The sequence below is a fragment of the Stenella coeruleoalba genome (assembly GCF_951394435.1).
Source record: "Stenella coeruleoalba genome assembly, chromosome: 2".
NCBI lineage: Eukaryota > Metazoa > Chordata > Mammalia > Artiodactyla > Delphinidae > Stenella > Stenella coeruleoalba.
The window spans coordinates 46899204-47043382 of record NC_137147.1 but is presented as its reverse complement, the minus strand read 5'-3'; the positions used below and the strand labels follow the sequence as shown (position 1 = coordinate 47043382).

The 144179-nt window shown below is 38.3% G+C and overlaps 1 protein-coding gene across 11 annotated transcripts; it reads right to left on the bottom strand.

The window, feature by feature from the left end:
- Positions 1-46015: 46015 nt before the first annotated feature.
- Positions 46016-139954, bottom strand: DDHD1 (DDHD domain containing 1). 11 transcript variants are annotated; one of them, XM_079912908.1, is made up of 15 exons: positions 138963-139954; positions 99415-99588; positions 98756-98776; positions 91693-91794; positions 89700-89828; positions 88472-88619; positions 79978-80084; positions 74175-74281; positions 66967-67229; positions 65061-65136; positions 61707-61856; positions 59073-59325; positions 57867-58058; positions 55175-55258; positions 46016-50260 (listed from the first exon to the last, which is right to left on the bottom strand). In XM_079912908.1, exons 1-15 carry the CDS (start codon positions 139813-139815, stop codon positions 50079-50081), a joined length of 2841 nt encoding a protein of 946 aa, XP_079769034.1. In that variant the 5' UTR covers positions 139816-139954; the 3' UTR covers positions 46016-50078. The 11 variants fall into 11 exon arrangements, 10 of the variants coding, with proteins under 10 accessions (XP_079769034.1, XP_079769036.1, XP_079769038.1 ...); XM_079912910.1 differs by having other exon boundaries at positions 139033-139161; XR_013827084.1 differs by having other exon boundaries at positions 50244-50260; positions 57843-58058.
- Positions 139955-144179: the final 4225 nt, after the last annotated feature.

The window sequence follows — 144179 nt, the reverse complement described above, 5'->3', positions numbered from 1 at the left end:
TATTGACTGGGCAAAAATCATTATCAATTTTCTATGTTAATATTTAACTTTACAGAGCCTAGGCTCTGATCAACAGTAAATGGTCAACCAAACAAAATTACCTACACAATCAGCCTTGTTAGGCAGTCTCATTAGAGATAACGCTCTAGTAGAATACTGAAAGGGCGCACAGTACTTTCTGTTTTACTTGTTAAGTTTCGGGTATTTTTCTTTACAATGATGTGCAGAGAGCCAGTCTTCTCAAATTTCCCCACTATCCTTTTACTAAAGGCATGTCTATGTTGGTGGAAAATTCTTCCTAACCAGAATGAGGTCTGAAAGTTGGGAGAAGACCTGAGGGGGCGCTCACCAAGTTTTTTGTACTCCCCAGTCATGTCACCATGAAACTCTAGCATAATTACCTTAGATAGTTATAAAATCTGCCTTTAACAAGTCATGTCACCTGGTTCTAGCATTTGGGTTCCAGGTACAAGCTCTTATACTATGTCACCTATGCCATAGAAAAATTGCAAGAACAGTACTATGAATACGCATACATCTTTTGCTTAGATTCACTAATTGTTAGCACCTTGTGAGTTTGCTTTATCTCTTTCTCTTTCTCACACTCCCACAAATATATTTTCTGGAACCATTTGAAAGTTAACTATACATATTATGAAATTTCACTCCTAAATACTGTGGCATATAGCCTTAGAAATAAGAACTTCTGGGCTTCCCTGGTGGCGCAGTGGTTGAGAGTCTGCCTGCCAATGCGGGGGACGCAGGTTCGAGCCCTGGTCTGGGAAGATCCCACATGCCACGGAGCAACTGGGCCCGTGAGCCACAACTACTGAGCCTGCGCGTCTGGAGCCTGTGCTCCCAACAAGAGAGGCCGCGATAGTGAGAGGCCCACGCACCGCGATGAAGAGTGGCCCCCGCTTGCCGCAACTAGAGAAAGCCCTTGCACAGAAACGAAGACCCAACACAGCCAAAAATAAATTAATTAATTAATTAAAAAAAAAAAAGAAAGAAGAACTTCTTTTTTTTAATAGTAGATATTATGATGCTTTCCCCAGATGCCCTTTCAGGGATGAAGAAATTATTCCTCCCTAATTTGGGAGTGCCACTGGCAGATAGCCCTTAGCTGTCCACCGTCCCTGGAAATTGTCTTAGCTGGGGAGACCATGTAAATCATGGCCACACCCTCCCCAGGGCCATCTGAATTCCATGAATGATTGATGTGAGTTATAAAGGCCTGGACTCCTTCCTGAATGAGGACAACTTGGAAAGGCCATTCCAGCTTCAGCCCCCCAAGGGGACATGAGGCCTTAGCTGAGACTGCATTGCAGCCCAAACTTTCTCTCTGTTCATTTCTGCTTTTTTCCCTCTTCCTTTCTCTTCCATAGGTGTTGATTCCAAGAGCACTTCCCAGTGAAATTCCTGCACATTAATCTCTGTTTCAGAGTCAGCTTCTCAGGAATGTCAACCAGAGTGGTGCCGGAAGTGGCTTGAGAGAGCTGAAACTAATATTATCAGTTTTAGTGACTCATTCCAGAATTTTATCATCATGGCAGCTAAAAAGTACTTTCTCATGTTAGACTTAAAACTCTCCTGTTTCAACAGTCTCCAAGATATATTAATTGAAAAAAATTAAGATACAGAGTGTTGTATGTTATGAGCTTCCATTTGTAAACAAAAGAGAGAATAAGAAAAAGGGAGAATACATTTACATATAGGCTTATACGTGCATAGAATATCTTTGTAAGGGAATACAAGAAACCTGTAATAGAGGTTGCCTCGGAAGTGAAGGTCAGAGGTCTGGGGGCAGGTGACTTACTTTTTACTGTAAGCCCTTTGATATTATTCTAATTTCTGTCATGCACTGTATGACTTTTTTTTTTAAGGCTGGAAACAAAATAAGACAAAATAGTAATGGTTACTAATTCTGGGTGGTAGGAATATGGGTTTTGTTGTAGCGGTTGTAATTTTCTGTAGTTTTTAAAAATTAACATTTCTAACACCAAAACTCATCTGTTTAAAGTGATTTCTTCTTGTGGATCTAGAGACCATCCTACTTACTGAAACACGTCATTTATTTTGAATGTGTTCGGTGAATGAATGAATGAATGAGAGTTCATCAATTATTATACAAAGAGGGAAATATCCTATCATCGGATACAGGGCCACTGAAATTGGGCCCCCTGCCAGTGACACAAATGTGAAATGTCATGAAGCGCTTGTTAAAGCTGGCTGGATCCTCTCCCTTCTGCTTCCTGTTTGCCGAGCGTGCAGAAGGCAGGGCTTGATGAACTCCTCCACTGATGAAGAGCTAGCACAGCTTTGCACTCAGTAGACACTCAGTACACGCTTTTGACTCCCTGATGACTATGGACACTATCAATGCATTTGAGTCTCCGGGAAGGGCCTGATGGTTTGCCTCCTGGGACGCATCATGAATTAGTTAAGGTCACAGTGGTGCTGCTTTGCTTGCAGCGGCTCCTGAGGACTAATACATTCCTGAAAACTGGAAAAAGGCCAACTTCATGTCTTTCTGAATGAGGGATGAAAGGGATGACCTTGACAACTATTAAGCTTCCGGCAATACCCTGAAAAGTAGTGCAATAAATCAGCCAAATATCAATTTAGAAATGCTGAGAAGAGAACAAAGCAGAAGGTATGGTTTTATAATAAATGATCCTTGTCTGACTTGTTTAATTTCCTTCTAGGCAGAGGGATAAGCCTGGATGAAGGAAAAGAAACAATAAATTAAACAATTTTTAACCTATCAAAAAATTTCATTTTGTCTTGTATAACAAAGTAAAATGAGAAAATTATTCTAGGCAGATATACTGGTAAGCGGATTAAACTCGAAGAAGAATCATTGTCAACCCTACAACAAATGTGTTCCAAAGGGATTTCAAAGGGATCGAGTAGATACTGGCTCTACATTCATTTTAAGGAAGACATATTTATTGAACACTTACTACTTTCCAGCCTCTGTTCTAGATGCTGGGGACACAATATTGAACAAAGCAGACTAAAATTCTTGCCCCCGTGGAGCTTATATCCTAGGGGGAAAGAAAATATATACAGACACTATGTTAGATAAAGTTAAGACCTAAAAAGTAAAAAAAAAAAGCAGGGATAAGGGATAGGAAGTGTGGGGTAAAGCCTTACAATTTTAGATAGAATAGCTATTGGAAGGCCTTATGAGAAAATGATGTTTGTATAAAGATTTGAATAAGGTGAGAGAGAGTCATGCAGACATTTGGGAAAGAGCACTTTAGATGTGAAAATAGCATGTACAAATGCCCTGAGGCAGTAGGATGCTTGGTGTTTTGCATTGAGGCTACAGCAGAGTGAATAGGGGTTGAGGTCAGATCAGGACAATTTATTGACCCTCAGCCCCAACCTTTGAAGTGTAAAGGACCCTCTCCCCACTTCCTGGTCAATGAGGGAGCAAATAGACTGGGCAATTGATTGTTCTTAGGACTTGGAGCCATAAGAGAAAGAATCAAAGCCTTTGGCACAGGCATGGTGGCAGTAAGAGCCCCATGGCAGCCGTGTCCACTGTGCAGTGTGTGCAGTGCCAGCAGTGGTGCCCCGCCCAGAATGTCATGGTGGAGTCACTGTGGATATGCCTTCCACCCAGTCTTCCTTAGGTTCTGTCCATGTTCTGAGTCTAGTTCTCCAACCTTCCTATCTTCTATGAACTAACTGGTAAACCAACAAAAATTCCCTTCTGCTAAAGCTAGCCAGAATCACTTCCTGTGCCTTGGAACTGAAAATACTGATGGACACTCATGAAACTCAGGATTATAGTTCAAAACCTCCTTTAGAGCTGAGGTACTGATTAGTAAAAAGCAGACAGACACAGAGAGAAAACAAATAAACTAATGCTAGATTCGTTACTACTGCCCACAACTATGGTTTATAGTGGATTAACAGCTAACATAAAACAGGTCTGTACAGTAGTTCATGGTTCCAAAGATTGCTGCAATGATATCACCCCTCCCACATGCTCTTCTGCATCGTGACCTTGCCATTCCCCCAGTAAGAAGTGGTGTATGTTTCCTCTGTCTTTGAATCTGTGCTGGCTCTGTGAGCTATTTTGACCAATGAAATGTGACAGAAGTGATATGTAATTCCCAAGGCTGGTCTTCCATCTTGGAAGTCAGCTGCCATGTAAGAAGTTTCCTTGCTCTGCTGGAGACCAGTGGAGAGAGGCCTGAAGACACCTTGAACACTCCAGCACCAACCAAACTCCCAGCTGAACACAGTCCCATGAGTGAGCCCAGCCAAAGTTATATGAAGCAGGACCACCAGCTGAGTCCAGTCCAAATTCCTGATCCACAGACTCCTGAGCAAATAAAATGGCTGTTATGTTAAGCCTCTTCATCATGGGGCTGTTTGTTACACAGCAATAGATAACTGAAACATACAAATATTGTCACAATACAAAATTTTAATTAATCAATTGCATGAGGGTTCAGTCAGGAAGTTTACAAAGACAGGTGTGTGTGTGTATTTGTGTGTGTGTGTGTGTGTGTTGGGGGAAGGTCAAGGAGATGTCTAGGAAAATTGAAGGAGGAGGAAGAAGAAAAGGGAAAGCAGTTAACAGAAGGGCTCACCTTTCAGGACCATATTTTAACTTGAGAAGCACTGGAAACCAGTTTATTAAACTGACTTGCATTCAACTATTGATCATAAAAAACCATTTATCTACCACCCCACCCTTCCATGGAGAAATTGGTAGAGACATGATTTCACTGGTTTTGCTCACTGATGCATCCCCAGGTGACTGGAAGGGGAACTCATAAGTGCTCACTGAGGACTTGTGGCAGGAAATAAACACACATGGAAACCATAATATAATTAAAAATTCTTACCTAATAAATATCAGAAATGGAATAGAGTAGTTCATCCAATTTAGGGTTTCCAACCTGACGACTGGTGAGATGGGAATAGGCGGAATGAGTTATTGGGAGAGAGTTCCAGAAACCTATAAAAGAGATATAATACCATTTACCAGAGGCTCAAAAGAGTTAGGAAGGCTCACAGTCAAAATAAAGCCAAGGTTTGTGAAAACTATTCATAAAAAGGCTTTAAAGCTATATTTTTCAGCAGTCGTTCTCTCTAATTTAGACCTCTGATTTTACTTTCATCTTTTTCTTTTGTTTCATTTTCTTAAATCAGAAAAAGACCTTCCCTTTGGAAAGTATAAAATATACACGTACAGAGATAAAGGAGGTGGAGCACTGCTTTAGATGAGTTTAGGTCTCTAGGCCCCAAAGCAAGATTTGGCAGAGGGTGGTGTGGCCCCACTGAGTGTCCTCAGTTGGTTCTGTCTCAGAGGGCCTGGAGGTCCGGTCTTCTTGAAGGGAGATGCGTCTCGTATTGAGGTTGGGTCTAAAGCTCAGACATTGTTTAGGCTGAGTAGCTTCATAAGACCCACGGTCCTTCTCTTTGAGGAAATGAGCTCCTACAAGCCTTTGGTAAGTTCTAGTAATACTCAGTTGGCCCTTTCCAGCCCATCACTGCCCTCCAGCAGATGTAGCATGTGCCATGCCTGAGGGCTCGCCTCATTAATCAACCCTGCCAACCAGCCACATAGGAGGGAGCCACTGGATGGAATGCCCTGTGGCCAAGTGGGACACCAGTCTGTACAGGAGCAGGTATGTACAGGATAAACATACAGAATCCCACACATGTCTATTCTGTACTGGGCAGTAGACAGGGAACCCACAACTGACCTCAGCCTTTGGAATGAGCATGGTTTGACACTCATGCATTATGCCTTCCTACAAAGACTTATGGTGCTCTGGACGGACACACTGAGTCCTTCCTCTTTTTGTAACTTCTGCTGAATACAACACAGTAGCATCCCAAGTAATGTTAAAATATTACTGATCATCAAAAGTACAAGAATGATTAAGATTTTTCCCAAGGGGAATCCCAGAATGCTCCTTTGTCCAAATGACCTTGGCAGAAACTGCAAAGCTTACACATGTGCTGCCTGCTCCATTAAAACGAACTCATACTCTGCTATGTTGTCCAACATTCTTATGGATAAATGCCCAGAAATGAACTCATAAAGTTAAATAACTTTTTCAGGTCATTGATTTGTGGTTTAACCTTAATGTATTCTTTAGCAAATGTCATGTATTGATGGGCCCACAGATGAAAAGTTTCTTGAAATAAAGTATAAAGTCAAAATGTTAAAAGAATTATACATTGAATAGTATAGCATCATGTCTAGATTAAATGTGCATCATTATCGTAGAAAACAAACTCATGTTTACCAAAGGGAAAGCAGGGGAGGGATAAATTGGGAGTATGGGATTAACAGGTGCATACTACTATAAATAAAATAGATAAACAAGGATTTACTGTATAGCACAGGGAACTATATTCATTATCTTATAATAAACTATAATGGAAAAAAATGAAAAAGAGTATATAGATATAGATATAGATATATGTATAACCAAATCACTTTGCTGTACACCTGAAACAAATACAGGATTGTAAATCAACTATACTTCAATACAAAAAAATAAATTAAAAAAATTTGTAATGTGCATCATTATAGGTGTTACAAAAAAAGACTAGAAGCAACTCAAACGTCTATCAATAAAGGTTTAGTTAAGTAAATTATGATGCGTTCACATACTGGAATATTGTTCAGCTGTACAAAAGAATGAGGAAACAAGTTATGAACAGGTAAGAAAAGGTTTCCAAAACCTGTTAAGTAAAAAACAAAACAAAACACAGTTCAAAAAAGTATGGCATGCTTTGGTAAAGAAGTGAGAAATATAAGAATGTATATTTGAAATTTGCTTGTATTTGCACTAAACAATTCTGGAACTAAGTATACGTAAGAAATTAAGAAGAGTGGTTACATATGGAGGGTAGGAACGGGGTTAATGGAAACATTGGTTGGATGAGGGGAGACATTTCACTATATAACATTTTATACGTTTTGGTTTTGACTCATGAGGATGTATTACCTATTCAGAAAGTTAAATTAAAAAAAAAAACAACCCTAGAAGTGTGTAACAGCAAAACTTGAGTAACTCAGGTCCTACTCAGGGAATCTGCAGTGAGTTGAACATGTTAAAGGCAGGGGTGGTGAGTTTTGTCTTCATTCCATGGGGAGGAGGGAAGTGCAGAGATGCTGGAAGAGAAACAGACTTTTCTCCCAAGTCTCCAGCTCTCGTAGCAGATGAATGGGCAGAGAAGAGGAACATGCCTCTATCTTGGTCCTAGCTTTATCCAGGTCCCCTACAGGAAGTCCAGTGCGCATGCAAGTTTTTAACAAAAGCCTAAAACCATTGGAGACATGCATTCAACAAACATGAAGTACCTACTATGGGCATATAGACATTAATAACAGTCAACTCTAGTCCTTAAAAGAATCATGATCCAGGAGTCAGGGGGCAGGAAAGTAAAGTGGTGTGAGACAGCATGAGAGGCGTGTCCTCCAGCCTAGGAAGACATGCACGTGTGTGGATGGGGAGAGGTGTGGGTGTAGGTGTCAGGACTGCCCCAGCAGGAGAGAGGTGAGCTGAGTTCTAAAAGACTACCAGGAGTTAAGTGAAGAGGAAGATGGGAGGGGATTCAGAGAGAGAGCTTGTGATGTGCAGAATCACAGAGGAACGATTCTCCCAGCTCATGGTATGGGGGCAGGGGGTGAGAGGGAAGGAAATGGCGATGATAATGCTGGAGAGGAGACAGAGACCAGATTATGAAGGGCTTTGAATGCTGGGCTAAGGTTCAGATTCTGGAGTAAAGGCTAAGGGGACTGACATATTAGGTTTGGGTTGTGGAGAGAGTTCTGCTGCCACTAAAGATGGAGATGGAATACTTTGCCTGGGAATTACGGCTTGTGATGGTTATTGTCCTAAAATGTACAATTGCCTTACTAGGTTCTGGTAATATGTACAGTATTTGCTACTACCATTTTTTTGTGGTACGCGGGCCTCTCACTGTTGTGGCCTCTCCCGTTGCGGAGCACAGGCTCCGGACGCGCAGGCTCAGCGGCCATGGCTCACAGGCCCAGCCGCTCCGCGGCATGTGGGATCCTCCCGGACCGGGGCACGAACCCGTGTCCCCTGCATCAGCAGGTGGGCTCTCAACCACTGCGCCACCAGGGAAGCCCATGCTACTATCATTTTTGAGAGTTAAAACAAAGCAATATGGCCTCAGTCAGAGTGCTAACAGGAAACAGATGGCACATTCAAAGGATGATTCTAGGAGGGTTTATTTACAGAGGGACAACACAGGTGTGGGTGTAGGCTAGGTGTGGGCAAGGGATGCCATGCTGACCTGGGTCTCATAGCAGTCTGGCTGACAACACACGCCTAGGCCTGTTAGGGACTAAATGTCTGTGACCTCCCTACCCTTCTGCAGCCCCTAACCTCCCAGTGTGATGGCATCAAAGAGGTAATTAGGCCTTTGGGAGGTAATTAGGTTTAGATGAGGTTATGCAGGTGGGGTCCCCGTGATGGGATTACTGCTTTTATGAGAAGGGACCAGAGAGTTTCTCTCTGTCTCTCTCTCTCTTTCCCCACCATGTGAGGAGGATAAGGCAAGAAGGCAGCTGTCTGCAAGCCAGGAAGTTGGCTTTCACCAGAAGCTCACCATGCTGGCACCCTGATCTCAGACTTCCCAGCTTCTAGACTATGAGAAATAAATGTCTGTTGTTGAAGCCACCCAGCCTATGGTACTTTGTTGCGGCAGCCGAAGCCGACTAAGCTGGGATGACCAATGCAAAGCCCACGTGGACGAGGGCAGGGAACTGCTACTTGAATCCGGAAGCAGTGAGACAGTCATGTGAAACAGCCAGATTGAGAGGAGTAGTGAACTCCGGTTAGGACCTCAGAGGGAGCAAACCAGGGCCAGAAATATCCTGACCTCCCTACCCTCGCTCCCACTCATCTCCCAGGCACTCAGAGGGCCGAGAGGCCCAGAGATGGAAGTCAGTCTTCAGGGACTGAAAGCAGGGTACGGAAGGATGGAGCATGGGTTTAAAGGGGCAAATGACAGAGGCTCCGCACAAACATTATAATTAAATTTCCCTCAACTTGTCCCTTCTTGTGTGTCTCCTCCCTCCCCCAAAAAAGTAAGAGGGAAGAATTTTGCTAAGCAAGTGTATGACTTAGAAAAGGCTAACTACTGCAACAGACTGACCCTAAAATATATCATGTCTGAAATACCATAGAGTTATTTCTTGTTCACAGAACAGGACTGGGTAAACTGCATGGGTCAGTGGGGCTCCTCCTTGTGTATCATTTGGGCAGCCGAGCTGATAGAGGCTCTGCTGTCTTTAACGGGTGGCTTCCAAGGTGGTCCTGGGGGTCATCTGCCTTCCAGACAGCTGCAAGGGGCAAAGAGCAAGAAGGGTCAGCACGGGGTTTTCACGGGTCAGGCCTGGCAGTGGCACACACCAGTTTAACTCCTCCCACTGGCTGGGACTCAGTCACAGGGCTACTCCTGTCAGCAAGAGGGGAGCTGGGCCATGTGGTCTAGCCACATACCCAAGAAGAAGAGGAGAAGCAGTTAGCTTCTCTGCCATAGAATGGAAATGATGTCCTTTTGCAAAACTGGTTCATACTAAAATATTTTTTAATTGAAAAAAATTAAAAAAAATTTTTCTAATTCTAAAATCAAGACTAAACTTTTGATAGAACCACACTATTCAAAACAGTTTTATAAAGTTTCTGTCTCGCTCCTAACAGTGAGAATTGTAAAGTGTAGTGCAGTGCATGGACCAAATCACTACAGTTCTGAATTAGCCAACAATGTCAAATTTTAATTGCAAAATGTATAGCTCCTTCATTTTATTTTCCTTACAGAGAAATCTCTCTCTGCTTCCAATTTATACCTCTTGTTTGGTCATCATCCTCCCATGACGTATGTGATTGAGCCCAGTGAAGTTCTTGACATTTGCTAAGAGCACATCAGGAATATACACTGCCAAGAATCACAGACATTCAGTGCTCACTTCGGTAGCACATACACCAGAATTGGAACGACACAGAGAAGATTAGCATGGCCCCTGCGCAAGGATGACACAAAAATTCATGAAGCGTTTAAAAAAAAAGAAAAAAAAGAATCACAGACATTCATAATATAAGACAAATAAACAATTCTGTTCAGATGGCCTGGTATTACAGTTATAGTATAGTAATATAGTCCATCCTGGAGCCATTAACCAAATTAATCATCTCTATGACTTTTACTGTCTGAGGTCTCCTCTTTAAGCTCCTCGCGGGCCCCTGGCATGGCAATGCACTCCTTTCATGTGGGCTGCTGTGTGCTATTACTGTACCCGTCGTAGTGAATCATGCATACTCAGCTACAAGTCTGTCACCATCTTGAGAGCAGATTCCCTGCCTCATTGCTTTTGTCCTTAGCCTCTAACACATTACAAGGCACAGGCAGGCAATACATCTGAATGAAAGAAAGAAGAAATGAATATCAATGACTGCAGTTTTATTTTGGATCTCCCAAAATGCTTACTTATGGACAGACACAATGATCATTATCCTTAAATTTAACATTCACACAGAAGCCTGTCTCAGCTCTCTGTATGGAAAAAAAAACACCCAAAACAAAAAATGGCCTATGTTCTGGGGTTGCTTTTCTTTTTTAAAGAGAATCGAGTGGTAGCAATCATCCAGCGTGCCCTCACTTTTATCTAACCGTATTGTGGAAGGTGTAAACATACCCGAACAGTCCAAAGCTACAACAAAGAAATTAAATAAGTGGAGGAAGACAAATTTGACTTGCCAACAGATTTCAGGCAGCAGCAATGTAACAAAGCACCAAAATCTCACAACTGTGTGCCAAACTGTTATTAGTAATATCAGTGTCCTTTTAAACAATATTTTTAAATTCAGTGTGCTTGATATACAAAGAAAGCTGTACATATTTACCTGGATGAGTTTGAAAGTAAGTATACGGCCATGAAACTGTCACCACAATAAACACTGCCATAAACATAACTATCACCCCTAAACATCTCCTCCTCCCCTCTTTTTTGTGATTAGAACATTTAATACAAGATCTACATTCTTAACAAGTTTTGGAATATGTAGAACAGTATTATTAACTATATGCACTATAGTGTAGAGTGGATTTTCTAGAACTTACTCATCTTGCATAACTGAAACTATGTACCCTTGGGCCAACACCTCCCGATTCGCCCTCCTCTCCACCGCCCCCCATAACCACCCTGCTTCTATCGCTGGTTTTTTTTGTTTTGTTTTTTTTGCGGTACGCGGGCCTCTCACCGTTGTGGCCTCTCCCGTTGCGGAGCACAGGCTCCGGACGCGCAGGCTCAGCGCCCATGGCTCATGGGCCCAGTCGCTCCGCCGCATGCGGGATCCTCCCAGACCGGGGCACGAACCCGCGTCCCCTGCACCGGCAAGCCGACCACTGCGCCACCAGGGAAGCCCTCGATCGCTGTTTTTTATGTAAACAAATGAATAGTTTGATAGTTGTTTGTTTTTGATTAAGCAATTGTTGGCTAAAAGGTACTCTTACATAACTGTGAAAACTACATCCTAGTTTATAGAAGCAATAGGAATACTATGCTATTTTTTTCTTAACGGTGCATTTGTATGTTAGGGAAAGGAAGGTGCAAGATAAAACCTCAAGTAGCACAAAAGGGTATATACTTCAAAATGTCTCCTTCAGTAGAGGCATCAAACGATACCATTTCTTATATATCCCGAAGTTAGAATTCTAAGCATATATAATAAGCGAGTTGTTTTTAAAAAGTTATATATGTAGTTGGCAATATGATTTTAAAGGGTTTTTATTTGGCATGTAAGTTATGAAAAATGATCTGAGTCATACATTTTTATGTAAGTCTTGGAGATGATTCTTCTTAATCACTTATAATCAGAGGCCCAAGGAAGAGGGTCTCAGAGAAGTGCTTAAATCCTGTATTAATTTCCTAGGGCTGCCCTAACAAATGACCACAAACTGGGTGGCATTAACCAATAGAAATGTATTCTCCCATGGTTGTGGAGGCTCGAGAAGTCTGCAATGAAGGTGTTGGCAGGGCTGCGCTCCCTCTGAAGGACCAAAGGGAAAATCCTGCCTTTCTCCTTCTGGCTTCTGGTGGCTTCAGGCGTTCCTTGGCTTATGGCAGCATAAATACAGTCTCTGCCTCTGTCTTCACTTGGCCTTCTTCTCCCTGTGTCTTTGTGCTTCAGATCTCCCTTTCCTCTTATAAGGACACCAGCCGTTGAATTTAGGGCCCACCCTAGCTCCAGGATGATCTCATCTTGAGATCTTTAACTTATTTGCATCTGGAGATGCAATTGTGGCTGGGGGTGGGGGGTGTCACTGAAATGCTGACTCCTTCTCTCATTCAGGTCTCTTATTGAATGTGACAATAAGGTCACATTCACAGGTAGTAGGGATTAGTACTCGGACATATCTTTTTTTGTGACATAATTTAACCTATTACAAATTCCCATGGGTAGATAAGCCACCGGTTCCTTTCTGACCTGCCATCCGGCACCTGGGATTCCTCTAGACCCAAGGGGCTGGGTTGGATGGATAGTTGACTCAAGACATGAACCAGGTCTCCATCTGGAAGACATTAAAGACAGGGACCCCTTTTCTGGGATTCCCTTCTCCCCTTTCTCCTCTCTCCCTACAAGTATTTACTGAATGCTTACTATATGCCAGTCATAATTCTAGGGTACTGGGGATTTAACAGCAAGCAAAGCAAAGTTCCTACACTTATCAAGCTAATATTCTAGTGGGAAGACAAGTTATAAACAAATAAAACCTAACGTGTCAGATGATGAGGGCTATGAAAAATAAACAGAGGAAGGGAACAGGGAATGATGCTGTTTTAGACAGGAAGGTCATAGGAAACCTCTATGATGAGCAGAGACCTGAATGAGAGAAGGAGTCAGCATTTCAGTGACACCCCCCACCCCCAGCCACAGCAGATGCAATAGGTGCAAAGTTCTTGTGATGGTTACAAAAAATATGTCCATGAATGCTTGGTGCTCTTTAAGAGGTGGAGCTTCACTCCCCTCTCCTGGAGTGTATGCTGAATTTGAAATAAACAGAATATGGTAAAACTGATGATACGTTACTTCTGAGATTAGGTTTTAAAAAGATTACAGCTTCCACTCTGGGTGCTCATTTTCTCTCAGATCACTCTCCCTGGGGAAGCAAGCTGCCAGGAGAGCTGCCCTCTGCTCTACAGAGAGGCTCACGCAGCAAGAAATTGAGGGCTGTGTCTGGCCAGCAGTCAGGGAGGAAAGGAAGCCCTCAGTCCCCAAATCCACGAGGACCTGAGGCTTGCCAACAACCTCGTGAATGAGTTTAGAAGTAGCCCCTCCCCCAGTTGAGCCTTCAGATGACACTGTAGCCACAGACAAAAGCTTGACAGCAACCTTATCAGAGACCTTGATTCAGAACCCACCTGGCTTTCTGACCCTCAAAAACTGAGAAATAATAAAGCTTTGTTATTTCAAGATGCTAAGTGTTGGGATAATTTGTTATGCAGAAAAGTATAATTCATCAAGGCCCCAAGGCTGCAGCTTGCTTGCCAAGTTGGAACGTGGCTGGAACAAAGTGAACAGGAGGGAGCATGGCAGGTGATGAGGTCAGAGAGCAAACAGGGAGCCAGCTCCCATGGAGAGAAACAGTAACACTCTGGCTTCTAAGCTGAATGAGGTAAGGAACCAGAGTGCAGAGTTTTGAGTAGCTGAGTGACATGATGAAAGGACAGGCTTGACGGGACAGACTGTACAGGGGAGTCTAGAATGTGGGAGACCAACTGGAAGGCTACTGTCATAGGTGACTGCTTGGATTAGAGGAGAAGACCTGGGATATAGAGGTAGTGGTGACAGTGCTGAGAGGGGACTGGACTCCAGATAGATTCTGATGGTGGAACCAGTCATGGAGGAAAGAATGGCAGAAACATTTCTGAAGAGGCTGCCCTCTTTGCTAGAATCAGGATAATTTTATGAAAGTTTAGGGAAAAAGATGAAGTAATAAAATTGGTTTCCAAAGCATCTGGCAGCCTGTCCTTTGGCTTCTTGCAGAGCCTCTTGTCCTCGCATGTATCTTCATTTTCTTTTTCCTTTCCCCTTTTACCTACTAAAATCTCTCCCAGGGAAAAATCTATGGAATCTGTCCCCAGTAAGGTATAAATAATTGATGAGACAAAAATCAATAGCATTTCTTTACACTAGCAATAATAAACTAGAAAATATATAATAGAAAAATAAGATGTATTTCACAGTAGCAACAGACCATTAGAATATCTAGGAATTAACAAAGAATACACTAGAGCTCTATAAGAAAAAATTTTAAACTCTATTAAAAGACATAAAAGATCTGAATAAATGAAGAGGTATTCCACACTCATGAACAGAATGGCATAATATGAAAATGCAGATTCTCTCCAAATTAATCTATAAATTAAATTCAATCTCTGTCAAAATGGCAGGGTTGGCTTGTTTGTTTTTTGAGAAACACTGAAAATTTATCCTAAAATTTATTTGGAAACACAAGTCCATGATTTAGCTAAGTCTACCTTGAGAAAGAAAGGCAAAGAGTATTTAAGAATACTACTAAGCTATATGATTCAAACATTATGGTACTGGTTCAAGAACAGACAAAATGGACAACTGGAACAGAATGACAGAACTCAGAGATAGAACTGTGTTTAGATTGGAACTTGGTCCCCACATGTAAGTCTGGGAAAGGATGGACTGTTTACTAGATAGGAAAACTGGCTCACTATATTGAGAAAAATTAAACCAAATCCCTATCAATTACATAAACAAATGTTGGCTCCAAAAGGGTTAAAGACATATGTTCAAAGCTATCATGAAGCTAATAGAAAAATATATATATATATACTTGTGACCTATGCGTGGGAAAGGACTTCTTAAAATGCACAAACCATGAGTGGAAACAAGATTTTCTTGACATTGTTGAGGTTGCCCTTTCTGCTCACTGTGGCAGCTGTTGAGTGCTGGGCCTCCAGAGTCACCCATTAAGACAATTTTATCTGAGCCAACCTGATAGCTCTTCAGAGTTGTCCACTCTGCTGATGGGTAAACTCACTCCCAGAGACACAGGCATTCCCTCAATCCCTTACCTGAGACACTGTGCAAATGGAGTCCCATTCCTCTCACTTCCTGGAAACCTGTAAAAGCTACCCTTTCCCAGCTACCCAAGTTTGGGGAAATGCCTAGTTCTTTTTTTTTATAAACTTATCTATTTATTTATTTTTATTTTTCGCTGCGTTGGGTCTTCTTTGCTGTGCACGGGCTTTCTCTAGTCGCAGTGAGTGCGGGTTACTTTTCGTTGCGGTGCGCGGGCTCCTCATTGCGGTGGCTTCTCTTGTTGTGGAGCACGGGCTCTAGGTGTGCAGGCTTCAGTAGTTGTGGCTCGCGGGCCCAGTAGTTGTGCATGGGCTCCGTAGTTGTGGCTCGCGGGCCCAGTAGTTGTGCATGGGCTCAGTAGTTGTGGCTCGCGGGCTCAGTAGTTGTGGCTCACAGGCTCTAGAGCTCAGGCTCAGTAGTTGTGGTGCACAGGCTCAGTTGCTCCACAGCATGTGGGATCTTCCTGGACCAGGGCTCAAACCCGTGTCCCCTGCATTGGCAGGTGGATTCTTAACCACTGTGCCACCAGGGAAGCCCCAAAATGCCTAGCTCTAAGCTCAGCCTTATCCCATCCTCCTCTACACTCACTTAGATCAATCCTCCATGCTGGGCTTGAAGTACAAAAACTCTTTCCTTTTCTCTGGGAGAAGAAGAGTAGTAAGGACCACTCAGACACAATATACAACAAATTTAGCACAAATAACACAATGAGTAATTGAGGAAGAAAAACCCTGACGTAACATTTCCTCCTGCACTCCACCATAGTTACAGGTTCTGAAAATTCAGAGTTCTGATTTCGGTTTTTATACCTGGGGCATCCTAAGGGCTTTTGGAATTACTCTGAGATTTGGAAATGAACATTGGAGTGTTTTGTGCCTGGCACTCATTCTTAAGTTGCAGGTCCTATACAAAGACATTGGACAAGGAGAACCCAATCCCTGCCTCAAGCACCCCACACCCCACAGTGCGGGTGACTGGCATATAGAGAGAAAAATACAGTGGGAAGTGGGAAGTCTAAGGAGGCCTGTACACGTGTAATGCTGTGGGATGCCCCCTGCTTCCTTGAGTATGACAATTACTGCAAAGCTGAGCTTCCTTTGCTGCTCTGTGTTTTGAAGCTGATCATACTTTTCGATAGTTTAAAATTCTGATTGAACTAGTACAGTTCATGAAGGTAATTGAACTCCTGTTAGTTTTGAACATCCTTAAAAATAAGTGAAAAAGCTAAAACAATAAAAATACAACATACATGTTTGACCAAACTAGGCAACTTCTTTAATTCTGTACTAATTAGGAAGCTTTTGACTGCAAGTAGCAGAAAGTCTGACTAAGACTGGCTTAAAAAATGGGGAAATGTATTAAGTCATATAACAGGAACTCCAAAGATATGTCAGGCTGGACAATATCATCAGTCACCCAGATTTTTTCTGATTCTTTTTGCTGTTGTCCATAGGATTCATCTGAAGGCTGGTTCCCCTTCTGTTCCTCTTGTGGCTGCCCATAGCAATTTGGGCTACCTGATTTCTTGTTCACATCCTCTAGGTGAGAAAGTCATAAAAGTCCTGATGGGCCAACTCAGTTCACATGCCTGCCTCTGGATCAATAACTGTCACCAAAGGGATTGCCACGTGCTATTTGGCTCAAACCTCGGTCACTGAACCAAACACAGGTGAAGGCGGGGGAAGAATTACTGAAATCAGTTTAGGCCAACCACAGCCCATTTCTTGACTGAGAATCGAGGGATGGAGCTATCTTCCCCTGAATCTCCTGGGCTGTGTGTGGGCATGTTGGATGCTTGAAAAAAGTTGGGGTTTTATTAGAAGGAGAGAAAAGGGGAATGGTACTGAATGGGCAACCAAAGTGAAACTACAAGCCCTGATCTACAACAAAGAGGAAGTGATGCCAGATGCAGTGAGGATCAGTGAGGGCTGGTGCAGGTGCCAGGCAGAGGCCCTTTAGTGTGGATCCCAGACAGATTCCTCCGTGTGGCGTGCCGACGCCACGAGGGAGAATTCCACACTCCCTTGTCAGAGAAGGAGGCTGGCTTAGGCGGCTGCAGGAGTGCCCAGGTGGCACTGAGGAGCGGCAGGGTTGGGAGGGGTAAAAGAAAAAACACACACCCTTGCTGTATTTGCTGGAAACAGCCTGTCAGTGAAATAAGGTAGGAAAAAAATACCTATGAATTGTGAATAGTCCCGCAGCTGTTGATCGGTCCTGACTGGGGAACGGAAAGGGCTAAAGCATCACACACACGCACACACACGTGCGCGCACACGTACAACTTTGTGTTACAAGGAACAGGGAAGAATTTTTGCCAGCTGACAACACCGGTTCAGTTCCTCCTTCCCTCAAACCTCCTATAAATTATTCTTCCAGGAATACTCATCTTATGTCTGACTCTGCCACTTACTACCTGCATGCTCTTGGAAAGTTATTTAACCTCTCGGTACTTCATTCTGCTCTTAGGTAAAAATAAGGATAACAATAGTACTTACCCTCATCGGGCTGTTAAATAAGGGTTAAATAAGTTAATATGTGTGAAGCACTTAGAAAAGTACTTGGAATTAGTAAGCACGATGTAAGTGATAATGATGAAGGTGGTGACTAAAAGAGGAGTCATAAAAAATAAACGATATGTATTTATAAAGAAAGGAGCAGGAAAAAACAAATGCACGAAATAGAATAATATTGCTATTGAGCTATGGAAATTTTGAGCAAACCCAAACCTGTGAGTTGCTATGGACAGTGACTCCTTTGCACACCCCAGTTTTCTCCCTTTTTGAATGGGAGTGGCTCTGGCTGTCATCCTTTGCCATCCCACCTCTGTATGTCAGGTATTTGGGCAGGTGACTTGTCCCATTAGTCTCACAGGTTCACAGGCAGAGGAGTTGTGCTCTGGGGGCTGGACTTAATGAACCACACCTGAGGCGCTTCAGCCCCACCTGGGACTGATTTAGACGTTGAGATTCTGGACCTCAAAGTGATGCTGTAATGCGATGAGACTTCTAGAGAACTTTAAAAGGTGGGTGCATTTTGCATGTGGGAGGGACACCAATCATTGGGGCCCAGAAGCAGACAGACTCTAGGTTGGCACCCAATTAATCCCTTGTGTAATCCTCTCCCCTTGCATGTGAGTGGGGCCTGTGGCTTTCTTCTAACCAACAGGTTACGGCATGGCTGATGGAATGTGGCTTCTGTATACTGTACGTCCACCTTGCTAGTGGACTCTGCTGACATTGCCCCTTGCTGGCACTGATGAAGATTCCTGCCATAGGAGAGGCCCACGTGGCAAGAAACTTAGAGTGGCCTCCTCCAGCCAGCCAGCAAGAAGCTGAGGCCCTCAATGTGACATCCCCTCAATGAACTGAATCCTGCCAACAGCCACGTGAGCTTGGAAGAAAATCCTTCCTCAGGCCAGCCTCAGATGAGACCCTAGCCCTGGCTGACACTTTACAGCTTTGTGAGAGACCCTGAAGCAGAAGACCCAGGTAAACGTGTGCCTGGATTTCTGACCCACAGAAACTGTGTGGTAATAAATCTGTGTTATTTTGTTCCTAAATTTCTCGTGATTTTTTATGTAGCAATAAAAAACTACTGCACAAATTTATATGCAAACTTAGTTTCTGATAGAGGTAGCATGGGTGAGGATTGGATTATTCAGTAAATGGTGCTGGAACAACTGGAGAGGCACCTGAGGAAGATAGAGATGGAGTCCTACTTATCCTGCCACTACAATAAATCCCGGCTGGATCAGATTAAAATGCTAAACATAGAATAACAAATCTTCAAGGAAATGATATGGGGGGAAATTTTGTCATTTCAGGGGACATACAATCTAAATGCTAAACTTTCTGGGTGCCAAGAATAAAAAGATAACTTCAACAACATAAAACTAAAGAGAGTTCAGTATGAAATAAACAATGTAAGTACAAAGGGAAGAGAAAAATCAAGTGGAAAAAAATTGTCCTGTATATACATTGACAAAGGACTATCTTCCTTAACATACAGAGTCCAGTGAATCAGAACAAACGATGCCATAGAGAATGGGCAGAGAACATAGTTCACGGAACAGAAAATGCCAGCAGCTCTCAAACGTAGGTAAAGATGCTCAGCCTCATTTGTTAAAGAAGAAACTAAATGAAAATTACAACGAGATACCATCTTTTAACTTATCAATTGGCAAACGTAAAAAAGTTGAATAGGGGAAACTCTCATGGATGTGCATAACATTTGTATAATCTCTATGGAGGGAAATTTGACAAAATATCTATCAAAATGTCAAAATGCGACACCCCACCTCTCGAAATCTGACCTACATGTATACCTGCACATGATATATGTTCAAAGATATTCAATGAAGCACAGTTTGGAATAGGGAAAGATTGAAAATAATTATTAATTATTAATGCGTAATTATTAATGCGTATTAACAGGCTATTGTTTAAATATCTAGTTAAAAATCAACAAATGAACAGGGGAGTTCTATTTGTACTGATATGAAACAGTTTTCTAAGTTTATTAAAAACAAAGAATGGAACTTTGTGTAACATATACTCTTTGTACAAAAATGTACATATACCAGACATGCTGGTACATGCAAAAAACACTTCTCGAAAAATATGCAAAAAACAAATAACAGTGCTTGCTTCCAGGATGGAGAACTAGGTGACTGGGGTGAACACAAGTGAGAGGGGCACTTACTTCTTATTTTACAGTTTTTCAAATATTTTACATGGATATTATGAATGTATTCTCTATTCATAATTATCAATAAAAACACTTAAAAGAGGGTAGTGTTTTGACACCAAAGGCTCTCTCCAGGACTTAAAAGGGAGGAGTGCTTTCAGACAGGAAGAAAGAGCCAGTGAATGCCCCCTCTGTTGGCATTAAAGGAGAGAACGCCTACTGCATTTTTAAAGAGCTTCTTAAAATAGTGTACTGCAAAGCTCAGTGGGCTCAGCCCTTTCTGGTTGCTGGTTAGAGAACTGTCAGGATCATTCTCCTCCAGCTACCTTGCAATCCTCTATATTCCAGGTTGTTTTTCCTGTGAAAATGTTTGGGGCTTAGAGGATGTGTCTGTTAAGAGCCCACAGCTCCATGCAGAGCAGGCAGGGATGCTTCAGAGGAGTGGTCCCTACACAGCTTTCCCCTGGTTGTTTTCTTTCATTTCAGCCAGTGCTGCCGCTCCTCTTTCCCGGTCTGGTCTTTGACACAAGCTCTGCAGTTGCTGCCACCGACCCCTCCTCCCTCGTTCCCTCTCTCAGTCTGGAACAACCCTTGCTGGCACCTCTGCAGCTGTGACTCATTGCAAATGCTTTGCATTCCGGGAGGTTCTGCAGGATTTGGGGTCTCCCCTGCTGCTCGAAGCATTAGGCAAGTTGAAAGGGAGGAGCAAAAGAGGTCCCGCAGCTGCCAAAACATTGCAAGGATGAGGGGAAAAATTGTTAGGGAAACTGCAAACGTTTTGTGAGAGCAGGACCCTGGCCAGCCGCTCCCTGGCGTGGGCCTGCTGGTAATTTGATCAGGGCTGGGGGAAGCCATAGAGGTCGAGTTGTAGGGAGTGGTTGTCCAAGACCCGGTGAGGCCCAATCACACATGCAAAAGCACCACAGGCCATCTGGAGACCACCTCCATCTGCCCAGGAAGGACCTGGGTTGAAGCCACTCTGGAAAGCGGAAGTGTGTGTCTCATCCAGAAATGTTTGCTTCCAATATGTTTACCTTTAATTCACTGGAATTACTATGTTAGCTTATTTCTCCTACCCACCACCTACAATGGTACACAATTTATGTTTATATTCAGGTCAACTGATATCTACTTTTAAAACAGTTGTGTTCCTTTTTTTTTCTTCCTTAAAGCTATGGAACCCTGTGTTGAAGTCTTTGTGTAAAAGAAAGAAATTCTAAACTGCCCAGATTAATTAAAAAGACATGGGTGGGGGCTTCCCTGATGGCGCAGTGGTTGAGAGTCCGCCTGCCGATGCAGGGGACACGGGTTCGTGCCCCGGTCCGGGAAGATCCCACATGCCGCGGAGTGGCTGGGCCCGTGAGCCATGGCTGCTGAGCCTGCGCATCCGGAGCCTGTGCTCTGCAACGGGAGAGGCCACAACAGTAAGAGGCCCGCGTACTGCAAAAAAAAAAAAAAAAAAAAAAAAAAGACATGGGTGGGAGCTGGGGGAGGGGAAAGCCTTCCCCAGTGACCTTTACCTTCATTTCTTACCTGCTCCTCTATGCAGGCTCCAATAGGGCATAATTTAAACAAATCTTTTAAATAAACTTCATCAAGGTAAATTTGCATACAATAAAATACACCCATTTTAAGTGTACAGTTTGATAAGTTTTGGCAAATTGTATATACCCGTGTGAGGTATAATTTGAAACCATTGGCTTAGTAGATACGAACACAATGAAATAAATGTACATTTTTTAAAGGGGAGATAAACTGTATTTAATATTCACCTGTATCGTCCTAACCCCACGGGTATAACATCATCTCATGTTAAGTCTCCTTTACTATCAAACAAATAATAGTATTTGATTTAGTTTCACTTGTATTTCATAGATGAAAACAACTTGGATTTCTTAGAAAACAAAATTTAAGTGCAAAGAATTGCTGAATTTCCAATAACTTTTTCTTCTTTATAAGAAATATTAGCTCCTAAAAGATCTCTTTAAGATTAAGAAGAGAGGGACTTCCCCGGCAGTCCAGTGGTTGAGACTCCACCTTCCAATGCAGGAGGCGTGGGTTCAATCCCTGGTCGGGGAACTAAGATCCCACATGCCATGGGGTGCAGCCAAAAAAAACTTTAAAAAAAAGATTAAGAAGAGATTTTGGAAGTCACTAAGCGCGTTTGAGTCACGTGTTTCAAATTCATACATTAGTTGACCCCTTCTATGAAAGATGGGGATAACATGCTCACATGGTCCCCCATCTTCACACCCTCTCTCCCCAACTTTTATAGTACTATCTTTATATGTTTGCAACAGTAATGTTCTCTTCAGTGGCAGTGCAACAGTTTGTACTGGTCTATATTTAAATAGATTTGGTGTTCACCAAAAGCCCTTTATATGGTTTCTCTGTTCCTTTTTTTCTTAAATGTGTCTCTTAAATCCTAGGATATCACCAAGTAGTTTTTTTGAGAGGCTCATGGGTGCTGTGTTTCCTGATTTTTTGCATGTTTAGGAAAGTCCATTTTGCCTATGTACTGTAATGACAATTTATTTGGATAAGACACTCTTGGTTAACGTTACTTTAGTCATTGTTCCTGTTTTCTGACATTAAATTCTGAGGTCAGTTCGTCCCCTGCAGATAATTTGATATTGTTTGTCTGAATGCCCAAAGAATTCTTTCTTACTTTTGAGTTTCAGTAGGTAAGTCATGATATGTCTCAGTATTGAATGTTCCATGTTGAAGTTTTCTGCAACACAATGTATTTTTTAATTCTGCAGATTCACTTTCCTTTGTTTCAGGGGTATTCTCTTGAATATTTTTAATTTGATGGGTTTACTATATGAGGGCCATCATTTGTGATTATATTAGATAATCTTTAGTCTCCATTACCTTCCTTCTTTCTACTTACTTTAGTCTTGGGTTTTTTTAATCTGTATTTACTGTGATTACTTCGAACTTTTGCTCTATGTTAGTAAATCAAGTTTGAGCTATTTCTACTCTGTTCCTTGTTGTTTTACTTTTATTAGTTTTATAATTATGTTGTTTTGTCCCTATTTTCTCATCCTGCTTTTTTCTTTTTTCATCACAGGGTATGTGAGCTCTTGTTTTATTTAATGCATGTTCTTAAAATGTTTTGTGGTGGAAAGCATTTGTAGGCAATTCCCTTGTTCCTACGGCTCTTCTAAATTGTGTCCTTTAGCTACCATGTTTATGTTCTTTTCTTTCTGTGAATTGTTGGAAAAGCAAGTATGTTTATAAAATTGCTTTGCAATTTTTGTTTTCATTTTGCTCACATTCTATCTAGATTTTCTATTTGCTTTGAATCAGGATTCCTTTCCCTCTGTAAACTTCTGAAACCAGTTTGCTGCACTTTGTTTCCCTCTCTATACCTCTCTATATGGTTTGAGGGCTGGAAATTTTGTGTCTTCACACTGTGCTGTCTGTGACTTGAGGTGATGGTAGTGGATAGAGGAGATAGACATCAACTGAGGCAATTCTCAGTCTTAGAATATTTGAGCTCTGCTTTTCTGAAATGTTGTTAAGTATCCTGTACCAGCTTTCTTTCATCCAGCTGGAGGTTGCATTCTCTTCTTGGGGGTGTGGGGAGGAATATTTTTGAGTTTGGGTTTGGACAACTATTTCCTGAAGATATACATGTGGTCCTCAAACCAGAGGGAAGCCTGGTCACAATGCTTACTTTTGACCCTATCCTGTGCAATCCTTTGACTGAGTCTGGAGAAACACAAAGGATTGGCTTAGAAAATGTGTAGCAGCAGAAACCTGGTAATGAAAACTAATTAACTGCATGATAGCACCATTACTTGAAAGATATTAACTTTAAGTTTGAACCCAAATTAACAAAATGAAAATTTATACCCAGCAAGGCTCTCATTCAGATTTGGGGAAATCAAAAGCTTTACAGAGAAGCAAAAGCTCAAAGAATTCAGCACCACAAGACCAGCATTGCAACAAATGCTAAAGGAACTTCTCTAGGTGGATAAGAAAAGGCCACAACTAGAAACAAGAAAATTACTAATGGAAAAGCTCACTGGTAAAGGCAAACATAGAGTAAAGGTAGGAAATCATCCACACACAAATATGGTATCAAAACCAGCAGTCGTGCGAAGAGGAGAGTACAAATGCAGGATATTGGAAATGCATTTGAAATTAAAAGGCCAGCACTTAAAACAATCTTGTTTATATATAGACTGCTATATCAAAACCTCATGGTAACTACAAACCAAAAATCTACAATAGATACACACACACAAAAGAAAAAGGAATCCAAACACAACGCTAAAGTGAGTTATCAAATCACAAGAGAAGAGAACAAAACAAGAAGGGGAGAAAAAACACCTACAAAAACAAATCTAAAATGATTAACAAAATGGCAATACAAACATACATATCAATAATTACATTAAATATAAACAAAATTAAATGTTTCAACCAAAAGACATAGACTGGCTGAATGAATAACAAAAACTCTTAGAGGAAAACATAGGCAAAACACTCTTTGACATAAATTGTATCAGTATCTTTTTCAATCCATAGGGTAATGGAAATAAAACAAAAATAAACAAATGGGACCTAATTAAACTCAAAAGCTCTTGCACTTCAAAGGAAACCATAAACAGAACGAAAAGACAACCCACAGAATGGGAGAAAATATTTGGAAATGATGTGACCAACAAGGGATTAATCTCCAAAATTTACAAACAGCTCATGTAGCTCAATATCAAAAAACAAACAACCCAATCCAAAAATGGGCAGAAGATCTAAATAGACATTTCTCCAAAGAAGACATATTGATGCCAAGATGCTCAACATCGCTAATTACTAGAGAAATGTAAATCAAAACTACAATGAGGTATCACCTCGCACCGGTCAGAATGGCCATCATCAAAAAGTCTACAAACAATAAATGCTGGAGATGGTGTGGAGTAAGGGAACCCTCCTACACTGCTGGTGGGAATGTAAATTGGTACAGGCACTATGGAGAACAGTATGGAAGTTCCTTAAAAAACTAAATATGATCCAGCAATCCCACTCCTGGGCATATAGCCAGAGAAAACCATGGTTCAAAAGGATACCTGCACCCCAATGTTCATTGCAGTGCTGTTTACAATAGCCAAGACATGGAAGCAACCTAAATGTCCATCAACAGATGAATGGATAAAGAAGATGTGGTACATATATACAATGGAATATTACTCAGCCATTAAAAAGAATGAAATAATGCCATTTGCAGCAACATGGCTGACCTGGAGATCATCATACTAAGTGAAGTAAGTCAGACAAAGACAAATATCATATGATATTGCTTATATGTGGAATCTAACAAAAATGATACAAATGAACTTATTTCCAAAACAGAAACAGATTCACAGACTTAGAAAACAAATTTATAGTTACCAAAGGGGAAAGGTGGGGGAAAGGGATAAATTGGGAGTTTGGGACTGACATATACATACTACTATATTTATTTGTTTGTTTATTTATTATTATTTTTTTTTTGGTTTGGTTTTTTTTTGGTATTATTTTTTTGGTTGTGTCATGTGGCTTTTTTTAGTTCCCCAACAAGGGATTGAACCTGGGCCCACGGCAGTGAAAGCCCATGTCCTAACCACTGGACTGCCAGCGATTCCCCACACTGCCATATTTAAAATAGATAACCAACAAGGATCTACTGCATAGCACAGGAAACTCTACTCAATATTCTGTAATAACCTAAATGGGAAAAGAATTTGAAAAAGAATAGTTACATGTATATATATAACTGAATCACTTTGCTATACACCTGAAACTAACACAACATTGTAAATCAACTATACTCCAATATGAAATAAAAATTAAAGAAAAAAAGATAATGTATATATAGTAGGTATTTATAATATTGGTTGCCCAGTGTCCAAAAGCTTTACCTATCTGGGAGGAACCCTAAGATAATAATAGAGAAGCAGCCCCCCCTCCACTATGGAGGCCAAAAGGGCTGTTATCCCCCTGGGAGTATGAGCAAGGACAAGACCTAAGCACAGCCAATCAAATGCTGCCACCTGGACTTTATATCCTGAGGGGGTGACAACACAGTTCAGGCCAATTAGGGATGCTTCCTGGTGGCTGTGCAGGGAGGAGTGTCTGTAAGGGCAAAGTGCATGTCCAATGACAGTAGAACCCAGCACAAGGATGGTAGGTGTCCAGTGGTGCAGATACCAGTCTTGGGGTACTGAGTGCCCTGTCGGTGAGTGGCACGTCCTGAGCAGCCTGCCACTGTGGTGAGTATCTGATCCATTTCTACTTTTCTTTGCTTCTAGGAGCCACCAGATACCCATCCAATACATTCCATTTCTACTTAAGGAACTGTAGTTGGTTTCTGTTATTTACAATCAAGAACCCTGACAAGTATAATGTATCTGGGTTCAGGATTCAAAAATCAACTGAGAAGACCTGGATACTTGGCAATTCATTGAAACAGACTTCGGAATTTTTGTGCACCATGATATAATGGGTCAATAAAGTGGTGTGGCTGCCAGAGGCTACAGTGGGTAGGACAAAGAAGGTCAGAGGCCTGCTTCCTCATCCTTCTGCTCTTGTTAACTACAACTAGAGTGTATTTTCCTGTTGAAAGCATTTTATTTTAATGCAGACAGGGACAAATTAAAATTTGTCCAGTGGGAGAGTGATTAGGAAGGTGATGAGTCTTTATATGAAGAACCGGAGAAATTTAACTTAGAAAAGCCATACGGAGGACATTCTATGATTCTTTTAAATTATGTTACCACTGAGATAATTTTATAAAAATGTAATGGTACAAAGGCAGATGAAAAATGGCCTTAAAAAACAGCACCCACTCTGCACCAAATATCGGATCTGGGTAGATATCACAAAAAGTGAGAGAAAATGAGAGATGAAACTTTCCAGATGGGACTAGGATGAGGAACGAGTGTTGTTTGAACAACTAACTTCCATCACTAGTAGAATGAGCCTGGAGGGACCATTTCCTGGTTCCACCCACTTTCCTCTTGGAGGCCCTTACTCATGGGATGCAGATATCTTCCTCCCATAAAATGTTCATAAAATAACTAAATAACTGGAGTCCAGAGGCTCCAGATGATTCACCTTTTCCATCATAGAAGAAATACAAGATCTAAATTTACTGAAATATTCCAAAGGTATACTATTGTATACTCTCATATTCTCACTTTGCTTTCTGGTTTCTAATGTATGAAAGTGAGTGATAAGCCCCAAATCCTGTTATTTCCTTGCAACTTCATAATAAATCTAAGGCCACTTCCATCATCAGTGTGTCCCTGAGGATAATGGTGATTATTTTGAATTAACTATTTCAAGTAAGAAATGATAAATATATCTCGGAAGTGCATTTATTACTTGCATATCTCTTCTAACTTCTATGTGGAGTGTAAGAATTGAAATAATTAAGGTTATTTTGCATTTGCAAGAAATAAAAATCTCTGAAGGTCATTAAACTCTTTTGCTAGCTTGTATGTAAACTGGTTCTACCACTCTCAGGATCCACTGGCATCAGGAATTGAGAAAAGCTGTGGGGAAACGAAGGCCTCCCCCACCTTCAACTCTCCTTGGCAGAGCACGGAGGACCAAGGCTTCTCCAGGGGAAATACAATCTGGCGATTCAATACCAGCAGCATTTAGAGAGTCAAATAAGAGCTTCATTCAGGCTCATGAGGGCTGCTAAAAGCAATATTGCTGTGAGGATCCTTCTGACTACTGAGCATGCATATTAACCAGCCTAACTTTTGTTCCGTGTTTTTACAGTTATGGCAAATGATCTGGGTTAAGCCATCTCTTCTTCTCCCTGTCCTGTCTTGTGACACATATTTCAGCAAAGTCTGATTGAGGCTTAAAGAACAATCTGTACCAACAGAACAGGCTGTAAGCTCCTTAGGGGGTTGAGAAGGTGTGGAGAGAGGGAGGCTTGGCTTACTGAGTTTTCTCTCTCTTGCACTTAAGAACACTTACAAGCAGGTAGTAAAGGACTGCTGGATTGAATTGAACTAAAAGGAGTGGAACTAACCGGTCCATAATATCAAAACCATACACAAACAAGGAATATTTGCTAGGTAGCTGAACAATTAAATTAATAGATAAAGCAACGTTTTGGCAGGGAGAGAAGCTGGGGAAGTATTTTTCCTTGATCTTCACATTATAGCTTGACCCATTGTAGAATAATTTATTAAGAAATAAGAAAAGAAAGGAAGGCCATTTTAAAGAAAGTCAATAAGCATAGCATTTTTTTTTTTTTTTACTCCTATTGTCATATTAGATTTGCTACTTAGGAGAAATTGTCAACAATTCCAAAATTAAAAAATTACAAGACAGTTAAATTTATAATTATATTTACCTAAAACAAAGGAAAAGAATTATAATTATATTTACCTAAAACAAAGGAAAAAATTAAGGACTTTATTCCATTTCTCTTCACTAAAATTTAATTCTCTCTCTTTAAAAAATTCTTCATATGGAGGGCAATAGAAATGACATACTAATTTTTATTTATTTAAACAATTTCCAAAATGCTACATTAGGCATGAACTGGCATTATTGCACCTAGTACAGCAAAAGGAAGGAATGCATAAAGATAAAAGTAGATTTTAAAGAATTAAAAAACAGAAAAATAGTAATACTAATAAATAAATCCAAAACCCCAAAAAATTAATAATTAACCCTACTTTCACCAATGGACAGATCATCCAAAATGAAAATAAATAAGGAAACACAAGCTTTAAATGATACATTAAAAAAGATGGACTTAATTAATATTTATAGGACATTCCATCCAAAAACAACAGAATACACATTCTTCTCAAGTGCTCATGGAACATTCTCCAGGATAGATCATATGTTGGGTCACAAATCAAGCCTTGGTAAAATTAAGAAAATTGAAACTATATCAAGTATCTTTTCCAACCACAACGCTATGAGACTAGATAACAATTACAGGAAAAAATCTGTAAAAAATACAAACACATGAAGGCTAAACAATACACTACTTAATAACAAAGTGATCACTGAAGAAATCAAAGAGGAAATCAAAAAATACCTAGAAACAAATGACAATGGAGATACAACAACCCAAAATCTACGGGATGCAGCAAAAGCAGTTCTAAGAAGGAAGTTTATAGCAATACAATCCTACCTTAAGAAACAGGAAACATCTCAAATAAACAACCTAACCTTGCACCTAAAGCGATTAGAGAAAGAAGAACAAAAAACCCCCAAAGTTAGCAGAAGGAAAGAAATCATAAAGATCAGATCAGAAATAAATAAAAAAGAATTGAAGGAAATGATAGCAAAGATCAATAAAACTAAAAGCTGGTTCTCTGATAAGATAAAATTAATAAACCATTAGCCAGACTCATCAAGAAAAAAAGGGAGAAGACTCAAATCAATAAAATTAGAAATGAAAAAGGAGAAGTAACAACTGACACTGCAGAAATACAGAGGATCATGAGAGATTACTACAAGCAACTCTATGCCAATAAAATGGACAACCTGGAAGAAATGGACAAATTCTTAGAAATGCACAACCTGCCGAGACTGAACCAGGAAGAAATAGAAAATATGAATAGACCAATCACAAGCACTGAAATTGAAACTGTGATTAAAAATCTTCCAACAAACAAAAGCCCAGGACTAGATGGCTTCACAGGCGAATTCTATCAAACATTTAGAGAACAGCTAACACCTATCCTTCTCAAACTCTTCCAAAATATAGCAGAGGAAGGAACACTCCCAAACTCATTCTACGAGGCCACCATCACCCTGATACCAAAGCCAGACAAAAATGTCACGAAGAAAGAAAACTACAGGTCAATATCACTGATGAACATAGATGCAAAATCCTCAACAAAATACTAGCAAACAGAATCCAACAGCACATTAAAAGGATCATACACCATGATCAAGTGGGGTTTATTCCAGGCAGGCAAGGATTCTTCAATATACGCAAATCATTCAATGCGATACACCGTATTAACAAATTGAAGGAGAAAAATCATATGATCATCTCAATAGATGCAGAGAAAGCTTCTGACAAAATTCAACGCCCATTTATGATAAAAACCCTGCAGAAAGTAGGCATAGAGGGAATGTTCCTCAACATAATAAAGGTCATATATGACAAACCCACAGCCAACATCGTCCTCAATGGTGAAAAACTGAAAGCGTTTCCACTAAGATCAGGAACAAGACAAGGTTGCCCACTCTCACCACTATTATTCAACATAGCTTTGGAAGTTTTAGCCACAGCAATCAGAGAAGAAAAAGAAATAAAAAGAATCCAAATTGGAAAAGAAGAAGTAAAGCTGTCACTGTGTGCAGATGACATGATACTATACATAGAGAACCATAAAGACGCTACCAGAAAACTACTAGAGCTAATCAATGAATTTGGTAAAGTAGCAGGATACAAAATTAATGCACAGAAATCTCTGGCATTCCTATACACTAATGATGAAAAATCTGAAAGTGAAATCAAGAAAACACTCCCATTTACCATTGCAACAAAAAGAATAAAATATCTAGGAATAAACCTACCTAAGGAGACAAAAGACCTGTATGCAGAAAATTATAAGCCAGTGATGAAAGAAATTAAAGATGATACAAAGAGATGGAGAGATATACCATGCTCTTGGATTGGAAGAATCAACATTGTGAAAATGACTCTACCACCCAAAGCAATCTACAGATTCAATGCAATCCCTATCAAACTACCACTGGCATTTTTCACAGAACTAGAACAAAAAATTTCACAATTTGTACGGAAACACAAAAGACCCCGAATAGCCAAAGCAATCTTGAGAACGAAAAACAGAGCTGTAGGAATCAGGCTCCCTGACTTCAGACTATACTACAAAGCTACAGTGATCAAGACAGTGTGGTACTGGCACAAAAACAGAAAGATAGATCAATGGAACAGTATAGAAAGCCCAGAGATAAACCCACGCACATGTGGTCACTTTATCTTTGATAAAGGAGGCAAGAATATACAGTGGAGAAAAGACAGCCTCTTCAATAAGTGGTGCTGGGAAAACTGGACAGCTACATGTAAAAGTATGAAATTAGAACACTTCCTAACACCATACCATACACAAAAATAAACTCAAAATGGATTAAAGACCTAAATGCAAGGTCAGACACTATCAAACTCTTAGAGGAAAACATAGAACACTCTATGACATAAATCACAGCAAGATCCCTTTTGACCCATCTCCTAGAGAAATGAAAATAAAAACAAAAATAAACAAATGAGACCTAATGAAACGTAAAAGCTTTTGCACAGCAAAGGAAACCATAAACAAGACCAAAAGACAACCCTCAGAATGGGAGAAAATATTTGCAAATGAAGCAACTGACAAAGGATTAATCTCCAAAATTTACAAGCAGCTCATTCATGCAGCTCAATATCAAAAAAACACACAACCCAATCCAAAAATGGGCAGAAGACCTAAACAGACATTTCTCCAAAGAAGATATACAGACTGCCAACAAACACATGAAAGAATGCTCAACATCATTAATCAGTAGAGAAATGCAAATCAAAACTACAATGAGATATCATCTCACACCAGTCAGAATGGCCATCATCAAAAAATCTAGAAACAATAAATGCTAGAGAGGGTGTGGAGAAAAGGGAACACTCTTGCACTGCTGGTGGGAATGTGAATTGGAACAGCCACTATGGAGAACAGTATGGAGGTTCCTTAAAAAACTACAAATAGAACTACCATATGACCCAGCAATCTCACTACTGGGCATATACCCTGAGAAAACCATAATTCATAAAGAATCATGTACCAAAATGTTCATTGCGGCTCTATTTACAATAACTCAGAGATGGAAACAACCTAAGTGTCCATCATCAGATGAATGGATAAAGAAGATGTGGCACATATATACAATGGAATATTACTCAGCCATAAAAAGAAACGAAATTGAGTTATTTGTAGTGAGGTGGATGGACCTAGAGTCTGTCATACCGAGTGAAGTAAGTCAGAAAGAGAAAAACAAATACTGTATGCTAACACATATATATGGAATCTAAAAAAAAAAAAAGTTTATGAAGAACCGAGGGGCAGGACAGGAATAAAGACGTAGACATAGAGAATGGACTTGAGGACACGGGGAGGGGGAAGGGTAAGCTGGGACAAAGTGAGAGAGTGGCATGGACATATATACACTACCAAATGTAAAATAGATAGCTCGTGGGAAGCAGCCGCATAGCACAGGGAGATCAGCTCGGTGCTTTGTGACCACCTAAAGGGGTGGGATAGGGAGGGTGGGAGGGAGGGAGACGCAAGAGGGAAGAGATATGGGAACATATGTATATGTATAACTGATTCACTTTGTTATAAAGCAGAAACTAACACACTATTGTAAAGCAATTATACTCCAATAAAGACGTTAAAAAATTAAATAAATAAATAAATACATTTATTTATTTATTTTTGGCTGCATTGCGTCTTTGTTGCTGCACGTGGGCTTTCTCTAGTTGCAGTGAGTGGGGGCTACTCTCCGTTGCAGTGTGCAGGCTTCTCATTGTAGTGGCTTCTCTTGTTGCGGAGCACGGGCTTTAGGCGCACAGGCTTCAGTAGTTGTGGTACGCCAACTCAGTAGTTGTGGCTTGCAGGCTCTAGAGCACAGGCTCAGTAGTTGTGGTGCACGGGCCTATGTGCTCCATGGCATGTAGGATCATCCTGGACCAGGGCTTGAACCCATGTCCCCTGCATTGGCAGGTGGACTCTCAACCACTGTGCCACCAGGGAAGTCCCAATAATTAACCCTATTTTTAAAATGGAGAATGCACACAAACTAAAAATAGGAAATGGAAATAAATTAATAACCACAGACATAATGGAAATGAAATAGCCTTATAGGGCTTCCATGCTGGCGCAGTGGTTGAGAGTCTGCCTGCCGATCCGTGCCCCGGTCCGGAAAGATCCCACATGCCGCAGAGCGGCTGGGCCTGTGAGCCATGGCCGCTGAGCCTGTGCATCCGGAGCCTGTGTTCCGCAACGGGAGAGGTCACAACAGTGAGAGGCCTGCGTATCGCAAAAAAAAATAAAAATAAAAATGCTTATAATATCTGATTTTGCTCAGCTCTATGCAAATAAATTTTTTAAATGCACAAAATAGATTATTTTCTAGTAAAATATTAATTGCCAATGTTGTCCTCAGAAGAGACAATCAAAACATAGCAATTACTATGAGAGAAATGTGAAAAGTTGTCAAATTTCCTACCAAAAATAAACAAATAAATAACACCCTAGTCAGAAATGATTTTACTAGTAAATTTTACCAACTTTTAACTAAAAGATGACCCCAAATGTTCTAGAGTATGTAGAAAAGACAAAAAACCTCCACATCCTCCTGACGAAGCCAACCTAAAACTGATAGCAAAACATGACGAACACAAAACAGAAATCACAGACCCAATGCACTTATGAGTGTCAATGCAAAGACTCCAAACAGATTCAACATCACATAAAAAGAATAGCATACCGGGCTTCCTTGGTGGCGCAGTGGCTGAGAGTCCGCCTGCCGATGCAGGGGACACGGGTTCATGCCCCAGTCCGGGAAGATCCCACATGCCGCGGAGCGGCTGGGCCCGTGAGCCATGGCCGCTGAGCCTGCGCGTCCGGAGCCTGTGCTCCGCAGTGGGAGAGGCCACAGCAGTGAGAGGCCCGCGTACTGCAAAGAAAAAAGAGAGAGAAATCATATGATCATCTTCATACGTCCTTTTAGAAAGCATTTTAAAAATTTCAACAATTCTTGATTAAAATGCTTAAAACATGATATAATCACGTTATATCATTCATATATCTATATCCCAACTGGAAAGCCTATGCTCTTATGCTCCATAGGGAAACAGAAGGATGTCTACCCTCACAATTATAACCCAACATCATCCTTCTGGAGATAATAGCGTACCTAATTAGACAACAGAAATAAATAAGAGGTACAAATATTGGACTGTAAAGATAGAATTAAGATTAACCATTATTAATAGATAATATGATTACACACTTGAAAAACTCAAGAAAGAAAATCATATGAAAAAATATGATAAACAACATGAGTATTCACTAAGGTAATTAGGAACAAAGTAAATGTAAAAAATCATTAGCCTTTCTTTTAGGAAAGCTATATGAAATTGCCAATATTTAACTTTTTTAGACTCACAGAAATGGTAGTTCCATATAGCTTAACCTAATGTATACAAATAACAACCACTGAGAAAACATAGCAGGTAAAAGAGGCCATTTACAATAGTCACAAAAAAGACAAAATATTCAATACTTCAGTACAGGATAAAACTAAGAAATGTTCACAATCCATATAAAGAAAACTAAAAAAAAAGCTCTAAGAGACACAAAATAAAACTTGAGTGGAAAAACACATCCTTTTCTGAGATAGGACGTTTCAACGTCAAGAAGATGCCTGCTTCATCCCAATTAATCTAGAAATATAACACAATCTCAATGAAAACACCAAAAGAAATTTTTTTTAAGTAGAAAAACTGATTTTAAAGTTCTTACTGGAAGAAAAAAAAAAGTAATAGCCAAGAACTTTATGTAAAAACAGGAGAACAGTGAAGGAAGACCAGCCTTACACGATAACATAGCATTATAAAACTGCAGTAGTCTAGTGTGTGTGCTTTGTGAATGAAGTCAACGGAATAGATTCCAGAATACAGAAATACACTTATACATGAAGATTTTAGCATGATAAAAGTGGTATTTTAATTAAATAGGGAAAGGATTGATTATTAAATTAAAAACTGTTGGACAGTTAGTTAACTGAGGGATGATGTGAAAAGCAATACTTCACCTAAAGACCAAGAGAGATAGATCAACAGATTTAAAAGTAAACAAACTAATAGAAAAAAACATGGAAAGATTTTTGTGAGATTCTAAATTCTTAGGAAGTTCTTTGGAGAAAGAATTTTGGAAGCTCTTTGGAGGAGCAAGTATTTTAAAAATCTCAGGAGAAATGAGAAGTTTTAAGAAGTCTGATTTTCTGACCATCAGTTGAAGAATGGGTTGGTTTAAACTTCTGAAAGTTTCCTCTTAGAGATAGGAGCGGGGAATTCCAAGCACTTCCTTTGTGCCTGTTTAAACTGTTGATAAATAAATGTATGGCCTCTTTCACAATCTCATTGTGCAGGTCTTTAGTGGAGGGAGGTATAACGCAGAAGTCAGGTGAATTACCTTCTGCTTTGAAATTCGAAGGGAATTAGTTTGAGCTCTCGAGTGCCTCCTCAGGGAGATCTGGGTAGTCTGTGCATTTTCCAATCACCTCAGTATTTGAAGAACTAATTTCATTTATCAATTGTTCTGCATTGCTTTGTCCCAATGAGGAGCATCAGCCCTTTCCCCCTCATCTCCCCTTAAATTATCATTCACACAAGGCATTTATGTATGGAGTGAACTTTATAGAAGGTTGCTTGGTTTCCCTTTTCCTTTGAGACCCTTTTCACACCTTCTTACCTTAAACTTACCTGGGCTCTCGGGTTCTCTACTCATCAGCTCAATTCTCTTTATGTGCAGAACTATTTTGATCTTTTCCAGGCCTGCCTTTGCATATCTCCAAACTCATCAGTGTGTTTTGCAAAAACAATGGCTCATCTAAGGAAGGTGAACCTTGAGCCACAAGGAGAAATACTGGCAGAGACTTTTCTTTTTGGCCTCTATGTGAAGTGGGGAGCAGATATTTTGCCACAGGTAGGAATCACTATTCCACTGTCCTTAGAAGGCAGAAGTGGCTACAGTCAGTTTTGGTCTTACATAATTTGCTTCTTCTCCATCATAAAAAGGACCAGATTTCATAGCCTCTGTGATAGAATTTTCCTCCTTGCCTAACATTATTCACTACATAAAAGAGACATGAAACAATATAAAGGTAAAACAAAACAATAAACTCATTATGGAGCTCCTAGGTCCTGTGAGAAAGTGTTAGATCTAAATCCTGTTATGCATATTTGAATACTATTCCTAAAATGTTTGGACCACTCAGAGGCTAGTATTCATGGGCAAGTGTTATGATTTTAAAAGTTACTTAGGTTATTAGGTTTGACTTGAAGTCATGTTCCTGCCAACACTTCAGTTAGTTCTTTCAGAATACTGGGACAGATCACTCTACTTTTAAAGATTCTGATCCTCTATTCCTTTAAATGTTTGGGTAAGACATTTCTTTCCTGTTTCCAACTTTCTACAATTTCCCAGTATCTTCCTCTGGGATAATAATATTATTTCTATTGCTCAGTACTCTCAAAGAAGAAGAGACATTTGCATTCCATAGTATTTAGACTGTGGTACGTAAATGTATCCCAGATTATTCTTCATATTATTTTATTTCTGCTATCAGTGGTTGTATTGTTGTTGTTGTTGTTTAAACACATACTTTCCAATAGGTAACTCACACATACAGTTAAAAATTCAAAAGGCATAAAAGACTATATACCTAAAAGTGAGTTTCCCTCCCACTCCTATCCCTCATCTATCTAATCCTCTTTTGCAGAGGAAACCACTGGGACTAGTTTCTTACCTTTCCAAGGTATTTTATACCCCCCCAACCCTCTTCACAATAGATTACATTCTATACATTCTACATTCTACACACGCTGTTCTGCATTTTGGTTTTCACTTAACCATATAGCTTGGGGATTGTTTTATATCTGTACATCCAGAACTGCCTTATCTTTAATTTCTTAAATCTTTAAAGTGCACATCGTTCCACTTTATGGAGGTAGCATCATTTATTTAACCAATCCCAATCAATGGGCATTTACATTAGTTCTAATCTTTTGCTGTCACTAACAGTTCTGCAATGAATTACTTTATATGTAGGTCATTTTGCACACGTGAGAACATTTGAAGGATACATTTGTAGAAACAGAATTGCTGAATTGAAGGGTATGGGCATTTACAATTTTGATAGCTATCACAAAATTGCCTACCAAAGGGCAAACACCTATTCGTGTTTCCGCTGGCAAACAATTGAGAGTATCTGTTTCCTAGACCCTGACCAACAGAGTACATTATCAAGCTTTTTGAACTTTGTCAGCCTTACAGGGGAAAAGTGGTACCTCATACTTTTAATTTAGATTCTTCTCACTGAGTGATTTAAAATATCAACTTTATCATAGACTAAATTTATCTATATGATGCCTTTCTTGGCTTTCTAGTTTATTCCATTGGTCTCTCTTGTCTCTTCATACACTGCAGTGTTTTCATCACAGTAGCTTTACACTATGTTTTACTTGATAGTAGGTCTAATTACCCTTATTACTCTCCTTTCCCCTAAGAAATTTCCTTGCTATTCTTGTTTATTTTTCCAATATAAATTTGAGAAATAATTTGTCTTCAAATAAAATCCTGCTGTATTTTTATTGAGATTGCATCATATCAATAGATTACTTAGGGATATCACCACTCACTTGTTATTTAAGACTTACCATTTCTTGTCCATATCTTTTGAATAATGTCTTCCTTGTGCTTATAACACTGTCTTAAATAAAATGTTTTCTTATTCATTCTTCACAGCATCTTTGGAAACAGGCAGGGAAGATAGGAGATACAGGATTAGTCCCAGATTATATTTGATAGAAGATCTTAACCCACTTTTATATCTACTATTTGGTAATGCCTCACCAGTAAGTAGATTTTAAGAAAATTCAAAAACAAAACAAACCTTTCCACCCACAATTAAATTTTCCTATTGCAAAAGCGAGCAATATAGAAGCACAATTCTGCAGTGTATTTTTTGTGTGGTGATCTGTGGCCAAGCAGTGTGGAAGGCATTCCAATCATGGAGTAACAATCTCAAGAGAATTTTGAAACCAGAGTTGGCTTGAATGCTGTACAATGACACCCAGGATCTTGGCTTACTTCCCAGATTTTCCCTTTTTGGTTTTCTAGCAAGTTTGGTCATGCCTGGGAATTTGCTGAATATGGTACTTGGATCAGTGACTTCCTGAATGTTACGCTGGGATCAATGGCATTTGTCTGCCCAAGGGGTTTTGGACTATAATTTTTAGATAAACCTCTGTTGTAAATAAGTTCTCAGGAAGCCCTGGCACGAGGGTGCAGACAGGAAGGGCAGTTTGTGAATTGTTAATGGAAGGCAAAGATCTTGTGAGAGTATGTTCTACTGTGAATAGTACTGAGTTGCATACCTGGGCACACTGGTGTTCCAGCTGGAGGATCGTCAAGTTTTTAAGTAAATATCTAATGTATTTATAAGCTATCTTTAATGCCACCCTTGACACTCATTAAAGGTCAGCCAAGACTTGATAAACTGTTGCTAATCTGCAGTAACCTGGCCACTGCCTACCATCACCCTAGTTCAATTAACATGGAGAGAGCCGAGAAAGCGCCTACATTAGTTACTGAATTACTTAGGACACAAATATGTGTTGACATATATCTGAGTATATTTTTGGATTACATTTCCAAAACAAGTACTGTGTGCATCATTTATTTTTAGTCAACACTTTTCTCCTCAATGTCATGTGTAATTAAGACCTGACTTAGGTAAAATATTTTAAAAATGTACAGCAGTGTGACACACATACTTAGGTAACATCTGAGGCTTTTTGGCACCGCATAAATGAGAACTTTCTTTAGCTCGTCCCTCTGCAACAAAAAGACTACTGTGTTCTAAACTAGAATGTTATGCAAGAATCTGAATAGTGTACAGTTTACTGAATGCTCAGCCTGTTTAGTGACATACCAAAAAGTAGGACAAAGGCTAAAAGCAAAAATGTGGGGCAAGTTTTAAGCAGTGAAGTTAAAGGCATATGGATGCTGAAATGTTTAATTGTCAAGGCAGAGACCAGGTTGTAAAATCTAGCTAATAAAAGTATAAAGATGAGCTGTGAATGGGATAGTTGTTTGATTCAATGATCTCACTTGTTTGTTGAGCATTAAGAGTGTTGCCAAAATTCTGAAATTAGACCACTGTGAACAAAGAATGGTGATGGTGAGATGGTGTTTTATATCACTTGCCTTTTATTTCCACTATCACGGCAACTCCTTAGATTATAAATATTAACCATTTATACATGAGAAATTAACAAAAGGTGAGGCAAAATGGGGAGCAAAAGTAAAGTGTTACAGTAAATTAGGTAAAGGGTGCATAAAGTTAGGACAGCATTTTCAAGTCTAAGAAAATGACATAAACACAAATTTCATGATTCTACTAAACACAAATTTCATGATTCTACTAAACACAAATTTCATGATTCTACTAAACACAAATTTCATGATTCTCCTCATACTAATAGAATTTGTGTCAAAAAAGTCACATGAGAATCTGACGAACCTCTTAGAGAAATGTAAAACGTGATTTAAACTAGAGAGGGGACTTCCCTGGCAGTCCAGAGGTTAAGACTCCGTGGTTCTAATGCAGGGGATGCAGGTTGGATCCCTGGTCGGGGAGCTAAGATCCCACATGCTGCATGGCGTGGCCCAAAGATAAAAAGAAAAAGAAAAAACAAAAAAAAACTAAAGGGAATTCTAGGTCCTTTTGATGACAATTTTTCATTTATGGACTCCTTAGGGAGCTCTATATAGCTCAGAACCTGAGTGTCTTCATATATATATGTCATTGTAGAGAACTGTCTGAAAGATTTCAGAGTCTGAATTCTGCAATAGACTTCACACCATTAAAAATGTGGTTCCAGGATATTATGACAGATTACAATACAGGATATTTTTCAGCCTTCCAAAACCTAGGGAATGCGAGTTAACCATTCCCAGGACTGTTTTATTCCTGGGTGATAATATTTAGGTGCTGTATGTACTTAAAGGAGTACAGGTAAGATTATACTCATTGGCCAACTCACTTGTCAAGACATCGGCCATTTCTGCTCCTAGCCCTGAAGGGGGAAAAGCAGGATGTGATCACCTTGGTTTATTCCTCTCGTGAAATATGCTCATTTCTATCCTACTTGCAAGCACTGTGGTTATTTTTACCAGCATCTGAGACCACAAGCAGGGGAGTAAGCTAGAATTTTGACTGAGTTACAATTCTTGGGCTTTTACCTATAGATAGTGCGGTAGGGTAGAGTCTGGTCCTGAGGCCCATCTGGACTGTTTTCCCACACATTGCACTGGGAGAGGCAGCACAGTACAGGCTTGAGCATCATACACTGCAGCTCCGTCTTCTTGTAGCTGTGTGACCAGGGTCTGGTTACCTCAATCTTTCTATGTCTTGGTTTCCTTGTTGAAAAATAAGGCCTGACAACAGTGTTTATACCTCAGGAGGGCACTGTAAACATTAAATGAAGGAATTCATCTAAAGCATCTAGAACAGTGCCAGGTAGAGAGCAAACAGGTAAATGTTAACAATAATTTTAACAAAAGCCACATGATTGAGGGTTTAATAAATTTGGCAAGCTAGTAAGCTCCCCCCCCTCCCCCGATGCATATAGACATATCCTTAAATCTTCTTACAGTAGAGAGAGGGAAAAATGAGCAGGGAATCCTTGAGACAGGTGATGTCAGCAAATCTTTACAACCATAGATCTAGTTGAGAAAAATTCCCAGGCTTCAATGTGTCAAGTTGGTTACTATGAGGAGCCAGTCAGCCCCGAATAAGATGCCCCAGTTGTTCCCACTTGCTCGGTCACTTTCCACTGTCACCGCCTGCGGGAGCAGTCCTTCCCCTCTGCAGTGCTGCGGTATCCTTTCCCCACACAGGTCCTCTTCAGTACAGCACTATCAGAGGCATCTGATATCAGTCAACCATCAGAGGCAAAAGTTTTGTGTAAGTACTGACACAAAACTTTGTACATTTATGTACAGGTACAAACTGGTGATCCTCACCCTCCACAGAAGTTATGCTCCCAAAGTTGACAGCTATTCATATGAAACCTGGAAAACATTCCCTTCTTTATAAACAAAACACAACAGAACATTATAACGTCTCTCACAGAAGCAAAGTAATTGACCAACTACCATTTCCCATGAACTCCATCTTCTCCTCCTTTGCTTGTTTTCTCTTCCTTTATGTTTCAGTTGCAGAGAGGGTAAATCATAAATTACTGTCTGGTATAGAGAGAAAATAGTCTGCAGCTGGAAGGAATTGGGAAAGCACTGAGAATTTTCTTTTCCTAATCATGAATGCAGTGATTACTGACTTCAAAATAAGTAAAGGCTCCGTAACTGGGAAATAAGCAGAACACATTCTAGGGTGAGGGGACAGCAAGCGCAAAGGCAGAGCTACGTGAGCATGCACTGCTACGTTTCGAGAACAGCATATGGCAAGAAGGAAATACTTCTTGGTCACTGTAGGAAACACCACTGAGTTACTATGGGGCACAAGTTGGGGAGTAATTATGAATACCTAATTAGGCACTTTTGTTCTGCACAGGTAAATACAACAGTCAGTATTTTAAATAGTACACCCAAGATCTATTTTCAAGTTCACCCTGGCATATAATACTTCCTACTTCTTTTCTGCCACATCCTAGGAGCTATTAATTTTGCTTTCTTTGGTTGTGGAAAAGGCAAGATCCCTTCTGTCTGAGCCTCTTGGTTCCATGTAGGGTTTGCCTATTCTCAAGGCTTCTCCCAATTCAGCAATTCCCATGAATTTCGGTCACGTAATTTTCATGGTTATTCCTAGCACTTACACAGTACCAGTCTAGATATAATTCAATAAATTTGAGCCCCTACGATGTAGTGACCTATGGAGAGTCTGATGATGCTCCCTACCTTTTTTTTTTTTTTTTTTTTTGGCGGTACGCGGGCCTCTCACTGCTGTGGCCTCTCCCGTTGCAGAGCACAGGCTCTGGATGCGCAGGCTCAGTGGCCACGGCTCACGGGCCTAGCCGCTCTGCGGCATGTGGGACCTTCCCGGACCGGGGCACGAACCCGTGTCCCCTGCATCGGCAGGCGGACTCTCAACCACTGCGCCACCAGGAAAGCCCGATGCTCCCTACCTTTAAAGAGCCTGTCAGTAAGTGAAAAAGCGACAGGTAATCAAACACCAAATCAAGGCAAAATGAAACCAGTGCATAAAACACATTGTTAATGGGGGGTGCTAAGGACTGAATGTCCCCCCTAAAGTCGTATGTTGAGACCTAGTCCCCAATGTGATAGTGTTTAGATGTGGGGCCTTTGGGAGGTGATTAGATCATGAGGGTAGAGCCCTCATGAATGGGATTAGTGTTCTTATAAAGAGGTTGCCGTAGAAGATGCAGTCACTGAGGAAGTGCTCTCTCACCAGACACTGAATCTGCCATTGCCATGAATCTTGGACTTCCCAGTCTCCAGAGCTGAGAGAAATGTTTGCTGTTTATAAGCCACCCAGTTGATGGTATTTTTGCTCCAGCAGCCCAAATGGACTATGATGAGAGCTCACGAGCTGTTATTAATTTCAACCAGAGGATTGAGGAAAGTCTTCAAAAGACATTGTCCTTAAACACAGAATTTCATTAGGGATGTGGAGGTTAGTTTTGGTCAAATGATTATTAACTTGAATTCTTCTGGACTCAAGGGACAGAAACCCATCTCAAAATAGCTTAAGCAAATATAACAGGAAAGTGGAATTGGGAACGCTGGGGGAGGCATTTGCTTCAGTTCTCCAGGAACTCTTGGCCCTGTTCATCTGTGTGTGCTTCCCTCTCTCCCATAGCAGAGGGACATAACCCATGTTGCAGGAGGAAGGGGTGGAGTTTGACTACAGGTGGCTCCATGCTCACATCACACCATGTGCCACCAGAGTGTATTGAATAGCCATGGAAGGCTACCTGCACATACGGGCCAGCAACTCAGTCCTATGGAAGTCCTCTTCTTGGTCTAGTGTGGGGCATGTGCCCATCTCTGGGATAATCACTGTGGCTTACGAGATGGGAAATATGGTCTGATCTGAGACATGTACCCATCACCTGGCCACCGTACAGACCGTGCTTTGATCATGCTGTTTTATTAATAGGGACTCACGCGAAACAAAATAATTTTAACCAAGGGTGGGAAAGGTTGCAAGAAGACTTTTATGGGATTAGCAACTTAGAACCACACAGAGTGGGCAGGGCAAGGGCAGTGCTTCATAAGGAGATGGGAGGAGAGGACCCTAAAGGAGGAGAAACAGGATGTTGGGTAGACAAACACAACAGGTAACCACTACAATAACTAAAATGCATGCATTCTTAGGCGAGTGGTGTGCAGCCTGTGACAGAAACGCTGCTGAAGATAGGCAGTGAGAACTCAGGCAGGAGATGCAGGTTGGGCTAGGGTGTAGGGCCTCCAATGATAAATGGAACCATCCAAGGGCTTCAGTTCAAGAGATGTTGTGATCAGACCCATGCCGCCCTATTACCCCCCCCTTCTCTGAAAACGAAATGTCTAAGCTGTCAGACTATCATGACCAGGTGCCAAGCTTCCTTCCTTCCCCATGTTTGCCTTTTCTTTCTCCAGTTCATACACTGTCCCGTCTCAATTCTGTATGTAGTCCCTACATCCTGGCCATTTATTTCCCAATCTAAAGTCAATACCACTTGAGGGAATTGCTTTGTCTAGCACTGAAATGCCTGGATTCTTACAAAATACACCTAAAACCCTACTTTTCAGTCAGTCTGGCACCAACCAAAGGGTGAGAGAAATGGGAAGTTAAGTGGAACTGTCGTAGTGATTGGTCCCAATCTGCATGGGTTCTTGGACTTAATTTTCTATCAGTGATCACACATTCAGATTAGCCTGAAAGCCTGAGGACTATGGTCATCTTCTGACCCATTCACAATTGAGAAGCTGTGAATGGGTTTTATTCTTCAAGATCAGAATGTGCCAACCTTTTCCTCTCGCGTTTGAGGGAGCCAGTGTGCCACAGTGGCCACCGACCCTCCTAGTAGGAGGCAGTGTGGTGGCCATTGCTCGTGAAGAGGTAGATTTTAATATTTTCACTCTTCATGAACTTTCTGGATTATCTAATCAAAGATCAGGAGGACTATGTTCCCAAGAATGCTTAGAACAGCCTACTCTTTGAGGCTGTTTACTAGAGGGCACAATTACTTGCACTTGGTGAATGAGATAATGAATGGATCATTCAGCTAGAGAAACAGTGTAATCCAGGAGAGAACTACATTTCTCTCTCACTTCCTTGAAATTATTAAAGGTGCATGAACTAGTTCCAAATGAGAAAAATCAAAACTGGACAATTCTAAAATGAAATTTATATATTTTTTGCCCTCTGAACTGATCACTACACAGATCAAACGGGAATAATGCTTCAGTAAAACTGAACATTCTGAGAAAACTAACCTGCTTTGCTAACTGGAAATGAAAGGCAACAAACGAAAGGGAAGGAAAAAGGCCACCTTCTGTGAATTGTTACTGCAGTCACTGACAGCACTTAGGGAGGGTAAACGCAAGAAGACGTCATAGAAGCTGAAAGAAAGGCAACAACGTAAGGGTCGCAAGAGAGTCATAGTGTTAGCTGCCTCTGAGAATTGTACCTAAGAGCAAAAAACAAAAAACTTCCCAGACTCTTACTGGCGGAGTTTGGATTTATTATGACAGCCTTAGACCCACAAAATGGTTGTACTTTTCCATCACAAAGCTCATGGGGAATCAAATATTTTGAGAGATCAAGCAGAGATGGTAGTGAGTGTGGGTGTCGTCAAGGGAAGGTATGAAGGAGCTCATAGATATTCGATGTCTTCCAGGAGAAAGTACTAAAGGTCAAGTACTAACATACTTGTTTTTCATCTTACTCTCCAACAGAAGACCAGATGTAACCTCCCTAAAGAACAGCTTCCCAACACAGCCTGGCAACTGTACAGTGGGAAGGAAGCGAGATGCACTCTGTGACACATAAATGAAAAGCCAGAAGGTAACAGACAATACTAAGTGCACTCCCACCCCTATTCAAACACAAAGGCCGAGGAAAAGTTCATGGTAACTACCTGCCAAGAGACTGTTTTTGGGGAAAACACGCACACACACCAGAAACTCGTCTCATATTCTCCACATAGTACTTGAATTTTAAGATTTCTATTAGTTAACCTATGTTGGAACAGTTTTAGAAGGGCTCTACTTGTCATGAATTGATAAAAGGTCAACATATAAACAGTATAGAAAGGAAACAAAAGGAATATTAAACATTGTTTAACACTGTGCAACTTGTTTCCCTACCAAGTTTGTATTTGTCACTAGAATGGAAAACTAATACAATGTATCCTGGGCATTTTGGCTTTCTCTTATTTTTTTCATTATTTTGCTTATTATCGTTTTCTTTGATTGTGCCACCCAGCCCTCGGCAGTGAAAGCATAGAGTCCTAACCACTGGACTGCCAGGAAATTTCCTCTTTTGCTTTTCTTTTTTTGGGGTATTTTGAATCTAAGACACGAAAGGAAGCCTATGCAGACCCGGTAGGGCACTCTTTCAGGAGAGCCTGGGAACAAAGGAGACCAACTGGGGAACTCAAGCCTAGAGCCATTCTTTGAGAGCTCACAGCTCCTAAAGCATCCGGTTACAGCTAGAGGGCTGGGGGAGGGGATGGGGAAGAGAGAGAGAGACACACACACACACACACACACACACACACACACACACACACACACACACCCCTCCCCCCCCCACCCCCCCCCACCCTCCCCCCGCCCTGCTCCGAGGTAGTTTCTGCCATTTAGGAGCTCCATATGTATTATGGGAAGGAAACAGGCACTGTGGTGTAAGACGAAGCTGGGAATCAGGGGACTAGGTTCTAATTCTGACTCTGTCATTGGCTGGCCATGTGACCTTATAGGGTGGGAGTGGTCACTTGTCAAATGGAACGATACATCTCTGTAAAATACAGGAATTAAATGTGATGGCATTTCTCTAAGTATATTCATATAAAGTTATGGTTAAATACGTTTGGAAAAACCCCCTCCTCCACCCCACAGCACCAGATAGATCACACTGCATTTAACGCATCAGAGGCTCCTGAAAGTCCTGCTGTAAAGGAATCTTCTAAATTTGGTATTTCTCAAACTTATTTTCTGAACCGACATCTACTGAAGTTCCCAGAACATGCTTTGGAAAATGAGGCTATCTACAGCCCTTCCAGCTTTAGAATTCTACTGTGGTCAACAACATTTTTCCTTAGAGACACCATCAAATTGCCTCCTCTACTGCTGAGTAGTCTCTCAATGTCTTTGGGCTGAACCTAACATGCCACCCCTCACTTCACTTTTCATGACCTTTATGCTATTTAAATGCTTACATGAAACTAAAACAGGGTTGGACTAGATGACCTCTAAAATCTGAACAAACCCTGAAATTTTAGGATCCTTTGAATCATTGCAAACATCCAATGAAGACTAAAATAGGACGCATATGACCCAGGCTGTTATCATGCCAGCAGTAACATTTACTAAATGAGACCTTTGAGATGAAATTTTATATCCTGCCATTCTGTACACTGCTCCAAGCTCAATACTACACATATTTCCTTGGCAACTTCCTTTCCCTCTGACTACTGCAAAAGGAGACAGTGTGGTCTGCAGGCTTCCTAGACTATCCTAGAAGTAACAGAGTTCAGAGTTCAGTTGAGGCGCTTCCTGCCAAATCTGCTGTAGATACAGCAAAAGTTTTTCTATGTAGCTAAGTTATTATAAAATGTCAGGAAACTATATGCATTGCCCATACCTAACCATAAAAGGATTTAATGTGTGTGTTTCAAATTCAGCCAGAGGACCATCTGACTCCTGGCAGAGGCCTGAGGTGCAGGGATGACAGCAGAATCTGGGTAAAAGACAATTGAGAGTAACCACAGAAGTTACCTACCGAACACTCAAGACTGTCTGGTCAAGTTCTAGTTCTTTCTCCAGTCAATGACTGCTACATCCTCTTTTTAGCTCTGCCTTGACTCTTCTTTAATATCGCGTACCTTTTTTAGCCCCATTTCCATGCTAACAAAAGATTATTCAAACAATTGTTAAGACATAACACTCAAATTAGTTTTCTCAATTGTCCAAATGCCTTACTCACTACAGCTGAGAAGACAGAAATATTAACTAACCTAATCAGAAAGCAATTCAGTTTTTTTCCCTCTACTGTAGGCCTTACAGTGAACTTTCTAGGTTTGGTCCGATTCCACCTTAAAGGGCTCAAGTGTCATCACTGGAAGGAGTTGTGGAGTTGGCCGTGACACTCCACTGATGGTTTCCTTTCCTCTGTTTACTCTTTGGGGGAAGGATATGACCTGAATGCTTCAGCCCCCAATGAGGAAACAACAGAGAGAAAATGAGAATGAGATGAATGTTTACATGTCACTGTCTGAGGGCTTCTACAGAACGTTCAATGTGAGAATTTCCAAAGGCTGACAGATGGTATTTAACAGCAGTCAAATATAAGATTCCTAAGGCTTGCTATGAGAAACTGAGTACATTTTATAATATGTTCTAATATACTGTAACACTGGATTATAACACAAGCATAATTACTGTTGAAAATAAAGTTATGAACTAACAAAACATTCTCCTTATTCTAAGTTTAAATAATTCTTGGGGACCTAACTGGATTAAAATTGTGTGAACAATCTGACCAGTACTCAGAAGAATCATCATAGCAGGTACACAAAATAGAGAATAAAATTTTAATGGTATCAAAAATTTAGTACTTGTTGGAATAAAGTTGCAAAATATTACTCAGTAACTGACTCAGCTTCTAAGTCAAGCTAGAATTACACATACTCTGTATATTACTTGAGTACATACAAGTACATTCCATGATAACATGCAGAGACATGGAAACAAGAGTACTGTGAAATCAAAATCACCATCTCTATTGATGAAAGAATGAATTGAAAACAAAACCCCTATCCAATAATCCAGAATATCTCATTTTGAAAAGGGGGTTTTGAATGTTGTTTTCAAGAACTCAAATAACTTCCATGTGGTTAAATTGGATTTTTTTCCTCAATATGAAAAAAGGGAAGCAGATATATTCCTATAGCTATGGGAATATACTTTTCTTTTTACTCTATATCAAAATGAAAAGGTTTGCTAGGTTTTCACTCCTCTCAGGTAAAAGGGGCTCTTCACATTCTAATGGTTAAGAATGAATCCCTTGGGACTTCCCTAGTGGTCCAGTGGTTGAGACTCCACGCTTCCAATGCAGGGTGTCCAGGTCCAATCCACGGTTGGGGAACTAAAATCCCACATACCGCAACTAAGCCTGCAACTAGAGAAGCTGCAAGCCGCACGAAGACCCAGAGCAGCCAAAAAAAAAAAAGAGAATGAATCCCTTAAAGCTCTTAGGCATTTGAGTGTCATACCACCCAAATGCTCACATACCTTTAATGATAAAGTCATATGGGATATGAGTTTAATTCTCCTGAGAACTAAATAGACCTACGAAATAAACAGGGTATGAGAATGACCTGAGTTCACAGGAATCTCTCAATTCGAAAGACATTGCTTCAGCTTTGCTAAGATTGCATCAAAAGCCTTTTATAGCAAGAGTTTCTTAGTGAGTCACGTATCTGGGCATGGAGCCTTGGGATCTTTTTAAGCACTAAAAAGAAGTGCTTTATGTTGTGCAAATTCAATGAAAGGCCAAAACAGATAGAGGACTGACAGTGCTGAGTAAAACCCACAAGTAATCCAAAGATTCTATCATCTTAAAAAGAAAGGAGAAGGTGAGATGTACGACCGACCAACTTTGCTCCCAGTTTGACGATTCCTGGGGAGCTTAAGATAAGCAGAGACAGCACCTTAAGTGGAACCCAGTGGGAGCCTCTCAGAAGTATGGGTTGGTTGTGGCAGAGATGGTTACTGATCCCCTCTAAGTAACTCCTCCTTTGAGTGTGAGAACCCAAGAATGTATATGACGAGTAGGGTAAAGTACTGGCTTCACAGTCATTTCTCCAAATTATGAATTGCAACTTCTGTTATTATTACTGTTTGCAAAACAAGAGGTCACATGTGAATTATCAATGAACAGCACATAAAAGAATATGGTCTGTCTTCAGTCTGAGCTCTGATTTGCTCTGTAATCGAGGCACTTTAAATGTTTTGGTGCCTTGGTGTACTAACATGTAACATGAGAATAACGCTCATTTACTTACCTCAAGAAGCTACTACAGAGGTTATTAAATCGCAAAGCACTTTGAGCTCCTCAGATGAAAAGCACTGTGGAAAAAATTACAGCTGAGGAAACTCTTTCAATGCCTCAGAATCCTGAACTGTTGTGTCTATGTCTCAATTACGATTCCTTAAACACTTTAAAAATAAAATTTGTTAGTGGCACTCCATCCCCTTTTTATATGTTAATCGTTTGGCACACAGACGTTTATATACTTAAAATTTAGTTGTCATACTCCCTACTCCAAAGAAGTTTACTAATTTTCCAGTAAAGTTTATTAAATGTACCCATTATGGAGTATTCCATGTCAAGTTTAGAAAACTTTAGCTTTCTCTGAGGTACACGGGACATAATAAAAAGTTCATTTTTTTTCAAAATAATTGAACTAGTGTTATTTGTGTAAAACTACAACTTTTTAATGAAAAAAATGCTGAAAGTATGCCACGGTGTCTATATATTCATCTGAAGAGTAAAAAGATGGAGTTCTGAGAAAAAAGGGTCTTAACACTATAGAAAATAAATGTGGTTCTTAAATTGTTCAAAGGAAACATTTAAAAAAATGTAATGTTTCGTACATTGACATAAAACAATTAGTCAGAGGTAATAAACTATAAATAGTTAAAATGTTGTTTCTATTTTAGCATTAGTTTTTCTAAACAAGTTAAATTCAAAACATTTAAAATCTGTTACACTCATGTTTCAAAGAAATTGTGGAAATGGAAGCTTTCATGGAAATCGAAAACAATGATACCACCTTGTGATCTTTACGTAGAATACCCTGGACCTTAATCATTTTAGATTTGTAACATATTTTGGTTAATACATTAGATTCAACCCATTAATATGCCTTTATATTTGGGAGAAATTAGATTGTGATCTATGACCTTGCAGTCCACCCAAGTCCTCCTTACTTCCAGGTCTTGCTTGATTCTCTGCAGGGGGTTCTGTCAGACTCATACTTAAAATGATGAAAACTATAAATAACTTCTTTCAGACGGAACATTTGCTTTGTTTTTTAAAGTAAAATAAAGTGCTTCTAAATTCAAATATTTCTTACCCTAAACAAAAGTGAAACATACTTAAACCTGAAACTTCCGTATGTTGACACATATATTTTAACAGAAAAAAATCAGTTTGGGGCCATTAATGTCCTTCAACAGTTCAGACTGGATCAAAGTTGGGTTTTGCACTATTATCGTGCTCATGTTTGTACATGAAGGTTAAAAGAAAGAGGGCAACATCCAAGGACGACCAATAGGCAGTGTGCGATGTGACAGCTGACCAATAGCGGCTCTCCACAAGGCCTTCTCTGAGTTCAAAATCAATTCTGTGATCCAATTCCACTAAAAAGAAAAGAAGTCAAACAAATGAATAAGTATTACAAGATTGGCTCTATACAGACTTACTAGAGTTGAGAATAAAAATTTACCAAATAGAAGTGACTCTCCTAATTATTATTACTATTTTTTAAAAAGTGACTTTCCACTCTAATCTTACAGGAAAAAATACTCAAGAGCCTCAGCAGCTCAGGATTCTATTTGGTGAACCCTTTCCTTTGTGTGCTCAGGTCAATATGGAATAATAAAGCAAGAAAACAAAAATCTCGCTTGGTATCACATAGTATATTTGGAATAAAGAAACTGGGCTCAAATGCTGGCTTTCCCATTTAATCTTTGTGCCTAATCTGTAAAATAAGGCAAACAGCCTTCTTGCAGAATGATGGGCCAGGCTTACACGTAACAATGCCTACAGGAGTGCAACAGGGCACTCAAAGGGTCCTTCATTGGGGAGGCCCTCTACATCAACTGGCTCAGGGAGACGTGTTGGAAGATAACATCTATTACAGTCCTACCATGTTTTCCTCTCCACTTGGCTGAATTCCCCAAAGGCAGCCACGACACACCCTAGTCTCTATCCTGTCAGCAGGGCCTAACATGCACCTGGGACATGCACGCTCATTAAATGTTTGTTCAATAAAAGAATCCACTAGGTGGCCAGGAAAGTTAAACTGGGAGGAACAATGGTAATTCTTGAGAGGCAGGATTTCATTTTATAACAGTGCTGTCTTCAAACAATTCAGTGAATTCACTCAAGTCTTTTCTAAACACACAGAAAGTCCCTGCAATACGTGTTAGAGAAAAACCACCTTACCAAATCAAGGCGCTAAGATTGTGATCGGTGCATCTAACAAATCCTTAGAGATAAAACACTTAGAAAACGATAATTTGATCTTCAGAAACTCCTTTAAAACTGTCAATGAGACATACAATATTTTGAAGGGTCTGTCTTAAAAATAAAAAGCACCGAAATCACTACTATTCAGACACTCAAAGTATGCTCTTTGTTCAGAGTACCAGCAGATGTGAAAAGTAAAAACTGGCAAAAACTAAGGGGGTGGGAGAAAAAGTTGGGTTTTGCTTTACCCTGGAAATTCGGTAATTGCATATAGGAAATCACATCATTTTAGAGAATGATTTCACATAAATGTTTAGCTAATGCTTATTTTAAACAGGTATTTTGTGACAATACCATTTGGTGATTTAAAAATGCATTTACAGTTGTTATTTTCTATTCAATTGTGCTTTTCTGACAAAGAATGTCAGAAAATATCTACCCAGTTAAGGTTATAAAACCCCATGAAATATATCAACATAGGCTTTTCACAAAGTTTTTTTAAAAACAAAATACGAAGTATTTTTTTCATTTAAATTATGATAAGCTAATCCATAATAAGAAATAGTTGAAATCCACATGTGGAACTGTGGGATAGTAATGTCTTAATTTTTTACCTTTTGTATTCCATGGGACATTTGTGTTAAATTGGTAGGTACATTCTGGCACAACAGACAGGAAGATGAAAAGAGGAAATGAATTCTCGAGCACCATGAAGAGGAGTCAAGGTGAAGTTAGTTATAAAGAAAAAAAAGGAGAAATAAGAGGAAAAACAGAAGAGATGGGAAACACACACAGTAAAATTGGTGAAGCCCACACCAAGTTATTTCTAAGAATTCACTTTTAAATGCCACTGTAGAATGTCTTCCTAGTCCAAGTCTTAGGTTGAACTGTTGTTTTAAAGTCAAAGAAAGGGAGATTTTCAACTAGTGTTATTTGGCTCCACTTTGATTTTATGTCCCTGAAATTTATTCTTAATATGCTATTACTGTGCAACACTGCCTTTCATATACTATAAACTCAAATGATAAATTTATTGTTCCATTATATTATATGCCCTTGTACTTCTCATCACCCAGAGGATCTTCAATAAGTGTCACTAACTAGATTGCCCCTCCCTATCCCTTTCTATTTATCTGTAGGTTGTCCCCATCAAAATGGGAATTAGGTAGCCAGCTTGTACCTGATGAACCTATTTTAGTCTCTCATCTTCCTTAAAAGGTTTACCCCCGGCAGTCTGGCTGCCATTGCAGCTGACCTCACATTTGTGTCGGTTTTACAGGTGGATGTATGTATGTAAGAGGGCCTATGTCTCGTCTTCCCCCTTTCTGTAGATCACAGAATTCCCAAGGGAGTGGGGTTACTACATGGCAGCACTATTCCATCAATACATGTACTATGAGATGTGCTCTTGGCCAAAGTTGGCCCAAATCTACGTGGAGTTGCCTTGGACCCACTTTCTCATTGTTACCATATCAAGAAGGGGTGGCAGCATACAGGTTAGTAGTTTTTTCCGAGTTTCTCTCACTGAGTTAGGCCAAAAAGAAAGGAGAACATAAAATCATCACTTTGTCCTTCTTTCTCTCTCTTGAGTGCCTAAGTGCTAAAATTCCTCTATCTGCAAAAAAAAAAAAAAAAAAAAAAAAAAAGAAAAAGATAAAAGAATGAGATTCCTGAACAATTGAAGAGAGGTAAAAATGAAAAAAAGGTTGTTGGCTTTTAACAATCATCAACAATTAGCACTGTGCTTTCAGCAGAGAATTCTTTTGTGCACAAGGCCTGTCAACATGGATATGGTGTTGAAAAGTAAAATATATGAATAGAAAGTCACCATCTTAGTATTATAATGTGTACTAACTAGACAGCCTTCTTCTATTTAATGGGAGTGTCTTAACTTCCCTGGAGAGAAATTTTCAAAAACGTAATGAATCTTAAAAGTTATCTTATTTGTAAATAACAATTATGGTCATAATTGCATGATTTTTTGCTTTAGGTAGATACCAAGAAAACCACTTAAAGTACTAGGTAAAGGAAACTGGGTTTCCAAATGACTGGTGAAAGATTCATTTGCAATAAGAAAGATTGTGCTCAGAGTTCTTGATAAATTATGTCTGCTTATTTTTGTGCTGCCTCAGAGCGACTATATATTTCATGTGGTTAGGTGTTTGACATCCAAGGAATATTTAAATTTTGTGACTTATCATAGCTTCAAATATATTTAAGAATATTCTCTAACCATCCTTTATTTGAAAAAAATAACAAAAACTCCATAATGAGTTTTATAATCAGTTGTCATTTCTAACCCCCAAATTTCCCGACACTAATATACCCTGAAAGACATTCATATACCTAACATTTGACAACAGATGGGCTATTTGGGTAAATACAGGCCCATGGGTTGAATATAAAGAAACTCCTGGAGATGCCCAGATTTATTGGATCCTCTACCATCTGGTTGGAGAAATGTTCCTGATCATATTCAGAACTACTCCCTTCCACTCATCCTTAGTTCTCCTCAAAACTAAGTTCTGGTTCTCTACATACTCTGTGCTTCCCACTTCTGTGTTTCTGCTTATGCTGTTTATTCTCTCTGCACTGTCTCTTCATCTCTGCTTGTCCAAATCCTGCTTCCACGAAGCTTTTTTTGATTTCTCCAGGTTAAATCATTTTCTCTTTCCTTAGAACTGTCAGAGGCCTTTACCTGTTTCTCTGTTATGTGGCTCATCACGTTCTATCATATATTATAATTATTCCTGTAGTTATCTACCTTCCCTACTAGAATATATGCCCTCTAAAAAATACTTAACTTCCCCACCAGCATTTAAAATCTTTATGGGCAGCACTGAAATCTGTTTCATCTTGGTATCTTTTCTAGTGACTACCTACTTGGCTCATGGTAAAATTGTTGAATGAATAAAAACAGGAAAAGAGAAAACAGAAGCCATATACATAATACCATCTGAATCAGATCAGGGTGGTGCAATTATGATTAGTGGTCTAATTGCTTGGGTAGCTGGGATGGTTTTAAGGTAGTGAATAAAAAGGACTACTTGAATGTAGGACAAATGTGTAAGTGGATTAATTTTCCTTTCTCCAACTAAATATGCAAAAAGCACACATCAATTATTTCTCTATGGAAGTGACCATTACATGAACAGGGACCAGAGAGAGCACTTATATAAGATCATTTCTTGAGGGGATTTCACTGAGTTAGATCAACACAAACTGCTATTATAGAGCCCAAAACCCAAATCAGCTTGTTATGCTGAAACACTGTTTTGGAATCTATATCAAGTAAGATTTTTTTTTTTAAATAGAAAAAATGCATGAAAATTAGCAATTATAAATACAGAAATTATAAAATTAGATATGGTTAAAAAATCCAAGGAAACACCTGTAACTTTTTTTTTGTTAAAGGTAAAATTCGATATTTAAAGAAAAGGAAAGAGAAAGAAGCTATAAAAAAAGGAATGAGAAGTTAATGATGAAAATAATTTTAAACTGCTAAGATTAATCTTTACTGATACATTTTGAATCTGCTGAAAATTAAGAGACTAAAAATATCTCTTACATCCAATAATAATTTTTTCAAAGCGAACTTACACCTCTAAAGAACATTAAATATTTGTGTTGAAATCAGTATCAGTTATGGCATACCAACAGCCCTAGGGGAAGTGTTATTAATATCTGAAATAATTAGAAATGATAAAATCCTTTACACTATGAAATCCTTTTAAGTATATTATATGAAAAGAATACTGAATCTCTTTGAAGGCTGTAGGGCAATAGAGGAGAAAGAGAATGGCCTCATGCTTTTCTCCCCTCTCTAAAAGGTTCCTTCTTTGTAGAAGCATATAGGAGTATCATATATTTTAGCACATTAAGGGTCTAATCAATACTCGGGGGTTTCTGGACCACTATATTTAAGATTAGAAAATACAGGAAGAGAATACATATAAAATAGTCTATTAATGGTAACATTCAAGCTGATTTCATAGAACTGATCCAGTTTTTCAATGAGCAGGAGAAATCTAAGTAGATCATTTTCATAGTGCTCTGAATGCTATTCCTGACATATACCATACCGAGGGTATTATCTTTATTCTGCATTACATTTTCCGGAAAAAGAAGTTGTGGGAGATTAAAGAACGATTCTTGAAGTCTGAAATCTGTGAAAAAAAAACACAAGATGCTGTAAAGTGTTGGCTGATGGTTACAAATGGCCTTCAGTGATGCAGTGGCCAAAAGTTAGAACAATACTCCCAAATAAGCTGATTAAACCTAGCATACATAAAGAAGTACACACGTTGGTCTTTGTGAAGAGCTCTTTCATGGAAAATGTAAGCATAATTAACTCTGAAATATAATGTCATAATCTGTTAACACCCAAATATCTCCCAAATGTATAGTTCATTTAAGTTCTAACCTAGAGGCAAAACAATGCTAAAAGAAACAGATTCTTTTCATAATATGTTACAAACACAGGGGAGTACAAGAAATGAAACAGTAAAACCACTGGAAATAAGCCTATACTTTTCAAAAGAAATGAAGAGTAGCTATATAAGATGCTTCAAATTGATGTCAATAAGATGGTTTCAACTGACAACACTAAATCTTCAAAGAGAGAAACCTGATTGATCATGAATTCAGTCTGTGTCCATCTTACCCTCAAAAAGCAAGAGAATCAAAGCCGGTAGCTTCAGAATGAAGGTTATCGAGAAGAACTGAGTCAATCAAATGTGAGCAGAAAGGAAGGAAGGAAGGAAGAAAGGAAGCCAGAATCACCTAATCACAGTGACCAAATTCCAGAAAGAAGATTTAAGGAAGAAAGGTTTTATGATTTGCAACATATAGCCAAAAGAGCAATTATGACTTAAGAAATTTGTCTAAATCAGGATTACATAGAAGAGTGTATTACTGAAGCAAGTCCAAGAATTAGTAAGGTGAATCTTGGGGATTTGATTTAAAAGGCATAATTCTCCTGTAGTAGTGGTCCAATTTTAAAAGTTGGGCTTTTTAAATCTGTATCTAAAGATGAATACATGAAACTAAGAAATCATAATTAGCTCACAGTTAGTTGAGTCTATAGTTGGCAAGTAATTTACCGTTAGGACCAACAAAGAATTTATATGCTAGAATGACAGAAAACATATTCTGTTAAGATATTAATATATAATAATGCAATACATCTAAGCATCTCTACTCACTTGTACTGGAAGAAAAAATAGGTTTCTTCTTTATTATCACTTTGAAATTTCTACATTAAATAGTAGAAAAACTAAAAGATAGGTTTCTTCTCCCAGACCCTATAGACTTCTCTCTGTATGTCTTCATTACCCCGTCTCTTGGGCTCAAAATACCCTGCTCTTCTTGTTCCCTCCTCGTTCACCCTAATGGTTACTAGCATCATTGCTGTGCATTAACTTTACAAGGAATTGTGACTTTTTACCTGCCATTTTACAAAATTCTTTGAAGTTATTTTTCCTCAGAAGTTTAGTTTGCTTTTGACATCTGCATGTTATAACAGAATTTTGTATTTTCACAATCTCATTTCTGATAGTAAGCAGAAGTGAGAGTTTAAGTCAGCAATAGTACAGGAACTCTTATAAGAAAACTATGAATTTTGTACAAATATCAAAATCTGAAATGAATTTTCTAGGCAGTGTTCAAAAGGCTTGCAACTATAAAATTTTTAGTACTCAGAGTCTGACATAGATAGGATTAAGTTAAAAAAATGGAATTGGCCCAAATAGGAATGTCCAACTCAGAAATGGCTAGGATAGTTCATCATGGAGTGGAGGTGGCTCTGGAGAAAGATCCAGCCCCTAGGACTGTCGCACGGCAATGAATGCTGGTTGTTTTAAAATTCAGAGTAGCAGACACAGTAAGAAAACAAGGCTCTAAGTATCTGAAATGAAATGTTTAAAGATTTTTAGAGGAAGAAAATAAAATTTTCTTGCTATAGTTACAGAAAGGAAGTAGCTAGTTTCAGAGTCAACATTTCCTTATGTAAGTCAATGGAAAACTAGGACTTGACTTATTAGTCTTATTTTACTGGACATTTAAAAATAAGGTTCAAGTTTACATCTTTGGAAGTAAATATATACTAAGTGTGTTAGTGTTTCACAACTATTCAAGAGTTTAGACCTTATAAATCCACTGGAAAAAATTAAATAAAGCTCCATTCTAATATAAGTTCAGTATAATTATCCTTTCATTCACTCATTTCTTGAGTATCTACTTTACACAAGGTAGCTGGGATAGGATTGGAAGCGATACAGTGGTTCCAATACAATTAAAGCTCTGAAGGTTTTATAATTCGGTTGGATGAAGGGAACTGAGGGATTAGCACCAGGACAGCTTTGGCATAGCAGTTTTAAAAAGTATCAAGAGAAAATACAGCATAGATTTGAAGCAATTACATGAATTTTTAAGGCTGAGAAGACCATATTAAAAACAAAAAACCACTTTAGAAAAATCAGGGAGTGCTTACCACAAAGAGATTTGTTTTATGCTTGATGTGTAACACCTCTGTGCCACAAGGCCCTGATTATTAATGCTCTTTACTTAATTCACCAACGCAGAGAGTAAAAATGCATTTACCTAGGGATTATTCCTAAAAATGTAAGTAGAAGAAAAAGCATTGCTTCTTTAAAAGCTAAGGCAGGCGTTAGATTAGATTAAGAGTTGACTGCTAGTGTTAATATCTTAACCCTCTGTGCTCCGCACGTTTTAAAAAGGAACGGTGTAAACCTGTAAAGAACAGTATGAACTAACATGCAGAGTCAAGAAAGCCAGAACTGCTATGTGCAAGGGTCTGCGTTGCCACAGTGGACGTGGGAGGTGAGGCAACCGGCTTCTTCTCGTCTTCCACAGAGTCCCTTGATGCCTCAGATGGCTGTGATGCAGATGAACGTCCGAACCTTGAGAACAACATTCCTCCAAGTCCCTTTCCAATGCTCGCAGCCCCTACATTTCACAAAACAGGGCAGTCATTCTGCTGAATTACACCACACACCAGGCTAAAGAGCACCACCCATATTTACAGCCAGTTGGCAGAGGGACTAAGCCCTAGTCACGTTTTTCCAGGGTGGGTACATAAGAAAATTACAATTTACATTGTAGGTTTCTAAATAAAAATGGTGTTGAATAGAATAAGAGTTGTACAAACTCCAGGAATATAGCTTACAAAGGCGTAAAGATTCTATTTTATTCGTGATCGTTGTTTTTTAAAGTATTTCGTAAGATTACAAATGTTAATAAAAAGAACCATGACATTCACATGGGCATATATTCACTATTGATATGCTTACTCCTGAGGTTAAGTGGATATGTTATAAAAAGCTATGAATAAACAATCTTTATGACGAAGTCAAATATCAATGAGTCCAGCAGATAAAGCCTTTTTATAGTGCCATCTTGTGGCATTTTATACTAAGGCAACTTGCAACCAAAAGCAATGGACAAACTAAAGTGGCACAGAATTGAACTCTGGCGCTACACCATTGTGGCTGGTACTGGAGATCATTCAAAGAGAAATTAAATACCCTTGTTGCCCTCAGGAAGGACACATATTTCGAGAGACTTTTAGGACAGGGATCAGAGAACTGGTCGGCAGGGGCACCCTTAGTACTCAAGCACTCCCTCATTTCATGGATGAGGAAGCAGAGCATTAAAAACTACGTGACTTCCCAAGATCTCACAGTAAGTGATGGGGCCAAGATTAAAACGAGGGACTTGATTCCCCGATCTTTTTTTGTGCATCCAGCTATCTCATATTCTTTAACTACAGGATCTGATCTAATTAAGAGAACTCTAGGGCTTTTGCCCTCAAATATGAACAGTGAGAAGGTGGTTAACACTAACCATAAGGATTAACTGTTGGATGTTTTGTAATACATAGGGTATTTCCAAGTACTTAAAATTTAATGTCTATATAAAAGTGCTTAAATTCATTGATAAGGAATACTGAAAAGAAATTACCTAATATGCTTGCTTTGCCTATATTTGTTATAGATTCCCCATAGTGTCGGCGGGACAAGACTGGTGAAGTCACAGGGCTTGGTATTGTTGAAATGCCTTCACTGTCTGAAATTGAGGTAGGTTCTTTTGCTGGGTGAAGAAAGCTTGGCTTCATATACTCATAAGGTAGAGGATTGGAAGTATTATACCAGTGGATCTGGACTGGTGAAATGTTGCTGTAGTGTTTCAGTATTAACGGTTCTAATCTATAAGCCTTGATTTAAAAAAAAAATTCAAAGAAACAAAACATTAAGGTACAATGCTTGGATTTTAGTAAACTGTTCATTCTCATTTTATTGCATGCTCAGTAGACCTTAGCAAATGTTTAAAAACCTGATATTCTTAACATGCGTTCTTATTTCTTCACTGTTAATAATATGTAGTTTGTCTAATTATAGATCCTTGATGAGATTATAAAAAAACAATTAGTCTAGGCTAATAGTGCCCACTCATTTGTTTTTCAGAGAAATATTCATTTTTATTGTGTTCTGATATCATCCAGCAATTAGATTTATATTAGTCTCACAAACAAAACTGAAGTAGTAAGCAGTAACCTGGAACACAGCAAATAAGGTCAATGTTTAACATCTAAGCTCCCAGTAAGCCCTACTTTCAAGTAGATTCATATAGTAACAAACACGAGATGATGGTATAAGACCATTTGTCTAATGTGAAGTAGGAATGATACAGCAGAAAAGCCAATGGACTTGGCATCAGAACTCCCTGAGTTCATATTCTGGCCTCTGTCACTAATTAACTATATGACACTCACCAAGTCACAAGGTCTCAGAGCCTCAGTTTCCTGAGCTATAGAAAGGAGATAACACTTCCTACTACCTCACAAGGATGTTGGGAAGAATAGATAACTTTGGAAAAACTGCCTAGCACAATTCTGACATAAGCTATTTAAAATAAATTTTCACAGAAGAACTATAAAATGAATAATAAAAATAATTTGTAATAATAAGTTTGGAACCCTCCTTTATAATACAGTTGACCCTTGAACAACACAGGTTTGAACTGCGTGGGCCCACTTATTCGTGGATTTTTTTCCCCCATAATTACATGTTACAGCACTACATGATCTGCAGTTGGTTGAATCTGTGGATGCGGAACCGTGGATACAGAGGGCTTCCTGTAAAATTACACCCCAATTCTTGACTGAGCACAGGGTGTACCCCAACCCCTGAGTTGTTCAAGGGCCAACTGAATAACAAAGTTTAAGACTGTACAAAGTATAGGGTATATACTGAAAGTTTAGAGTTCACCTATGATCTCAAGTTCACCTTCAAGTTATAGAAGAGTGAGTTAAATGAATGCATATTAACAAAATACTCAAGGTCTAACTGAGTGTTTTGCACACATTTTACTTAATCCTAATAACCCTATGAGGTAAAATATTATCATCTGCATCATATAGATAAGAAATAGTCTCAGAAGTGAGTTGGCCAAGATCGTGCAGTCAGTATTTGAATCTAATACTAGATTCCATTTCAGTGAAATTTCTTAGATATAACCGTTTTGATTCTTTAACATATGAGAAATTTTCTAAAATTCTGGTGTTTGGCCAATGTTATATTTATTTGGTACTAGCTAAAGATCTTTTAAAAGACTTTATAGAATTATATAAAGCTATTTTTCAGAGAATAAATGCTATTTAAAATAGTTTGTCTTAAATCTAGTTATATCTAGCCTTGTCCCCAAGAGGATTTAAGGAAGAATTTTTCTCATCCAAAAATCATACTTGGTGTTAAACTGGTTACCTGGATGCAGACAGATCCTAGGAGTATTTACATTAAAAAATTTATTTACAGTACAAACATACAGAGAATGTAAAAATCCAAAATGTCATAATTCCACCAAGCTAAAATAAATTCTTCCACTTTTCTATGTTTAATACATAATATTTAAATATTTTCATTTCTAAGAGGATCTACCAATCACATTTCAATGTTGCAGCATACTTTAGAGAAAAAAGTATTTAAAGTGAGATTTTTAAAATTTATGGTTGCTACATTATTGGTATTACAACTGGTTAAGGTTTGAAAGTCCAGATGACTCCTGTCTTTTGGATTGTCTAAAGATAATATTTTTACATTATGCTTTCATCCTATATATACAACATAAACAGAACATCTTTAAGGTATTTTATTTCCTGATCCCTAAACTAATCAAAGAACAAATATTTTAAAAATATGAACTCATGCAAATGTAATAGATAAAGGCATATTTTGGAGATACCGCAGGTTTGGTTCCAGATCACTGCAATAAAGTAAATCACACAAAGTTTTTAGTTTCCCAGTACATATGAAAGTTAAGTTTACACTATATCTGTTAAATGTGCCACAGCATTACGTCTAAAATAACAACATACATACCTTAATTAAAAACTAATGCTGTTGGAAAAATGGCACCAATAGACTTACTCAACGCAGGGTAGCCACAAACCTTGTTTGTAAAAAAACGCAGTATCTACAAGAGATGTCTGTAAATGAACGCTTTCTCATAAATTCAGCAGTACCTTGAAAGATTTCTTACAGAGTCTCTTAGGAAAAATTTAATACTGAGAGATAAATGTCCATATTTGCAACTCACCACTGGATCTGTTGGATGAAAAATGTTTAGTAATCGGTTACAAATCTCTCTGGGCAAAATATGGTCTTGACATCCAGTGTTTCCTGGGCGGATGCCACGCAATGCCAAAAAAACTGCCAGCGGGGATCCCATACAGAAGAAATTTTCAACCTACAATGATAAAGTCATCCTGAATTTTAAAAGTAGTGAAGTGTTTTTCAAAGAATTTGGGTACAACATAATATATGGTAAAATACAGATAATAAATTTATCTCCAAATATATATCTTTTTAAATGAGTTTTGTCTAGATGGTATCTGCATTACTTATTAACTATATAACAACCATTAATTATTCTAAACAGTCTATCCAGGAGCAACTTCCTTATCTTTAAATCTAATAGAAAATGAAGAATGAGAATAAGGAGAAGGAAGATTTATTAAGCTACTATTTTGTGTAAAGTAATAGTATATTAGGTATTCTAAAACATATAAAGACCAATAAGGCAGAGCTTCTGCACTCAGAGTTTACAATCCTGCGGGAGAGGCGGAATAAAATAGTGCATAATAGAGGGAAAGCGTGCTACAGGAGAGTAGACAAAGGAATAATTAATCCCAACTTTGAGGGCTTTACAAAGGAGGAAGCATTTGCACTGGCCATAAAAGATGAAAAGGATTTCCAAAGTTCCAAAGTTGGGGTTGGGATATACTGGGGCTGGAAGGATATTCCATACTGATAGAACCACATGAACTAAAGCAGAGGGAGGAAAGAAACTGGCTTAATTTAGAGAATAAAAGTAACCTGATATGGCTGAAAATTAAGTGTGGGGAAAACGTAGCTTGGAATGAGAATGTACAGAACATTGACTGTTTGACTAAAAGAGTTGGGCTTAATTTATTTTACAGGTAGTGAAAGACAATAGGATTTGACCCATGTTTTAGTAGGTTAGTAAATCTGGTAGCAGCTTGTGAATGAACTGGAAAATTAAGAGGCTAGTGACTTGGAGACAAGTTAGAAAACTATTGAAAGAGTTTAGGCAAAAGATAATCTGCACCCAAGAGGACAAGCTGTTCCATTCAGAAATGGAAATTTGAGAGATTAGGATGGAATGGAATCAACATGAATGAATGGAGATGGGGATAAGGAAGGTGCCAGAGGCAATTCACAAGATTTGGGTCTGGCTGACTGGGAAGATATTAATTAATCCATTAATTGTAACAGATACTCTAAGTAAATCATGTTTTTGTTCATAATTAGTTTAAGGTATCTGTAACACACCTAACAGGTAATTGAGAATTTAAGACAAGAAATAAAGAATTGGATATGCCAACTTTTCTTTCTTTGTTTATGATTGGTTTGCAGTTTGGTAGACAAACACACAAAGGAATTATTCTCTCTCAGATAAGAGTAACGATTGATTTAGTGTTATCTATATCCATCAAATAATTTTAAAGGTGAAGAAGAGCTTTAGACATTTAGTCTAACCGCCTCATCTAGAGATGAATAAACAGATGAATTCAGAGACGTTAACTGATTTTGATTTGGCTAATGTTACACAACTAGTTAGTGGCAAAGCCTCATGATCACAACCAAAGCTTCCCACTCTCTAGACCAATGTTTGTTGACATTTTTTTCCTCTTTTGAAAGTTCAATGGTAATGTGTGACAAATCTAACACTTTTATTTATGAAAGTAAATCCATCTGCCAGTTAACAGGCATAGAAAGACCTCTGTTTCTTTTAGAACTCAGGAGTACTAAATATTAATTTGCTAATTCATCATATATTCCTTTTTAAATTTCAGATTTCTATATTTTTTTCTCTGTAAGTAATTAAATTAAAAATTCATATTATTAGACTACATGACTATGTGTTAGAAGGATACACAATTATAGGGCATCAATTCTCATAATGTGATAACTGAATTTTGAGATAATAATATACTTAGTGGATTGTACTCAACTCTCTAGTACAAAACCCAGGACATGAAATAGAAGAGTTTACTTTTACTATCAGATCAATGCTACATATTTAAGATTGATTATACATAATAATGGTGGTAGAGATGGAACTCAAATTCCAGGTGGGGGGTGACTCCAAAGACCATGCTCTTATGGCTTTTATTTTATTTTTATTATTATATTTTAACATCTTTATTGGAGTATAATTGCTTTACAATGGTGTGTTAGTTTCTGCTTTATAACAAAGTGAATCAGCTATACATATACATATATACGCATATCTCCTCCCTCTTGCGTCTCCCTCCCACCTTATGGCTTTTAAATGTATCTTATAACTTTACCATATGGCTTTTAAATGTATAAGTTAAAAAAAAAAAAACCTTTATAAGTCATAGAGATAGATTCAATAAGAATTTTTGCATCATTCCATCACTTAACCTGTATGTTAAGTTCCCATGATAAAAGATATCAAGAAGAAACAATATAGTACACTAGACGTGGGCATATATTCAACTGGAAATGAGTATTAGGAAACTTATGTCATGTTGCATTTAACACTGCAAACAAATTGTTATTCAGGTATAGGCTGTGTCTTCTCCAATGGTCAGGTCAATGTCAATGTCTCTCTGCAACTTTTTATTTTTCTAAACCATTGCTTTCGACAGCTCTATTCCAATGCTCACATAAGGTCTCTTTTTCTAGCTCTTCCTGCTTTCCTACAGCCTCCATGCCCTTTATCCTGTATAGTCTAGCCAAACTGGTTTGCTCACTTTGCTCCAAACTAACTGTGTGCACCTCATCTTGTGCTTTTATCATACAGTTCTTATTGATTAAAATGTCAGCTTTCCATCCCTGGAATCATCACTGATATAATTCCAGTTATTTTTCTTACCATATACCACTAGTTGGTCACAGAGATTTGTTAAATTCTAAATATTAGATATTTACCAGATCTGTTTTTCTTTTCTCACTATTTAAGATTATTTGGTGTTTCTTGGACGTACTATGAAGGTATATCCCTCCACGCTTTTGTTTATGCTGTTTCTTTCAAGAACAGAGCAGCATTTCTCCTTTCCTCTACTTGGCAATATCCAATTTACTGAGATTAAGTAAAAATGTCATTCATTTGTAAACATTTACAGGCAAAATTAAACCTCCTTCTTATGCATACATCATTCTTTATACTGCCAATAGACCCGGTAACACTGTGTTACATATTTTGAGGGCTAGGAAACCATCTTGTCCATTCTTAGTGAAACCCAGAAAACAGCAGTGTCCAACACACTGTAACTGTTAAATAAAAAAAATCATTTGAAAGAATAATTAGGATTTCATTTGAACCCTAACATCATGCTTCAAATGATGTTTGAAAAAAACCCTGAGATCAACAATGAAAATATCACCTGTCTTTCCTTACCTTAAATTTTAAGGCAGGTGTTTGTGTCATAGATGATGCCTTCAATCCGTGTAGCCGTTCTTCTATGTCTCTCAGCCTAGAAAGGAGTATGAGATTATGCACACATTCATATTTATAATTTCATAAGTATTAGATGTTTACCAGTTCACTAAGCATAAAGAAGAAAATAATGACCCATCATCCAATCCCTCAAATTAATCCTTATTGACAGAATTTAATAAATGTACCTGCTGTAGTACAGAAAGTCTAAAAGTTTATGAAGGGACTTCCCTGGGAGTCCAGTGGTTAAGACTCCGCACTTCCAAAGCAGGGGGTGCGGGTTTGATCTCTGGTTGGGAAATTAAGATCCCATAAGCCGTGTGGAGCGGCCAGAAAAAAAAAAAAAAAAAAAAAGGGCTAAAACAAAAAGTTTATGAAATAATTAGTAAAAGTACCCCTATTCGTCCAATACATGCTGTTAATAGCTTTTTTGGGGAAACCTTTAGTAAAATGTGAGGTACATACAAGCACATATACATCTTTAAAAAAAAAACACAGCAAGTGTTCATACCACATACACTATTCTATATCTTTCCTTCTTCTACAGTTAATAATGAATCTTAGCAATCTTTTCACTTGTCTCCTGACCTACTTCAGTCTTTACAACAACTGTAATTGTCCATCATACAGATAAACCACAGTTTAACCTTCCTCTGCTGATGAACATTTGGGTTATATCAACTTTTTCCTATTACAATGTTCTGTATCTAAGTCTGTTAAATTTGTTTTACTGGATTTTATGTCTAAAATATGGCTCTGAGGCTTGCCAACATGACATTTTCTTTCAAAACTATCAATTATTTCTGACACTAAAAAATTTATATATTTTTCCTATGGTACTTAATAAAATTCTAAATGAAATCCTTAGACAACTTCCATGAGACAAAAATAAATTCAACGCTTCCTGAGTGAAAATTTAAGTCAGCTAAATTGTTGTTTTTATATAATTCTAACTATCAAAATGAGTGACTTTTCACTGTTCTATTAGAATCAATCAGATGATCATTAAGAGAACAAAAGAGCATGTAACTAGAGATGAAGATAGGAATGTAGCAAAGAATTAAAAGATAGTATCAGGGGCTTCCCTGGTGGCGCAGTGGTTGAGAATCCGCCTGCCAGTGCTGGGGACATGGGTTCGAGCCCTGGTCCGGGAGGATCCCACATGCTGCGGAGCAACTGGGCCCGTGAGCCACAGCTACTGAGCCTGCGCGTCTGGAGCCTGTGCTCCGCAACAAGAGAGGCCGCGATAGTGAGAGGCCCGCGCGCCGCGATGAAGAGTGGCCCCCCCTTGCCGCAACTAGAGAAAGCCCTCGCACAGAAACGAAGACCCAACACAGCAAAAAATAAATTGATTAATTAATAAACTCCTACCCCCAACATCTTCTTTAAAAAAAAAAAAAAGATAGTATCAGGAAGGCTGCAAATGATAATTATAAAATCTGTCAAAAATATGTATGTCAACAAAAAAAGGGCTTTAAAATTATTTTCAGAATAATAAGAAAGGTGAAGGCCCATCTCTAAGATCAGTAAAACTATGAAGGATTACAAGCTAGTAAACATTTTCAGTATGGATTCTACAAAGTGACTCAGCTTGGAATAAGTTTTAGATTTCACTCCTAATAAACTGTGAAGAAAAGACAGAAGGAAAAAGAGCAAGATGGAAGAATAATTCATTCCATACTATAGGAAAACACCTAATTAGTAAGAAAATTAAGTCTCTAGCTTGATTAGGCATGTTATTCAATAATCTTTGTACCCGAAACAATGTATTTTTTTCTTTACTATGAAAATCTTAAGTTTTCACCTAAGAAGTCCAGTGATTCCATGAAGACATTTTAAATTCTTTTAAGAGATTAGGGTATTTTACCGTTGTTTAGTTATATAGAGCTCATCAAGAAGATGACGTTCTTCATAGCTCATCCATTGTTCATCAGGCAACTCTTCTTCCTTCTGCAACAACTGTTCATAGAGTCGAACTGGATTCCAGCCAGTCATTATATCATAAGTGATTACACATCCCAAGGAATGTGACACTATTGAGACTTTACCCCCTTTTTCTTCAAAGTCTGGATTCCGAGAACAGAAAAGGGAATATAATCGATTCAGCTCTTGCTGAAGGCCTTTAACTAGCTGTTTGAAATAAGAAAACATCAAATTAGAGTAATCACTGACTACTATAAACTTTATTTCTAAACTCAAATACACTAAGGAAGAAAAACACATATTACTGGCCAAATGTATCTAGGTTATTAAAATTAACTCAGAACCCTACAGGAAATGAAGTAAAGGTATATGTAATATTTTAATCCATATCAGCACTAAAGAATAAAGGCAGATGTTACCCACACAGATCCTTTCATAGTCCTTAAACCAATTACTAAAGCCAGCAGTTCCAGAGATTTAAAAAAAAGTTCCATGCAGATTCATTCTAGTAGATTTCCAAAGAGTCCTGGATATTTCTTCTTCATTGCAATGGACTCATATGCAATTCTGAAGTCTTGTACCTTGTAGTTTTTAAGCCACAGTAAGTTTTAGGAAAAGAATATCTGAGTTTATGGTAACAGGGTTACTAACATATTGTATATGCAACATATATATACTATTACTTTATGCATTCTTTTAAAGATTTTTTTTTTGATGTAGACCATTTTTAAAGTCTTTACTGAATTTGTTACAATATTGCTTTTTTTTTTTTTTTTTAATGTTTTGGTGTTTTGGCTGTGAGGCATGTGGGATCTTAGCTCCCCGACCAGGGATGGAACCCGCACCCCACGCATTGGAAGGTGAAGTCTTAACCACTGCACTGCCAGGAAGTCCCACTTTATGCATTTAGATAAGAGTAATGTAACGAAAGCCCATTGTGTGACAAAAGAAAAAGCTTATGTTGGTCTACTTGATATTCCAAAATTCCCACTAAGTTGGTAATATAGATAACAGCAAAAGTTGTTTTTAAAAAGCAGGACTTTTTTAAGGTTTAGAGGTTAATAATGTGGAGAGTATCATAGCCATTTTTCTTTGTAAAACTGCTTTCTTGAAATTTAGCTTTAACAATTATTACTGAAATATTCTATGAAGTGAGAAGAACAAGGTTCTTTTGTTACTCAAATTCATTCATACGGGGCCCTGACCTGACTTTTAAGGCAGTCCTCTCCTCTTCCTATCATTGCTTACTACTATTTAGTTATAAAATTCCTGCCTGATATTCAATTTCTCACTTCAGTCCTTCTTAATATGTCAGCTGTTATTCAGACAAACAAACATTATATACTGCTTCCATTTTCAATCTTTAGCCTCCACTAGGTTTCACTGAACATTCTTTAGCAGATACAAACTGGAAATTATTTGAGCATTCATGCTTGGTTGGGTTAGCAGTGACATGAATGAAGGTGCAATGTTCTTTCTGATTGCTGACATCACAGAGCTCTATACTGCAATACTGAGGTCTGGTTAAAGCTATTGAAACCATGTATTGGGTCTGGAGGGCTTGTTAAATACAGATTGCTGGGCTCCATCCCAGAGTTTCAGACTCAGCAGTTCTGGGGACCACACTAGTGGCAAATGCATATAAAAATCTCCCAAGACATGGGTTGTAGGTAATTCTAGTCAACAGAATTTAAGAAATAGGCAGTGATATCAAATTACATGCTCTTTTCAAAGGGAGCTATAATGTAATGCTTTGGACTTGGCTTTGATAAGAATGTGAACCAACCCTTAAAATTTTGTTATTTTCCTAATTTATAATCTACATGAAGGGAGGTGTAGAAAAAGCTAATGTTTCAATAAAATAAATTCCTTTAAAAGCAACATTTGTTAATAGTTTTTACTTTTGAAGGCCTTGATTTTAAGACTCCTACCATGTAAGAATAGAAACACTAGATCCCTTTGTGACCAACTACATTCATTTGGGATATCTGAACCAAGATTAATGATATACCCTGTGATCTTGATTTTATTAATTCTACAATATTATCTAATCAGTTCAGCTAACCTCTTACATACGCAGGCATTGGATGGCTCTTCAAAAGTTTAAAAGTTTCTAATTCTCATAACCACTGCCCCCAAATTAAAATTTATGAAGAAAGTCAACCAAAGAGGAAAAAACCCCAGCAGCTTCAAGAGAGAATCCAAACACCCAAAATAGGCCTGAAGAATATAATTAGTCATTTGTCCTTCTCCCTGTTACAGGAAATTTTTTGTTGTTGTTGTTACAGGAAATTTTAATGAGAAAAAGTAATTTAGAGAGTTTTAGTCATATACATCAATTAAACAATTTTCAAATAACAATGGCAAGATAGGGGCATGACAATTCTCTTTATAGTTCTTCATTTTTAAAAGCCATTGAAAAGAGAGTTCAGATGTACAAAAGATATACAGTTCTCTCTGGATTTTTCATGTTACTTTATTTAGGGTTGAAGAAAGAGCCAAAGGCTCTCTGATGATGTCTTGATAGAATGGAGTTAGTTTCTTTTTTAAAAACTGGTCCTCAGAAAGTATGGCCTGAGAAGTACTGATCGATACACAAAACTTTTTCCCTAAGCACACCTTTTTAGTGCACAATCACTAATTAGGGTCCTCCCGTGTGCATCTCAGAAACTTGAGTGAAAAGGGGCCTTAGAGATGATCTAACTTAAACTGCTGTGAAGATAAAAGTCCCTTCAGTAACACCCCTCTTAAGGGATAAGGAGCTCAGCATCTACCCCAGTGAGTGTCTTCATCCAGAAGTGGTCACTCCTATTTAAAAAAAAATTTCCCCCCAGTTTTACTGAGATATAATTGAGATAGACTGTTTAATTTTAAGGTGTACAATGTAATGATGTGATATAGGTATATATTGTGAAATGATTATCACAGTAAGTTTAGTTAAAACCCATCACCTTACATTATTTACAAATTTTTTCATTGTAACACTTCTGTATTTTTAAGGCAGTTTTGCTTATAACACAGTTCTTCATTAGTAACCAAACATGTTCCTTTCTGTATTTTCAATTCACGGATCCTTATTTTACTTTCTAGAATTAACAGAGTAAGTCTATCCCTTTTTTTTTTTTAATTGTAGCCCTTGAAATATATAAAGACAGATATATACTTAATTACAACTTGAAAATCTAAGCACAAGGAATTTATACATCATAATATCTTTGATCCTCATGATAATCTTTATCAACTAGGTATTTTATATCCATTATATAAGTGAGGAAGCTGAGAAAGTGAGAAATTTGATCTAAGCTAGTTAAGTGGCAGGTTTTGAATCTGCATCTACTTGACTCCAAAGGTTGAGAAGAAGAGAAAAAAGACTCTTATTTATGCCTATCAAATAAACCTAACAAGGTTAATTCACCAGGCATGACAATCCTACAGAAGCCCTGCTGGCTGTTACTTATCACTACTTCCCTTAGGAAACATATATTGTTGAAAAATAATTTAGTCTAAATATTGCCTAACACCAACCTTGTGTTAAATGGACTTTGATTCGCAAAATCAGCTTTCCTTTTTAAAGAATGAGAACAATTTTTGCCCACTTCTCACTAAGTTTTTCTTTTATTTTCTTTTGTTCGTCACAATGCCTTAAGCAATGTTCCCAAACTTCTCTGATGTTATCACCTGGGGAACTGTTAAAAACACAAATTCACAGGTTCTATCTCAGACCCACTGAATCAGGATCTCCAGAGGAGGGACCTGGGAAAGTATTTTTTAGTTTCTTTTTCTTAACTTTTTATTTGGGAGTAATTTCGAATTTATAAAATGTTGCAAAATAAAAATAGTACAAAGATCCTCACATAGGCTTTATCCAAAATTCACCTAATGTTAGCATTTCCTCCTATTTGCCTTATCATTTGTTCTGTTTCTGTAACGCACACACAACTTTTTTGTGAACCATTTAAGGATATATTACATATGTCATGGTCCTTTACCCCCAAATACTCCAGTGTATATTTCCTAAGACTAGGAATATTCTCTTCCACAATCATAGTGCTGTTATCAACTTCATAATTCACTTTGATATATTTCATCTAATCTAGTCTACCATTCACATTTTAATTTTGCCAGCTGATCTAATATTATCCTTTGTAGCATTTCCCCCAATCCAGTACAGGATACAGTCTAGGATGAGATATTACAATTAGCTATCACATCTCTTTAATCTTCTCTATCTGGAACATTTTCCACAGCCATTCTTTCTCTTTTATTATACCAACATTTTAAAAGAATACAGTCTCATTCCTACTTTTTAATTACAACTTCCTCATTTTATGTTTGTCTGATGCTTCCCCATAATTGGAATACTGCATAAATAATGCTGTGTCCTTCTCTGGGTGTCCCGCAGGAACACCCCATAAAGTTGTTGCTTGATTTCTCCACTGTATACCTTTATTTTCTAAACTAAAAGCAGTCTGAGAGGATACACTTTAAGACCATGCAAATATTCTGTTCCTCATCAAAAAATCTGCCCTCATTTTAGCATCCACTGATGATTCCTGCCCAATCCTCTCCCCTACCTGATCCTACCATGACGGCTGCAAAATGAGACTTTCCAACTCCAACATTCCTTCCACATTTATTAGTAGGCCCTTGGCATCCTACTGAAGCAAAGGACCTCCCTTCTTCCCAATTTGTTTATTTATTTATCATTGATAAGGACTTACACATTTTTCAATGATTTAGAATTCCTTAGTACATTAACCTTATTATAATTCTACAAAAGTACTATTAGTAATTCCTTACAATAAGTAATAATTACTTAATTATTTTGGTGCTCAAATTGTTCCAGATTTGGTCAGTGGGATATGCTTCTTTAATTTGACTATTATGTCCTTGTGTCTTGCTTCATCATTCTTTGGAGCATTTTTCTACCTTGTGTCAAAACAAATTCTTCCAGCTTTGACTTGGACCTATCCTGCCCCAGCCCTGGAATCAGCCATTTTTCCAAGGAACTCTACTTTTTCTTAGTGGAGAATAACAATGCTAGAGGCAAAGATCTGGGTGCTAGGTATGCTCATTGGACTGGGGTGTCTGCTTCTTGGCCCTTTCAGTGGACAGAGGTAGGAAATACATGCATATATATATATACTTCTGTGCTTAAGCATATACGCTTAAATATATAGATGTTATCTACATACACTGGCTTATTTTCAAAATCATAAATTCACATTAATACCCTCAATTCCAATGCCCCTCATGGGGTTCTTTTTTTGCCCGCATTTTTAATGAGCACCACAAGTGACTGTTCTAATTAGGGATGTTTGGGATACACTGCTGAAGATTGCTGGTGAATCTCAGACACAATTCTCAGTGCTTTTCCATGAAATTCAACTGGATCAAAAAACCAACTAATTTAAAACACTGGGTGTTCTTCCATTTCATTTATCTTAACGATCAGTTCCCTTTTCCTACTGAATATCTGGTTTATTCAATTCCATTCTGAGGAAAATTATCTTTGACTATAAGAGCAAACTAAAAAGTGATCACTTCCTCAGTCATCATTCACCAATGGCCAGAGGTCTGAGTCTGGCGCTTTTCTCTTTTTAGTTTTTCTGGATAGTAACGCCAACTTAAAGTTTTTAAAAAGCACTTATTACTTTTAGGGGACATGACTCAGCACATTTTGGCCTTGAAGATTCAGGATACCGTTTTAGGAGTACTACCAACCACGTGTGCGTGTGCATGTGCGTGTGCGTGTGTGTGTGTGTATGTGTGTATAGTAATATGCTCTCAGCCCTTCTCTTTCCTTTTCCCCCCGCCTCACTGGTTTACTTGCAATACTACAGTTCAGTGTTCTAACCTTTAGAGCATATCTAATGATGCCCATTGTTCACTATAAAGGAGTATGAACGTGGAAATTAAGTGCTCTACTTCACCGACTAGGCCTTCCTTTTTGGTTAGAATTAAGCCCAGAATAGCAATTCTCCTTGTAGCTTCTTTTACTGTTTGTTCTCAATCAGATCAAGGCAGATCTTGCCCAATACTGGTATATGGCAATGAGGGGATATAGAAAGAGGAATGAAGAAAAATCCTAAGGGGATGGTAGTTGGAAGAGAAGGAATTTTCTGTGGCAACTAACCAAACATATTTCTGTCGATATGTAAAAGATATCCTGGATTAAGTTAGGGAATGACTCTGAATGAACAAAATCAGCAACGGATTGGCTTGGAGTAGCACAGAGCAGCAGAGCCGCTCTATTGGTAATTACTCCTTGTACTAGTTTCTTTACCTTCAAATGAAGATACTAATCATATCTACTTCACAGGGTAAGGATTAAACAAGTTAATACATGTTAGGTAATTAATGTGGTTATTCCCATGAAACAAAATTCTTTTTCTGTTACCAATAAAGTGACAAATTGCATTGGTAAAGATTCCCTCATTCCTCTGAATAAACTATCTCCCTTCACCTACCCTCCCCATCTGCCCCCCTTTAGGGTTATCTTTGTGATGCATGAGCAAAATTACCATTTGAAAACTACAAAAATCCACTATAGAAATGACACAATAAAAGCAAGTCTTTTATGTACAAAAACACTTGAAGGACATTTCTAAATGTTTAAAACTCTTTTGTGGGACTTCCCTGGTGGTCCAGTGGTCAAGAATCTGCCTTCCAATGCAGGGGACATGGGTTCGACCCCTGGTCTGGGCAACTAAGCCTGCATGCTCTAGAGCCTGCGTGCCACAACTAGAGAGCCCACACGCCACAACGAAGAGCCCATGTGACACAATGAAAGATCCTGCATGCCGCAACTAAGACCTGACACAGCCAAATGAATAAATAAATATTTTTTAAAAAGCTCTTTTGTGAGGATAATACTCATAGATATTACTAATCAGACTTATGAAAACTGTTATTTTTCAAAGAGCTATTTTCTAACCAACCTCTCACTTCCAAGGTTACCCATTTTATTAAGTGTCCCAATGTGTAGTTTAAGACTTCAAATGCACTATGAAATACAGGCTATTTATAGATTAATGGATTCCTATAATTTCTCACTTGCTTGTAAAAAAAGAACATAAAATGTTAAAATTCAGGACACATGTTATCACTCAAAAAAATACCCAATAGCAATAAGATAATCATGATACTTACTTCATCTCTATAAAGTGGGCTAGTATAATACATTATGTCCATTGCACTGCTATTTAACATATCCCTTAAACCTCGCACTTTGTCTGGAGTAATGGAATCAACAGTGTCTACAAGTTAAAAAAAAAATTAAACTTAGAGAAGATTCATTTTAGGGAAAGAATAAACTGTGAAAAAAGTTACATTCCTTGAAATAACTGCTTTAAATTAACATTTATATATTCAAGACTAGCTTTGAATCTAATGAACCTTACCTTCTTGAAATTTTACTATATGTAAATTTAAAAATAATGATGAAGGGTATTTACCTACCGCAAACATCACTGCACTCATTAGTGCTGAAAGGTTAAAAAACATTTCCTCTAAATCAGGAACAAGCTAAGGATATCTACTTTTTATAATTAAAAAAATTTTTATTGAGGTTCAGTTGATATACAATATTATATAAGTTCCAGGTGTACAAACAGTAATTCACAATTTTTAAAGGTTATATTCCATTTTCAGTTATAAAATATTGGCTATAGTCCTGTGTTGAACAATATATCCTTGTAGCTTATTTATTTTATATGCAGCAGTTTGTACATCTCAATCCCCCCCTTCCCCTATCTTCTCCCTCCCCCCGGTAACCACCAGTTTGTTCTCTGTGAGTCTGTTTCTTTTCTGTTATATTCGCTAGTTTGCTTTGTTTTTTAGATTCCACATATAAGTGATAACATACAGTGTTTGTCTTTGTATGACTTATTTCACTTAGCATAATACCCTCCAAGTCCATCCATGTCATTGCAAATGGCAAAATTTCATTTTTCTTTTATGGCTGAGTAGTATTCCATTGTGTATGTATATATATGACATCTTTATCCATTCATCTGTTGATGGACACTTAGGTTACTTCCACATCTTCACTATTATAAATACGTAATGCTGCTATCAACATTGGGGTGTGTGTAACTTTTCAAATTACTGTTTTCGTTTTTTTCGGATATATACTCAGGAGTGGAATTGCTGGGTCATATGGTAGCTCTATTTTTAGTTTTTTGAGGAACCTCTGTACTGTTTTCTAGGGCTGCACCAATTTACATTCCCACCATCAGTGTATGAAGGTTCCCTTTTCTCCACATCCTCTCCAACATTTGTTATTTGTGTCCTTTTTGATGATAACCATTCTGACAGGTGTGAGGTAATAGCTCACTGTAGTTTTAATCTGCATTTCTTTAGTGATTAATAATGTTGAGCATCTTATTTGCCTGTTGGCCATTTGTGCATCTTCTTTGGAAAAACGTCTATTCAGGTCTTCTGCCCATTTTAGTTGGGTTGTTTATTTTTCTTGATGTTGAGCTATATGAGGTATTGGATATTAACCCCTTATTGGTCATATCATTTGCAAATATTTTCTCCCATTCCAGAGTGTTCCACCTATGTTTTCTTCCAGTTTTGTGGGTTTACACTTAGGTTTTTAATCCATTTTGAGTTTATTTTTGTATCTTGTGTTAGAGAAAATTCTAATTTCACTCTTTTACATGTAACTCTCCGGTTTTCCTGGCACCACTCATTGAAGAAACTGTCTTTTCCCCATTGTATATTCTTGTCTCCTTTGTTGTAGATTAATTGATGATAGTGCATGGGTTTATTTCTGTTCCATTGATCTATGTGTTGGTTTTTGTGCCAGTACCCTACTGTTTTGATGACTGTAGCTTCATAGTATAGTCTGAAGTCAGGGAGTGTGATTCCTCTAGCTCTGTTCTTCTTTCTCAAGATTGTTTTGGCTATGCAGGGTCTTCTGTGTTTCCATACACATTTTAAAATTATTTGTTCTAGTTCTGTGAAAAATGCCCTTGGTATTTTGATAGGGATTGCACCGAATCTGTAGATTGCCTTGGGTAGTATGGTCATTTTAACAATATTAATTCTTCCAATCCATGAACATAGTATATCTTTCCATCTGTTGGTGTCGTCTTCAATTTCTTTCATTGGTGTCTTATAGTTTTCTGAGAACAGGTCTTTTACCTCCTTAGGTAGGTTTATTCCTAGGTATTTTACTCTTTTTGATGTAATGGTAAATGGGATTGTTTCCTTAATTTATCTTTTTTGACAGTTTGTTGTTAGTGTATAGAAGTGCAACAGTTTTCTGAATATTATTTTGTACCTTGCAACTTTACTGAATTCATTGATGAGCTCTAGCAGTTTTATGGTGGTGTCCTTAGGATTGTCTAGGTATAGTATCACAACATCTGCAAACAGTGACAGTTTTACTTCTTCCTTTCCAATGTGGATTCCTTTTATTTCTCTTTCTTATCTGATTGCTGTGGCTAGGACTTCCAATACTCTGCTGAATAAAAGTGGTGAAAGTGAGCATTCTTGTCTTGTTCCTGATCTTAGAGGAAATGCTTTAAGTTTTTCACCACTGAGCATGATGTTAGCTGTGGGCTTGTCATATATGGCCATATATGTTGAAGTATGTTCCTTCTATGCCTATTTCCTGGTGAGTTTTTATCATAGGATGTTTACTATTTGAACAAATGTTTTACCTGAAGTCTTAGCCAGTGCAATACGATAAGAAAAAATAGTTTTAAGAAATGGAAAAGATCTGTTTTCATTTGCAGGTCATGTGATTGTCTACACAGAATATACAGAAGAATCTACAGAAAAATTACTAGAACTCTCAGTTTTTTGGTTTTTTTTTTGCTTTTTTTTTTGGTACGCGGGCCTTTCACTGTTGTGGCCTCTCCCGTTGCAGAGCACAGGCTCTGGACGCGCAGGCTCAGCGGCCATGGCTCACGGGCGCAGCCGCTCCGTGGCATGTGGGATCTTCCCAGACCGGGGCACAAACCCGTGTCCCCTGCCTCAGCAGGCAGACTCTCAACCACTGCGCCACCAGGGAAGCCCTAGAACTCTCAGTTTTAATGCATGTATAGTTTTGCATAACTACCACCATGATCAGGACACAAAACTGTTCCATCACCCTAAAAAAAATCCCACATGCTGCACTTTAGAACTCAACTCCCCACCTCCAAACCCTGGCAACCACTGATCTGTTCTCTATCCCTATAGTTTTGTCTTTTGCAGTACGTCATATAAATGGAAGCATAAATTATATAACCTTTGGGTTTCACTTCTGTGATGTTGTGATATAAGAAATACATATTTCATCCTTGTCCCTGGTTCTGACACAGGGTTCCAAAAACCCTTTTAAGTTCCTGAGTGATAGGGTGAAAGGAATGTCTTTTATAATTCATAATGAGCCTCTGCCAATCCTAACTAAGTATATGCTAATGAGCTGACTCCTAGAGAATGGGGGCTGGTTGCCAGAGGAACCGATTTTGAACTTTCTGTCCCATTCACCAACCTCTGGGAAGGGGAGAGGGGCTGGAGGTTAAGTTCAATTGCCAATAGCCAATGATTTAATCAATTATGCCTACATGATGGAACCTCCATAAAAACCCTAAACAACAGGGGTTGAAGGGCTTCTAGGTTGTTGAACAAATGGAAGTACTAGAAGCATTGTGCACTTGAAGACAACATGAAGTCTCTGCACCCCTTCCCCATACATTGCCCTATGTAGCTCTTCATCTGGTTGTTCGTCTGTATCCTCTGTAATAGTCTTTAAACGAATAAATGTAATTTAAACCAGTAAATGTAAGTACAGTTGATCCTTCAACAACATGGGTTTGAATTCTGTGGATCCTCTTATATGCAGATTTTTTTCAATAAATACATACTACAGTACTAGACCATCTGTGGTTGGCTGCATCTGCAGATGGGGAACTGTGAATACAGGGTTGGAATATAAGTTTATACTTGGATTTTTGACTGGGGCTGAGGGGGATGTTGGTGCCCTTAATGTCTGTTCAAAGGTCAACTGTAAATGTTTCCCTGAATTTTGTGAGTTGTTCTAGTAAATTACTGAAGCTCAGGAGGGGGTCGTGGGACCCCCCCCCCCATTTATAGTCAGTCACAACTACAGGGGACAATCTGGAACTTGTGATTGGCATCTGAAGTGGGCAAAAGCCTCGTGAGACTGAGACCTTAATCTGTCTATACTATCTCTGAGCAGTTAGTGTCAGAAATGAATTAAATTGTAGGACACCCCACTGATGTCCACCAAGAACTAAAGAATTGGCTGGTGTGGGGAAATCCCCAACATATTTGGTGTCAGAAGTGTTGAGAAGAGAGAGAAACAGTCGTGTTCTTCCTTTAGCTTCTTTCACTCAGCATAATGCCTTCAAGATTCCATTGCAGTAGTTTAAACCTAACAGAAAATTACAGACGTAGGGGTTTTATTAAATGTTAATTCATCCAAGTTATCTATTGATACATTCCTGAGCAGCCTAAAATATTTATCTGGGTGAATGGAAAAAGCTCAAAAGATAATGTTACTACACCAGAACTTTACATATGAGCTGTTGCTGCTGAGAAGTCTTCTTTGGTCACAATCTTTTTTTGCTGTTGTTGTTAAACGCATTACAACTTTGATGTCACTTTGGTTTATAAGCTATAACTGACATTCCTAACTGATTATGAGGCAGAATCACAGACTAGGAAGAAACTTTGGAAATCATCCAGGGAGGCAGTTCAGATGAACAAGGGCTCTGGTATCGTGCAGACCTAGATTTTTGCCTGCCATTCTTCATTAAATTCACATTTTACTGAGTTTCAGTTTCCCTATTTTTGTGTGTGTGTGTGTGGTACGCGGGCCTCTCACTGTTGTGGCCTCTACCGTTGTGGAGCACAGGCTCCGGACACGCAGGCTCAGAAGCCATGGCTCACGGGCCCAGCCGCTCCGCGGCATGTGGGATCTTCCCGGACCGGGGCACGAACCCGTGTCCCCTGCATCGGCAGGCGGACTCTCAACCACTGAGCCACCAGGGAAGCCCTTCCTATTTTTAAAAGAGAAAATAAAAGTAGGTATTTCATAGATTTGTGAGAAAATTAAATGAGATACTCCAAGTAAAATGAACCACAGAGTGCCAGGCACATAGTAAAAGCTCAAAAAACAGCAGCTGCTACAATGTTCAGTACAACTCTCTCATCTTTCAGATTATGTAAATAATCAACTTAAACATTCTATTTTAATGGTCTTAATATTCAAAGGACAAAACTTTGTGTAAAGAAAGATGTATATATTATATAATTTCTCTATGTTAGATTATAATTCACCAGCCCAAGGAATACAGGAACAACAATAAAACAAAAGGCCTGAAGGCTTCCCTGGTGGCGCAGTGGTTGAGAGTCCGCCTGCCAATGCAGGGGACACGGGTTCGTGCCCCGGTCCCAGAGGATCCCACATGCCATGGAGCGGCTGGGCCCGTGAGCCATCGCCGCTGAGCCTGTGCATCCGGAGCCTGTGCTCCACAACGGGAGAGGCCACAGCAGTGAGAGGCCCGCATACCGCAAAAAAAAAAAAAAAAAAACCCTGAGATTTTTATCTTCCAAATATATGGGAAGAAAATTATTAGGAAGAAAATGTAAGCTTATATAAAACTGTGGACAACAAATGTTTTAAAAGCATTGACGGGTCACTTCTCTGTCAAAAACTTTAGAAAACATTTTGTTCCCTTCACTTGTCTCTCTCCTTCCCCCCATCCACAGAGGGCATGCATAAAAACTGTGTAATCTGTGAAATCTATACAGTGGTCCAAAACGACATAAGTTGATGTAATTATTTTTTTTAAATCAATGGATTTTATTTTCTTAAATAATCTAGAACAAAGAGTGAGTATAACTCAAGACATAAATTAAAGACACTTCATTCCCAATGAGCAACACTTTGTTGCCTGACTAAATCATTTAATTTTTAAACAAAATGTACCTCCATCCAGAGTAAGTTTTGACCGCCACTCAACAGGCAGAAATTCAACATGTGTTGCATGGTTGGAAAAATGCCTTTCTTCTATTTTTCTTGCAGCCTCTCTCATCCTAAAAAAACCAAACCAAAACAAAACTTTATCAGAGTAACTTCCCATATGTATTTACATGGTATAAAATGTCTTTAATCATAACACTTCCACTTGCTTATAACTTTGTCCAATTATGTTTCAATTACTGCTACACTGTGCAACAGTTTGTAATACTAGGATACCTTCATTTCAAAACTATTTTCCTAAATTTGCCATCTATGATTTCAAATATTACAAGCTTCAATATTATATTCTAAATAATTACATGTATAAATCTTTAGAAGAGAGAATAGTATAATAAAATACCCCAGCTCCAAATATTAGCACATCGTGACCTGTTATTTCATCTATTCCTCCACTTGCTCTCCCCACAATATAGATTTTTAAATTTTATTTTGAAAGTTAAGGTACAGCAAAATTGACTTTTTTCCTTTTGGTGTCAACTTTATAGATTCGTGGTTAGCACCACTACAGTCAAGATACAGAATAGTTCTATTATCAAAAAAAACTCCCTCAGGCTATCCCTTTATGTTAGCACCCTTCCCCCATAATATTTTAAAGGAAATCCCAGATATCACAGCAGTGCATCTATAAATAGTTCAGTATATATTTCTAAAATGTAAGGAAAACATAACTTATTCAGAACTATTATCATACCAATCCTTCATTTCAACAATTATGTTTAGCGGTCCCATTTTCCCAGTTAGACTATAGATGTTATTTTATAATAACATAAAAAATATTTTTTTACACTTTTGAATTGAGCTCCGAATACAGCCTATGCATTGCAATTGGAAGATATGTCTCTCAAGTGTCTTTTAATCTATAGATCGCTCTCTCTCTTCTTTGGCTTTGTAAATCTGTTTATGTTCTGTAGAGTTTCTGAGAGTCTGATTTTTTAATGACTGCATCCCCAAGTGTTATTTAACATGTTCATTGCTCCCTATTTGGTAGTGAGATATAGTGGCCTGATAAGATTCAAGTTCTATTGTTTTGGCAAGACTACTACTCCATAGGTATATATACCTGGTTTTCTCTCTTTTTGGTGACACTAGCAGTTGTTACGATCACTGCTTATATCCGTTAATTTACTATGATTGCAAAAAAGTGTTTTTTAAATCCCATCACTCCTTATACTTCTGGAAAGAGAAATTTCCTCACATCAAGTACCGGCTGCCTTGTGATACAATCAAATAGATTCTGTGTGAACTGAGAAAAGGCAGGATAAATGGTTAATTCTTCTCTTTTATTAACAATTAAATACTGAGTTGCTATAAGGTTTTATATTTTTTGACATCATTCATTACTAACTCATAGATTTAAACATATTTGAAGTATTCCAACCCACTGTAGTTATTATCCTTACGGATGCTCAAATTGTTTCCGTTTTTGGTCAGTGAGTCTCTTCAAGTTGACATGTGTCTCTTTGACACGACCTCAATAGTTTGGTTTTTTTTTTTCAACAATTCAGTGGCTTTTAGTATATCACTGAATTGTACAGCCATCACCATTATCTAAGTTCAGAACACTTTCATCACTCCCAGAAGAAACACCATACCCAGAGTACTCACTTCTGATAATTCCTACCTCCAGGCCCTGGCACCATAAATCTACTGTGTGTCTCTCTGAATTTGACTATACTGGATTTTTTCAGATAAATGGAACTATAATACATGGCCTTTTGTGTCTGGCTTCTTTCACTTAGCACAATGTTTCAAAGTTTGTCCATGTTGTATCATGAGTCACTACTTCTTTGCTTTTTATGGTTGAATAATATTCTACTGTATGAATACACCGTTTCTGCTTATCCATTCACCAGCTGATGGACATTTGAACTGTTTCCTTTTTTTTTTTTTGGCTATTATAAATAATGCTGCTATGAATATTAACAAGTTTTTGCATAGATGTATGTTTTCAATTCTCTTGGGTATATACCTGGAAGTGGAATTGTTGGCTCTTATGCTAACTTCACATTTAATTTTTCTGAGGAAGTGCCAAACTGTTTTCTAAAGCAGCTGTTCTATTTTACAATCCCATCAGCAACATGAGGGTCCTAATTTTTCCACATCCTTGCTAATACTTGCTATTTCCCATCTTTTTGATGAGTCATCCTAGTCGTCAGCATGAAGTGGTATGTCTCTGGTTTTGAATTGCATTTCCTTAATGACGAATAATACTGAGCATCTTTTTATGTGCTTATGGGCCATCTGTATATTTTATTTGGATAACTGTTTATTCAAATCCTTCACTCATTTAAAAAATTGGGTTATTTATTTTATTATTGAATTTGTAGGTGTTCTTTATATATGTTAGATGCTAGACCCATATCAGATTTATGATTTGCAAATATTTTCTACCATTTTGTGTGTTGTCTTTACTTACTTGATAGTGTTCTTTGAAGAACTAAAGTTTTAAATTTTGACAAAGCCCAATTTATCTTTTTTTTTCCTTAGTGGCTTTTACTTTTAGTGTTATATATCAGAAACCATTGCCTAACCCAAGGCAATGGTTGTAAATCACAAAGATTTACTCCTATATTTTCTAAGAGTTTTATAGTTTTAGCTTTTATATTTAGGTCTTTGATCCACTCTGAATTAATTTTTGTATGTGGTATAAGGTAGGGGTTTCACTTCATTCTTTTGCATGGGGATATCCCGGTGTCCTAGCACCATTTGTTAAAAGGCTATTCTTTCCTGATTGCATTATTTTGGTATTCGTGTTGAAAATCAACTGAACTCTCAATTCTATTCCATTGATCTAGGTCTATCTACAGGCCAGCCAGTACCACAATGTCTTGATTACTATAGCTTTGTAGCAAATTATGAAATTGGGAAGGGTAAGTCATCCATCTTTATTCTTTTTCAAGATTGTTTTGGCTATTCTGGGTCCCCTGCATTTACATGTGAATTTTAGGATCAGCCTGTCAATTTCTGAAAAAATGATAGGTGAAATTTTAATAGGGATTGTGGTGAAATTTGTAGATCCATTTAGGAAGTACTGGCATCTTAACAACATTAAATCTTCTAATCCTCAAATGTGGGTTGCCTTTTCCATTCATTTAAGCCTTCTTTAATTTCTTTCAATGGTGTATTATAGTTTTCAGTGTAGAAATCTTACACTTCTTTTGTTAAACTTATTCCTAGGTATTTTATCCTTTTTGATGCTATAGGGAGTGGAAATGCTTTAATTTTCATTGCTAGTGTAGAAATACAATTGATTTTTTTGGCCACACTGCACGGCTTGTGGGATCTTTTTTTTTTTAATTTTATTTATTTTTGGCTGCATTGGGTCTTTGTTGCTGCACACAGGCTTTCCCTAGTTGCAGCAAGCGGGGGCTACTCTTCGTTGTGGTGCATGGGCTTCTCATTGCAGTGGCTTCTCTTGTTGTGGAGCACAGGCTCTAGGTGCACAGGCTTCAGTAGCTGTGGCTCATGGGTTCTAGAGCACAGGCTCAGTAGTTGTAGCACATGGGCTTAGTTCCTCTGTGGCATGTGGGATCTTCCCAGACCAGGGCTCGAACCTGTGTACCCTGCATTGGCAGGCAGATTCTTAACCACTGTGCCAGCAGGGAAGCCCTCCTCTATTTTTAGAAGTTCTTTATATTTAGAGATATTAACTGTTCATCTGTGATACAAGATGCAAATGGATTTTCTCAGTTTGTCTTATTTCTTTTTTTTTGCCATATGGTTTTTTTGGGATTATATATTTATCAATATTTTCCCTTAAGGTCTCTGGATCAAGTTATAGTTAGGACAGTTTTCTCTATTACTAAGGTAGATAAGAATTCAAACTCCCCTCAATCCTACCTTTTAAATCCATAGTATTTGTATGGTTTCATTTCTTAGGTTCAAATGTGATCCCACTGAAATTTATCTTAGTGTGAAAAATGGGCCCAATTTAAATTTTTCCATATGGCTGCCTAGCTATCCCAACACACTATTTGTTAAAAGTCTATCTTTCTCCATTTCTAGTATATTTTTATTTTTAAAATTATTTGTTTATTTATTTATTTATTTATGGCTATGTTGGGTCTTCATTGCTATACAGGCTTTCTCTAGTTGCAGCGAGCGGGGGTTACTCTTCGTTGTGGTGTGTGGAGCGCACAGGCTTAGTTGCTCTGTGGCATGTGGGATCCCCCCGGACCAGGGATTGAACCCGTGTCCCCTGCATTGGCAGGTGGATTCCTAACCACTGCGCCTCCGGGGAAGTCCTTCTCGTATGTTTTTAAAGCATTATTTACAATATGATTATATTTTATTGATTATCTACCACCGAAGTTGCCATTTAAAAAGTCTATATAGATTCTAGGTTGTGAAAAAGAAAATCTGCTTCCATTAACATCACTGAAAATAAAGATGATAGCCAAAACTTCAGACTCTTTTATTACCACATTCTAAAAAGTTTTTTTTTTTGCCATCTTTCAAGTATTCAGCTTTAACAAATTTGAACATATACAAGAAGGAATATATTTTAAGATTTCTAATATTCTTCTATGCACTTATTCATTTTTGATGGCTATATAGCTCATATATATTTCATTATGATATAATAATCAGGAAGTGGTATGTATGTTGCTGTCTGAATGTACAAAATAATAAAGAAGTTCATTTAGGCTAGTGGTTCTCAAACATGCATATACTTATTTTTTCCCCCCTCCAGGGGACAATGACAATGTCTGGAGACTTTTTTTTTTTTTTTTTGGAGACATTTTTAGTTGTCACAACTAGGGGTTCTATTTGCATCTAGTGGGTAGAGGTCAGGGATACTGCTAAATATCTTACAATGTATAGGTTAGCCACCCGTAGCAAAGAATTACCTGGTCGAAAATGTTAATAGTGATGAGGCTGAAGAACCCTGATTTTGACTTATAAACTCAAACACTACATTTGTTTAAAATACTGTCCTCTTCTACAGTAAACTGAGACAATTCTCTACTCCATAGGATCACTATCATAGTTCTCAAATGGCCACATATGTAGATACTTTAGGCAAGCAGGTATGTCTACTAAATCACTTGGTTGTAATTAACTGGAGTGACACACACACACACACACAAAAGAGGGGCAAGGGGAAGGAAAGGAAAGAAAGATGAAAGAAGATAATCAGGGATGGAGGAAAAAAGGGAGGGACAGAGATAGAGATAGACAAATAGATAGGTAGCGAGAGAGACAGAGAGAGCGGGAGAGAGAGAACGCACACGCTATGTCCCTACTATTGCCTTACTAAAAATAATAAAATCTGTTTCCTAAATATATAGGTCTTGACTACATGAGAAACACTGAGACCAAGGAGGGATGGAGGAAACAAGAAAAAGGAATGATTTAACAATATTATCCTACAGCTCAGACTTAACCCATTACTGTGCAGCTGTAACGCCATGCACAAAACTCATGATTTCAGTTCTAAGCTTATTAAACTTCCATGTTCTCCCACTAGGCAGTGAATGTTTAGTTCATATTTTGAAAAAGGAAGGAAGAGATTAATAGCACCTGAGAATTACCATTTAATTAAGGATCATTAAATAGCTCTGAAAAAAAAAGTCTTTATAATTCTTCTCAATTAGGAAAACAATCAATTGATAAACTAACTGGTTTTAAGAATATATATATAATATATATATATATATAATATATATATATGAAAGGAGGGCAATAGAAAATCATGCAAATAATATCCAAGATACATTTTTTTACACAAGAAAGCAATGTCTAGAGTGTATATAGTATGCTGCCTTATGAGTGAAAATAATCTGTATTTTGTCTAAAGAAACTCCAGAAGAATATAAAATAAATAACATTGCTTTGAGACACAAGGATGAGTGACACTGGGGGAAGATGGAGACAGGAAAGGCGTCAGACGTTTTTCACTCTATACATTTTCCTAATTTGATTTGTGAACCATGTGAATGTATTTCCTATTCAAAAAATAAATCTTGTTGACATTCTTGTTTGTTGTGTCCTCCCAGTTTTTTCTGTACCTATGGGTCTACACCAATTTATTAAAAAATTATTTTGCTATCATTTTCAGTGAGGTTTTAGGAGGTAATAAGATAAGCTATGTGTTAAATCTGCCAGGCTGAACTAAAAGTCTCTTTTTACTCTTCTCAAATTGTAGCTTTAAAATTACTAATTTGTAAAGCAATTATAATCCAATAAAGATATTAAAAAATAAAATTACTAATTTATTCTATTAGATATATAAGTTCAGTAAAGATTTCCCTTGTACTAAAATGCCACAAAAAGTAAATCCAATTGTATTTAAAATACATTCATCTCTTTTAGTAAACCAATTCTGATATTCCTAGAAGTTGTCTATAAACTTTCTTCTCAACTCATTTAAATAATAAACATATTTTGCTGGAACAAAATTGATTAAATCCAGTTTGAATTCATTTGCACATTCACTAAAATAAGGTAAGAGGCGAAAATCTCTATTTCCAGGCCTCTGGGACATGATTTCAAGAGATCCTCAGAGAACAGCAGGTTGCCAAAGAAGTGGAGTGTGGTAACCCCTTATTCTATGTTGCTCATTTCAACAGTAGCCTCACAAATCAAATCATAAGTACAAGCAAGCTTCAGAGTAGCAATGACAAGGATGAAGTTAATTTTACTTTCTTTAAAGTCCTGAACAACTAACTTAGGAATGGTAGAAAGCCGGGGAAGGGTAAGAAATCCTTTGAACTTTCCCATCTATTATTGAGCAGAATTCCTTTCTATTTGAATATTTTCCATCAATTACTAATTTATGTGAGGAGTTTCCCATCAAATTAACCTGTCTCTGCAGAAATGATGGCCATCTTCTCTGTAGTGAACACTTTTTTTTGAGCCACCTTATATTTACTCATCCTACTTCCAGTGGTAGCTCTTGATTTTTATCTGTGGCTCTACCTCTCCCTATGGTTATGATGAAGCCAACTTCCATCTGATTCTAGGGTGATGACAAGTTTTGCAGATCAGACCATGGCCATGCATAGACTCAGGCAGTTGGAGGTGACACCATCAGTCACTGAAATGCATAGACTAGCAGGGACTTCTGGAAAAAAAGACTTTTCTTCTTGAACTCAAACACAAGATGATATAAACCACATCTGGAACCACAGGAGACGTCTGAAAATAGCTCAAAAATGAAGGCAAGTAGAACAGATAGCAACTGGATTCTGATGACTTGTTTGGCAAATCTTAGACTTGTCAGTTTTATGGGCTACTGAATCCTCCTTTTGAGTTAAGTTTTCCCTCACTTGCACCCAAAGAAATGAAGCTGGTACCTTTCCAATTATCAATAGCTCCAGAGAGAACATGTTGTTAAAACTACTTCTCAGGTTCCTTAGATAACCAAGCAGAAAATTAGCATCTTGACACAGAACATAATATAAATGTTGTGGGAAGTAATGTGCAAATCGTCAGAAAATAAAACCAGAATCAGAGGGAAGAGATCTCTGTAATACAAGCTATGGAGATTGACAAGGATCAGGATGGCCTAGAAGTATCTGACAAAGAGTTTTTTTTCCAAATTGAACTGTATTTTTATTTTAATCCATGAGCTGGCATTAAGAGGTATTACAATAAAAAGTGAAACAGAACACTGTATTATTATAGAGATACTGCTGAGGACACAGTTCCTGGTATCACACAGTATTTGCTTTATAAGGACTCAAGAAATACACTTACTTGAAGCTTCAGAACCTGATAAACTGTGTTCTCAACAACTGATTTGTTCTCATCATATTATAAATCTGATAAGATTTTTCTTTATACTGGGTGCTAGCTCAGAGCCAAGTTTGTGGTGGTACCCTTAACTCTAAAATTTCCTTTTTACACAGTCCTCAACATTTTTGAAGCACAAATACAAACATCCCTCCCCCCAACAACATCTTAAAAATTTTTTAGAATAAAGCTGAATATAAATAAACGTGGTAAATAACAGGCCTGGTGTGTTGGCAAAGCACCCACTGTTTCTTCTCCATGTAAAATTTAGAGTTCAATTTCCTCTGGTTGTAATTACTTGGACAAGTTAAGCTGCTGACTGGCAACTTAAACAATTCTTAGCTTTTTCATAATTATACAGTATTCTCAGTTTCTGCAATTCAGAGAGTAACATACAAACTTCAAACCAGACTTTTTTCTTGCTTTCAACCTCAGTTTAATGTAAACTAACAATATATTAAGTTAAAAAGGCTTTCTTAAACCTCTTCTCCATGTTATGGAGGAAAAAGAATCAAATAAATATCATCATCATCATCTAGATATAATCACTCTCAAAATCTGGTCCAGAAACTTACTCTACAACTTAAACAGATAGAATAGTTGGTACTGAAGAAGCATGTGGCATAACAATTAAACTCTATTATAGCCTGGACAAAAGTTTGGACTCTGACTAGATGGAGAATGTATTCATCAAAGAACTCACATGGCTGTATTTTTGATAATTCTTCCTTGGTCCATTTTCTGCCCAATGCCATGCACAACAAATACAATATGGGCAGTCTGTGATGGCTTGTCTTCTAATGTGGCTTCTTCTACATAACCTCTATGAAGTCTGGTCCCACTACTTGATGCTGTAGGAAAATTATGATTCTAAGTTTATTGTTTATTACAGAAATAGCATTTTCACAATATATTGAAAAAATAAAGAAATAAAAGGAATACTATGAAAAAATTTCACTGGGTTGGGGGGGATAAAATTTGTAAGATAAGTATTGATCAGTTCTAATATAAACTGCTGAACTGGACATGACAGCGAAGCCAGAAACCATAAGGCAAAAGGAAAGAAAAAAGGATGAACTGAACACATAAAAATTAAAAACTTCTCTATAATGAATGTATCATGAAGCAAAGATAAAAGACAAATGACAAACTGCGAAAGTTTTTGCAAAATATGACACACAGTAATAAGTTAATTACGTAAGCATACAAAAAGAACTTATTCATCAAAAAGTGAAATGAATCAACCAAATAGCAAAATGGGCTAAAGATGTTGATAAAGTAACTCACAAAACAAATACAACTGACTAATGAACATGTAAATATTCAAGCACATCTATTATCAAAGAATTAAAAATAAGACAGTAAAAAAATTATCAGACTTAGAAAAAATTTTTGAAAGATTTTTTCATAATGCATTCACCTCTTCCCCAAGTACCAGTCCCTCTTCTCTTTCTTTTAGTCGAACTTGTTTAAAGAGCTATCTATTCTCACTGCCTCCATTTCTTCAACTTCTACTTAAACTTCAACCCATGCCAATCTGGTTCTGTCCCAGCAATCCATCTAAGTCACCGATGACCTACATCTCACTAGATCCACTGAAAAATGTCCAGTCTTCATCTTTACTGACACTATATTTCAACTGCCATGTTTTATTTCACAGCACTGCCTCAGGTTTGACTGCTTTTGTGCTTTTAGAAGTAAAAAGTGTATTTATTAATCTTGCCAGACCATTCTAAATATATAATTATTCATTAATGAACACATGTTAACTCAGTCACCTTAAAAAGAGTTTAACAGGGTAGTAACTGGCACTAAATTTAATACATACTTAAAAAATACTAAAAATAAAACCTGGATCATCTATTTTGAACATAAGAGAAAAAGTTAGATTCCCAACATTTTGACAAACTCTAGTAATATTTAACAAATACCTTTAGAAAATCCCAGTTTTTGAGTAACTGTTCTTGCAATTTTAGATGTTGTTGCATCACTATAAAGATACACTTCATCCACACTGTGCCAGTCCACGTGGTTTCGACTCAGCTTGAAACTATGAATAGCTGTTGCAAAAGGAAAAACTAATTTGAAGGTCTCCAAGACAAACTTCATTTGTGTGAAAATTATAATACACAGATTTTTTGAATCAATATTTTAACTCAGTTCAATAAAAAACTATTTCATTGAAACATATATTGATGTGAAACAAGTAATGGATAGGGACTTTATAAGTTATTAAGCATGCTACAGGAAAAGGCAACTTGTTGGAACAACATGGAATAAACTGGCTTAACTACCATAATTTTAACCTCTATAGGAAATATCCTCTGATTATTAAAGAACTGCTTTCCCAGGTGATGTGGCCATTCCTTAGGACTAAGGGATATACACCTTCATGAAAGTTCTCAGTACAGTTGACATAGAAACTTAAGTTTCATTTCTTCTGTTGATTTTATTTTTTGATCTGTGAAAATTTCACTCAGCACAAGATAAAACATGACTCAGATGAAAAAAAAATTATCTTTAAACTGGGAAGAGAATCATCTAATTTATTAGAATATAAGGTATTTTTGGAACGGATACTAAAGCCAGTTATCACTGGATATTGCCCACCATAACAGAGCTCCAAGGTTGAAAGATCTTTTAACAAGAAATAAATTTTTTCCTACTATGATGTTCAAATTAGTATGGTTATTTCATTTCTGTAACCGAGGTATGCTTGGTGAAAATGAGCTCTTTAAAAAAAAAAAATGCAAACCTATATCCTTCAGGAATACGCAAACTCTGTGAGGCAGGGACATACCTTGGTCATTTTGTATCACTAGCACCAAACACAGTCATAGCACAGTACTTGCCACATGTCACAAATTTAGTAACGTTTGTGGAAGCAACAGTTAAGAAAATTGTCAAAACTTGTCCACCAATTCACAGTTTGATGTCTTATTGTCTGAAGGACTTCAACTTTTCCTCTTTATCTCTTGTATAGAGGTAAGAAAAATTCACATACCTTCAGAAAACGAGCCACCTTCAAATCACTATGCCTAATTTATTTTCTTAAAATCCTCTTTAGGCAAAAATATCTCCCATTATATATAAAGACATACAGGTACAAAGGGATTAAGTGACTTGCCACAAAGCTAGTTAGTGACAGAGTCCAACTCTCCTGATTTGAAGATGCTAACTATGAAAGGATGGAGTCCTGGTCAAGATCTAAGATCATAAGACATTTTTGTGAAAAGCTATTCCTTACTAGAATACATAGAAAAGCAAATCATTGCCAGGAAAATGTACTTCTGAGTTATGGTAAAAATGCCACTTCAAAAACTTACAAAAAATCTATTTATATCTTACTTACCTGCCAGGACACATTACTAATATTGAACACAAGACCAAGATGCAATTAACATAACAAACATGAATAACATCTTCAGTTGCAAATAAAACATAAAACCAGTGTACAAACTCAGGTTTTAAATAAAAGAACTTTTCATAAATTAAAAAAAATCTTTTGCAAGAGTTTAATAATTATTTCTTTTTCTACTTCTATGTCTGATCCAAGTCAGTACTTTAAGCCTTTTAATCCAATGTTTCAAAACTGCATTTTGTTAAAATAGTTTTGAGCAACATATGCTTAAAACATTAAAACTATAAGACCAAGTTAAGCCAACAAAATTTTGTTTCTCTCTAAACCTTTGTGTTGTCTTAAAGCATCTTAATATTGGCGAATATCCCATTATTGAACTATACACATTGTTTGCAAATGTTTACACCACTTATAATTAACACTAAGCAAAATAATACAATGGATACATTTCTAAAATACTAGTAATTTCTATGCTCTAAATACAACCGAATGCTATAATCACAACTGAAAGCTACAAGCCAGGAATATAACTACATGGAGAAGTAAAACTACAATTACTGTACCTTGGGAACGCTTTCGTTTAAGACCTGCCGCATCTGTACTCTCCTTATATCCTCTCCATTTGAACAGAGAAGGGAGGGAGAAGGGAGGGAGGTGGTAGACAACTAAGAAAGCAAAAACACTGAGCTTCAAAGTAAATTTTAAATGAGGTTTGCCTTTTTCTTGTATTAACTTTAAAAAGTGAGTTGTATTTGACAAACATTATTCTAAATGCTTTATTTATATAATTCCTAATTAAAAATCAGTGCAGCAAAATGTTAGTTTAATAATGTTTATCAAATATATGCTCTACTTTTACTGAAAGTAAAAAAGGCAAATGATATCTAAATTTATCAATTAAAGACAACTATGTGATCACCATTTTTAATGTCTTTGTATAGATGGAATAAAAAAATAGAACACAGCATTTTTGTACGCATAAGAGATTTATAAACCACATCTTTACAATACTAAGGTTATTTACTCTCACCAAATTTGTGACTATGACACAGCCAACATCTGATGTGCAAACTGAAAATGCAATAAATAACCATCTAATGAAGCTTTCCTAAGAAGATACCACAGTATACATTCCACTAGATGCTTTCCCTTACTGAAGTGTAAATAGAGCCTTCCCACAGAACAAAATATTCTTTTCACAGCTCTGTTCAAGTTGTTAAAATACTTTTAAAAATGAAACTTTTCCCCCAAAAAATTAAGTTGAAAGCTCTACTTTGAACTGACTTATTAGTGACAAAATAATGAAAGATTTGTTAGCAATAGAATGACAAAAAAAAGTCATTAGTAAAAATGTATGCTGTGACATCTTGTAAGTGTAAAACAGACAACAGAGTAAAGCAGACAACAGAGTAAAGCCAGACATAGACTTGGTATTTGGTAAATCAGTAGATAACCTTAAAGTCAACTCTTTCCCTGTCAAATATTGCTAGTTATATATCAATAAATTTCTTTACATTTTAAATAAGCATTTATTTTAAAATCCACTTAGAATTGAATCTTAAAATCATTTTCTTTACCGTTCAGTTAATCACAGAATCTTTATGATTTAGCTTAAATTTATGTTCTAATACATTTGATTTTCATCCTCACTCCCTTCTACATTAATGTGACATTCAAAGGTTAAACACTGCTCAAATACAAAAATACTTAATTCCCGTTGTATAGTACTAGAAGTTAAAAAAGAAACCTGCTGTTACATACAGATAAGGTATATTTAAAGATATATGTGATAAAGGTAATTGAGAAATGCTTATGAGGCACTTACTAACTTTAACTGTATGTAATTAGATGACTATAAAAAAGTATAGACAAGAATTAAAAACTGGGTTGTAAAATCAGGATTATGAAAACATCTCATTGTCACAGAGGGGTGGAAAATGACAACCAAAGTAATTTTCTTCACTGAACATGTTTCTTCTTTCATGTGCCTTCTGGTCAGTTCCTGAGGAGTAGATGTATCACTTGCAAGAAACATTTTCACACAAAAAAAATCCTTAGGAAAAAGCTAACATAACAAAGTAGATCAAACTTGGCATAAACTTGAGACTGTACTGCTCAAACAAAACCTAGATTTTATAGTTCTACTAGTAAAACTAACATGAAACAATTCCACATTTACTAAAAAAGAACTAGTGGGAAACACATGGACCACCTGATCACACTTAAAATTACATAAACACTTTCTAAAAGTTAGTCAAGATACAAAAATGAAAGGCTTTTTTTCCCCTAAAGGAATACTAATTTAAGGATTAACATAAAGCCAAACACCCCAATATACTAAAATCACAAACATATTTTTAAAATTTTCACAAAATTGGATAGACATGCTTCTTTACCTTCTTCTCATATTTAATTCTTATTTTCACTTGAAAATCATTTGCTTTGTTACAACATCCTCTAGCACAGAGAGCTTAACTTTTTTTCAACCCAAAGCAAAGGATAAGTACCACCATAAGTACACTAGAGACAAAAAGGTTTACTATCATTCCAACAAGGATCACTAAAATAAAGTTTTAGTTAAGAATTCTTATATAGTGTTAGCAAAAGTATGCATAAACACAAAATGCAACTAAAATGCTAATTAAATGCTAACATTTAATAAAACTTTTCATTTATGTATTAAAGTCTTACAAAGCAATGAAAAAGATTTTAAGTACTAAAATACAGTGTTTTCAATAAATTTCTGTACTATAATTCATCTCTTAAAGAAATGTTCTTCATTATATAATTCTGAAAGCAGAGTATCAAAAAAAGGGGGTTGCTGGGCTTCCCTGGTGGCGCAGTGGTTGAAAGCCCGCCTGCCGATGCAGGGGACACGGGTTCGTGCCCCGGGCCGGGAGGATCCCACATGCCTCGGAGCGGCTGGGCCCGTGAGCCATGGCCGCTGAGCCTGCGCGTCCGGAGCCTGTGCTCCGCAACGGGAGAGGCCACAACGGTGAGAGGCCTGTGTACCGCAAAAAAAAGAAAAAAAAAAAAAAGAAAAAAAAAAAAAAAGCAATTTGTGTGAAATTGCTGATGATATACTACTTCCTAGAATAGAATAACTCTATAACTTTTCCCTCTATAAAAGCTGGCAACCTAGATAATCTCAACCGCAAGGGAAGTAGGTTTGCACATCTCAAACCTACCAACTATAATGAGAAAACTTCTGTCAATCTTCTTGGATCTCAGAGAAATTAAATTAAATACATTTATAAAAATTGATAACTAAAAGCTAGAAGGTGGGAGTCCTCTTAGTCACCAAAGAGAAAGGAAAAGAAAAGCCGATTAGAAAGGGTTAATACTCCTTCCCTCTCCCCACCCCGGCCCTCCCCCTTTTAGACTTTTGAAATGATATATTCACAGTTTGGGATATCCTTATCCAGCAATAGGATAGGCATATACACTACATGCCAAATTGTTAAATGCTGTAAATCCTTAGAGATCCACTAATACTTGTGCTGTCATAGCACACCAAATTAGCCTGAACAGTAAAAAGTCCATTTTTTTTCTTTTACTTTCAGCCTACCTGTGATTTTATATTGAATGTGACTCTACTATACAGCATACAGTTGGATCTTGCATTCCTAGCAAATCTGTCGATCTCTGTTTTTTAATTTAAGTGTTAGTTCACTTATATTTACTATAGTTTTGATATGGGTGAATTTAGGTCTACCATTTCCCATATATTTTCTTTGTTCTGTCTGTGCTTCTTGTTTCTCCTTTTGTTGTTTCTTTTGGATTAACTAAATATTTTTTACTATTTCAATTTCTCTACTGGCCTTAAGAAAAAACAAAACACCTTTTTATTGTGGAATAATTTTCAACCTACAGAAAAGTTGCAAAATAGTACAGAGTTACCATAATATCTTTCACCCAGCTTCTCCTAATGTTAGCATAACTATAGTACAATTATCAAAACTAAGAAATTAACATTGGTATAATACTATCAACTAAAATATTGACTTTATTCCGATTTCTCCAGTTTTTCTATTAATGTCCTTTTCTGTCCTAGGATACAATCCAGGGTACCATGTTGTATTTTGTTATGTTTCCTTAGTTTCCGCTAAACTACGACAAATTCCTCAGTCTTTCCTTGTCTTTCATGATCTTGACACTTAAAAAATTTTTTTCAGCTTTACTGAGGTACAATTGACAATATTATAAGACATTGAAAGTGTATACTGTGTTGATTTGACATACATTGTGAAAGGATTCCCCCCATCTAGTTAAATATGACCTTGACACTTCTGAAGAATACTGGTAAGTTACTTTGTAGAATGTCCCTCAATTTGAGTTTGTCTGATGTTTTCTCATAACTGGATTGAAGTTATGCATTTTTTGACTAGAGCAGGTGCAGAACTACCCATTTAGTTCAACCATTTTTTTTTTTTTACTGATTACTGCTTGCATAGATAAATTATAAAATGAGGGAAATACTACTCTAGTACTTTTAAGTATTTACAAATTTACTTATTTGAAGGCCTGGTTTTATTTGTATGATTCATCCCCAGTGAACTTCTAGCTTTCATTTGTTAGGCTGCTAGATAAACATTTCCTAGCCTAGGAGGTGGGGTGGGAAGAGAATCATTTTTAATTTTAACTCTCAGAGAAAATGAAATCTAAATCACATAATTATACTTTGGGGGTTTATCTTTCTTTGAATGATAAAAAAGTTATGCTAAACTTCAATCGATCATTCATTCCTTCATTCATTTATGGCTATGTTGGGTCTTCGTTGCTGCGCGCGGCTTTCTCTAGTCCCGGTGAGCGGGGGCTACTCTTCTTTGCAGCGTGCGGGCTTCTCATTGCGGTGGCTTTTCTTGCTGTGGAGCACGGGCTCTAGGTGTGCAGGCTTCAGTAGTTGTGGCTCACGGGCTCTAGAGTGCAGGCTCAGTAGTTGTGGCACATGGGCTTAGTTGCTCCGCGGCATGTGAGATCATCCCGGACCAGGGCTCGAACCCATGTCCCCTGCATTGGCAGGTGGATTCCCAACCACTGTGTCACCAAGGAAGCCCCAACAGATCTTTTTAATTCAATGCTTACTTTGAGATTAGTACGATAATTAATAAGGAGAGAATAATAAATATATTCAGTGTATTTGTGGCAATAACTACCCTAACCAAGACATAGATAAGGGCAGAAGAAAAAGCAATTAGTATTTTATTTCATTAGTATTTTATTTTATTTCATTAGTATTTTATGTCCTTCAAGGCAATAACTCTGTTAAGTTTCTTAGGAATTCCCCAGAGCACTTAAAAAGAGTTCTTGAATATAGTACTTTAAAATTATTTTAAATTATTAAATACAGGATTGTACTCTATTGTATACTCTACAATACAATAATTGTATTGTACAATTTGTACAATTTTGTACAATTGTATTGTACAATTTTGTACAATTGTACAAAAATATTGTACAATTTATTGTACAATAAATACTCTATTGTACATCCTTTTTCAGAATGTTTAACATGCACTGTCTACTTTGTTACCTTGTACTTACTCTTTGTAACTTCTCATCTGCAGGCTTTGTCATCCCCAAAGGTTTAAAACTCCCTGAGAGCCAAAACCCTGTCTGTTTCTTTCACAAAAGTAACTGGCACAGTACTATCTGCACAAGGAATATTCAAAATCTTCTAACAATATGAAGAGTCAAGGCTTTATCCTATGTACATGAGAAGACTTAGGTGGAAAAGCTATTTTCCCCCCTCAGATTGATAAAATATGACATTTCAAAAGCTTGGAGGTAAGAAGTGAAATAATCAAAAAATTGTAATACTTTTTATCTTTGTATTATAAATTTGAGTTATTTTTCCAACAACAGTAGCTTTTTGGGCAGCAGATGTTCTTTCATTAAGACCAGTGATAATTTTCAAATGTACTACAGAATTTCCCATAATCTTCAAAGTCAAAAGTCACATTTTAACACATGAATGTATGCTTTACATAATACTAAATAATAAATAAAATGGCTGGAAATTCATGACAACAGTATATATACTGAATTGAATTTATAACCTTTGTTGATAACAAAACATGCTGATGTTTTATGTCACAGTATATTTAAAAAGTCAATTTTTCTTCCAATGAACCTCAAAAGATCATCATTTTGGAAGATTACAATACAAAAGTGTTCTAACAGTTTAACAATTTTCTGTTATTACTAATTAGAATTTTACCACTCTTTAAAGCTAGCAAAAAATACTACTATATATAATATCCTAGACTGATACTCGAGAATTGACACAGACTCAAAGATATACTCATACAAACTATGTTCTTTTATCAGACTTATTTAAGTGACTGGATCATAAAATTAGGGCACTTTGAAGAAATCTGAAGTATGCTGCTCCATTTAACATTTCAGATTCCAAGTAGATGGGATCTAGAGATGAAACAGAGCTGATGACTAACCTCCACAGGGAGAATTAGCAAGTAGAAAAGAAATGCTTTGAACACAGTATGAGAAAGGGGACAATATACTTTTATTTTTATTTTTCATACTCATCCTTTTCCTCCTCCAAGCTCCTGGGTTTTTTCCATGCATTAATAGTAAAGAATTTGGGTGGATAAACTGGGTTTGTCAAGGTGAACTGCCATTTTTGAGGCAAGACTTAAGGAGAATTAATAGAAAGGAAAAAATCCAGAACTCAGCCTTTCCCAATAGGAATGAAATTTTGAAAAGAGTTCAGTCTTTCAAATACTATGAAGTAGGCTTTTGTGGTTATTTTGATAGTGGTGATGAGAGGTTCCAAAATATTTCAGTCACTAATAAAAGATCAGAGATATACAAAATTTGCTACCTGTGCTTTAACCAGAGTATTGTCTTTATGGCAATCTGCAGGAATATAGATACAGCTCTGCTTTATAGATACTGAACTGTTCTTTATATATTGATTTGTAAGAACCTTGAGCTTGAATTTCACAGTGAAATAAGAACATAGTTGACTTCAGGGATTAGCAAAATGAAATATTTTAAATTCCTAGAATATGGTATCTGGCACATAATAGACATTTCTTAGATCTAATTACCAATTTATTTAGAAGCCACCATTTTCCTCAATTATGCAGACTTTTAAAGGTACAGAGATATTTTTACTTGGTATAAGCTAATGTATACAGTTTCCCTGCATGTGTGGTGTGTGTGTGTGTGTGTGTGTGTGTGTGTGTGTGTGTGTGTGTGTGTGTGTGTGTGTGTGTTCAGAGAGAGATAAAAGAGTAAGGAATAGGAGAGAGAAAAGACTTGGAATGTTATTAACAATAAGGGGGAAAAAAGCCAATTTAAAGCTTATTGTTTTGTAATTAATTATGTTATGTAATCAATTGCTCCCAACTACATAATTCATTTTTTCCAAGCTGCATTCTGTGAATTACTTGATCAATATTGAGTTTTTCTGCTTTATAGATGTTTTACAAGGAGAAGGAAAAAAATCACTTAATTCATAGTTTAATTCACTAGATTAAGTAGGGCTTGCCAAGAAACTTCCCAAATAAAGGCAAGCATGGATGAAGAAACACTTTTAGGAAAAAAAAAAAAAATTAGAGAAATCCACAAATTCTAATCTACCTGTACTGTTATACTCACCGGAATAGCTGATCCCACTGCCTGCAGTAAATGGAACAACAGAAGTATTTTTAACTTTACCACACATTTTGAATTTTACTCAAGATCAGACACATAATGAAACATGGCAATCTTGGCTAGTATATAAGTATTTTAAACTATTGAAAGAAAAACTATCCAAATGCCAAATAAGGAAATATAAGGAGTAGACTGTTTCAAACTAAAAGTTGATACGGTTATCAATATGGAGACACCTAAAAGGGACTTATACAAAAGAAATTAAAGTTTTTTAAACTTCAGGAAAAGAACCAACATTAAAATATTAGCAAAACTGCTCTTTTGATATAATGACAAGGGATTTTTTATAAGTTCAATTTTCTTTGATGACTAAAAAGCTACTCAAAAGAACTAATTCAGAGAGCATATTATACCAATTTGTACATTTATAGTAAATCATGTGTCATGTCCATGAAAACACATATTAAGTAAAATAAAAATGGAAATAGTTCAGAAATTTATAGCAGTTTTAAATTCTAAAATAATAATCACATGTTTGAAATAATCAAATTGTATAAATTCTAACACTTCTGAATTACTACTTTAAACTTAGGAACCACTCTAAACTTTATCAAGAACTTACTTGGTTTACAAAACATATTAAATATATTAACTGGTCTTACCATCTTTTCCATCTATGGGTTTTGACACTTCAACATCAAAACTTTCCTGCATCTGCTGACCTCTAAAACAGCTAAGATGTTCTTGCTCAATTAAATTACTTTCTTCTTCTTCTAGCGGCTGCCAAGTACCATCAATAAACCACTGTCCACGCATTACTGGTATTTTATCGGACTCTGAAAAGGGAAATCACAGAATTATACGTTTTAGGATCCAACCTCTCAGGAAGTGAAATAGTAACTACAATTTTATATTTTACTACTGCTGTGGCAAAAACAGACTTTCGTGATCCAATAGAATCATTTAAAGTTTTAAATTTCAGACATCAAGCCACAGTATATAATTTTGCTTACAACATATAATTTTACTTGTATTAAATAGTACACGTAAAAGGTACTTTGGCATTAGAAAGGGAGAGGAGCGTTACCTATGTAACTGAGGCCCCAAGTAACCAAAATTAGTAGGCTAAGGGGTTGACAAACTTCATGCAAGACTCCAGTGATAGTTCCAATGTCTTAGAAAATATTGAGATAAATTTCCACAAGTAGTTTAGAAATAATGTGTATTGTCATAGTGTGGTACATTTTTTAGGGCTGCCTTGGAGGTCAAGGGCTCCCAGAGAATATACGGGAATAAGTGAAACTTTTAATTACAGTAAATTCCTCAACCATTTCAGAAAAAAACTGAGAAAAAATTTCTTTGAAAAACTGAACATTTCTTTGATTAAACAGTGTCCCATAAACCTAAGACTTTTAGTTGCTATTTATAAACCACAACTGTTAGTTAAGTTATCTTGAATCCTTTAAAATAACTTTTTTAAAAACCCATAAAGCAAAAATAAAATTGAAACAACAAAACCCTAAAACTAAAAAGCAAAATTAAAAAAAAAATGAACCTTACTATACAGAGTTGGTGGTTTAACCACATATAGTGAAGTTATTTCAAGAGGATTCAAAACACAGTAATTTGTATATACATATTAGGATATACCCCATGTACAAAAAGAACTGCAAACATATCTTAAACCTTTTGCAGTAGCTACGCTGTTATAATTGTAATAATACTGGTATTGTTAATTTGAAACTGTAGATTAAGATGAATATATTAATTTTATTCATCATTAGAATAAATTAATATCATAAGAAACCAAGATTTTTAGCACAGGTAAAAAGAGATACAAATATAAAAATCAAAGAAATAAATCTGTATTTTAAATTTCAATTAGAAATGTCAGCATGAAATAAAGATGTATATTTTCTATTAAAAAAAATTATCCTAAGCTCTGTGTGCCAAAAAAGCCTAGAAATAAAGACCAACCCCGTATAAGTGAGCACTCCTGATATAAAGATCGTGATCTCTAAATATCATTTCCTTAAAGAAACGGCCAATTCCTGGTTTGAAACAAAATTTACTAGATGATCCTGAAACATCTTGTACCAGACTTATACTGTGATGTATTCAAAATCTCCTATTATGTGTTTCTAATTCTTCTTGCGTTATCCTTTATTCTGCTATAGCAATTCTTCTATAGTCAGATGTTTGCTGTGTTATTTGGTGGACAGATACTCAAAAATATAAATTCGTTGAGAATTTTGGGTTTTAACATTATAAAGTACACTCTGTTGTGTTTGATGATTTTTTGCGTGTGTGCTAGATTCTACTTTGTCTATCAAGATTACAAACCCCCTGAGCTTCCCTGGTGGCGCAGTGGTTGAGAGTCTGCCTGCCAATGCAGGGGACATGGGTTCGTGCCCCGGTCCGGGAAGATCCCACATGCCGCAGAGCGGCTGCGCCCGTGAGCCATGGCCGCTGAGCCTGCGCATCCGGAGCCTGTGCTCCGCAACGGGAGAGGCCACAACAGTGAGAGGCCCGCATACCGCAAAAACCCCCGCTTTCTTATTGCTTCCATTTGCCTGTGATGTTTTTGTACATCCCTTTATTTTTAACCCTTTTCTCTGTTTTAGATGTGTCTCTTGTATACAGCACAGAATTGGGTTTTGCTTTATGAACCCATTTAAAATCTTTTAATAGGTGAGTTAAGCTCATTTATGCTTACTGATATAACTGATATGTTTGAACTCTCTTTTTCTATAATTACTATTTTTTATTATTCTTACTCTCTCTAGTTGATGATTTTACTTACTCTCTCTAGTTGATTTTGCTTTTCAAAAAAATTCTTTTGGTATTTAGGAATATTTGCATTTTTGGTTCTAGGGGCTACCTTCACACATGCATGTGTGAGTATGAATGTATTTTACAGTGTCCTAAGTCTCTTTTTTGTTTATTTAAACTTTTATTACCTGGTCCGTCCATTTTAAGTGGTATCCAAAATTCCCACTTATTACTTATATAATAGAGAATGATCTTATTCTATTTTCCCCTTTCTCTCTCTACCCACTTACATATAACAATTACACCCATGTCCCCACCACTGTTTTAGTCTTGGATCTACAATATATTAAATTCTCACTAAAGATTTCTTAAAATCTTTCATGTTCAAAGCTGCTTATCTATAGCCTTGATACTTGAAGGACAGGTTGGCTACCTTGAACTTTGTTTCCTTGAGTTTTAAAAAATGCTCTACTGTAGCCTTCCTTTGTATAGCATTCTAGAGAAGTCTGATGTAAGCCTAATTTTATTAGTAATGTGATTTTTTCCCCCCACCAGGAGGCCCAGAAAAAAATTTGCCTTTAAAATTACTAACAGTTTTACTAGTCTTTAAATTCTAACAGTTTATGACTCAGAGTTCATTGCTCTGAATCAATTTGCCAAGGTGGGTCCTTTTAATTTGTAGATTTCAGTTTTCCTCTTATTTCTGAAAAGTTTCCTTGGATTAGTTCTGTTCCACTGATTTCGTCTTCAGACACTCCAATTACAAGTATGTTGGGTCTTCCTTTGCCTGTATTGCATTTCAACCACTTCCTCTCTGAACCTTTTTACTTCTTTCTGCAACTCATTTTCATTCTTTTGGTTGTTTTCCTTCCTTTCATCAGTGCCCCTTACATCAACATTCCTTTCATCAGTGCCCCTATTAGTATGTCCCTAAGTTTGTTTGAGAATATTTGGTTGGAGTGTTACAATACAGTTTCTCTCTGTTTTGTGTTTGCTTTTGGGGGAAGAACTATAATCAGTGGAAATGTACTGATCTCACATTTTCTGTATTCCTCTTAGAGTAGCTTTGTATGGCATTTAATTTATTTCTGTTCATGAGCATTTTATGGATGGACTTCTTAGTTCCAGAGTGTCTGCTGCCGCAGATTATTAAGAGCAGCTCCTTTAATGGATGGATGTTATGGTGGTGGCAGTGGTGGTAGTGGTGAGTGAAGACTGGATTGGTGTGCCTTGTTCTTCTTTCATTTCTCCAGGACCCTTCACTTTCTCCTTACTTCTTCTTTCCTCTTATTGCCATGGCTCCAAGGGGCAGTATCTTTTCTTTCTCCTCTCCCACCAGCAATGTTTCTCTGATGTTACTACTTCTGGTCCCTCTCACTTTCACACACCCTCCCTACAGTTAGTGCTATGAATTACCAAGTCCCAAGCCTGTGTTCGTATTTTGCCAGTTGTGTGGAGGACATTTTCTTTCTGAGGGTGCCTTTGTGCTTCATTTTAACCTCTAATCTCCTCTCTATTTTCACTGTCTCTTAAGCCTCTGCCTGCCCCAGTCTCCAGATTCAGAGGTTTATAGCAGTAACAAGAACTACTGTAATTTGCTGTTTCTTTACTTACAAGTAATTTAAAATTTGTGGTATTGTCTCTCTCGTAGTAATGCTAAAGGTGTCAGCTATGTATGGTTTATGTGTATGTGGCTTTTGGGGAGAATGTGTGGAGAGATTTAGATTTGGACAGCTGCCATTATCCTCCACATCCAAAAGCTCATCTCATTTAATCTTAAGAGTAACCTTAAAGATAGCTATGACTTCCCCAGTTTTACAAATGAGTAAAATGACTCTTAGTGAACCTAAATAATTTGCCTAGAGGCAAACAAGTATTATGAGAACCAAGATTCTAACCAATGTTGACTCCAAAGTTCACTCAAACTCTTTCTACTACACAATGCAACCTACATTCTCGTCCCTTTTTATCTCTCTCCCCAAGATATACAGGCTAGTTAGTTGTATTCGTAATTTTTAAATAAATAATTTGGGAAATTTTACATTGCCAGGCTATTATGAGACTTACAAACCAGAGGCAAGCATGCCTCCCCATAAAAACCATGGAAGTAAAAAGTAGAGTTAAAAAGAGTAAAACAAGTTTTAGCACACATCTACACTCTCAAATCCTTTCCTCTCTTGAGCCTAATATTGGATTGGCCAAAAAGTTCATTCGGTTTTTTTCATAAGATGGCTCTAGTAGCACTTAGTCTTTCACTTCATTCAAAACAATTTTGCTGGATTGTATGTGACAGCTGTCATATCAGCGTGCATTTAAAAAAACATCAAAACTGGTGAATTTTTGTGTAGCTATTTTAATATTGAAGACCGAAGAAAGCAACATTTTCAGCATATTATGCTTTATTATTTCAAGAAAGGTAAAAACGCAACTGAAATGCAAAAAAAGATTTGTGCAACCTATGGAGAAGGTGCTGTGACTGATCGAATGTGTCAAAAGTGGTTTGAGAAGTTTTGTGCTGGAGATTTCTCTAAGGACGATGCTTCACGGTCAGGTAGCTCAGTTTAAGTTGATAGTGATCAAATCGAGACATTAATTGAGAACAATCAACGTTATAGCACGCGGGAGATAGCCGACATACTCAAAATATCCAAATCAAGCGCTGAAAATCATTTGCACCAGCTTGGTTATGTTCATCACTTTGATGTTTGGGCTCCACGTAAGTTAAACAAAAAAAAAAAAAACCTTCTTGACTATATTTCTGCATGCAATTCTCTATGTAAACATAATGAAAACGTTCCATTTTATAAACAAATTGTGACAGGCGATGAAAAGTGGATACTATGCAATAATGTGGCATGGAAGAGATCATGGGGCAAGCGAAATGAACCACCACCCACCACACCAAAGGCCAGTCTGCATCCAAAGAAGGTGATGTTGTGTATATGGTGGGATTGCAAGGGAGTCCTCTATTATGAGCTCCTTCTGGAAAACCAAACGATTAATTCCAACAAGTACTGTCCCAATTAGACCAACTGAAAGCAGCACTTGACGAAAAGCATCCAGAATTAGTCAACAGAAAATGCATAATCTTCCATCAAGATAATGCAAGACCGCATGTTTCTTTGATGACCAGGTAAAAACTGTTACAGCTTGGTTGGGAAGTTCCGATTCATCTGCTGTATTCACCAGATATTGCACCTCCGGATTTCCATTTATTTAGGTCATTACAAAATTCTCTTGGGCTTCCTTAGTGGTGCAGTAGTTAGGAATCCGCCTGCCAATGCGGGAGAAACGGGTTCGAGACCTGGTCTGGGAGGATCCCACATGCTGTGGAGCGCCTCAGCCCGTGTGCCACAACTACTGAGCCCGTGTGCCACAACTGCTGAAGCCTGTGCGCCTGGAGCCCGTGCTCCGCAACGGGAGAGGCCACCGCAGTGAGAGCCCCGTGCACCGCAACAAAGAGTGGCCCCCTGCTTGCCGCAACTAGAGGGAGCCCGGGCACAGCAATGAAGATCCAATGCAACCAAAAATAAATAAAAAGAAAAAATTCTCAGGCTTCCCTGGTGGTTGAGAGTCCGCCTGCCGATGCAGGGGACACGGGTTCGTGCCCCGGTCCGGGAAGATCCTACATGCCACGGAGCGGCTGGGCCCGTGAGCCATGGCCGCTGAGCCTGCACGTCCAGAGCCTGTGCTCCGCAACGGGAGAGGTCACAACAGTGAGAGGCCCGCGTACCGCAAAAAACAAACAAACAAACCAAAAAACAAAAAGAAAAAATTCTCTTAATGGAAAAAATTTCAATTCCCTGGAAGACTATAAAAGTCACCCTGGAATCGTTTTTTTCTCAAAAAGATAAAAATTTTGGGAAGATGGATTTATGTAGTTGCCTGAAAAATGGCAGAAGGCAGTGGAAGAAAAGGGTGAGTATGTTCTTCAATAAATTTCTTGGTGAAAATTAAAAATGTGTCTTTTATTTTAACTTAAAAACCGGAGGCACTTTTTGGCCACCCAAATAAATCTAAGCATGTATCCTCTGGATAGATGTCTTGGGAGCTTTACACCTAAGCTTTGAATTCCAGCAGTATGCGGTCAAGTACTACATCATTTTGGTTCAGGCCTCTGTCTTGAATTCTACATCCAAACATTCAACTGCCAACTGAACATCTCCTAGTAGAAAGATCAATAGTTACCAGAATCACAAATAGCCATGGAACACATTAGTTTCCTGGAAGAAACAAAACAGAACACAAACCTGTTACTCCACCTGTATTCCCTATCATGGCAAGTGGTGTGCTGACAGTATTTAGCTGGTCACCCAAGACAGAAATCTGGAAGTCATCCAAGATGTCTCCTTACATGTGTCTTACAACTATAGCTGGACACACACTGAGGACTATACATTTTATCGCCTAAGTCACCCTCAGATTCATCCCTCACTCATCAAGGTTTGGGGTGGTGGTGGTGCTGGCATCTAGGCCAGGGATGTTGCTAAACATCCTACAGTGCACAAGACAGCTCCCCACACCCCACATCACCCCTCCCAGCAACAATGAATTGTCTGGCCCAAAATGTCAACTGTGCGGAGGCTGAGAAACTCTGGCCTAGCAGTACCTTTTAAAACCTAAAAACACTTCTATCTTTTACAGATCAATTCTAGAAATACACTTTATAAGAACTCTTGCAAAAATGCCTAAAGATACAGTACAAAGATGTTTATCTCATTTTACAATAGAAAACAAATAAAAACAAACAAACGAAATGACCTATATTTCTACCAATAGATGATTGACTATGTAAATGATGCTTGGCACATAGCAGGTGTTAAAAATATTCATTAAATAAATCAAAATATGAATGAATGGATAATAACCCATAGTGAGATAATGCTCAGAAGACATGGAATAATATCTAAAATAGAAATGAAAAAATTAAATCATAATACTACATGTATATATATTTGTGCATGTGCATATGCATGTATAAATAGTATAATCCTGTTTTATAAAAGTATACATATGTACTGAAAATAAGTGGAGAAAAATACACTAAACTATTATTAACAGATATCTTGGGGACGTGGGACTATAAGGATCTTTCTGTTTCCATATTATAAATATCTATAATGTTTGGCATGTCGGCAATATACATGTTTTAGTTTTATATGCAGAGTGGTTAATCTTATGTATCAACTTGACTGAGCCACAGGGTACCAAGATATTTGGTCAAACATTCTGGGTGTTTCTGTGAGGGTGTTTTTGTTTTTCTGTTTTCATTTATTTGTTTATTTTTATTTTATATTGGAGTACATTTGATTAGCAGTGTTGTGTTAGTTTCAGGTGTAGAGCAAAGTGATTCAGTTATACATATACATGTATCTATTCTTTCAAATTCTTTTCCCATTTAGGTTATTACAGAATATTCAGCACAGTTCCCTGTGCTATACAGTAGGTCCTTGTTATTTATTTTAAATATAGCAGTGTGTACATGTCAATGTGTAGGTGTTTTTGGATGAGATTAACATTTAAATCCATAGACTGAGGAAAGGAGACTGCCCTCCATAATGTGGGTGGGCCTCATCCAATCAGTTGAAGGCCTGAAGAGAAGAAAAGGCTAACCCTCCCTCAAATAAGAAGGAATTCTGTCAACAGCCTTCAAACTGGAATATTCAGCTCTTCTTGCTTGGTGATTTGAACAGGAACACTGGCGCTTCCTGGCTCTAACAGTAGCCAGCTGGCCTCTGGATTTGAACTGGGACATCTCTGTAAATTTCGGACTCGCCAACCTCCAAACCTGCACGAGCCAATTCCTTATAATCTCTGTTATTCTCAGGAGAATCCTAATACATTCAGCAAAAATAAAGATCACATATTTTGGAAGAAACTGCTAGATGCCCATCCTGTATCTATCCTCCTCCTATTCCTTATAGAAGAATACCAATTTATTCAGGGCAGTAATATGTTCAGTAAAAAGACTATTTCTGGTCTCCTTGGGCAGCTAGGTTTGGTCATGTGATTGAATCTGGGTAATAGGATATAGCAGAAATTACTGGTGGTACAGCTCTTTGACCTTCTCCTCTTTCTTTTCTGCTACCTATGTCTTGAGCTCCTGAAACTCTCTTAGATCAAGTCACTTACAAAGAATGGAAAGCTGAATAACAGAAGGAGCCTCTGTCCCTGATTACAGTGGAGCTGTCACATAGCCCTGAACTCTAGACATCCATATTCCCTCTAAGTACAGAGAAATAGAGCCTTTTGTGTTTAAAGCCACTGTTATTCTGGCTTTTAAAAATCATATGCAACAGAATCTCATGCTGATAGGGGCTTGCACAGATATATATTTAAAATGTCACCTCACTTTGTAGTTATGGAATGGAAAGATCTGGATACATCTGTTATACAACAGAGTATGTAGACAGGGACCAGAGACAAATTTTTCAAAGGGCTAATGGATTAAATTAATATGCTGGAACTAGATTAACAAAGAATTACGTTTCATTTATAAAACACTCACTGAAAGTCAATTTAAACTTAATAAAGACTAGTACTTATCATTACCACCTGCCTGGAAGAAAATAACCAAGTTATTATCCTAATTATAACTCTTAGGCAAATCATAATAAAAGATGGGCCTTTACTGGAATCAAAAGAAAAATGTGTTTCTAGATTTTTTGATGATAGCCATTCTGACTGGTGTGAGATGATATCTCATTGTAGTTTTGATTTGCATTTCTCTCATGATTAGTGATGTTGAGCATTCTTTCATGTGTTTGTTGGCACTCTGTATATCTTCTTTGGAGAAATGTCTATTTAGGTCTTCTGCCCATTTTTGGATTGGGTTGTTTGTTTTTTTGTTATTAAGCTGCATGAGCTGCTTATAAATTTTGGAGATCAATCCTTTGTCAGTTGCTTCATTTGCAAATATTTTCTCCCATTCTGAGGGTTGTCTTTTGGTCTTCTTTATGGTTTCCTTTGCTGCGCAAAAGCTTTTAAGTTTCATTAGGTCCCATTTGTTTACTCTTGTTTTTATTTCCATTACTCTAGGAGGTGGGTCAGAAAGAATCTTGCTGTGATTTATGTCATAGAGTGTTCTGCCTATGTTTTCCTCTAAGAGTTTGATAGTTTCTGGCCTTACATTTAGGTCTTTAATCCATTTTGAGCTTATTTTTGTGTATGGTGTTAGGGAGTGATCTAACTTCATACTTTTACATGTAGCTGTCCAGTTTTCCCAGCACCACTTATTGAATAGGCTGCTGGAGGGGTGTGGAGAAAAGGGAACCCTCTTACACTGTTGGTGGGAATGTAAATTGATACAGCCACTGTGGAGAACAGTATGGAGGTTCCTTAAAAAGCTACAAATAGATCTACCATATGACCCAGCAATCCCACTACTGGGCATATACCCTGAGAAAACCATAATTCAAAAAGAGTCATGTACCAAAATGTTCATTGCAGCTCTATTTACAATAGCCCAGAGATGGAAACAACCTAAGTGTCCATCATCGGATGAATGGATAAAGAAGATGTGGCACATATATACAATGGAATATTACTCAGCCATAAAAAGAGACGAAATTGAGCTATTTGTAATGAGGTGTCATACATAGAGTCTGTCATACAGAGTGAAGTAAGTCAGAAAGAGAGAGACAAATACCGTATGCTAACACATATATATGGAATTAAAAAAAAAAAAATGTCATGAAAAACCTAGGGGTGAAACAGGAATAAAGACACAGACTTACTAGAGAATGGACTTGAGGCTATGGGGAGGGGGAAGTGTAAACGGTGACAAAGCGATAAAGAGGCATGGACATATATACACTACCAAACGTAAGGTAGATAGCTAGTGGGAAGCAGCCGCATAGCACAGGGAGATCAGCTTGGTGCTTTGTGACCGCCTGGAGGGGTGGGATAGGGAGGGTGGGAGGGAGGGAGACGCAAGCGGGAAGAGATATGGGAATATATGTATATATATAACTGATTCATTTTGTTGTGAAGCTGAAACTAACATACCATTGTAAAGCAATTATACTCCAATAAAGATGTTAAAAAAAAAAAAGAAAGAAAAATGTGGGTTCTCCTTGACTAGAAAACAATTACAAGGTCCATTTTCCACTATGAACACTTCCTTCATTTAAGCAAAAGCCTGAGTGGATCTCTTATGTGTGGGTAGGGGAATTCTAGGAAAAAGGATTTTATGTATTGGGACTTTCCTGGTGGTCCAGTGGCTAAGACTCCACGCTCCCAATGCTGGGGGCCCAGGTTCGATCCCTGGTTGGGGAACCAGATCCCACATGCTGCAACTAAGGGTTCGCATGCCACACTAAAGATCTCGCATGCCACAACTAAAACAGATCCTGCATGCCGCAACAAAGATCCCGCATGCTGCAACTAAGACTTGGCACAGCCAAAAATAAATAAATACATACATACATTGTAAAAAAAAAAAAAAAAAAAGAATTTTAGGTATTAAAAAGCTAGACTTATACCAGAAGGCAGAGGGAATAATTATAAGATTTCTAAAGGACTGTTTCCAAGAACTATTTTAACCCATATTGTACTTTGCAATGTATGATATGTATAGAGAGAAAGTCTTGACACTTTCCCTCCAGCTTCACTATGCCCTTACAGCTTTACACACCCGGGTACAAAGCATGCCTATAATTCGCTGCTCTAGAAACTTACAGAGCACATCTGACCACAGAGGACTTAAAGATGAAGGAAGTCACAGAGTAACGGAAAATAGGAATGGTGGAGTATTGCTATTCAGAGGAAGAAGAAATAAGAAAGGATGAGATATAAGAAAATTAGAAGACATAAGGGGAAGGAGATATGAGAGACAAGGAGGATAGAAAACAGGTGGAAGATTAAGAAAAATACTTAATACCTAGTATTTACTATCTAGTACTCTGAATATACTTCTCATAGGATTAACGTTATAAATGGTGGCTAGGGTTCTAGAGCAGCCCCACAGAGGCCCACTTAAACCATTATGTGGCTAACATTTTGCTGAATTACTTCTACCAAATTGTCCTTTATAATGGATGAGGAAGGGGTTTCTCTCTCTGGTTCCAGTGTGCTCACCTTATTGAATTCTTGCAGGGAGTGAATTTTATTTTTTTAGTGCCCAGGTGCTAACAGCAGTGGCACCCTCCCATGGGCAGCTTTGCCCAGGACCACAGCCCTGCAGGCAGTTTCACTGTGGAATGTCACCTGCTAGGCACCTCCCCTTGAAATACTTTTTCCACACCCGCTCAGGCAGCCTGTGGTGAGTTCCTGTGGAAGGATTCCCCTCAGCACTCCAGAGGGCAGATTTCCAGCAGTCCCAGAGGGATAGCACCTCAGTGACTACTGTCACACTCTCTGGGTCAGAATCTCAACACTGAGAGGAAATAGCCTCTTCCTTGAGTGCTCTATCTCAGTCCTAGGGATGGTGGCTGCTACCTGCATCTGCTATTTCTCTATGTTTCATAGAGTTCTCCTTGTCCTGTGACTTCATTCCTCTGTTATGTTACACTTTCTCTGTTGAAATTACTGTGTGGTTTCTGTCTCCTGACTGGACTCTGATATAACAAGATTTTCACAGAACAGGAAATCCAAACAGTCAATAAAACTATAATATGAAATATGCTCAGATTCACTGGTAATCAGAGAAACAGTTCCATTCCTAGGTATATACTCTACAGAAATTCTGGCACATTTGTACAAGGAGATGTATAGAAAATTTTTTATTACAGCACTGTTTATAATAGCAAAAAACTGCAAACATCCTAAGTGTCCAAAGAGGAAAACAAACTGTGGTAAATTCATGCAGTGGAATATTATTATATACAGAGAAAACAAGTAGCTGGAGTTACATGTGTCAGCATGGATAAATCTCAAAATCCTAAGCTGAACCAGAAAGCAAACTGCAGAGGCACAGAATGGCAACAGAATGGCACTATAAAGTTACTAAAACAGACCAAAAACTGTCGATGTGAATACTAATCTAATAATCTAAAAAACATATGGGAATAAACAGCAAATCTAAGAGAGTGATTACTTTTGGACTGAAGAAAAGGGAACGGGAGAAGTTGCAGAGGAGATTTTGATTATATCTGTAATGCTTAAAAAGCTAAACAAGGGGGAGTACTGACTGGTGGTTATATAGTCTAGACTTTTGTATATACTTGAGATAATTCATAATAAAAATCAAGATTAAAAGTAACAAACTGACTTTCTCAAAATGTGGGTGATAAGAAAAACATTATGCATGAAAATAATAATGTTTAATTGGTAAATGGAATGAAAGGTAGTAAATTAGGAACTAGATAACAAAATGCTACCTTCCATTCTAATACCTGACGACTTGCTCATTCACTAGACAGGAACTATAATCTGGAGGAATACTGTAGGACAAAGGTAACTAAACAGTCATTATCCTAATCATCATTTAGCTTAGCTACAAATGTTATAATTGCAAAATTTCATTAGTTCCTAGCAATCATAAAAAATTCTATCTTATGAAAGAAATACCTATACCTCAAAACATACCAGGGATCCCATCTGAAAGTAACAATTACACTAAAAATACTAAATTATATTTAGGCAAAAGCTACTGTTAATATTTATGACTCACCAATTTAAATCAATTTCATAGGGGTAAGAAACTCTGGGTAATATAATTATACCTTAAATAATTTTTGTTTCTTTTGACTCAAGAAACAAGACCATAAGAGTTTTAAAACCTGCATATATTTATTTCTTCACTAGTGTAACTGTAAAGCTGAATAAGTGGTTTACTGTCCTTCTATTAGTCTGCTAGAGCTACCATAACAAAACACCACATTATTATTATTATTTTTTAAAGATAGTACTTATTACTGCCTTTGGGAAATACATTGGCTTTTTTTAAATGTTATTTTATTTATTTGTTTGTTTATTTATTTATTTTTGGCCACACTGGGTCTTTATTGCTGCACGTGGGCTTTCTCTAGTTGCACTGAGTGGGAGCTACTCTTCGTTGTGGTGCACGGGCTTCTCGTTGTGGTGGCTTCTCTTGCTGCAGAGCAGGGCTCTAGGCACGCAGGCTTCAGTAGTTGTGGCATGTGGGCTCAGCATCTGTGGCTCACGGGCCCTAGAGCGCAGGCTCAGTAGTTGTGGCGCATGGGCTTAGTTGCTCCACAGCATGTGGGATCTTCCCGGACCAGTGATAGAACCTGTGCCCCCTGCATTGGCAGGCGGATTCTTAACCACTGCGCCACCAGGGAAGTCCCACAAAATGCCACATTCTTGGTAGTTAAAATAAAAGAAACTTATTTTCTTGCAGTTCTGGAGGGTAGAAGTCCAAGATCAAAATGTCAGCAGGTTTTGTTTCTTCTGAGGCCTCTCTCCTTGGCTTGCAGATGGCCACCTTCTTACTATGGCCTCACATGGTCTTTACTCTGTGCATGTGTATCCCTGTTGTCTTTTTGTGTGTCCAAATTTCCTCCTCTTATGTGGACAGCAGTCAGATTAGATTGGGGCCAACCCTAATGGCATTTAACTTAATCATCTCTTTAAAGGTCCTACCTAGAAATACGATCACATTCTGCGGTGATGGCAGTGAGGACTTTAACATATAAGTTTGTGGGGGGACACAATTCAGCCCATAACAGTCCTCAAAAGTTTTTACTACATGATCCTTCCAGGAATTCACATTACATTTTCATCCTTTTCTCATACTTTCATTCACAGAAGGCAGTTTTTAGATGTTGTTAGCAATCTCTCCATTTCAAAACGGAGAATAGGCTTTAACTCATATACCTTTTTGCCCTTAGCCTTCCAAGGTTAATATTCTGAAGGATCGAAGATCTAAGTAATGCAGAATTTTACATGCTTAAGGTACATATTCTCTCTAGGTACTTGAATGTTTGATATAATTTGCATAGATATGGGAGAGAAACCTGTGCCAAAAATGGAATATATAACATTAAAACAGACTTTTGAATTTTTAATGTTAATTTTAGCTTATTGGAGATAATCAATTCAATACTGACTATGGCCATTCTATCAGATTATTAAAATCAAAAGAATAAGAATTAACATAGTTGGAGCTTTTAGAATCAGCAAAGTGTCATTTAAACCTATCTTTTCCTTATCTTCTCTTTCTATACTCTACATATTTTCCAGTTTTAATGTGTGATTCTCAAACTTGGCCAATTATCAGAATTACCTGTGGAATTAAATTAAAAGATGAAGTTTTCATATTTCCTGCTACACACTTAATAAATCAGTCTCTGGAGATAAGGTCTAGAAATATGTATTTTTTAAAAAGTCCTCGAGGTTATTATTGTAAAGCAAAATGTTCAGACTGATCACTAGTTCCAACCAGTTTAGATTAGTATCTCCAAAAATATTTTAAGCATATTCTCATACATATGTACTTGTTTATAAATCATGCATATGCATTACTGTTCTAAAATGTTTTATACATTACAAAACATACAAAAAGAGAAAACTTAAAAGATGAAACAGAAAGTAAGTATGTATTCAAACATTTTTGTTCTAACACACAATATAGAGTTTGCATACCCCATTTTAGAAACCACCAGTTTAAATTATGAGGATTTTTGCATTTTTAATTGCAGCACTGTTTTCTTCTGAACTCCAGGTCTATTTATCCAAATGCCTAGTGAATGTTTCTACCTGGGTGTACAATAGGCACCTTAAATGCAATGTCAAAATAAACTGTTATTTAACTTCCCTCTGGCACCCCAAGATGGACCTGGGTGGGAAACCTGTTCTTCCACAACCCACCCAAGTTAAAAACATTAGCGATAACCTGGACCACCCTTCCTTTTACTCATATTGCACTGATAGCGTACATTCTACTTTCTTAATATTTTCCTCTACCCCTTCAATAACCATTCAAAGAGTGATGCCCTAAGACCAGGGGTCCCCAACCCCTGGGCCGAGCACCAGTCTGTTAGGAACCGGGCCGCACAGCAGGAGGTGAGTGGCAGGCAAGTGAGCGCAGCTTCATCTGCCGCTCCCCATCACTCACCTCACCGCCTGAACCATCCCCCCTGCATCGCTCACATTACCATCTGAACCACTGATCTCATTACCGCCTGAACCATTCCCTCCCCACCCTTCCACGAAATCGGTCCCTGGTGCCAAAAAGGTTGGGGATGGTTGCCCTAGACCCTCACGGTTTCTCACTTGCAGTACTGCAGTAACTCCTTAACTAGTCTCCCTGATTATGATATATCACTTTTCTGGCTCTCCACTTATTTTTTTTTTTTTACATTTTTAAATTAATTACCTTTTATTGAAGTATAGTTGACTTAAAATGTGTTAGTTTCAGGTGTACAGCAAAGTGATTTACACATACATATATTCATTTTCAGATTCTTTTACCATATAGGTTATTACAATATTGAGTATAGTTCCCTGTGCTATACACAGTAGGTCCTTGTTTATCTCTTTTATATGTAGTAATGTGTCTATGTTACTCCCAAATTCCTAATTTATCCCTTCCCCCCACCTGGCTCTCCACTTATCTTCCACATGGCTGTCAGAATGATAATTTTAAAATGCAAAACTGGTCAAGTAATTACTCCATTTTATACCTTCCAATGTTTCATTTTCATAGGATAAAAGTTTCAGTATGAAATGGCCTGTCCTGATCTAGTCTCTATCTATCTACCCAGTTTCCCTCTTCCACTCTTTTCTACCTTATTTCCAATGCTCCTCCCAAAGAGAGCCTGTGTCCTCTGCATGCATTATCTTCCTTCATAACTCCAGGCCTTTAAACATGCTATTTCCTCTGCCAGTAACACCCTTCTTTAAGATCCAAATCAAGCATACATTTCTCTGGAAAGCTTTTTATAAACTTGAGGTAGAGGTGATCACTCCCTTCTTTTATCTAGTAGACATTAGATGAGTATTGTGGAATGAAACAAAATGTGACCTGCTGATTTAAAAAAAAAAAAGTACTGAAAGAAAACAATTCATATTATAAAAGAGTAGCACAAAATTTAGGAAGCTGGCAAACAAATGTCAGACTGTCAAAACAGTTTCTCTTCAGGCAGGTTAACTAGCCATAAGTGAAATGTGATCATCAGAATTTAAGCCCTATGTTGGGTCAAAATCAAAAGAAAAACTAAAGCTGAGGAAAACATTTGAGAAGTTCCTAAGACTAAAGTCACAAGAAACTGATATGAGGAACATATTCAGAAAATCATCAAATAGAAGGAATAAGTAGCAGTAAAAACGGGCAAGTTACTCTTACATAGGTTACAAAATACTCCAGGATATTAGGTATTGTTGGCATATAATCTTCACATCTGACTTCACATGGCATAAGCTGTGACATCATGGATGCTGTGATACAGCAGAAAGGAACTGGTTAAGGACTCAGAAGGCCTGGGCTCTAATTCCAGTTCCATCCTTAACTTCTCTGAGCCTCAGTTTATTATCTGTAACATAAGGATATTCTATGTCACTGCAGAGTTATAATAGTGATTAATAAAATAACTTATATGAAAGCATTCTGTAAACCATAAAATCCCATTCCAAATTATGGCATTATTGTCTACACACTATATCTAAAACCACATGCAGCAGTTAAATCTGACTATATCAAGACTAGCTTTCTAGAATCCTCAGCCATTTGATTTACCTAGCCTCCTTTTCCCCCATCATCTCTTCCAAAATGAAAACCTCACACTATGACAACCAGAAAAGCAGGCTCAGAAAACCAAAAACTAGGGACTTCCCTAGTGGCACAGTGGTTAAGAATCCGCCTGCCAATGCAGGGGACACAGGTTCGAGCCCTGGTCTGGGAAGATCTCACATGCCGCAGAGCAACTAAGCCCGTGGGCCACAACTACTGAGCCCGCGTGCCACAACTACTGAAGCCCGTGCACCTAGAGCCATGCTCCACAACAAGAGAAGCCACCGCAGTGAGAAGCCCGCATACTGCAACGAAGAGTAGCCCCTGCTCGCCACAACTAGAGAAAGCCCGCAGCAATGAAGACCCAACACAGCCAAAAAATAAATAAATTTATATATATATATATATATATATATATATATATATATATACATAAAAAAGAAAACCAAAAACTAAGTATAAGCTAAGACTTGCAGATGGGATCACAGACACACGTGACTGGCAGCTTAATCCAGTGCTCCAATTTACTTCCTGGTGATATCAATAAAAGGTGCGTCCTTTGAATGTGAAAACAGATCCTCAAGAGTCTGTTTTTACATTGAGTTAGAAGGAATAAGATGGTAAAAGAAAGGTGGAGACTAGGAAGCATGAGAAATTAAATGCAGCAACTGGTCTGTTAGGCTACAGGTGGTATGCCAGCAAAAAGAGGCAACAGCAAAGAGTTCTGATGTACAAATCACTTCTATTCTACAGCCCTATATAAAAACAGCTGCAGAAGACGTCTCAATTCTAGTCTGTGTGGCAAACAGCCACTTGATCCATATTAGCTTACTAAAGGTATTATCTTTGTCTATTCCAACATTCCTGGGAAGGAAGGCATGCAGGATATGAGAGTAGTAGGTTGTGCCTAATAAAGGGAGAAATAAAGAAAGATCAAGAAGTGAGAGACTAAATCAGTTTGCTAAACTGGAAGGACAGACTTCTAGCCAAAAGTAGACTACTACTTCCAGCAACACATACTGGATTTACTATCCTACCTTAACTAGAAAATCAGACAGAACACACGGAACAGTGAGCTTTCAGATATTGCACAATAGGCAGGGGAGGACAGTGATCATGAGAGAACTCCTACAACTGCCCAAGCTTTGTGCCTGGAGTTTCCAGCCTACAGCACAGGAAGAGGTAACCCACACAGAGTCCAGTGGTCTTGCTCAGTAGTGAAATGGCTCACAGTTCAGGGAGGTCAAGATAGCTAGAATGTGTGAGGCAAAATATTGGAAAGTGGAGGGCTTTCCAGAAAGAAAGTGCTGGAATTCTCTAGAGGAGTTCCCTTGAGTCTTTGGTCAAATACTCCCCTCTGCACGCATGGGAGGAAACTACCTGAGGTCAGGGAAAAGGACCACTGGAAAGGGTAGGTGGAACAATCTCCAGAGCTCAGATAGAGCTAGGAACAGTTCAAGTTCTAATCAATCAGAGCAAAAAAGACCTATTCCATGGGGAAATGAGTAACGTTCTCAGAAAGGTACTGCTTCAGTAGCAGGAATAAACTATCCCCAAACTAAAGGCTGCTCTCACCACCCTAATAAAGCTCAAAAGAAAGCCTCGATAGGATCAAACTAATCTGAAGTGACAAATGTGTACTAAAACAAAGTCCAACAATGTTAAAGGAATCCTACAAAATCCAGCACACAATATAAAATTTATAACATCTGGCATGAAAGAAAGAAAGAGAGAGAGAGAGAAAGAAAGAAAGGAAGGAAGAAAGAAAAGAGAAGGGAAGGGAAGAGGTGGGAAGAGAAGAGAAGGGGAGGGAAGGGGAGAGGAGGGGAGGAGGGGGGGAGGGGAGGGGAAGAGAAGGAAAGAAAGAACAGGTATTCAAAGCAGCAGGAAAATTCAACCCTTAGGCAGGGAGAAAAGTCAATCAACAGCAACAGATTCAGAAACGGCACAGATGGTAAAGTTATCAGACAAAGATGTTAAAACAGTCACACACTCCCTAGATTCCAGGAGGCAGAGGAAAACAAACCTAATGAGGAATAAAGTGGAAGACAAAAAAATACCTAAAACTGAACTTCTAGACATGGAAAATACATCAGAAATGAAAAATATACCAGACTTCCCATGCAGTGGTTAAGAATCCACCTGCCAATGCAGGGGACACAGGTTTGAGCCGTGATCCAGGAAGATCCCACATGCCGCAGAGCAACTAAGCCTGTGCACCACAACAACTGAGCCTGCGCTCTAGAGCCTGCAAGCCACAACTACTGAGGCTGCGTGCCACAACTACTGAAGCCCATGCACCTAGAGCCCATGCTCCACAAGAGAAGCCACCACAATGAGAAGCCCATGCACCACAATGAAGAGTAGCCCCTGCTCGCCGCACCTAGAGAAAGCCTATGCACAGCAACAAAGACCCAATGCAGGGAAAAAAAAAAAAAACCACACCAAGACACATCATAATCAAACTGCAGAAAATCGTCAATAAAGTGGGAAAAGGTGGAGTGGGGGAAGCTGCCAGAAAAAGAAAATGACATCTAGAAGAAAGATAAAAGTAGCAGCATACTTCTCAAATACCACACAAGTGAAAGGTAGTGGAGTGACATGTTTAAAGTTCTGAAGGAAAAATGTCAACCTAGGATTCTATATCCAGCAAAATTATCTTTCAAAAATGAGGGAGAAATAAAGACTTTTTAGATAAAAGCTAAAAGAATTTATCACCAGCAGATTCACAGTATGAGAAACCCAAAAAAAAGTTCTTTAAGCAGAAGAACTAGATGAAAATTTGAAGCTACATAAAGGAATGAAAAATAATAGAAATGATAATTTTGGTAAATATAAGACTTTTCCTTTCGTTTAAAGAAATCTCTTTTAAAAATTGCTTAAAGCAAAAATATTTTATAACATATGTAATAGTAAAATGTATAAAACAATAGCAAAAAGGCTATGAGGGAATAAATGGAAGAACAATAATATGGTTTTTCTTGTACTCTACATGAAATGAAATATAACTTTTGAAGTTAGACTGTGACAAATTAAAGATGTTCAGTGTAAATCCTAGAGCAACCACATATACAAAGAAGTACAACTGAATTTCAGCCTTTGTTTGGGATGTAGAAAGCTGAAAGACTGTTGCTCCTACCCTGAAAACAAAAAAAAACCACATTTAATTTGTAAAATTATGTCTTCTTACACCCTTCAGAGACCTAAGGACACAGGGCAACTAACTAATACAATATGCAAGGGAAAATAGGGAGAAACAAAATGTGAGCACTTACTTACTTACACCAGATGCCATACAAGCCAGTAAAAAAATTTCAGCTAAAATTTTTAACAAATTGCAAAAGTTCAAGTGTGGGTTACATCAGGAAAACAGAACCCCTGGAAGACACAAAAGGAAACTGTATCTGAAGGGACACAAAGGGAAACTGCACCCTTTGCACCCACCCCCTTCTCCAAAAATTTCATGAGGAGCTCATTAAGAAAGACTGGGGGAGGGGTGAGAAACCTGAAAAAGTATCCTTTCATGGTGCAAGCCTAGGGGAGAGGGATACCAGTAGCTGTGGGAAAGATATGAAGCCTTGCCTGGAGCCTTCCTCTCTCACCTATAGAGCAAAAATGTTAAGCTGCTGCTAGAAGGGCAGCAAATTCTGTTGTGTTTAGGGTACAGATGAAGACTCATATCAGTTGGGAAAAGGCAACAGAAACGAACAAACAAAACAAAAACAAAACAAAAAACAAACTACCCCTGGTGTAGGGACAGGATGCTGTCCTGGGTCTAGGCCCTACAGCTGGGGCAGGGGTAAAACCACTGAGAAGACCTCACTCTTAAGACTCAAACATATTGCCCCTAAGAATGAAAATGCATCAGAACAACAGAGAATGGCCCTTTCTCCACTCCCACCATTATCACCAATACAGCAAACATTCAATCTACTCCTGGGGAAGGGTAAGCGCATGGAAAAAAACCCTTTGGTAAACCAGCCACCAATCTAAACACAAGGTAAAGAAGGCAATTTTATGCCTGTAGTGCATTGATTTTAACTATTGTAGTAATAAGATCCAAACCCAGTTCAATCCCCAATTAGATTGATCAACCTCCCCAGCTAAAGGTCTAACAAAACACCAGGTGTGCCTAATTCTAGGCATAAATACTCTACTGTCCAACATGAAATGTCCAGCTTTCAGCAAATAATTGAGACATACAAAGAAGAGGAAGAAAAAAGAAAAAAAGCAGACCATCAACAGACAAAACAATCAACAGAACTAGACCAGAGATGTCCCAGATGTTGGAAATATTAGAGAATTTAAAATAACTATGATTAATATGCTAAAGGCTCTAGTGGAAAAGGTGGGCAACATGCATGATCAAATGGATAATTTCAGCAGAGATGGAAACTACAAAAATAAAAAATGTTAGAAATTAAAAAACACAGTGAGAGATAAAGAATACTTTTGATGGGTTCATCAGTAGACTCAACACAGCATAGGAAAAGAATCAGTTAACTTAAAGTAAATCAAAAGAAGTTACCCAAACTGAAACACACACACACACACACACACACACACACACACACACACACACACACACACAGAGTGGTGGAAAAATTAAAAAACAGGATAGAGCATCCAGGAGCTGGGGAGCAGTATCATAAGATCTAATATATGTGAAATTAGGACACAAAGAGCTCAGAAAACACAAACCAGGATAACTATGAAAAAGGTATCCCCAGAAGTTAATAATGAAGATAAAAAAGAATCATAACTCAATCCAAAAGAAGGCAGCAAAAGAGGAGAAAAAGGAACAAAGATAAATGGGACAAACAGAAAACTAGGAAGATGGTAAATTTACACTCAAATGTGGCATTAATCACATTCAATACAAAAGGCCTAAAACACCAAATAAAAGGCAGGGATTGTCAGAATGGATTTTAAAAAGCAACATCCAATAGGTATATTAAGACACTTGCAAATTTAAAAGTAAAAGAACAGGAATAGATATAACATGCAAATACTAATCAAAAGAAAGTTAGGAGAGACAAAGTAAGTATCAAAGTAGACTACACTACAAAAAATAAACCAGAGATAAAAGGACATGCTTCAAAATGATAAAGGCATTATTCCATCAAAAGGATGTAACAATCCTAAATGTGTATGCGCCTAATAACAGAGCTTCAAAATACATGAAACAAAGTAGTTCCCAAAACTGGGATGTATGTAATGGGATTGTATGTAACTGGGATGTATGTAATGGGATTGTATGTAACTGGGATGTATGTAATGATTGTAAAAATGATCAAAGAACTCAGAAGAGAATGGATGAACAGAGGAAGAAGTTAAAATTTTTTAACAAAGATTCAGAAAATACAAAGAAGAGCCAAACAGAGATGAAAAATACAATAACTGAAAAGAAAAATACACCAGACGGAATCAGCAGTAGATTAAATGATACAGGGGAAAGGATTAGCGAGCTGGAAGACAGAGTAGTGGAAATCACTGATGCTAAACAGAAAAAATAAGAAGAAATAAACACAGTTTAAGAGACATGTGGGACAACATCAAGTGTACTGACATTTGCATTATAGAAGTCCCAGAAGGAGAAGAGACAGAGAAAGGGGCAGAGAACATATTTGAAGACATAATAGTTGAAAACCTTCCTAACCTGGAAAGCAAACAGATCCAAGACTAGGAGACACAGAAAGTCCCAAACAGGATCAAACCAAAGATGACCACACCAAAATACGTTGTAATTAAAATGCCAAAAATTAAAGATAAAGAGAGAATATTAAAAGCAGCAAGAGAAAAGCAGTAAGTTATGTACAAGGGAACTCTCATAAGGCCATCAACTGATTTCCCAGAAGAAATTCTGCAGGCCATAAGGGAGTACATAGAGTTATGAAAAGCAAAAGCCTACAACAAAGAATACTCTACCCAGGAAGACTTTCATTCAAATTTGGAGATATCAAAAATATAATAGACAAGCAAAAGCTAAAAGAGTTCAACACGACCAAACCAGCTTTGCAAAAAATGTTAAAGGGACTTCTCTAGCTGAAAAAGAAAAGGCCACAAATAGAAACATGAAAATTATGAATGGAAAAAGCTCATCTATGAAGGCAAATATAAAGTTAGTAAACCAATCAAATTCAAAGTTAGCAGGAAGATTACAAGACAAAGGTAGTAAGACACCTATACTCACAATTAGCAGTTAAGGGGTACACAAAACAAATAGATGAAAATATGTCAAAAACAGTAACTGTGAGGGGAGGGGAGTAAAAATGGAGGGTTGTTAAATTGCATTTGAAATCGAGAGATCAGCAACTTAAAATAATCACACACACACACACACATTCTCTCTCTATATATAGCTATATAGAAACCTCATGGTAATCACAAACCAAAAATCTATAATACATACACATACAAAAAAGGGAAACAAATACAAACATAACGATAAAGATAGTCATTGAATCACAAGAGAACAAAAGAAGGAACAACAACAAAAAAAAGAACGACAAAAACAGCCCCAAAACAATTAACAAAACAGCAGTAAGTACATACCTTTAATAATTATTTTAAATCTAAATGAACTAAATGTTCCAAACAAAAGACATAAAGTGGCTGAATGGATTCCATATATATGTTACCTATAAGTGACTTGCTTCAGATCTAAAGACACACACAGACTGAAAGTGAGGGGATGAAAAAAGGTATTCTATGCAAATAGAAATCAAAAGAAAGCTGGGACAGCAATACTTACACCAGAAAAAATAGACTTTAAAACAAAGACTTTTACAAGAGACAAAGGACATTACATAATGGTCAAAGGATCAAGTCAACAAGAAGATTTAGCAATTGTAAATATATATGCATCCAATCAAAACAGTATGGTACTGGCACAAAAGCAGAAATACAGATCAACGGAACAGGATAGAAAGCCCAGAGATAAACCCATGCACCCACGGTCTCCCAATCTATGACAAAGGCGGCAAGAATATACAATGCAGAAAAGATAGTCTCTTCAATAAGTGGTGCTGGGAAAACTGGACAGCTACATGTAAAAGATTAAATTAGAACATTCTCTAACACCATACACAAAAATAAACTCAAAATGGATTAAAGACCTAAATGTAAGACTGGATTCCTCTTAAGCTCTTAGAGGAAAACATAGGCAGAACACTCTCTGACATAAATGGCAGCAATATCTTCTTTGATCCACCTGCTAGAGTAATGAAAATAAAAACAAAAATAAACAAATGGGACCTAATTAAAGTTTCTGCACAGCAAAGGAAACAATAAACAAAAAGACAACACACAGAATGGGAGAAAATGTTTGCAAATGAAGCGACTGACAAACAATCTCCAAAATATACAAACAGCTCATGCAGCTCTGTATCAAAAAAACAAAAAATCCAATCAAAAAATGGGCAGAAGATCCAAATAGACATTTTTCAAAAGAAGACATACAGATAACCAAGAGGCACATGAACAGATGCTCAACATCACTAATGATTAGAGAAATGCAAACAAAACTACAATGAGGTATCACCTCACACTGGTCAGAATGGCCATCATCAAAACAATCTTCAAACAATAAATGCTGGAGACGGTGTGGATTAGAGGGAACCCTCCTACACTGTTGGTGAGAATATAAATTGGTACAGCCACTATGGAGAACATTATGGAGATTACCTAAAAAAAAAAAAAAAGAGCTACCATATGATCCAGCAATTTCACTCCTGGGCATATATCTGGAGAGAACCATAATATTTTTTAAACATCTTTATTACAGTATAATTGCTTTACAATGTTGTGTTAGTTTCTGATGTATAACAAAGTGAATCAGCTATATGGATACATATAACCCCATATCCCCTCCCTCTTGCGTCTCCCTATCCCACCCCTCTAGGTGGTCACAAAGCACACAGCTGATCTCCCTGTGCTATGCAGCTGTTTCCCACTAGCTATCTATTTTACATTTGGCAGTGTATGTATGTCAGTGCTACTCTCTCACTTCGTCCCAGCTTACCCTTCCCCCTCCCTGTGTCCTCAAGTCCATTCTCTACACCTGTGTCTTTATTTCTGTCCTGTCCCTAGGTTCGCCAGAACCATTTTTCTTTCTTTTTTTTTAGATTCCATATATATGTGTTCGCATACGGTATTTGTTTTTCTCTTTCTGACTTACTTCACTCAGTGTGACAGACTCTAGGTCTATCCACCTCACTACAAAAAACTCAATTTCGTTTCTTTTTATGGCTGAGTAATATTCCATTGTATAAATGTGCCACATCTTCTTTATCCATTCATCTGTCGATGGACACTTAGGTTGCTTCCATGTCCTGGCTATTGTAAGTGGTGCTGTAATGAACATTGTGATACATGACTCTTTTTGAATTATGGTTTTCTTAGTGTATATGCCTAGTAGTGGGATTGCTGGGTCATTTGTTAGTTCTATTTTTAGTTTTTTAAGGAACCTCCATACTGTTCTCCATAGTGGTTGTATCAATTTACATTCCTACCAACAGTGCAAGAGGGTTCCCTTTTCTCCACACCCTCTTCAGCATTTATTGTTTGTAGATTTTTTGATGATGGCCATTCTGACCAGTGTAAGGTGATACCTCATTGTAGTTTTGATTTGCATTTCTCGAATGATTAGTGATGTTGAACATCTTTTCACATGTTTGCTGGCAATCTGTATATCTTCTTTGGAGAAATGTCTGTTTAGGTCTTCTGCCCATTTTTGGATTGGGTTGTTTTTTTGATATTGAGCTGCATGAGCTGCTTGTATAGTTTGGAGATTAATCCTTTGTCCGATGCTTTGTTTGCAAATATTTTCTCCCATTCTGAGGGCTGTCTTTTCATCTTGTTTTTGGTTTCCTTTGCTGTGCAAAAACTTTTAAATTTCATTAGGTCCCATTCGTTTATTTTTGTTTTTATTTCCATTACTCTAGGAGGTGGGTCAAAAAGGATCTTGCTGTGATTGATGTCATAGAGTGTTCTGCCTATGGAAAACCATAATTTGAAAGGATACACGCACCCCAATGTTTATTGCAGCACTCTTTACACTAGCCAGGACATGGAGGTAACCTAAATGTCCATCAATGGAAGAATGGATAAAGAAGATGTGGTACATATATACAACAGAATATTACTCAGCCATAAAAAAGAACAAAATAATGCCATTTGCATTGAAACGGATGGACCTAGAGAGTGTCATACTGAGTGAAGTCACGGAGAAAGACAAATATCATATGGTATCACTTTATATGTGGAATCTAAAAAAATGGTACAAATGAACATATTTACAAAACAGAAACAGACTTAGAAAACAAACTTATGGTTACCAGTGGGGAAAGGTTGAGGGGGAGGGATAAATTAGGAAGTTGGAATTAACATATACACACTACTATACATAAAACAGATAATTAGCAAGGACCTGCTGTATAGCATAGGCAACTCTACTCAATGCTCTGTAATAACCTATATGGGAAAGGAATCTGAAAAATAGATATATGTATAACTAAATCACTTTGCTGTACACCTGAAACCAACACAACATTGTAAATCACCTATACTCCAATACAGGGACTGCCCTGGTGGTCCGTGGTTAAGACTCCACACTTTCACTGCAGAGGGAACGGGTTCGACCCCTGGTCAGGGAACTAAGATCCCACATGCCACACAGTGCAGCCAAACAAATAGACAAAAAAAAAAAAAAAAAAAAAAAAAAGAAAGAAAGAAAACCAAGAAACTATACTCTAATATAAAATAAAAATTTAAAAAATAATCACCAAAAAAAAGCCTTGAAAATTAGATCAGGTGAATTGAGACTTATAAAGGTCTCCATAAAACAGAAACAAACAAAAAATTGCACTTCCAAACGCCTTCCATTAGGTCACCATCACTCTGATACCAAAACCAGACAAAGATATCACACAAAAAAAGAAAATAACAGGCCAGCATCACTGATGAACATAGAAAAATTCTTAACAAAATATTAACAAACTGAATTGAACAATACATGACTAAGTGGAATTTCCCCAGGAATGCAAGGATGGTTCAACACTGGCAAATCAATCAATATGATACACCACATTAACAAACTGAAGAATAAAAACCATACGATCATCTCAATAGATGCAGAAAACGTTTCTGACAAAATTCAACACTTATTTACGATAAAAATGCTCCAGAAAGTGGGTACAGAGGTAACATACCTAAACATAGTAAAGGCCATATATGACAAGCCCCTAGCTAATGTCATACTCAATGGTGAAAAACTGAAAGCATTTCCTCTAAGATCAGGAAGAAGACAAGATGTCCACTCTCATCACTTTTATTCAACATAGTATTGGAAATCCTAGCCACAGCAATTAGACAAGAAAAAGAAATAAAAGGAATCCACATTGGAAAGGAAGAAGTAAAACTGTCACTGTTTGCATATGACATACTACACACAGAAAATCCTAGAGATGCCATCAGAAAACTACTAGAGCTCATCAATGAATTTGGTAAAGTTGCAAGATACAAAATTAATACACAGAAATCTGCTGCATTTCTATATACTAACAATGAAAGATCAGAAGAGAAGTTAAAGAGACAATTCCATTTACCATTGTATCAACAAGAAAAAAATACCTAGGAATAAACCTATCTAAGGAGGTAAAAGACCTGTACTCCAAAAACCATAAGACGGTGATGAAAGAAAAAGATGATGACACAAACAGATGGAAAGATATACCATGTTCTTAGATTGGAAGAGTCAATATTGTCAAAATGACTATACTATCCAAGGCAATCTACAGATTCAATGCAATCACCTATCCAAATACCAAAGGCATTTTTCACAGAACTAGAACAAATAATTTAAAAATGTGTATGCGGGCTTCCCTGGTGGTGCAGTGGTTGAGAGTCCACCTGCCGATGCAGGGGACACAGGTTCGTGCCCTGGTCCGGGAAGATCCCACATGCCGTGGAGTGGCTGGGCCCATGAGCCATGGCCATTGAGCCTGCACATCTGGAGCCTATGCTCCGCAACGGGAGAGGCCACAACAGTGAGAGGCCCGCGTACTGCAAAAAAAAAAAAAAAAAATTTGTATGGAAACACAACAGACCCCAAATAGCTGAAAGAAGAACAGAGCTGGAGGAATCATGCTCCCTGACTTCAGGCTATAGTACAAAGCTATGGTCATCAAAACAGTATGTTACTGGCACAAAAACCAACACATATATCAATGGAACAGAAAAGAATGCCCAGATGTAAGCCCATGCACACATGGTCAATTAATCTACAACAAAGGAGGCAAGACTATCCAATGGGGAAAAGAGAGTCTCTCCAATAAGTGGTGCTGGGAAAAATGGAAAGCTACGTGTAAAAGAATGAAATCAGGATGTTTTCTCACATCATGTACAAATAAACTCAAAATGGATTAAAGACCTAAGTGTAAGACCTGAAACCATAAAACTCCTAGAAGAGAACATAGGGAGAACACTCTGACATAAACTGTAGCAATATTTTTTTAGATCTGTCTCCTAAGACAAAAATAAACAAATGAGAGCTAATCAAATTTAAACGCTTTTGCACAGGAAAGAAAGCCATCAACAAATGAAAAATGGCCTACTGAACAGGAGAAAATACTTGAAAACGATATGCTCAATAAAGGGTTAATATCCAAAATATATAAACAGCTCATACAACTCAATGTCAAAAAAAAAAAAGACCCAATTAAAAAATGGGCATAAGATCTCAACAGGCATTTTTCTGCACAAGACACAGAGATGGCCAACAGGCACATGAAAAGATGCTCAACACTGCTAATCAACAGGGAAATGCAAATCAAAACCAATGAGATAGCACCTCATGCCTGTCAGAGTGGCAATCATCAAAAAGATCATAAATAGGGGCTTCCCTGGTGGCGCAGTGGTTGAGAGTCCGCCTGCCGATGCAGGGGACACGGGTTCATGCCCCGGTCCGGGAAGATCCCACATGCCGCAGAGCAGCTGGGGCCATGAGCCATGGCCGCTGAGCCTGCGCGTCTGGAGCTTGTGCTCCGCAACGGGAGAGGCCACAACAGTGAGAGGCCCGCGTACCGCAAAAAACAAAACAAAACAAAAAGATCATAAATAACAAACTTTACTGCAAATGTGAGAAAAGGAAGCCATTTTGTGGGAATGTAAATTGTTGCAGCCATTGTGGAAAACAGTATGGAGGTTCCTAAAAAACTAAAAATAGAACTACCATATGATCCAGCAACTCCCCTCCTGGGTATATAGCCAAAGGAAATAAAAACACTAATTTGAAAAGTACATGCACCCCAATGTTCACAGCAGCATTATTTACAGTAGCCAAGACATACACAGAAGCAACCTAAATGTCCATCAACAGATGAATGGATAAAGAAGATGTAGTAATAACATGCACACACATATACATGATGGAATACTACTCAGCCATAAAAAACAATGAAGTGTTGCCATTTGCAACAACATCGATGGCCCTTGAGAGTATTATGTTTATTGAAGTAAGTCAGACAGAGAAAGGTAAATACTGTTATCACTTACATGTGGAATCTAAAAATCAAACATATATAACGAAACAGAAACAGATTCCCAGATATAGAGAGCAAACTAGTGGTTACCAGTGGGGAGAGGGCAGTGGGAAGGGGCAAGATAGGGGTAGGGGATTAAGATGTACAAACTACTACTTATAAAATAAATAAGGTACAGGGATATATTGTACAGTGCAAGGAATATAGCCATTATTTTATAGTACCTTTAAATGGAGTATAATCTAGAGAAATGTTGAATCACTATGTTGTACACCTGAAACTAACATAATATTGTAAATCAACTACACCTCAATAAAAATAAATTTTTTTAAACCCACAGAAGACATGAAACAAAAACCAATATAACTAAAATGAATAAATAAATCGACAATTACAGGTGGGGACTTCATCCTCTGTCTCAATAATTTATAGAATGAGTAGATAGAAAAATCAGTGAGGACACAGAAGTTTTAAATTGGAAGGACAGCAAAAATAAGTAGGTAAAAGAAAAACAGATGAAATAAAAATAAAATGTGGGTTGAAGGCTACTTCCTCTAGAACCCTTTCAAATGCAACTTTGGATTGGCTGAACGGGTAATTTTCTGAGTGTATGTGAAGACAACTCTAATTTCCAAGGATGAGATCTGAGAATCTACATTTTTAACAATTCTCCCAGTGACTGTTAGGCTCCATGAAATCTGCAAACTACTAGTCTAAGACAGGATGCCATTCCACCGGCAAGGGAATCCAGCAGAGGTGATTCAGAGGCTGAAGAGTATTCCTCTGTCCTTAGATCACCTGGAAAGGTATTCATATTGTTCAACCTCAGAGTCTACAGAAGGAATTAAGGTTTCTGCAGTGTGATACTTCATTGTGATTCCCTGAACTCTCAGGGGTGATAAAGCTGGTTTAAGATGAGCACATAGATGTATACATAGAGGGGGGTGGGGGGCTGGGAGGAGTGGGAGGGGGAGGAATATGTGTGTATGTACGTGTCATGTGCGTATACGGTCATCGAATTTAGGCTAAAGTAATTTTGGTAGAACCATAGCCTCCTACTCTTGTTTTTCAAAAATACAACAGGTCAACCACACACTTTTTAATTTCCAGAAGCTAGACTTGGCTTCTAGTTCAAGAGCCAGTATACCAGCCTGACTTAAATACAACAGTTAACACATATTAGAACCAGGTTCTGTGCTAGGCGCTCTACATGTGTATTTCAACAGAATCTTCAAATATCCCTGTGAAGCAGGAATTATTATCCCCATTTACAAAGAAGCTGGGCCACACAGCAATTATAACTTGTCCAAAGTCATACAGTTATGGTAAATCAAAGATTCATACTAAGGGAATTTGACAACCAAGATCTTTTCTCTGAGCCCACTTGGCTTTTACTGTTAATACTGGATAAGGAATGGCCACTTCAGACCCCTGGAGTAAGGGCAGATTCATATTTGAAGCTAGACCTTGTACTAGGTGCCAGAATCTAGCTGCCATCCCTACCACTGCTGGTTCAACTGCAGGTCAATTAAGAGAAATTCCTCAAAGTTTTCAAGCTGAGGTCTGCACTGTAAGGAATTATGGGCCACTTCTTTTATGCCAATGTGGCAGAAAATCCAGAACACTACTAGCTCTGCCTTGACTGAAAACTGAGCCGTCTTTAAGAAAGCTGTAAAGTTCTCTAGTGTATCAAAAATCCTGATAGCTGGTAGATGCTTTAAATGAGCTTTTGGGGTGGACTCAGCACTCCCTACATCTGGTGATAAGATCTGCATACTAAAAAATAGTAGATGCTTAAGAATTTAGAATGCTTTTATGGGAAAGAATTCTTCCTTTTCCACAGTCAGTAGCTTTCTAAGAGAATGACTGGTGCACTTCTCTGGGGTCCAAGCCAGGAAGACTTAAGATAGTACAGCTCTTTCAGGGGTCTGAAAGACTAGGCAAAAATCAGTCACAGTTTCTCACAAAAGAAGGCAACAGTTATAGAAGTTCTAGGGCTGTACCTCAGAGTTGATTATCAAGATAGGAGGCCAAGAAATTGCTACGTCAGGAAAGAGACTACAAACTGGAACAGGAGAGTTGAAAGCCAAGAATGTCAAGTGAGTTGTAAATTTGAAAGGATAGAAGAGGCAGGAAAATGAAATAAAAACAGCTGTTATATATGACTTACTATTTGTCACGGATGTTTCAAGATCTTCAAATATTTTAACTTATTACAACAATTCTGAAAGGTAGGTACTCTTTTTTTTTTTTTTTGCAGTACGCGGGCCTCTCACTGTTGTGGCCTCTCCCGTTGCGGAGCACAGGCTCCGGACGCGCAGGCTCAGCGGCCATGGCTCACGGGCCCAGCCGCTCTGCGGCATGTGGGATCTTCCCGGACCGGGGCACAAACCCATGTCCCCTGCATCGGCAGGCGGACTCTCAACCACTGCGCCACCACGGAAGCCCAAAAAAGGTAGGTACTCTTATCTACATTTTACAGAAGAAGAAACATGGAGCATTTAAGTTGCCCAAAGTGACACAGACAGTACATAGAAAAGCTGCGATTTGGACCTAGTTTGCCTCCGTGGTTATTTACATTCATAATCACTATACAACACTGCCTCTCTAGAAAAACTGGTATGAACTGAAACAGAGGTGGCAGAGATGAAACTGATGAGCTGAGGTAGGATAAGAGTTGATCTGAAAACAAATGCTGTGAATCAGGTCCACCCTTTATGTTGTGATCTACCATACACTTTGATGGGTTCTAGGTCTGTCCATAAAAGACAGAATCCTGGCAGGCTAGCATAATTCTAAAAAATTCAATACAGTATTCTAGGATTAGGGACATTCACTATGTATAAGAAACAGTTACACCCTTCTCCCCCACCAAAAATGTGTAACAGATAATGTAGTTTACACAAAATAATATGAGGCTAAATAGTAAGCAGGTTAAAGAATAAACTGCAACTATATTCAAAGATATTCTAAAATATAAAGGTCCCAATTTTTTTCTAGTGAAAGGCAAAGAGCAGAACCATGGGTAGGGTGCTAGTCTTAAACAAGAAGAGCAAGCACAGTGGCTACACGATGAAAATGTCGAGCAAAGGCAAGAATCTATTCACAAACATTACAGACACGTACACCTGTCTCATTTAGTGCCAGACATATATACGGGTTCATTTCAGTAGTGGAGAGCCAGCATGGAAGAGGGAATGCCATTGAAAGTGCTTGAGCAGTGTACTGTGCTTTCCTCAGGCTGAGTGGTCCTCGACAGTCTCTTTGAAGTAGACTCTCCTTGCAATATCTTTGGATTCACAGCAAAGATTTCATTTTCCAAACCATAAACAAACGTGGGGGGTACTTAACATTAACATTTATATCAGCTGTTAAAATACAAGTTTTCCTGAAGATCTACGTGGGTGAATCAGGCAGAAACGGGATACCCTGGGCCTACTTATAAGCGATTCTATAGAATGAGAAGCAAATAATGTATTCAGTCGATAAAATATTAACTGAAAGTTGATTATCTGTAGTAAGTAGTAAAATACAAGGTGGGATTGCATTTAACTACGTATATCAAGGCTCAGGAGTAATTCCAACTCTGCTCCTTGTGCTTCACCTACAGTTATTTTTGCAGCTCCTTCCACAGCATGTGATTTAGAGTCTTATGTTTTAGCATAGTTCATCCAGTTCTTTGTCCTATATCATGTGTCCCAAGAACTACCTGCATCGATGTTCAGAATGATGGTTCACTGAGAAGTAGCCAAAGGGAGAATAGTAATATTAGAGAGTTTTCCATTCATATGGTTAAAATTCTACAATAGCAAATAAAAGCTTAACTCTCAACTATTTGGAAAAGCCATCCATTCAGATGGAATTTATATTTCTCAAAGATTCCAGATATCTGAGGTCCTTGGGTACAGAAATATTAACAACATTGTAATTTCCAAAGACTGGCCTTGCCCCCAACAGTCAGTGAAGAGAGTTTATTTGAACACACAAGTGTAATGATTATAAAGATTATGTAGATATAGTTAAATGTAACAAGATATTAGAACAAATATTAATGATTGTATAGTTTATTCTTATTGTATGGTAATCTGGCAAAATTAGAATAACATAGAATTACTTTTATATGATCATATCAATATTTCTACCATTTTCCCTTAGTTCTCTAGCACAGGCGATTTCTATTTTTCACCACTTTGAATTCCACGTGTCCCCTAATCCAGGGATATCAAAAAAGTATCTGTATTACGCTTTTCATCCCATTAATCCACTCTTGTGTCAGTGGTTCAACATCTCTCTTTTTTTTTTCTTTTTTTTGGCGGTACGCGAGTCTCTCACTATTGTGGCCTCTCCCGTTGCGAAGCACTTCGGACGCGCAGGCTCAGCGGCCATGGCTCACGGGCCCAGCCACTCTGCGGCATGTGGGATCTTCCCGGACCAGGGCACGAACCCGTGTCCCCTGCATCGGCAGGCGGGCTCTCAACCACTGCACCACCAGGGAAGCCCTCAACATCTTTTATAGGCACAATTTCCCTTCACCAAGGCAAGCTCAAAACAGTAGAATTGTAGGTTAAATATAGTGGCTATAAAAATGTTTTTCCTTGTTTTACTTTTTAACTGAGCTTCTAGGAATGTACTGTGGCAAAAAAAAAGAAGAGACTATATCTATAACCTTCATCAGTGTTGAAGTTCTTCTTGATAAAGTGCACAGTTTAAATTTCATCAGACTCATGAAAAGATAAAGGTCTTGAATCAGACTGCCCAACAATCAGGGATTCTAGGACTGCCTACCTCCCCATCTCTTCTGCCAGGAATCTTCATCTTAGGCTTCCTGTGAACACATGCCATACTTCCCTCTCTCCTTTTTACCCCCCTACTCTCCTCACCCAGTGAGGGTAATTCTCAGAGGATTCCATGACCAGCACAGCATAGCCAGCTTTTCCTTGCTCTCTACAGAAAAGAATCAGCCGTAGGGTTTCAGACAGCAAAGATCTTAGCAAAGCAGAAATTACAGGGTGTAATGTGAAGATAAAAGACGAGGAAATAAAATTTGGAAGAGGGAAGAGTAGAAAAAGTCTTTTTTTACGGCAAAATAGTAAAGGAGGAAACAAGAGCGTGATGACAGATGGAGGAAAGAAAAGCATACTAATTAGTCTGAACATTTATATAAAGTAACTTGCACAACATGCATTATCACATTTGAGCCATACACAAACAAGGTGGATCAATAACTGATATTAAATCAGTTTTTAAACTAATGGTACAATGCAAAGGGAAAGAAAGTCCTGAATGCTTTGGTCAGGTAGTGCCAAGTCCTACCCTCCATACAAGTCACCCATTAGTCATTCATATCTTTGTGCTATTTCAGTAGGTCTCTGAAACAAAGTCTAAAGCAGGCTTGATCTGGAACGGAGCTCTCAGAAGATTTCCGCCAGGGTTCTAAAACCTGAACAGTCAGAATTCCAGTGCAGCCCAAGGCTGCTTTCCAGGCTGAGCTAGTGGGAGATAATGCAGTTAAAAAGAGTAAAAGATAAAAGTCTCCCAAATTTTTTAGAGTCAGGCATCTCTAGTCCCTATAGCTCTGCTTTACTGAAGGCAGAAACTGATCAAGAAAGAGTACCTTCTACCAGCTTGGACTCTATTACTTTCCCCTGATGCCTTGTGCTTCATAAAGGATTATTACTTATTAAGGTTATTAACCCTTGAATGAGAAAGACCTAAGAGATGGTTACAGCTACGCCAAGTTAATAGAAATCATATAATTTGGGTACTTGCAGAAAAAGCCCTAATTTTTCTGCCTTTTTATTGGGATAATACTTTCCAATATTTTATTGGGATAATAATATTTTCTCTTCAACATATCATGAAGACTGATTAATTTCTGAAGTGTTTGAAACTGCAAATGGCTTAGAATTATAATAATGTACATAGGCCTGATAGTACACAAAATGGGGGAAGGGCAGGGGTGAGGGAAGCTGTGGCTTATAGTTAATGACTGCTTCTGGAAACTACACATTCATATAACTATTTGGTCAATTAAATAACTAATTCAGGACTTCTCTGGTGGCGCAGTGGTTAAGAATCTGCCTGCCAATGCAGGGGACACGGCTTCGATCCCTGGTCTGGGAAGATCCCACATGCCGCAAAGCAACTAAGCCTGTGTGCCACAACTACTGATGCCACATGCCATGGCTACTGAAGCCCGTGTGACTACAGCCCGTGCTCTGCAACAAGAGAAGCCACTGCAATGAGAAGCCTGCGCACCGCAACGAAGGGCAGTCCCCACTCACCGCAACTAGGGAAAGCTTGCATGCAGCAATGAAGACCCATCACAGCCAAAATAAAAATAAAATAAAGTTAAAAAAATAACTAATTTAGTCAATGAATGGATATTACATATTGCCTAGTGCACACTGCACACATCACTGCTATCAGAATTGCTTTAAAACTATTCTTTTTTTGTTTTGTTTGTTTTTGTTTTTTTTTTTAATTTTTGGCTTCATTGGGTCTTCGTGCTCCATGGCATGTGGGATCTTCCCGGACCAGGGTTTGAACCCGTGTCCCCTGCATTGGCAGGCGGATTCTTAACCACTGCGCCACCAGGGAAGTCCTAAAACTATTCTTAACTCATCAAATATCTCTGTAATGTTCCAAATGCCTTCCCATAGCCTACTACTAAATGCTTCGGCCATTTCTTGTTATTATTCTTGACAAACATTTCACCTGTGATGAGGTAAAGGCCAGTGACACCAAACCTTGGGTACTCAACAGTTTGAATACCCAGTCTTATTAACCTTCATGTGAGTTTCTACAAGTAAGGTATAAAGTTTTCTGAGATCCACACAGATATAGTTAACACCTAGTACTTTGTGTCTACTATTGTTCTAAGCATGTTATAATTCTCAAAACAAGCCTATAAGGTGGCTACAAGCAGCTTCGTTAAAACACAGGGAGCAGGGAGTTCACTTAGCCATTATCAGCAATGATCAGTTTTTATCTAAAATGTCCACATGCATTGAGAAAACTATCTGAACAGTCAATAAACAAAAATAAGTTTCCTATAATTAAAGTTTTCACATGTAATAATATTGGCTTCCTAGCTATGGTAGACAAAACTTTTGTTCCCCTTCCAATTCATGTACCCCAAATTGGTTCAAATTTTATCTGTCAGTAAGAATTCAAAAGGAAAAGTAAATATAAATTAAATTAACACCTTTCTTTTAGACTAGGCATAGATAGCTAACGTATTGGCTTCAATACCCAGATAAAGTGTACTTAGGTCACAAAAGTCACTAGAATCCTACCACCATTATATGTAGGAACATATTGGACTCTTTTTTAACCTTTCATTACCACTATTTGGAAATTTTCCAGAAAGGTTTAAAAAGAAAAGTAAAAAGGAGGAAGGTGAAAAGCTGCAAAGTTCATAAGAGTCCTTCCATTTGAAGAAAGGCTGAAGAGTCCATACTGGGACTGAACCCTCCTGAGACGGTGTGAAAACTTACATAATACACAAAGACCTGAAGAGCCAACTAGAACAAAGTTACATGGGATTTTTTGAGAAGTAGTAAATTATGGACAAAAAGCACTATTTTCCTTTCAACTCATATGGAGGCCTGGGACACCCACAGGATTGTATCTTGCAGAAAACTATCTAGAAAATGCTAAAATGGAGTCAAAAATAGGTGTTGCTGTTATGCCAGTAAACAAAAATTAATTTATAAGCTATAGTTGGTCTATTGGTGATCTGATTTAGGAAAGAAGATTTGAGAAGACTAAGCTTTTCCTTTCCGGTTAATTTTTGTAGGTCCTAACTGTTCCTCGATTTATGACACTAGCATTCTAATGATATTCTCCAACTGTCCAATTCAACCTTTGTGTTGTCACTAATCATCTAAGTAATAGAGAACCTTCAAGTGTTTGGTTCCCTGATACAGGGTAAAGTCCAAACTCCTTAGCACTGCATGCTACCCTCTTCCTTTTCTAGCTACTCTCCCAAATGCACCATTCACAGGCAGATGCTTCCTTCACAATCACCTCATGTCCCTAATCAAACATGTCTGTCTCTGTGGTGGTCAAATCTCAAACCTAAGCTGTGTGGTTTGACCCCTGCAGGTATAGCCCTAATTTCCTCAAAGTGCTATGAGGTTTAATGCTTCTGTATCCTTGCATATGTTACTCCATCTGGCTGGTATGCCTTTCTCTCCATCTCCCTGGTTCTTCTGTCTGATTAAATTCATCCCTGAAGACTCAGTCTCACATAATCTGAGAAGTTTTTCTGACATCCTCATCCCTAGGTGGGTCAGATGCTCTTTGGACACTGGGCTGTATTCCCCCACTAGACTATGAACTGTTTTACCACTTTCTAGGTGAGTGACCTTGGACAAGTTCATTAATTTCACTGAGTCCGCTTCTTCATATAAAGAACATTAGCATTCACTTGCTGCTATCACTATGAAATAATGAATGTGAAAAAATCACTTTGTAGACAGTCAAGCACGGTGTAAGCATTAACAATCTTATCATAAACCAAAAGAACACACAGTATTCTAGGTGAATATACTTCAGTTGATCTAAAGGTAAGATTCATCTCTTGGTTTCCAGGCCTCTCCAAGGATGCCCTGCATTTTATCCAACTTTATGACTCCAATTAAGTCCTTGTGCTTCTATCTTCAAAGGAAAAAAAAAACCTATCATGATGTCTAGGTCATCTGAAGAAAAGACTTAGTGGGAAGCTCCTCAAGGGTAAGGATTGTCCTTTTTTTTTTCACCTTTCCTATTGCCTTCACAAGAGTACTGTGTGATGTACAAATACTGGTAAAAAGGAAAAAGATGAATGAGTGAGTGAATACAAGCATATCCTGTCCTTAGTGAGCTTATAATCAAAAGGAGTGAATGATGTGACAAGTCCCATATGAATCTGGCCTTGTGAAAGTGGTAACAAATGCCTTCAATGTCATCTTAAAGTGTAGTAAGAAACTGAATTTCCTGCTATGCTTATTTTGTTTGGTGATTTGATACATCTTGTAATTGCTATCTTAGTGACTCATGCTTAACGTGAATGTTTTAACATTATAGAATCGCTTATGCAATTCAATACCTATTTTAAAAAATATTTTCTGCACTAGGCCCTATGAGAATATGAAGACAAAGGTGATGGACTTTGCCCAGAAGATGCTAAACATACAGAAAGGAAGCTAAGTCATCAATACATATAATTAATACAAGGCAGAATGTTGTAAGATGTACGGAAGACATCTGAGCTAGGCCACTGGGACCATAAAAATTATAGCTATGTATCACAAATTACTGGGGGCCAATAGCTTCTGCTATTATAGAATATTATATACATGTATATATATAAAGCATTTGCTACATGCAATGGTGGATATTTCTGACGGCCTTCCTCCTTAACCTAATTACAAACCTAACTGTGTTGTTGTGTAATGAATAAGGACTTACTGTTAACACCTACATCACACGTGCGTACCAAGCACAGTTCCAAGGCCCTTAGGTATATTGCCTCATTTAATCTCCACAACAACCCTACGAAGTAGATACAGTAATCCCTATTTTACAGAGGAGAAAACCAAGGCATAAACCTTGTACCTTTTCAAGGTTAAGAGGCAAAAATGAAAAGATGTAAACAAGGACCTGAGAGAGGAAAAACGAGTATTCCACATAGAGAGAGTGAGCGGACTCCACCTGCCACAAATGCTTCGACCAGTGCTTTCCACCTCTCCCAAACGCACCACTGGGAACAACCTATCTCCCTTCCCTTCCCGCCAGGGATTAATTTTCTTTTCCCAAGTCCATAACTGATTCAGATTCTTTTCCCAAGTCCATAACTGATTCAGATTCTCTCAAACGTTCCCAACCCAGAGGGCAGACTGGTATTTAAATCATAGGCAGTTCAGGGTAAATGAGACCGAATCAGATCCCGGGGTGGACGAAGCTCAGGTAGGATCACGAAATTAAAGCTTTGGCGCTGGCCATCCGTTCCTGGATCACCTCCAGGGGATGGCAGCAGCACCCGGCTGACCCAGGGGGCGCTACCCCGGCAGTATCCCCCAGGCGGCTGGGGTTTTGCCATCTGCTCGCTTTACCCTTCACCTGCCGGTGCTGCCTGCACGGTCTCCACCCTACTCGAACCAAACGCCAGGCCTCACGCGCCTCGCTCTCCCCGCGGTCAAGTCCCAAAGCCACCCGGGTGCGTGTCGGCCCCCGTAGAGGCAGCCCGTCCCGCTCCCTCCCCCGGCCGGCTACTCACGGTTCCAATACACCGGGTAGCATTCTCCTTGGGTCACATCCACCTCGTAGAGGCCGCCCCGCACACACACCCGCTCGATGTTCACCAGCTCCTCCATCTCGCGCCCGTGCCCGGCAATGCGCGGACAGAAGCCGCAGACGCGGTCCTCGGCGTCGTCCTCCGCGGAGCTGGACGCCGGCCCCGCGGGGGAGGCCGGGCCGCCCACATGGTCGCCGTCCGGGTCCTGCGCCCGGGCCCGGGCCCCGGTGGCCTGCGGCAGGGTTCGGAAGGCGAGCTCGATGCGGAACGAGTCGTAGCCGATGAAGGGCTTCCAGGTCTTCTTGTCCTCCTTGTAGAACCAGCGCACCTCCTCCGGGCCCAGCTCCGTCACGACCTCGTAGCGGTGCCGGGCGGCCGCGCCGCCAAGCCGGGTACGCTTCCTCTCCCCGGGCCCCCCTCCGGCCGTCCCGCCGCCCCCCGAGTTCGTCGGGACCAGCGGCGACTGCTGCGGCGGGTGCAACGACGAGGAGCTGCCGCCGCCACCACTCTCGCCCTCGCTGTAGTAGCGCAGCGAGGAGCCCGACTCGGCCGAGCTGAAGTCATAGTTCTCGTCACTGAGGCAGGGGTCCAGCGTCAGGTGGTGGTTGTGGTCCTCCGCTCCCGACGCCAAATGCAGTCCGGGCTCCCCGCGCAGCAGGGCCAGGGGCACCTCGTCGTCGCCCGGGTCCCCGGCGGGCAGGTGGTCGAAGCAGCAGGCGCTGCCGCCGAACGCCGGCTGCGCATCCGCGCCCAGCTCCCAAGCAGTGGCACCGCCGCCGCCGCCCCGGCCGTTATGCTCGGGGTTTCGGGGAGGCCCGTGGCCCGGGTAATTCATGCTGTGGAGATGCAGCCGGCTGCCCGGCCCGGCGCCGAGCCGTGGCCCACAGCGCTTCCGCCACACATTCAACGCCGCCGCCCTCTCCACCAGGAGTTTTTAATCTTTCAAATCCTGACCGGGGCTGCGGCGGCAGCGGCGGCGGCTCCGCCCCCACCGAGGCCCCCGGCCGCCGCAGTCGTGTTCCGCCGCCCGCCCCATTGTCACGCAGCTCGACGTAGGTGGCGCTTGGCCCGGAGCCCCGCCCCGCCGGCAGCGTGTGCAGTCCCGGAAGTCCCTACTCAGCCCAAGCAGTGCGGGATCCGCGCCTCTTGCCCTTCCCGCCGCGGGAGAGGGGTCAGCTCATTATTCCTTAATTCCCTTCACCTCCTCTCCCTTCTCCCTGCCGTGCTGCTGCTTCGGACCCCGCCCTTCTGAGGGTCAGAGTCCAGGTGTGGAGAAGCTTTAGCCGACTCATCCTTGCAATGCGGGTCTCGAGCCCAAAGGCTTAAGCTACCCGTCGAGAGGGCCCTGGGAAATTGGATTCTCCTGACACTGGATTTGTGACCTTAGGCCTGCCTGCAGCCCCAGCTGGACCTTATCAATCACCTGGTTCTGGTCCCTCCAGAATTGTCGGCCTACGCGAGGGCACTCCACCACTTGCCAACTGATTGCTTACGTTGTGCCACCACTCCCACTCAAACCCAAGTCTAAATCTCCCTTCATATGCCATCTCATATTACTGCTAGTCTTGCAATACTTATTTCCTGTTTTCTCAACCTCATTGTAATGCCCCTGTTGGAGACCAAGTCTATATGTCTCAATCTCTCCCACACAGTGGATGCACCGTCAATGTTGATTATAATGGTGTCAAGCACAGCCAGTTGTGATAGATTACTGGATTGAAAACCAGAAAACCAGGTTCTAGACTTAGTTTTGATAACTAACCACAGGCTGGTCACTTAATCTCCATCTGTTTGGTTTCCTCATCTGTAAAATTAAATGATTATTGGACTAGATGCTCTCTTAAAGTCTCATAGCAATGGAATTCTGTAACCTTTTTGTAAAAAATTAATATTTATTTATTTATTTGGCTGCGCCAGGTCTTAGTTGCAGCACATGGGACCTTTTTAGTTGCGGCATGCAGGATCTAGTTCCCCAACCAAGGATAGAACCCTGGCCCCCTGCAGAACTGGAACCTGTTCTCCATGCATCTCTGATTCTGTAGCTTATTTCCTGGGATCAGGTTGAATGCTGAGGCTCCCCTATGCGGTTCTTTTATATTACAAAAAAAGTTTTATAAGCCAATCACCCTATGTTAAAAATCCAGAGAAAAACAATCTCCAATGTCAGTATTCTCAATTCAAGATCAGACAATATTCAGTTTCTTTTTCCTCCATTTGTGATGGAATCAGATTGATAGAGCATTTTTTTCTTGCTGCTGGGATCTAACCTGTCAGAGATCGCCATTATTTAAAACAGGACAGTCTGGGACTTCCCTGGTGGTGCAGTGGTTAAGAATCTGCCTGTCAATGCAGGGGACACGGGTTTGATCCCTGGTCTGGGAAGATCCCACATGCCGCAGAGTAACTAAGCCCACATGCCACAACTACTGAAGCCCTCGCACTCTAGGACCCCCGAGCCACAACTACTGAGCCTGTGTGCTGCAACTACTGAAGTCCATGTGCCTAGAGCCGGTGCTCCGCAACAAAGAGAAGCCACAGCAGTGAGAAGCCTGCGCACAGCAACGAAGAGTTGTCCCCGTTTGGCGCAACTAGAGTAAGCCCACGTGCAGCAACGAAGACCCAACGCAGCCAAAAATAAAAAACAAAACAACAAAAAAAGGACAATCTCTAGCTTGTATGTGTCTGAAAAAAGGCATTGCTTCCCATGGGCAGATACAAAACACTGTTGGCAGTCATGGCTTGGTAAGTAGAGCGTAGGCTGGATTTCTGCTCCAATTTGTGCCCTTGGCTGGATAATCTTACACAGTGAACAACCAGCCCAACTGGACACTGCAGCCCTGACTCAAAGCACATAAGATCAGAGCCCTTGTTTCTGTTTATATTGCTTTCTGAGTACCTGCATGTCAATTTCTTCTCCAGTCTTTCTGTGGACAACTTTCAGAATCTGAAATTAGCTCTGAGCTTTGATCTATTTGCTACCCATAACAGCATTCATTCTACAGTGTTTTGATGGTCACCTATGTGCCAGGTATCTCTGTGCTAGGTTCCAATACAAAAGAGAATGGGAGAGACTCAGTTCCTTCTTCAAGGACATTATTGCCTAGTGGGGGATACATACAAGTAAACAGATACATTATAGTACAGTGTGCAAAGTATTATAAAGGTTATTTAATATATGGGATATCACAACTTTTAAAATATCTCTATCCCTTTAGGTTTCTTGATGGACTACCTGTACAGCTACCTGGTCAGAGTATTTTCCTCTGTAAAAAAAAAAAAAAAAGAAAAAAATTATTCCCTTCCCTGTACTGAATGAATGTTCCTGTTGTTTAAATGTTGTGCTTATTAGGTTATGCTGAGAAGATTATCCTCTTGGGGACCATTGCCTAAGGCCACAATTTTTTAGGTAGCATGATCTTTCTTGAAGAAAATGTTGATCCTCAGAGATGATGAACAAAATCACTATCCATTTGGCAGGAGCAGGGAACCTCAGGTTCTCTCCTGACCTCACTATCTTGATTTAGACCTCGGTGAGGGCAGATATCAGTCAGTATTTGTGGGAGTTAGTTGAGATTGCCTCTGTCTCTTGGAAATGAGCTGGGACCAGAAGGACAGAGCCATGTAGCCAACCTCAGGCTGACAGTGAATAAAAGATATTTGAAAGTATAATACCTAATTTCACATAACCGTATGTGTTTATTTCATTGTTATTCCTTAGCCATATCAAGGCAAAAGCCACAAAGCTGCTCTATTCAACATCTTCTGCTTTAAGAAGTCATCTTTTATCTGATTCTTCCTGCTACCACTATCCTACCTTTGCTTTCTAGAGCATCTTTTCAGATCACATGATCCTGACAAGAGGGGGAAGGGTTCCTCTATTCCAGTCCCAACCTGTTGGAACAGGTGTCAGGTGGGTCCTCACCACTCTACATTATTAGTGTATGCGATTCACACAGCAGTATCTGAACTTCCATGGTTGTATGCAAAGCATTCTATTTTTTTTTAAATAATTACCCAAGACCAAGCCTTCTTCACATAAGCCAAATAAGTATGATCGATTCAGACTTTTGGCATTTGTGGACCCATGCTGCTGCAATAACCAGGTGGATGTGGAGCCAAGCCTGGAAAGTTCTCATTGGTTGGGAGAGAAAAAGAGGCAAAGCCAGCTGGTTTGTAGTATAAGAGACTGAAGCATCTCATCGGCACATCTTGCCGTGCTCCATTTACTATTTGGCACATGGCAGGGGCTATCTAGCAATAGCAGCCATCTTCCCCTTGCCGCCTCTCAAAAGTTACATGGTGCAATTTTGTGCTACCCTTCCCTTTTCTTCTCTCTCTCTTTTTTTTTTTTTTTTTTTTTGCGGTACGTGGGCCTCTCACTGTTGTGGCCTCTCCCGTTGCGGAGCACAGGCTCCGGACGCGCAGTCTCAGCGGCCGTGGCTCACGGGCCCAGCCGCTCCGCGGCATGTGGGATCCTCCCGGACCCGGCACAAACCCGTGTCCCCTGCATCGGCAGGCGGACTCTCAACCACTGCGCCACCAGGGAAGCCCCCTTTTCTTCTCTCTTAAAGGTTGTCCCTGTTGTCCATTTTAATCCATTTTCACCTGTGTAAAAATATTAGGGTTAGCCTTATGCCATGTAATTTATTATGAGCCAATAACCCACACCTGCACCTGAAATGGCTTTGTCCAAAGTATATGGCAGAATATTTAGAGTGAAGAAAGTCATATAACAATACCCTCCGTCTGCTGTATATCCTATTTGATAAGCCATCTGCTACATTTAAATTTTTTATTTTAGGATTACTATTTATTTAGTTTCTTAAAATGTGAGTGTCTTAGTCTCAGGCTGCTATAACAAAATATAACAAACTGGGTGGCTTATAAACAACATTTCTTTCTTATAGTTCAGGAGGCTAGTAAGTTCAAGGTCATGGTGCTGGCAGATACCGTGTCTGGTGAGAGCTTCCTGGTTCATAGATGTTGTCTTTTCATTGGGTCTTCACTTGGAAGGGGCTGAGGAGCTCTGTGAGGCTTCTTTATAAGGGCCTTCATGACATAATCACCCTCCAAAGATCTTCACAGATGAAGATCTACCCACCTAATGCCATCACCTTGGGGATTAGGATTTCAACATATGAATTTTGGAGAGACACAAACATTCAGACCATAGCAGAGAGTGTCTTTGGTCACAGACTA

Excerpts from the sequence above, each read along its gene's own strand:
- DDHD1 (XM_079912908.1), bottom strand. The coding sequence starts at position 139,815 with ATGAATTACCCGGGCCACGGGCCTCCCCGAAACCCCGAGCATAACGGC. Across the intron at positions 89,829-91,692 it reads TAAACGAAAGCGTTCCCAAG|CTATTCATAGTTTCAAGCTG; the intron begins GTACAGTAATTG and ends CTTTTGCAACAG. Across the intron at positions 74,282-79,977 it reads AAAACTTACTCTGGATGGAG|ACACTGTTGATTCCATTACT; the intron begins GTACATTTTGTT and ends TTTAACTTGTAG.